The following is a 125,255-nucleotide window of genomic DNA, read 5'->3' as shown; positions in this document are numbered from 1 at the left end:
TAGCTCGTCCACATTGGGTTATAACAGTCATCGTAAGTGGGAATTTAGAGGAGCAGCCAAAATAATCTACACACATTTATTGTTTAAAGTTTTTTTTTTGTAATGTGGAGGAAGGCAAAACCGGAAGAACCCGGAGAACAATCTACGCGACCATCACGGGGAGAGGGACAGAGAACACGCGGACTCCAAATATGGAACAGGCATCATCTGGAGGGTCCGGGATCGAACCCACGACCGCCTGCGTACCAGGCGAGGGAGTTCTCACCTCCTTCCCAGGGGTGATGATCATTAATAAGCAGATGGAACATTCTAAAAGTGAACGCATAGCGAAATAATCGCAAAAAAACAATAATGATGGGTCACAAATTAATACGTAGACAATACACCTCATAATTTATCTCTTTCCACATCGCAAAAATAGGTTGTGTTTTACACATCCCCATCAGCCACACGGCCTAGCTTCCGAGAATTTATTCCCCAGCAGTATTGGTTCAACACAAGCAATCTCTGGACCGGTTTGGACGTTCGGTGTCTCATCAGCAGTGTCCTGCTTGCTTCAACTAATGTTGGCGACCTGCTATGTGTTTATAGGCAACGAAGCCTGTCTGGCAGTTATGGCTCATCATGCAGTATGACTCACAACTCTATAATGCATAACACAAACCTAATCCATAACATAATAAAATATATATATTTTTATTTTATTGTTTCCCTTCAACGTGACTTTACCGAAAGAGCTAAGAATATGAATTACTGCAGTCACGGAAGCTTTAAAACACACATGATCATTCGCGTCCACGCGGAGAACAGAGCAAAATATATGATCGGACAATACAATAAAATAACCCCTCCCTCCTTCCCGTGTTATCGCTCTACAGATCACCCTTGCAAAGTAAATACTCCTCGTCTCTTAAGTTCGCATCTGGTTCAACCGGGGGTCCTCAAACCTGTGACTCCAGAGCCGCGTGTGGCTCTATCAGGCACCACTGCTTCATGTACACGTTATTTTATTAAGGACCCACCACCATCTCGTATTCACCACCGCAGTGGCATTGCGGCTCTTGAAGTATTGAGGTGTGTGCCGGATTAAGCTAGTACGGGGCCTGTAGCATATGTTATGAAGGGGCCCTAGATTATTATTTTTTAAAACACATAAATAAGAAAACACAAATTTTTTACTTGCATAGTAAAGTAATTGTATTTTTTTCATTTTTTATACAGCCAGATAATACGACAAATCGCTCACCTTAAAGACCCAGTCGTTCGTAAAAGTTGAAGGCAGTATAGTACTATAGTAATAGAGCAAGTGCAGAATCACTGAACCGGAATTGATAGCTTGAAAGCATTTAGCGCGGGGCCCTTGAAAGTGCCGGGGCCAGTAGCTATAATCCGACACTGATTGAGGTGTGCTTTTTGTCGTTGTACCGAATTCGAAATAAAAGTCTCTTCTTGTTAGTCTGTTTGCCGACCCCCGTGGGCCAAACAAACAAACACCTCGACTTGTCTCCTCCCCGTGTGTAAAGAAACAAAACATTACCGCAGTATTTGACGCATCCCATCGGTTTTCGATTAAATGATCCCTGACCCCAAGGGGGTTGGATGGAGGAGCTGAACGTTGGCGATAGTTGCCAGCCCTTTGATAGATTCCGAGGAAAACAATATTTGACAACAACAAAAAAAAACCGCCCAATCGTTACGTGCTTGGCCGTTGTTATGGAAAATATAAATAATAATAACGTAGTCCTCCATGACCAGTGGTCTACAGGCATGATCGATGCAATAAAAACGCGGTTGCGTTCGTCATTGGGGCCGGCTTGCGTGCCACGTGGTTACTGCAGTGGTTATCGCGTTGCGGAGTCAAACTGGCCCAACACCCACATTCGTTTCCCCTGCCACGGCTAACATCAGTGGGGTGAGTGAGGTCTGAACCGTGCCTGCCCCCACCGCCACAAAACGCTACCCCCCCCTCCCTTTCACCGACCCACACACATGGCCAGCGTGTTGAAGTGGTTGTGTGTGCAGTATTGGTTAGCGCAACGCGCTATGAACCACCGTGCATAACAGGTATTATAGGTGACTTAAAGCTTTCGTGACTGCAGGAATTAATATTCTTTTGGGTCTTTCGGTAAAGTCAAGTCACGTTGTGACTTTACCGAAAGACTCAAAGAATAGGGATTATAGTCTGCGGTGCCAGGCTGTAAGCAGCAGAGGGCGGTACAGCAAAATCCATTCTTGTACTGAACTTCTATTCCTTCCCCGCAACCCAGGCTGACCAGCATGGTGAAGTCTATGGTCTAGGGACGCCGCCGTGGCTAGGAGATGTTAACTTCTTCGCCTGGTATGCAGGAGGTCATGGGTTCGATCCAGAACCTGGCACCAGTTTTATATTTGGAATTTGCGTGTCTCTCTCTCGTCATCATCACGGTGGCTAGGAGATGTTAACTTCTTCGCCTGGTATGCAGGAGGTCATGGGTTCGATCCAGATCCTGGCACCAGTTTTATATTTGGAGTTTGCGTGTCTCTCTCTCATCATCATCACGGTGGCAAGGAGATGTTAACTACCTCGCCTGGTATGAAGGAGGTTGTGGGTCCGATCCCGACCCTGACATCTGCTCTATATTGTGAGTTTGCAAGTCTCTCTCGCCGTGGTGGTCGCGTGGATTTTTCTCCGGGTCCTACGGTTTTTTTTTCCCCTCCACATTTAGAATCAATATCACGCGTTTATGAGTATGTGTCTGCTATAAATGTCTACGTGCATAAGCCAGCTCAGTGGGCCTTACCTTGTTAAAAAAACTAAACTAAAAACATTTGTTTTAGTTTTAGTTCATAGTTTAGTGTGACATGAAACTGAAGAACCGGAAAGGCACCCCCACCACGCACACGAGGAGAGTGACACAGTTGCCATATCCTGGCGCACACCTGCAAGCCCAACGCCCACGACACACCCGGCAAGCCCCGGTGATGGTAGTCACCCATCCAAATACTTCCGATATTTTGTCCCCGGGGTTTTAATCCATCTTTGAGCGCGGCCGTGGCGTGCACACTGCCAAGGACTGTTAAGCCCCAGTCGAGTTTTAATCGGTCTACGTTCAGTAGTTGTGAGAGCGCGGTGATGTTGCAGCGATGTGTTTCGTCACCTACCGGATGTGCCATTCAAAATCGTCACCTATCATTTCATCTCACGCGTACTATGCCCACGCATGCACGTGGCTATATCGTGATAGATGGTACAGTGGATGCATTACAGGGTGATTCAAAACTATGGTAACACTGATATGGGACTATCGTTTTAAATTGGGAAAAGAACGGATAACATGATAACAAATTTAATGTTAATAGCTTCATGAAAGTCAAAGAGTCTCCCACTCATATTCTTGGTTCTTTCGGTAAAGTCGCGTAGAAGGGAAACAATAAAATAATAAAAATATAAAACAATAAAATAATTTTATTGTTTCCCTTCTACGTGACTTTACCGAAAGAACCAAGAATATGAATCCCTGCAGTCACGAAACCTTTAAATCAAAATTCTCCCACTCGTTCGCCATCGTTGTCAACGCGTGCCTGGAATCTCCTCCAGGTGGTCTCCAGAGCCCGGAGGCACGAACATTTATTGGGATGTTTTTCCAAATTCTCCGAAGTGTTAACATTTTTTTGAAGCACCCTGTTTAAGTCAAAAATAATACGTTTAGAGCGATAGGAGTGAATAGTGCTTTTGTGCATTTTGCACACAAACTCTGCGACCCGAGTTCTATTTATGCTCACGGCCAACGCTTAAGCGACGATTATCCGAAGCGGGTCTCCCGTAGGTCGACTCAGCCTCAAAGGAGTATACCTGGTGCGGTGTGTAGCCATTAGCTCCTGGGGAGACGACAAAGGCGGCCGGGTGTGGTGCTGGCCACCCGCTCCCCCGTGTGCCGTGTTGGCCTCCACAGGTGTTGGCAAACGGCACTTGCCCCAATTGCCTGTCAAGGACATGCGAGGGAAAACTTTGATGAACGTCTTACTTGGAGTAGACAATAGCGGCGAAGCGTGAAGTATGGGCGGGCCACACCACCTCGTTAATTGAGGCGCTGCTACAGCCTTAATAGGTGTTCGCTGACACGTACTCGTCCCGACAGTCTACCGCACGGCTTAGCTATATGGGGTTGGAGGGGGGGGGGGCGGCTATCTGTATCTCTCGTCGTGCGGCTCTGCATGCTGGATATTCATATTCGGCGTGACTTCTCGACCTGCGTGTTACGTCAACAAGATGTCGTTTTTGCATTGCCTAAAGGCGGCGGTGGGTAGAGCATCGAAAGCGTCACGTTCCGCAACGTGACACCCGCGACGAGGTTGAAGCGAGGCGCTCCGGCAAAGTGAAATCAACAAACAAAAATTTGACACCACGCGTGCGCGTCCGGGCACGATCCTTTGTCCGGACAACTCATTGCGTTTCCCATTCATGGGGGACCCCTTTTTTTGGTTTGTTTTGCCAAGATCAAAATGACGAAAGGAGGTGATAGGCTTGGCCGTTTTCGGGAAATAACACGGGCGATGTTATGACGTTCAAACAGCCAACAAACACCTATCCCCAGGACATCAAGTCTTGCATTAGCCACACATACTTGTGGTAAAATAGGCAATCATTGCGGGGTTTCTCTTTGTACACTTTAATACTTTCCACCACCACCCACTGAGCCACCGGGTGTTGATTTGTTTTTTTTTCTCGTAGCGCCTTTCAAATACTGATGATAATGATGATGAAATCACTGTGAATGTGCCAGATCTCAGACGTTCAGCAGACTTGACGATGGTCTACTATACTTGAGCCTGGTTAGTATCTGGATGGGAGGCTGTGCCAGAGAATACGCCAGTTATTGTAGACGCGTGCTGACATGAGAGGTGACCAGCGGATGGGGTGTGGATATCCTTGTTTTATTATTATTATTATTTCACATGGATTAACAGATACAGTATAGAAACGGGACGAATTGTCTGCTGAGCCACACGGACGAAGATGAGCTCACATCCTGGCCAGCTTTGACTCACGCTTTTGTCATGTTGTCCTGTGGATCAGCCTTTATTCTCCGGTCACAGGAACGCGGAATTTCCACAGTAGACCAGGAGAGCCAATAGAAAATGACAACTCATTCGTCGGATACGTTGTGATCACGACACATCTCCGTGTGGGATCACCGTGACAATCACAGTGGATATACAATGGTCCGATGTTCCGGGAAATGGTCCTTATGTTGTTTTCACGGCAGAGAGATTCATTGACTTGCATCACAACACCATGTCTCTCTCTTCTCAGAAGTGGGGGGGGGGGGGGGGGGGCGTTGCCCTGCATATCACCAGCTCGCTATTCATATTTCAATACGTATCGTGAAGTTGACGTTCGTGCGGAATGTGGTCAGTTTAGTTTTTTTAAAACGTCGAGACACCTGTCCTCCCAAGGGTTCGCCAGCACTGTGGAAGCCTGAGTTATCTGACCGCTGACTGGTTCCTGGTATGGTGGGAGGCGGCGGGGGGGGATCTCTAATAAAGAGGTTTTTTTTTTCTGGGAGGGGTTAGATCGCGTCAATATAACTGTGTCGTTAAACCCGCCACCACCCGACACACAGCCGCAATGAGTAAGGTTTGTCACGTAAACACAACGCGCCTATTAGTTACCTACTTAGACACACCCGGTGTGTTTGGAGAGTAAACCCACAACATTTGCAATTCGAGTACAACGCTTCGCTGGTAATAACAACCAGCTTCATCAGGCGATAGCCGGAATTGCGAAGCAGTCCTTCTGTTTCTGTCTTAAATAGGGGAGGGGGGGTTAGGTGATGTCATCACTCTGGGCCTATCAGGTGCGAAGACCAGAGAGGAGTTAATGTAGTCATATAAATTGCAATGGATCATGTTGATCTGAGAATATGCGATCTCCTTCGCTTTGTGTGCAGGAGGACGTGGATTCGATCCCAACCTTGACGCCTGCTGCTGTACATTTGGAGTTTTGCGTTTCTCTCTCCCCGTGGTCGCGTGGATTTTTCTCCCGGTCCTACGGCTTTTCCCTCCACATTTAGAATCAACGTCACGCGTTTAGAGTTTTTGGCTGCTATAAATTTCCACACGTGATGACAAGCCACTTCGTTGAGCTTTCGTTTGTGGCCACGTCGCTTCTGAAAAAGAGCTACATGGCTCAGTGAACCTTACCTGGTGAAATTTTGTTTTTAATTGTTGCTGGGTAGTTTACAGGCAGGATCCGCAAAGCTCAACCCTGCACTTCGACACGGATGAGATGACAGTTGTACTGCACTTTCATTTATATTACATCTGCACAACTATTTTCCGCTGACTCAGTGCTGAGTTCACTGTTGGTGCCCTGCTGTGGTGTATTTAAAGATTCCATCAGCATCAGCAGCATCAGCAGCATCAGCAGCAACATCATCATCAGCAGCATCATCAGTAATATCAGCATCAGCAGCAGCATCATCAGCATCATCATCAGCAGCAGCATCATCAGTAATATCAGCAGCAGCATCTCCATCACGTGGTCGGAGGAAGAAAAACACGGACTCGAAAAGTCCAAGGTTTTTTTGTCGTCCAAAATGTTGTGGAGACACCCACGAACACCCCTGCTCTGCCAACGAGGCCCCCTGAATGTTTGATCGCCGTGCCAAGTTGTGTTGAAAGCCGCTCGCCTAATTGGGTTTAAGTCAAGATTGGCCTCTAATCCTCAGCTCTCTCTCTCTTGAAATATAAGCGTGGAGTCTCGGTGGGCTCTCACGCCTTTTTGCCAAAAAAAAAAAATTGTAACCGACTTTGCCACGCTCCCCAGACGTCTTGGAAGAGGTGGGAGTGCCCACAATTTACCCCACCACACGCGACACCACAGTTAGTTGGACTAACTGGAGGACTAACTCATAGGACTAACTGTGCTGTACCTACTGTCAACTTCTGGGTGGATGGGGGGGTGACGTGCTAAGGGAGTTGGGAGGTGATTGTTTAAACTGCCGGATTGTAAGTCCAGTGTGCAAAGCATTATACCGTGGGGACGATGCTTATCGAGACAGCCCGTGGGTAACAACAAAGCCCCACGTATATAGAGCCCCCCCCCCCGCATCCCTTGCCCATTGTTTGGGGGTCTCTTTGCTGTTCAAAGTCTCCCTCCCGTAGTCTCCCAGTGTCGTCTCGCGCGCGCCCGTGCAGTCCAAAGGCGATGTGGCACAAACGAGAACAAAGGGGTGCGACTGAAACCCGGATTTGAACCCAGGCTGTTTATTGGGGGGGGGGGGGGGGGGTGGGCTGGCTGCCTCTACAAACGTTAAAGGGCACGATATTGGACTCGTTGATATATCACAGTTGGCGTGGCGGTCCCCACCCCCGATGCATAGAAGCGGCGGAAGAAGACGTTCGCAAGACATATTTTGAGACATCGAATAAGACATCGAATAAGACATTTTTAAGACCTCTAATAAGACATCTAATAAGACATATTTTAAGACATCTAATAAGACAGCTAATAAGACATTTTTAAGACCTCTAATAAGACATCGAATAAGACATATTTTAAGACATATAATAAGACAGCTAATAAGACATATTTTAAGACATATAATAAGACAGCTAATAAGACATATTTTAAGACATATAATAAGACAGCTAATAAGACATATTTTAAGACATATAATAAGACAGCTAATAAGACATATTTTAAGACATATAATAAGACAGCTAATAAGACATATTTTAAGACATATAATAAGACAGCTAATAAGACATATTTTAAGACATATAATAAGACAGCTAACAAGACATATTTTAAGACATAATAAGACAGCTAATAAGACATATTTTAAGACCTCTAATAAGACAGCTAATAAGACATATTTTAAGACATATAATAAGACAGCTAATAAGACATATTTTAAGACATATAATAAGACAGCTAATAAGACATATTTTAAGACATATAATAAGACAGCTAATAAGACATATTTTAAGACATATAATAAGACAGCTAATAAGACATATTTTAAGACATATAATAAGACAGCTAATAAGACATTTGCTCGTGTGTGTCTGCCGTCATGTCTTGTGTCCCGTCTCATGTCATGTCTCTCCACATCGGTAAATCTCCACGTCTCCAATTCTGTCCATCTGTGTCTGTGTTCTCTCTCGTTGGCTGGCTTTTATTGCGTCAAGATTTGCCTCTTCACCCCCCTCCCTCCCTGAGCGTCTATCTGTGTCTGTCTCCATGTCTGTGTATGTGTCTTGCCTCTCTGTGTCTTCATGTCTACGTGTGTATATCTCTATCGATGTTTCTCTGAGTCTCTTTCTGTGTGTGTGTCTGTCTGGGCGTCTAAATCCATCTCTCGCCATATCCCTCTACGTTTGTGTATGTCTATAGTATTCGTATTTTATATATTTATACCAAATATATCCCCACTTAGCTGTATAGCTCTTTTTCCGAAGTGACCTGGCCACAAATGATAGCTCAACGAAGTGGCTTATCACTTGAAATGTTACACCAAATACCCTAAACGCGTGTTGCTAAATGTGGAGGGAAAAACCGGAGGACCCCGGAGACAAATCCATACGACTACGGGGAGAGAAACACGCAAACTCCAAATATACAGCCGTCAGGGTTTGGATCGAACCCATGACCTCTTGTATACGAGGCGAGGGAGTTAACATCTCGCCACCGCAGCTTGGGATTGACTTCTCTGTCCATCTCGCTCCGTGTCTCTCTTTCTCCGTGTGTCTGTCCATCTCTCTCCGTGTCCATCTGTCTCCGTGTGTCTGTCCATCTCTCTCCGCGTCTCTCTGTCTCCGTGTGTCTGTCCATCTCTCTCCGTGTCTATCTGTCTCCGTGTGGCTATCCATCTCTCTCCGTGTCTCTCTATCTCCGTGGGTCTGTCCATCTCTCTCCGTGTCTCTCTGTCTCCGTGTGTCTGTCCATCTCCCTCCGTGTCTATCTGTCTCCGTGTGTCTGTCCATCTCTCTCCGCGTCTCTCTGTCTCCGTGTGTCTGTCCAGCTCTCTCCGCGTCTCTCTGTCTCCGTGTGTCTGTCCATCTCTCTCCGTGTCTCTCTGTCTCCGTGTGTCTGTCCAGCTCTCTCCGCGTCTCTCTGTCTCCGTGTGTTTGTCCAGCTCTCTCCGCGTCTCTCTGTCTCCGTGTGTCTGTCCATCTCTCTCCGTGTCTCTCTGTCTCCGTGTGTCTGTCCATCTCTCTCCGTGTCTATCTGTCTCCGTGTGGCTATTCATCTCTCTCCGTGTCTCTCTGTCTCCGTGTGTCTGTCCATCTCTCTCCGTGTCTCTCTGTCTCCGTGTGTCTGTCCATCTCTCTCCATGTCTCTCTGTCTCCGTGTGGCTATCTATCTCAATTTCCCCACTGCCCTACGTCAGCACGGCGATGCCACTTAGCGTTTGTGAGACGTAGCAACGACCCCGCCCCCGCCCACTCTCTACCACCGAACTCCTTCCACTCCCCTTACCCCGTCCACTCTCACGCTAAGCCTGACCCTAACCCTTTGATGGGGTCTGCCCCGGTTAGAATAACAAAGACCCCCCCCCCACCAAACCCCACTCACCCGGGGCGACTGCTGCATGTAATCCCCACCCTGGAGGTGGGAGTTTTAGCCTAGGCCACCCTTGGTTCCTGCAAAATTTCCCAAGCTGCTCGCTATCGAGACAGTTATTTTCTGACGCTTTAATTCACCCGTTTCTTTGTTTGCTCTTTCTTTCAAGCAGTCCACGGAATACGTTTTCCCATCCACCAACCCCCCACCTTCCTCCCGCCCCGGCCATTGTTTATTCTGCTGCGGAGTTGTTGCTTTGGTTCCTATTACAGACGAATGCCCCTCTCGTGAGCTTTGAAGTGGATGATGAGAAAATACGTCTGGGACGTAATTCACAAGATCTGTGCCCTCGTCCCGTTGATTGTACGCGGGTGTTATTGGCCAGGGGTTTTTAATGGAAAAAACCAACAACAATGGCTATTGGGTCTACTGGCAGTGTTTCCCCCCTCCGGTTAGCAACGTGCGGTGCGAAAGAAGTTCAACACGCATACTGTGCACACCCCCACCAAGAATGACGTGCCGAGCCATGAGCCTATCTCAGGCATCTATAGCACAGTGTTTTTGTCCTTTGTATATGTATTTAAAATTCCCAATTATTATCAAATTGTGCCACTTGTTACGTAACAGATGCTACCCACGGCGCTCATTCCCCTGGACAAACGACCACATACAGAGCAAATCATCTTGCTCGAAGATAGCAGATGATAGCCCAATTAAGTGGCTTATCATGTCGAAATGTATAGCAGCCAAATACTTTAAACGCATGTTTGTAAATGTGGAGGGGAAACCCGGAGGACCCGGAGAAAAATCCACGGGACCACGGGGAGAGACATGGAAACTCCAACAATCCAGGCGTTCAGGATCGGGATCGAACCCACGACTTCCTGTATACCAAGCGAGGTAGTTAACATCTCGCCAGTGCGGCCTCCTACTATGGCAGTGCTGGTGTTATGGGTTAGGGTTGGGTTATGGTTCGAGTTAGATGGTCAGCCATCTAACTTGTCTACCACCTGGTAGTTTGTCCTGGGTAAGAGGTTGTAAACGGTACGTAAATACACGCGTCTGGATCGCCGACCCCGGATAACATTTGAAATGCATAGCGCACAGCATCCGAGTCATCTCATCTCTCACTACGGCTGTGGTTACGAGTCACGTGCCTAGTTCGGTCTACCAGCGGCACGGAGCCTGCTTGTGTGTGGTGAGATTGGTATCTTCCTCGCCCAGATATGCAGGTGGTCGTGGGTTCGATCTCGACCCTGGCGCCTGCTGTATATTTGGAGTTTGCGTGTCGCGTGGATTTGTCTCCATGTCCTCAGGTTTTTCCCCCTCCACAGTTAGAATAAACGTGGGTTTAGATTATTTGGCTGCTATAACTTTCCGCATGATAAGCCACTTTGTTGAGCTATCACGTGTGGCCACGTCGCTTCTGAAAATGAGTTGTATAGCTCAGCGGGCTTTACCTGGAAAAAAAAGGTTTTAGTTTAGAATGTGCGTAAGTATCGCAAGCGTGTCATACGTCTGTTCCAGGTCAGGGCACGCGTAGGCACGCATGGTTTGCGATGCCAACTTCTATCCTTCATTCACCCGTCGAATCATAGGTGTGGTTGGCAGGGATAATTGCACACTGCGTGTACAAAGACAATTATTGATCTCGTTTAAACATGAATCCACTATGCGTGGCATCCTGACAAGGACGTTCCAATAGCTTATGTGACAAGTTACACTGTGTAACCATTTTTTTTGTCCCTGGGTAGAAAGTGTTATTCGTAATTGCTTATGCCTCAAAAGTACAGAAAATGGCTTTTATTCCCCACAAACTTTGCCTTTGTGACCAGGACAGTGATATTTTGAAATTTACCTATTTTCAAAGAAAAAACGAGCGAAATTGTGTATTTTCGTTCACATAAAGTCAGAATAAAAACAACATATGAATCAAAATTAACATGTATTTATACTAAAGTAATGCAAAAATTACTCGGTGTAAAGTGTTATCTAAAACGATAAAATTGCACGCAGAGCTATTATCACACATCTTGACTTAAAGCTTTCGTGACTGCGGGAATTCATATTCTTATGGGTCTTTCGGTAAAGCCACGCAACACAAGCAATCGTCTTCAGGTGAGAGAGAGAGAGGCGATTGCTCTTCACCTGAAGACGATTGCTTGCTTGTGTTGCGATCGAAACGTCGTGATATTTTTAAAAATTATTTTCCTGTCTACGTGGCTTTACCGAAAGATCCGTAGAAGATTATCATACAGTTTTGCCTCCTAGAGGAAGTGTTCTTTCCAACAACAGGAGCGGTTAGAGCGCCTCGCTTATTACGAACCGTGCCGCCCGAGTTCGATTCCCGCTCACGGCCTGCACCACCGCCAGTGATGATGAACTGAACCGGTCCGTAGCCTCCCACCTCGGTCGACTCGGCCACGCGTGGTGCCGGCAATTCATCGGGGGTGCTACTCGCGAACGGCACTTGCCCCAACAGTCCGCTCGAGGCTATACGGGGGAATCTTTGTCTGTTAGTCCCAAGCCGAGATTTTGCTGCAATGGTCAACGAAGGACCCGCGTGGCATGGAGATATCGAGGGCGACCTTCGTGTGTAATTATGAATTATGAAAATACACCACGCACAGCTTCATTATTTAACGCGTCACTTTATGTCGTATGTAACACAACTAGAACTGGTAAATGTATATAATGGTATTTATATAAAGTGCTCTTCCTCTGAAATGGGTTGGTGCTCGTGTTGACAAGACAGTGAGCGCCGCACTTGTTGTTCCCGCGACACCACGTATGCACGTTGAACTTCTTTCTCACCGTACGTAGCCAACCGTGCTAATCGCAGGTGTGGGCAAAGTGCAACAAACCATGGGTCTCTGTGCGAGTCTATGGGTCCCTGTATGAGCCTATTCGTCTCTGTGTGAGCCCCATGTACGTACGTTTGTTGAACCTCTTTTGCACCGTACGTAGCCAACCGTGCTAATTTGGAGGTTCGGCGGAAAGTCTGATCAGGTTCCCTGCATGGCCACAGGAAGCCACAACAGAGCGGGAGAGTGAGAGAGAGAGAGCGATACCTTGCCAGTCGGCGTTATTGTGAAATTATCACATTGTACTGACGGCCTGCGTGCCTGCCTGCGTAATGGGGAGCGGTGGTTTCTGCGGTTGGAGCGCGCTGCGCTTCGAACGGCCACCGACGATTATCTGCGCCGGTCCCTAGGTGCCTCCGCGAGGTACGACTCAGCCTCAAATGAGTATCTGGTGCGGTGTGTAAACATCGCCTCTTAGGGAGACAAAGTCGGCTGGGAGTGATTTCTGGCCACGGACAACCCTCCTGTGCCGTGCCGGCCTTCGTAGGTGTCCTACTCGCTGGCAGCGCTTGCCACAGCAGTCGACAGAGGCCGTTAAAGGGGATCTACGTGGACACAAATGGGACGCAAGTTACACAACCACTACAAGAATGGCATAGGATAAGCAATTATCAGTTAATTAATTGTGCAAATGAGAAATGTCAAGAGACATGCCCACTGTACGCACATCACCATGCAGTTATATATTTATTTATACTGCGATCGCTTATCGAGAGAGGAAGTCTTCCGAGGAGATGGCGCGATAAAATCAGCTCGCGTGCCACTGCCTGGTGTGGATTATTTAACGTATCAATATCGTGTATGATGGCAACGGCCTCGGGTGGTCTTCATCCAGCAGTGGAATGACCCTGGCTGATGATTATATTCATGATGATCAAAAGGCACATCAAGAACGGACATCGCACAAAATCTTTATTTACTCGCACATTCATGAGTTGAACGAAAGGTTGGGTGGACGGAGATTGTGCTTCGGAATGCGTTCATCAGCCAAAGAAGCTCTGTTATCGGGAACGAGGATCGACAGGACGAGCGCTCAAGTCTCCGGGCAAGCCACTCGCAGCTTCCCTGAGCTCTGAGCCGTGCGCCCTGGCCTCGTGACTCGTTCAAAACTGGCCAAACCAGTTCAGTTGCGCAGTCGTTGCGAGCTGGCTGCAGCTCTGCAAGAGCGAACAACAAAAAAACACAAACTCCCCGCGTTCATTCGTTCATCAACAGTGTTAGATTTCAACGGGCATATATATGTCACCCTTCTTCAGAGCACAGAGGGCAGAGATATGTATGCGCGTAAGAACATGTTTGAGGTCACGCTTTTATATTGTGGTGGGAGGAGGAGGGGAGGGGCTTTTGAGAATTAAAAAAGGGGGTTTTTTTGTTCGTAAAAAAATATATTTTATAGAATTTACATATGAGTAGTTTACTACAGGCGAAGGTGGTGTCCCGGACCCTGATGTCCATCACTCGCTGCTGATGTTAGCCGTGGGCAGGAAATATGTCAAATTGTCGGATTCATATCAGGGCTCTTGCATGGCCTTGTTGCCCACATTGAGAATATTGCCGCCGCCACGTGCACTATAAGGATATAATCGTAAGATCGTCTGCAAATGCATCCCATTTCCACAAAGCTGATGCCTGTGTTGAGTTTACTGTCCTTCCCACCCCCGCACCCTCCGATTAGCACGGTTGGCTACGTACGGTGCGAAAGAAGTTTAACATACAAACAGCACCTCCGATAAGCACGGTTGGCTACGTACGGTGCAAAAGAAGTTCAACGTACATTCGTACAAAACGTTGGCTCGAGTTCTCAACGGGAAGCGACAGAGGGAAATGCAAGTTCTCTTTTCGCCGAACGTTTGTATTTAATCCAACAATCTCATTGTGAGAAATTCGAATCGCGGGGAAAAAAATCAATCATCATCATCATCGTCGTGAGTCAAGATCAATCCGCTGTTGGATGAAGATCTCTAGATATCCGTAGCCGTCTCCTACGGCCTCGCGATGTAACAATCGATGTAGCTGCTGCGCGTGAGCCGATTCCATCGCTCCATCTCCGTGTGCGACCTCCTCTCGGGCGTGGGAATTCGTTTGGCTGCGCCACGGTGGCTAGGAGATGTTAACTACCTCGCGTGGTATACAGAGGAGGTCGTGGTTTCGATCCCTACTCCGACGACGCCTGCTGTATATTCGGAGTTTGCATGTTCTGACCGCGGTCGCGTGGATTTTTCTCCGGGTCCACCGGTGTTTACCCTCCACATTTAGAATCAATATCGCGCGTTTAGATGATTTGGCTGCGATGCATTTCCACACGACGACGATAAGCCACTTCGTTGAGCTATCATTTATGGCCAGGTCGCTTCTGAAAAAGAGTTAAAGAGCTCAGTGGGGGGGGGGGGGGCCTTACCTGGTTAAAATAAAATAGAAAAAATCTTTGAAGTTTAGTCTCGACCACCGAGCCATAATTCTTGGGAGCGACGCATCCTGCTCAAGAGCAACGTAATTTACTAAACAACAGTCAATGCGACGTTTTTAATTGGTTCTCTAACCCGCGTTTGCCTCGCTCGTGAGACCTCGAGAACGCACCTCTCCATGCTCGATCCATATCTGTGTGTTGTGTTGGACCGCGTGGTAGTTTCTACGTCGAAGGTATTGTCGTGAAACCTTCCACCACCCGACTAGGGTGTCACGATTACACAGATGTTATTGATACGCCCCTGATTAATGGCATGTATGTATATACACGTACAGTAATATAGAGTACTTGCATATAATATATTAGAAGCAAAATTCGATTTGTCTCGCATCTCAAAGAAAATGTTGAGGTCTTTTGTTTGCGTCTCATGGCGCAGATAATTTCATCTGTGACTCAAACGAATCATTCGCGCCGCTGTGGAGAATATCGATCGCAGCATATTTCAACAGCCCACGTGTTCTTCACAGACATACTACCTGTGGCTCCGCACAACGAATACTAAATAACGTCGTGCACGTCGATTTACGTTCGTCTCGGCGATGCACGCCTGCCCCCTGCCGAGCAAAGAAACGACACGGCCAGAGGGGAGAGGCTGCGCGCGGCTCCCGCGCAGGAGAGGTGGAGCGGACAAGTTCAGCTCGCGTGACCGAGTGCAGTGGACTGTGGCGTGGCGAGGCCGTGAAGGTTCGCAAAAGCATTGAGTGACGAGCATGGCGAGAGACGTCACCGGGACATTGCGACAATGGAGAAACGCTCTCAGGGCAAATGGAGCCCATCAATGCTTGCAGATTATTGCTGGACAGTGACAGGAGATGCTTCATTTAATGAATACGAGAGACAAATCATGAAGTGCCGAGTCGACACTGAATAGAGACTAAACTATGCACTCATACATAATAGTTTTTTGCCTTTTGTTTCATAATAAATGTTATGTATACAACCCTGTTGCTGATTTTTAAAGTGTTACATGAACAGGACACGTGACATGTTATCATGTAAAGCAACCATAAACACATGAAAAGACCTAGGTTTTAGTTTTTTTTAGTAAAACTCTACTATCTACACAATATACATAGACGTAAATGTAAACAAAAAAATGTTTAAAATATCTTGGGAACAGTAGCCAATCAGTTGTTTTAATTGTCATATTTGACTTCAGCACGTCAAAATCCATAATAAACAGCACATGTCATCACCGACGCAGATGACGTCTATAAAATTGTCGACAAGTGTAATCTATGGGAACCCTTTTTTGTCGCCAGTATCAAAGGATGAAACTGCCCAAGTCGAGATATAATTCGCTCCGATACTTGCCATGAATTTGCACGGTTCGCCTTGTGGCGTTCTCTGGCCCGACGCTGGTGAGAGAAAAGGCCATTCAAGATGCTCTAAGCCGATCGATTTCAAAGTCAACGCGTACATAATTATCAGAGCGCGTTTGTTTACACGTTTTGCCACGAATCAAGTGTGCTAAGTGCACACTTGATTCCCTGAAAAAGGTATTTGCAAAAGGTGTTTGCAAAAGGTGTTTTCAACATCTCAACGCCTCCTGTTATCTTCTTTGGTTCTTTCAGTAAAGTCACGTAGAATGAGAATAAAACAATAAAATAACACAATAAGCCTGAAGACGGGGACTTGCGTTGTGGCCGAAACGTCGTGAGAATTTTAGTGTTATTTTATTGTTTTATTCTCAATCTATGTGACTTTACCGAAAGAACCAAATAAGATGAATCCTTGCAGTCACGAAAGCTTTAAATCGAAAGCCTCCTGTTATATTGTCTTTAGGGGTTAAAAACCCCTGTTCTTATTTTCACGTGTGGAACGCGGTTTGCTGGAACCGCCTTCTCCTGGCTAGCCAGGGCATGGTACTACCCCCTTCTCCTCCTGCACGCCCACGGACAGGGGGCGCAACATCAATGGGTGATCCGCCTCCCACAGCGCTTAGATCATTACAGGCGTGCATCGCCCCAACCGCCCAACTATTGCATACAATCAAAGACAAAGATCCCCCGTAGAGCCTTAACAGGCTGTTGGGGCAAGTGCTGTTAGCGAGCGCGCGGCACAAGAGGGGCTGGGTGATCAGCACCACGCCCGGCCTCCTTTGTCTCCCCAGTGGCGATGTTCACACACCACAGCAGTTACTCGTTTGAGGCTGAGTCGACCTTGGGGACGATCAGGACCAGGTTAAAATAATTGTCACCGGTGGTGGCCGTGAGCGGGAATTGAACTCGGATCGCCGGGATCGTAGCGCAGCGCGCTAACCACTACACTACAATGCGTTACGCTTCCACATGCGCGGGTCACGTGACATATTTGACGTCACAGCTCACTTGCCGTGCAAGAAATATATGCATTATTGAGCTCCCCCCATCCCCCCCCCTAAAAAAAAGTGTATTTTTATAACTTTTGCGTGGTGTACAGTCTGGAAAGTACCCACATGGCAAATTTCCAGTTTGTTGCATGTCGGGAAGTACGCTAAACATTTTTAACAGACACATATTCACAACTTTGCCTTTCATATATATGGAGATAACCCTGTGAGCCACGCGGCTCTTGACTCGGGTGCAACCGCAACAAAACAAAAACATGAACAAGAAACATCTTAAAGTGACTGCACGCAACAGAAAAATCCAGGGAAAAACAGCAAAGTCTTCCAGAAGAAGCACCGTATTTCAACACTGTGTGCAAAAATCCCAGTGGGATGCAAGTCAAACAATAACAACCATAAGACAATTTAGATTAAAGTTATCAGGCTAACTCTGTACTACAACAAACATGGCTAAACCAAAACGTTTTCAAAATCACCAAAATAAAGCGATAAAAAACCATGTAACAGTGATCATGGGAACTGTGATTCAAATTTAACAATAAACGATCTACATGACATGTACGACCAAACTTTGCAGCCATAGCTGGCTGCATGAGTTACTCCATAACAGCAGTAGCAGTATATTCTTGGTTCTTTCGGTAAAGTCACGTAGAATGAGAATAAAACAATAAAATAACAATACAATTCTAACGACGTTTCGGCCGCTTGCGTTGTGGCCGAAACGTCGTGAGAATTTTAGTGTTATTTTATTGTTTTATTCTCATTCTACGTGACTTTACCGAAAGAACCAAAGAAGATGAATCCTTGCAGTCACGAAAGCTTTAAATCGAAAGCCTCCTGTTATATTGTCTTTAGGGGTTAAAAACCCCTGTTCTTATTTTCACGTGTGGAACGCGGTTTGCTGGAACCGCCTTCTCCTGGCGAGCCAGGGCATGGTACTACTCCCCTTCTCCTCCTGCACGCCCACGGACAGGGGGCGCAACATCAATGGGTGATCCGCCTCCCACAGCGCTTAGATCATTACAGGCGTGCATCGCCCCAACCGCCCAACTATTGCATACAATCAAAGATCCCCCGTAGAGCCTTAACAGGCTGTTGGGGCAAGTGCTGTTAGCGAGCGCGCGGCACAAGAGGGGCTGGGTGATCAGCACCACGCCCGGCCTCCTTTGTCTCCCCAGTGGCGATGTTCACACACCACAGCAGTTACTCGTTTGAGGCTGAGTCGACCTTGGGGACGATCAGGACCAGGTTAAAATAATTGTCACCGGTGGTGGCCGTGAGCGGGAATTGAACTCGGATCGCCGGGATCGTAGCGCAGCGCGCTAACCACTACACTACAATGCGTTACGCTTCCACATGCGCGGGTCACGTGACATATTTGACGTCACAGCTCACTTGCCGTGCAAGATATATATGCATTATTGAGCTCCCCCCATCCCCCCCCTAAAAAAAAGTGTATTTTTATAACTTTTGCGTGGTGTACAGTCAGGAAAGTACCCACATGGCAAATTTCCAGTTTGTTGCATGTCGGGAAGTACGCTAAACATTTTTAACAGACACATATTCACAACTTTGCCTTTCATATATATGGAGATAACCCTGTGAGCCACGCGGCTCTTGACTCGGGTGCAACCGCAACAAAACAAAAACATGAACAAGAAACATCTTAAAGTGACTGCACGCAACAGAAAAATCCAGGGAAAAACAGCAAAGTCTTCCAGAAGAAGCACCGTATTTCAACACTGTGTGCAAAAATCCCAGTGGGATGCAAGTCAAACAATAACAACCATAAGACAATTCAGATTAAAGTTATCAGGCTAACTCTGTACTACAACAAACATGGCTAAACCAAAACGTTTTCAAAATCACCAAAATAAAGCGATAAAAAACCATGTAACAGTGATCATGGGAACTGTGATTCAAATTTAACAATAAACGATCTACATGACATGTACGACCAAACTTTGCAGCCATAGCTGGCTGCATGAGTTACTCCATAACAGCAGTAGCAGTATATTCTTGGTTCTTTCGGTAAAATCACGTAGTATCAACATTTTTCAGATAATCGCTGTCACTGCTGTTGGCCGTGAGCGGGAATCAAAATCGGGTCGCCCGGGTTCGTAGCACAGCGTAGCGCTCACCGCTCCACTACCGCTCCCCACTTGCACGCAATCACGCGTCAATTAACATTCTTCATCAATTGCACGTGCTCTCGGCAACGATTGGAGTGCACGGCACGTGTCCTTACATTGTTTTCAGGTGAAACGAATCATCACGTGGGGGGGGGGGGCTGATGTGGTTGCGTGACAGGCAATGAAGTGGGTGTCTCATGGACAATTTGGGGTGTCAGATTAACACCCCCCACCCTCATCCTCCAACCGACGATTCCATTTAATTGGATATACGATACTATTAAAGGCGTCGATTTATTTAAAAAAAATAGTTTTGTTTACTCTTTCTACCATGTGTGTTTATTTTCCTGACTCGTTGGAGCAGCGTTGTTCATTTTATGTCTGATGAGGCCAATGAATCGATGTTAATCGAAGAGCCGACGCGTCATTACACACCTCCTACACGTGTGTGTGTGTATATATGGCAGCTGGGAATCGCTCGCTCCCCCTCCCCCCCTCTCACTGAATGCGTCTCGATTCTCACTGCAGTGATGGTACGATACCGTTTGCTCTCGAGTCTTATAGTCGCGACTGCCTGGCACGTTCAAATAGCCCATGATGTTGGTTCCACTAATAACTCGTTGCACTGCCTGCTCGTGCTGCTAGCGCCAACGTGGACACGTACAATATGTTTCGCACCAGCGGTCATTTCCTGCTTTTGAAAGATCGTAACATCCTGCATGCGGTTTCTCATTAATGGCATTGCTGAGGTGGGGAACGAGGCGAAACGTTTATAGGTGTAAATGTGACTTGACCATCTCGAGTTGTTGCATTGCTGCGTGTGGCAACGTTGATCGTTAACACCGCAGCGGACTGATCGTGGATCTGAATGCTAGCGACGATGAGTTTTTTTTTTGTCGAAAGAGCCGTTTGAGTTTTGCTTCGAATTTCTCTCCGTGAGATTTGTGGACTTTAAATCGTGGATTGCGCAACAATACAACTTCCATTTGTGTTTATCGTTCCCCGCTGAGAAATCGAGTCCACGCGCTACGTAAATGGGGGGGAGGGGGGGGTGCGCTACAGATGGATTTACTATTCTCTGCTCGCGTAACGGCAGCAGCAATGCGTGTTCGACAGCTCGAGGTCGTGGTGTGCTGCTCGCCACGACGAGAGCGAGTCACGCGTTCGTCCGTGCCGTTTTTGCCATTCCTCCTCCGTTGAATGCCGAGTCTCCTTATTAACGTTGGGCATAGTTTTGTTGAAATGATTCCCTCTGGTACCTTGCAAGACCTGTTCACACGTTTTCGTTGTCGTCGTCCGAGATACCCCCCCCACCCCAAGCCTTGGCCAGGGGGCGGCCGGGTCCGTGTCCTCTCTTTAAAATCGACTCCGCTGCCTGTGATGAGTAACTCCACGTGTTCTTATCCCGGCCACGAATGTCCTCCTAGATCATGGGTGGCCAACCTGTAACGGAGCGAGAGCCAAAAAAGTAGCCGTGAGTTCTGCAAAGGGCCAAGCGTGTGTGTAATATAATGACCGCTTTCGGTACAGCACGGGAAACATCCAGTATCCGTTACTAATGTGACCGTGTGTGTTCTACGTAATGCACGTTCGATAGAGCCGCATGCGGCTCGGAAGACACCAGTTTGGCCACCCGTTGTATCCCTAGATGCTGCTCTCTATCTGTACATTTCGATGTAAACGCGTGCCTTGCCTTGCGGTGTGTCCTGTGGCCAACTCTGAAACCCTTCGCAGCCTCTAAAAGACACAAAGAAGCAGGGCACGGCGGGCAAGGCTGCCGCTAAAGAAAAGAAGCCAAAATCCGGTACAACCGGTGGAAAAGCCAAGAAAAAGGTGCGAGATTGTAGTGCGGTGCAGGTTCTGTCCGCTAAAGGCGCTTGGGAGCCGTGGGGCCTGCCTCTCGAGAGGGCCCGATCTGACCACGGAGCCGTCTCGCTTCCCCCAGTAGTCGTGGGGACGCGGCTGCGTGGGGCTGCGCGCTACTGCGGCTGTGAAAGTGGATTTTGAGGGCGCGTTTGACCCACGGATTAATGGAAACGTGGCCAAGCGGTAACTTCAGATTTTCGTCGGCCTGTGGGTTTTTTTTTTTGGTACAGATATGGTGTGGGTAATGGACCTCGCAGCGAAATCCATTTTGTTGCACAGCACTTGTATGCTCCCCGCCTTCACAGACTCGCATGCCCGTCAACCCATAAGGTTTTACCCCGTATGCTTGTACAGGGAAATGTAGTTTTCAGGTCTATATGGCGTACAGCCGTTTCAATACGGGCACATTTGTTTAGTCTTTTTGTGTTCTCCTTTGTGATGGGACTTTCTAGGATGAACGTTGAGATTCGTATAACGGGCAACGGGGTGACCACTAAGATCTGAATTGAGCTGTAATAAGGTAGGGCACTGATAATGGTTTGACCAGAATGGACTCTCTTAATGACCAGCTGAAAATGCAGGTACAGACAAAGGTCTGTTCCATCAACAACAAAATATAATTACTCGTCGTGTAGGTCAATCGCGCCCAAACGACCTGCCTGGCCAATCATTGTCGGCAATATCCACAAGTTGCTGCTGACGTTTTGAACGGTGAAAACGGATTCGAGGGTCGCCTCTCGAAATAAACGAATTCTGCATGCTGGGAAAAATATTGTTCTAGGAGAGGCCTTTCAACATCGTGGGTGGTAAAAGTACAGCCCTGCAAAGTATCTTGGAAGGCTGCGACCGTGGATTGATGGGATTATTACACTGGCTGGAATTGGATGATGGGGGGGGGGGGGAGATAAACAACTTGGACTGTGCACTGCTCCCATACCCCCCCCCCCCAACTCCAATTGCGGTCTCTCGTCCACGCACTCTGCTGCAGTGGTCCAAGCAAGTGTCGCGCGAGAAGCTGCGAAACATGGTACTGTTCGACACGGCCACGTTCGACAAGCTCCAGAAGGAGGTGCCCAACTACCGGCTCATCACGCCCTCCGTGGTGTCGGAGCGCCTGCACCTGCGCGTGTCGCTGGCGCGCGAAGCCCTGCAGCTCCTGTGCGACAAAGGTGCTGCGTCTGCTGTTGCTGCGTCAGCTGCGTCGGTTGCTACTGCTGTTGCTGCGTCAGCTGTTGCTGCGTCAGCTGCGTCATCTGCTACGGCTGCTGCGTCGGCTGCTACGGCTGCTTCGGCTGCTACTGCTGCCACCGCCGCGTGTGGCGTAGGGGGGGGGCTAGGTGCGACCGCCTTATCGATGCTCTCTGAGCTGTTCGCTAACTTTGGTGGCGCGTGATGAAGCCGCACCCATCTGGCCGTGGGTCTTCCCGAGGTCCGCCGAAACTTAAGGGTACCGGTAGCGGTTTGTAAAATATCAGCACCGTGAAAACGGACAGCACCCTGGTGGGGTGACCAAAACACGCCCGCTGCTGCTGCCGCCCAGTGCCAACCTCGATTAGGTGCTCGCTAAAGGTCCCTGCTCCCCCCCTCCCCCCACGGCCTATGAAGATTATACGGGTGATCTTTGTCTTTGCTTCGTCCCAGTTGACCTTGAGAGACGGCTATCTTCAAATTGGCATCCATAACTACTTCTGGTGGCGGAAAGCGAGGATTGGAGTTTGGTTAACTGTGAAACGCCTCCTGATTAGCACGGTTGGCTACGTACGGTGCAAAAGAAGTACATACGCTGTCGTGTATTGCCTCTTCCCGTCTCGCCTGTGCCTGGTGAATTTGAGATTTCCCCTGGCCCATGCGTGGGTAACCAACAGAAGTTGGCTCCTCTACAGGAGGGGGATTTGTCACGGGGATTGGGAGTAACTTTATCTGGGGGAGATAGTGTTTGCCCTCTGGCTGAATACATATACACCGCGGGGCGCAGTGTGGATGATGAGGCAGAATCTCTCTCTCTCTCTGATTGTCGGATTAAAATGTTATGCGGCGCTCCTGGTAATTTTCCACAAATCGTTTTTAAGTTCGCTGAGATTTTTTTACAGCACGTGCGTTCATTGCCATGCGCTTGTGCCCCCCCCCCTTACAGCCTTAAAAGGCTATAACAGAGGGAGGGGGGAGGGATCGTTGCGTTTTTGTGTGTAATGATAGATCTGAATGGGGGTTGCTAGCCTTGCGGTGCGTTAGACTGGAATTAATTTGGGAAGCGCTTCTTTGATTTGAGGCCGTTATGGGGTTTTTTTTTTACCACCGTGGTACACATGCTGCCATTGGAGACCACTCCAGAGGTCCTGTGAACCGATCGCGTACAACGTGACAATAATTGATTGTAGCACGCCAGGTTAAACGCATCTGTTTTTCTTCCTATTCTCAAATGAGGAATGACGCGGCTCTCTTCCCCTCCCATTGGCAGCCCTGATCCAGCAGTCGTGTATATTACACATGCCTATGACGCGGTGAAGTGAGACCTACCCCACACATGGCACAACTACTGTCTACTTTCCCCACAAAGTGGTTGTTATTTTATCGCCCTCCAGAGAGGGGGGAGGGGTTGATGGGCCGAGCCGACCCCACAACCAGGATTTTGAACTCACGAGCGTCAGATTGCAAGCCGCTCTCTACCGCTGAGCCACTTTACACCACGTGCCTCTATAATCGACGGGTGGGAGGGGGGGAGGGAAGCGTGGGGGTGACGGGCGTGGGTCGTGGTGCAACGCGTGCGGTTCGCAGGTATGATCCGCAAGGTGGTGCGGGAGCGCGGCCAGCACGTGTACACGCGCATGGCGCACACGGAGGACGGCGCGGACGGTGGCGACGCGGGAGGCAAACAGCAGCCACAGCCACAGCAGCAGCAACGCAAGTGACTTCCACTCGCTACGAGAACACTGTCACCCACCCCCCCTGATCTCTCCATACTCGATCCCAAAGTTGCCCCCCCAACCATCCCAAAGATCTCCCTTACAAGCCACAGTCATTTCATATGCCCTGCTTCGGTACGCCCAGCCCCATTCCTAACCGTGCTAGCTTACCAGCCCTAATCTCGAACCCGAACCACATTGCCCAACTCGACATGCCCAAACCAATCGAGCCAACCACAGTCACGCTGGCGATCCAGAACCCTACCTATAACCATACGTATAGACCTGACCCTGCTACAGTAGTCATGCGTAATCCCAATGTTGGACCGCCCCACAAAAAAATAAAATTCTGCATTCCCTTCCCGACGACTAGCGGCTTTTCCACTTGTTATTGGTTTCCCAGGAACCTGTCCTGGGAAATGCGTCTTCCCCGAGGCCTTTAATGTCTCAATTTGTTGTCGGTTGTGTAGCGATACACCACTCGCCCAAGACGATGCATTTCACATGTAGTTCACTCGTCCTCTTGAGATTTCCTACCCTCGAAAGATGCATCAATGTGTCAATTAAATCAAATGTATTCCTGCTGTAGAATACTTGCATGAAATTGAGTGCGAGATTGTTCAAAAATAAAGTGAACAAATATAACTGTAAATGGTACACACGAGATGAAAAATGTATGTCAACAATACATTGTAAATCTAATCCTGACCACCTTCGGTCGCGATGACGCATCGAATCTCCTGCGGGAACGATCCATTACGTGCCCCTAGACTAGCCACGGTACCCACTCCCATGCACAACATAATCATGAGCGTCGTTGCAGAGAAAATCAATTACAATCACCAAGTCTCATTTCGTATCTGACCGTTTCCACGTCGAGAAAGGAAAGGATTTTTTATTTTTACCGCAACTTATCGGGCTCCCACGCACGGCCTTGCGGGAGTTACTCATTTCAGCAACCGTTGGTTGAGGACGAGCAAACTCTGGACAGGTTATTAAACTCCCGTGTCATCGCCCTGAGAACGATTGTTAAGGGCTCTTTTATAAACTTTAAGTCTTATTACTAAGGCCCCCGCAGACCCGGTGACACTTGCTGTCCACTGTTGGGTTTCCAATCGGTAATTTATTCCGCAAAAAAATCTAACCTTGCATTAATACACATTGCTAAAAATAGTCTAAAACCACCACTTGGCTAACCACTGCCGAGGTGAAGGCCTCCCCTGCAGAGTTGATCATGTGGGTTGTTTCAACCATACTTCACCTCCTCCCCCTCCCTAATATAGTGTATTTGGCCTACTCTTCCATTCTGGCCAGGCCATATTTAAAGAGGTGGGAGTAGCCCACACTGCCCCACCACACGCCGCACCTCCGATTAGCACGGTTGGTGGTTACGTACGGTACGAAAGAAGTTCAACATAGAACTGCGGTGCACGAATATATATGCTGCTGGGGGTAGATGGGGGCAGGCATGGAGGAGCGCGAGGCGATCGTTAGACTAGAGGTCGGCAACCAAACTAACAAGCGAAATGTTATGAATTATTATGAAGCGAAATGTGTTTTCGTATTGGGTAAAAAAAAATGCAAGTATTCAAGAGCCGCAATGCTTGTGCATATGTGACGGTGATCCTTGATAAGCACTCACTAGACAGTGGTCCTTGATTAAACAACGTCACTAAGCAGTCAAAGAGCTGCATGCGGCTCCGCGTGCCGCAAGTTGCCGGTATGGACTCGCCGTGATGCATCATTTTTATCCGGGGCGGGCCGAGGCCGGAGGATTAAAACAAACTTTCCCATTGGTTTTCGTCTTCCGCGTGGGGGAAATTGAACTGGTGACCTCTTGTGTTGCAAGTCCAGTGCACTCGCCGTTACATAACGGCGGCATTCCACTCGGGTGCTGTGTAACCTGTTAAATGTGTTCCGCTCAAGAACCGAGCCTACAATAAATTTGCATCCATGGATATTTTTTTGTGTTATACTAAATTGTGGCCACTGCGTTTGGGCTGTGCTTTGTTTAGTTATAAAGGCATTTCCAATTGTAGATGCCTGGAATGAAAGCGGTGTGTGTCCTCAAATACAAAGGTCGTCATAGGTGATCGCTAACGGCACTTGCTTCAACATTCTGTTAAAGGCTATACGGGCGATAATTCGCTTTGTCCTCAAATATCAATTTGGTCCACTTACATCATGTCGGTCGACTATATCGTAAATAGTTAGGATGTAATTGTTACGAATGTTAAGTGGCTATTGTGAAGTGGGAAGCCGCGTGGCGTTAGCGGCTCATGTTCTGAGCTACGAGCGCTGTGGCTCGTATGACTGGCGAGTGATATTGATCCTGGGTGTCTCCAACAAACCCACACGGATCGTGCAGAGTGGTCTCGACATATAACGCTGCATGGAGAAAGCCTGCTCGCAGTTAAACTTAGAAACCAAACTTTTTATTTACCAGGTAAGGCCCACTGGACTACACAACTCTTTTTTTAAACAAGTGACCTGGCCACAAATTACGGCTCAACGAAGTGGCTTAAGTGGACATTTATTGAAGCCAAATACTCGAAACGCGTGTTTGGGAAATGTGGAGGGGAGAAAAATCCGGAGGACCCAGAGAAAAATCCACGTAGGCGTCAGCGTTGGGATCGAACCCACTAGCTCATCGCCCCGGTCTTTTTGTTTCCCCCCCTGCACGTTCAGAGTTGACACCACGCGTTCAGAAGTATTCGGCTGCTGCTGCTGTACATCGCCACGCGAGGAGCCACCTCGCTTGAGCTATCGTTTGTGGCCAGGTCGCTTCCGAAAACGAACCAAGGGGCCGTCCATAAATGACGTCACGCACCTAGGGGGAGGGGGGGGGGGTCAGACATTTGTGACGATGTGTGACGAGGGGGGGGGGGTGGTTGTTAAATGTGACGTCGCATCAAAATGCACAACTTTAAATACAGTATATACAATACGTTCCACTTCAATATACTTTTTAATAAATCTTTTCTCCTATAACATCAGTGTAGCGCCACGTTAAATACGCACTACAATGACAATAGTTTTAATAGATTTGAAGCATATGGGAATAGGTTTTACCCTTTTAACTGGCACAAAAACTGACACCTTTATTCAAGGCATCATGTTTGCAATGACCACAACACAAGCAGTCAAAATGCAAACAAAAAAGACAACTCTGATAATAATATGCACTGTCCTTGAATTTGATTGGTCCACACCGATTTGAAGCATGTTTTATTTATTTATTTGGGGGGGGGGGCAGAGCTTTGTGACGTCATATTTGAGGGGGGAGTCTGACTTTTTGCGACGCCGTGTGACGAAGGGGGGGGTATCAAAAATCGTCCAAAATCGCGTGACGTCATTTATGGATGCCCCCCCCAAGTAGCTCGGTGGAACCGGTAAAAATAAATAAAAATTAAACGTAGTTTATTTTTAAGGTTTACTTCAACAAATGAAAGGTGCTGGCGTGTTGGCTCTCGATGTACCACCAGGGCATTCCCGTGTTCTAAATGCCATCTTCAGTTGTGGCACGTGGAGGTCGAAGGCCAAAATCAAAGAGCCGAGTCCCGGTTTAAAACTCGTCGTGTTGTCGCTGAGCATTGTGGGTAATCGCATGTACACGTCAATAGGATGTTTGTCAACATGCCGATGTTGTACAACGGATGCTATTTTTGCGGTAAAAAAAAGTCAAATGCGTTGATGCATACCTCTGTTTAAAGTAAAGGGGATTTGTTTTAAAATCCCTGATTAATAGTGGAAGGGCTAAAAACAATGCGCCCCCTATTCTACCAAGTTTCATTTTTGGTTTCATAGTTTCATTTCATTTATTTGGTATAGCCCTGTGAGCCATTCGGCTCTTGAATCGGGTGCAACCACAACAAACAAAAAAACAAGTGTGGGGGGGAAGGCGATGCCCCCCCCCCCCCCCACCGTCTCATTTGGAATTTCCTTTACAAGGGAAATCTTGGGAGGACGTGTGCCAACTTCACGTAAGGGTTGTAGGATCTAGCAGAAGGAAGTGATGGCAGGGTGCGGTAGCGTCAACAGCATTGGCCACGATGGCCTCCTTTGTTCATGAACTACTTCGGCATTGTTCCACCCCCCCCCGGCTCCGGTGCATGCGATGCACGCTCCGGTGCTTGTGTAGAGGAGTACCGTGAGGACCCAACGAGGTGCGAGCGCAGAAAGAGGGGCAGAAAGCGAGGAGCCGCGGGAAAAGGGATAGGGGGCCGTCCATAAATGACGTCACGCGATTTTGGACGATTTTTGACCCCCCTCGTCACACGGCGTCGCAAAAAGTCAGAACCCCCCCTCAAATATGACGTCACAAAGCTCTGCCCCCCCCCCAAAAATATATATAAAACATGCTTCAAATCGATTTAAACTATTGTCATTGTAGTGCGTATTTAATGTGGCGCTGCACTCTGATGTTGTAGAAGAAAACATTTATTAAAAGTATATTTAATTAAGTAGAACGTCTTCTTTGGTTCTTTCGATAAAGTCACGCAGAATGAGAATAAAATAAAAATAAGACAATAAAATTCTCACGACGTTTCGTCCACAACACAAGCGGCCTTCTTCAGGTGAAAGAACAGAACTGTCGGCACGACAGTGCTTCAATGAGTGCTGCTGAGAATCGTGGCGTCTTTTAAGGTCGGTGATAGGTGTGAATGACCTAAAAAGCAGGTGAATTAAGCATTGGAATAGCTAGGGATTAGCTTGTGACAAAAAATAGCTGTGTTAAAGTCAAAGTTTACATATCAACAGAGGCATTTATAGACCCTAAAGGGCCTCCAACTACCCAACTATCATACAGTAAACCAATGTAAGAAAAAAACTAAGTCTATATTACATCAATATAATAATTGTACTTAATATATTCTTCAATAAGCTGAGCTATTAATCACAAAGCAACTGGGTATACACTACACTATATAATGAATACCATATAGTAAAACCAATGAAAACCAAAATATAAACTACCTCAATGTTTTGATTTAAAGCTTTCGTAACTGCAGTAATTCATATTCTTAGCTCTTTCGGTAAAGTCACGTTGAAGGGAAACAATAAAATAATAACATGGAGTATTTTATTATTTTATTGTTTCCCTTCAACGTGACTTTACCGAAAGAGCTAAGAATTATACCTCAATGTTATCAATAAACTCTCTATACTCTCCAATCAGCTGAGCCACCAACAATAAGTCGTTATATATCACAATGCCATATTGAGAACAATGGCGGTTTTTCTTCTCATCAACGAGCAGCACCACGGACAACGAACGAGCTTCGTTCAGACGGACGAGTCAATCCATGTTCGGGAACGGAAGAGGGAGAGAGACAGCCATAATGCGTTGTTATACTCCATGTTATAAACCATACCATTAACCGTGGTGTGAGAGGCATTGAGAGGCAATGTCAGCGAAAGAGCTGCGGTCTGACGGTAACCGTAAAATACAATTAATTAAGAACCGAAATGGTTTAAAAAACATATTTCCAATGGTTACTAAGCCAGAATCCATCTTCTCAGTTGAAATTGTCTCTGTGCTTGTATATATGGATGGCCTCATGGACGAATCTCTCATGGTAGCCGGTTGGCTTGCAAAGAACCTCCGTCTTGGAGAAGTCAATGTCATGTGAGCCCACTGAATTATAACAGTGATCTGCCACGGCAGAAGAGTTCGTCCTACCGTGTTTCAAGTCTGCTTTATGTTCGCAGATGCGGTCCGAGATATGTCGTTTGGTTTCTCCAATGTAGTTGCTACCACAGAGGCACTTATTTTGTAAACGCCCGGGTACTGTATGTCTGGAACAATATCTTTACAGATGGGACCAGGTCACGGATTTTATGTACTGTGTTGAATCGGACCTGGATCTTGTGTTTATTCAGGATTTTGGAGATCTTTTTAGCGACCCCTGCAATGTAGGGTAAGGTGATGGTTTTGAGTGGCTCCTCAATAGGGTCCTTCTTCGTGACGGGAGTGATGGCTTTGCGGATTGTGTAGTCGGAGTAACCATTAGCCCTGAGAGCCTGGTGTACGTGCTTGAGTTCACGGGCAATGTGTTCCTGGTCGGAAATGCATTGAGCTCTATGGTATAGAGTCTTGATGAGGGAATTCTTCTGAAATGGATGGTGGTGGGAATCCGGTTTCAAGTAAGCATCTGTATGGGTAGCTTTTCTGTAGACAGAGTGGCTCATTGAACCATCAGGTCTCCTTTTAATTAAGACATCCAAAAAGGGTAGCTTGCCATCTTTTTCGACCTCCATGGAAAATCTGATGGCTGGGTATATGGAATTGATGTGGTCGAGAAATTGGTCTAGAGCAGGCTGGCCATGTGGCCAGATGACAAAAGTGTCATCCACGTACCTCTTCCATAAGGTCGGGCGTAGAGTGGCAGTATGGATGGCGTCAGTTTCAAATGTTTCCATGAATACGTTGGCTACAACCGGAGACAGAGGGGAGCCCATTGGGGTGCCCTCAGTCTGTTTGTAGAAAGTTCCATTCCAGATGAAGTATGTGTTGGTTAAGCAATGTCTCACCAGGGGGGTACATCAGTATGCAGTCCTTGATGAACCAAGTCTTCAATGATTGCGATGGTGTCAATTATTATATTGATGTAATATAGACTTAGTTTTTTTCTCAGATTGGTTTACTGTATGATAGTTGGGTAGTTGGAGGCCCTTTAGCGTCCATATACTAAATGCCTCTGTTGATATGTAAACTTTGACTTTAACACAGCTATTTTATTGTCACAAGCTAATCCCTAGATATTTCAGTGCTAAATTATCCTGCTTTTTAGGTGCTTCACACCTATCACCGAGCTTAAAAGACACTTTTTTCACCTGAAGAAGGCCGCTTGTGTTGTGGCCGAAACGTCGTGATAATTTTATTGTCTTATTTTTATTTTATTATTTTATTCTCATTCTGCGTGACTTTACCGAAAGAACCAAAGATGATGATTCCCTGCAGTCACGAAAGCTTTAAATCGAAATTTAAGTAGAACGTGTTGTCTATATTTATTTAAAGTTGCACATTTTGATGTGACGTCACATTTCTCAACCCCCCCCCCTCGTCACACATCGACACAAATGTCTGACCCCCCCCCCCAGGTTGCTGACGTCATTTATGGACGGCCCCTAGAAGAAGGGGGACCGAGAGAGCAGAGGAGAGAGAGAGGGAAGTTGGGGTGGAGACGTCCCTGGGGGAGTGGGGGGAAAGGCGAAGACGTGAGGGGTAGCCGCAAGAGAGAGAGTGAGGAGGGAGAAAGGGACGTGGGGCTAGCGAGTGCCTGCCACGGCTGGAAGTGTGGAGAGAGAGAGAGAGAAGGAGTGCGAGTGGAGGAAGAAGAGTGAATTAACGGCGAGCAGCCCTGAATAAGAATCTCGTCTCCGTGTGGTGATTCTGCAACATCCCGGGGTGTCCAGAAGTCGTATTCTACCCTTGTACAACGTGGTCCGGATATCTTGTGACCCCCCCCACCCCCTTTGTCTATAACGTAAACAAAATTTAAAGTAAGGGTTATTTAAAACATAAATTATTACGCAAAGGGAAAAAAAAAACTGTTAGGGGAAGATTATTTGGGACATTTGAACCAACCTGTACAATTGCCCCGTTGAGTAAGCGCTGCGTGGTTATCTTCAGGTGTCGTAGATTAGGGGTCCTGTCCCAGCGGCCGGCAACCAAAATAACAAGAAGAGACATCTTTGACGAATTCTGTAATAACTATGGCTATATTTTTGTTAAACTTCCTTCGCACCGTACGTAGCCAACCGCGCTAAACGGAGGTGCGGGTGAAGGATAACAAACGCAACTCAAATCAGTTTTAAAGAAGTGAATTTTCAATCCAGTAGATTTAAAAGTGCATAGCTCCAGTAGCTTCATAATCTCGGATAGGAAGAGCGTTCCAGACGGCCGCAGAAGCTCATCTGCAAGCGCTCGGTGCGGCGACCGACTTTGTCCGATGGCCGGTCAGAAGCCGCTGCATGCTCCTTGCCGAGGTCCGCAAGGTATTTGTGGTTCGTCTGTGACGATGCACGTGGGGAATCCGGAGACGTCGGTCCTCAAAGGGGTGGCGTCACGAAGCAGTCCTTGACGAGACGCCACGGGCGGCTGCTGAGCCGCCGGTTGCCCGAGCCCTTGGCCCACCCCGTTAAGCCATCGCAGAGGCGTGCGCGTTGCGAGTTCAATGGGGCCACCGTGGCTCCCCCACCACCACCCCTCCCCCTCCCAATCGGGGCACCAAGTGAGTGGTTTTCCAGCAGCGTGATTGCATGTGTAACTTTTTGTGTTTGCTGTGAGTGTGACCCTGTGTGCGGGCACGATACTTTTTTGTTCGGGGCATGTTTGTTCTATGAACTTGCAATTTCCAAGGCCTCATCTGGGGATGGGGGTGGGGGACTGGATTTTTTTTTATGAGCGGGGACGCTCAACATTGCCAAGTAGCAAGAAATATGAGGCTAAATGCTTCCAAGCCTGTATGTCCGAATAACCAACTCATCCCACTGACGAACAAGAACAATCGATCGTCGTGCACTGCCTTGTCATTATTGTTTTGCATTGAAAATGCCTTCAGCCGCAATGAGCGCTGCAGGGAGTTAATCCAATTGCAGCTACGACCGGGGCGCTGCTGCAGACAAACACAGTGAGTGACGCACGTAACAGCAGGAGCACAGATTAATTGGCAAGTTTACTTTAGAACCAAAAAATGAGAGCTCGCTGCCTGCTGTCACTTGTTCAAGAGGGGAACTGAGTAAACAAATAAATCAACAACAACAACAACAAAAGAACAGCGACCAGTCGCTGCCTATGCCTCTTCCACGAGTGGGAGACCCATAGTGGCCACCCCAATCAAATAATGGATCAAGCAAACTGTATCAATCAAACAATGAATTAAGCAACAGTGGATCAAGCAAGCAGTGGATCAAGCAAACGGTGGATAAAGCAAACAATGGAGCAATCAATCAATTTATCAATCAAACCATGGATCAATTAAACACTTGATCAAACGACGGATGAAACAAACAATGGATCAATTAAACGATGGATCACCCAGATAATGAATTAAGCAGTGGATCAATCAAACCGTGGCTCAAGCAAACGATTGACCAATCAAACAATGGATCAAGCAAACAATGGATCAAACAATGGACCGTACATTTGCATTCTCAACCCGCTCTCCGGCAGACTGGGCAGGACGCTGTTTTTGAAGCTATCATCACAGAGCTCGCAAACCTAAACCTGGACGTGTAATTGACAACATGCTCGCCATGCGCTAGCAGATGTGGCCGATGTAGCACAAAAAAAACTTTTAAAATGAGGCGAAATTGTCTTTTCGTTGTTATATATATTGAACGACGCTCATGATTGGCTTGCGTTGCGGATCTTAACCGAGAGGGTGTTTGCCTTATAGACGTCTGGCAGTTCAGAATCTGAATATGTATTTACACTGGTGGAATCCGATGAGCTATGAAGCTCTTTTTCGCAGTTCACCACATATTGGTTTAAGCAACCTTGGCTGAAGAGACACTGAACATCGACACCCGTCTAGAGTGGTGCCTACATGCTAAGCTAATGCTGCTAAAAACAACCAACTCTCAGAATCAGAATCTTTATGTAGACTGCAAGAGGAATCCGATGAGCAACGCAGCTCTTATTCACAGGTGTCCAGTATGGGAGGGTGAGCGAGTTACAACAGCAGATAGAAGGCTGTGTGACCAATGAGACCTAAAGAAAAACGTTTATATTCACGTGGCGAGACAAATTTATACAGGAGGCATTATGCAGTTTAACGCGAAGGCTTTCGCGACCAATATCATTTGTAATAAAGGTTTTTGGGTTCGATCGCGTAAGTATAAATGTGTCGTAACCCTCCACCACCCGACACAGCCAATGATGCTGGATGTAGTTACCAGCGAAACGTCGTTCTACTCAAATTATAAATGTTGTGGATTGACTCCAACACACCGGTGGGCTGAAGTAGTAACTAATTGGCGAGTTTTGTTCACGTGACATCCTTACTAATTGGCCGTGTCGTTTGATGGAGGGTTCATACTTAACGCGATCTAACCCAACAACCTTTATTATAAGGAGGCATTCTTGTCCACGCGTCTATACATCGAAAGCTCCCGTCGGCTAACTGCAGGCAATGGCAGCGAGAGAGAGAGAGAGATGGGGGCAGGGTAGGAGGGAGGAGGGTTGTTGTCGCGAGTTCACGCCGGGACACACCGCGTGCACGCGGCCGGAGGAATGTTGCCTGACCGGTGTTCGTGTCGAGGGGGCGTCGATCGTCTTCCATGTCCGGTGGCTCTCCCCTCTCTCTCCGCGCCCGCTCACCGACCCCGCCGCAAAAACCGCGGCCACGCACTTTTCACGAGCGGCGTCAGCGGATTGGGCAAAGTCGGTATCGGGAATCTTTAAATCGAGGTCTAGCTGACTTTTCAAGGAGGAATCCGAACGTGGGCGATGGAGCTCACGTCGGATTCACGGTGGTCTGATATGGGTTGGCTCAGCGAGGTTACAACAGCGAACAACACAACACGACACGCACACAAAACAATAGGAGTGCAAATTCTAGAAAATGGTAAGCAAGTCACTAAATATTAATAAATTATGCATTAATTATATAAGTTAAATGTATGACTATTAAGCGAGCAGCAAAAACAACAACAACAATCCAGTCCCATCGAACAAGGACGGTCACTTTCGGATGCGCTTCACGGCCATCGTAAGGAACGCTCTTCCTTCCGGATATTAGGAAGTCACTGGAGCTGTGCACTTTCAAATAATCTCGATTGAAAACTCATTCCTTTATAATTTTCGTGTTTAGTTTGCTGTCCTTCCCCCGTACCTTCCGATTCGTGCGGTTAGCTGTGTACGGTGTGAGAGAAGTTCAACGTGCACGCACAGGGTTAATGATCGACGTTACAAGCGGGAGGGGATACCCAACTTGGCAGCGCAGGAGAGTGTGGGAGGCGAGAAGGCTGGGTGGTGTGACTGCCTCCTACCCTTGCCGAGCGTACCCGGTGTATCGGGGGCAGTTCTGATTTCAGAAACCCTCCCTGCCTTCTTTCTGCCCATGAGTCCAAAATTGTACTCGGCCTCCTGGCCTATGACCGATTTGCTGCACAGTCTGTTCGACTGTAACGCTGCGTGTTGCTCGTATCGCGAATTGGATATAACGCGATACATGTATTAGGGGGAACACGTTTCTTTTGTACATATAGGGGACCGTCCATAAATGACGTCACGCGATTTTGGACGATTTTTTACCCCCCCCTCGTCACGCGGCGTCACAAAAAGTCAAACCCCCCTCAAATATGACGTCACAAAGCTCTGCCCCCTCCCCCCCCCCCAAAAAAAAACACATGCTTTAAATCGCTTTAAACTATCGCCATTGTAGTGCGTATTTTATGTGGCGCTGCACTCTGATGTTGTAGTAGAAAACATTTATTAAAAAAGTATATTTAATTAAGTAGGACGTGTTGTCTATATTTATTGAAAGTTGCGCATTTTGATGTGACGTCACATTTCTCAACCCCCCCCCCCTCGTCACAAATGTCTGACCCCCCCCCTCCCAGGTGCGTGACGTCATTTATGGACGGCCCCTAACGCGGATTCGAATCGGATATAACGCGATCGAGTGAACGTAGCAACGTCGCGCGAGCAGGAACAAGCGGTCGTACGGCCTGCCTCGGCGTGGCATCATCACGCAAGGCGTTGGGATGCTGCTGGATGCTTCTAGACGTTAACCCACGCGCATCAGTCTCTGTCCAGCCCACGTACGCATCTCACGCGTCTTCGCCGACTGTGCTTTACGCTATATTCTCTATTGTTTATTACAACGCGATTTTTAAATAACGGCGGTGTTCTTCAGGAGCGTAACAACTGCTGCCTTGATACGAGAACCGAGTGGATTGTGTCAGGTTTAAAATGGTCTGGGCACGTGCTCGATTCATGGTCTGAGCAGTGGGTGGAGCTACGCAAGGAATAGGCGGGGCTAATTAAGTTGTGGGAGGGGCTACCTGAGTCGTGGGCAGAGCCAATATCAAGAGAGCGAATCCGCTCGCTGAGTGGGCGGGACTAGTAGTAGAGTGGGCGGGACTAGTGGTATAATAGGCGGGACTGGTGGCAGAGTGGGCGGGACTAATGGCAGAGTGGTCGGGACTAGTGGCAGAGTGGGCGGGGGCTAGTGGCAGAGTGGGCGGTGCCAGTGGTAGAGTGGACGTGGTGTGTAAAAGTGAGCGGGTGGGGAGCTCCCAGCTCACGATGTGTGCCAGTCCAGCCTCCCAGAAATGTGGTCGCCCTTAAAAGCAATCTCGTGCCAAAGATAGAATTAGCACTGCGAAGCTGCAGTCCAGGAGCAAGGGTACACTGTCGGTCTCGTCTAGCGCGTGTATAAGGAATTCGATTCCCCGGCTTAGATGACAGTTCAAATATAACTTTTCAGTGTACATTTGAACATGCAGTACTCTTACTACCTGTCTGTGAATGCAATTGAGCAGGGCCGTCCATAGGGGAGGATTGCGGAGCCTGGGGCAAACCCAGTGTGTGTCACACAGACGCCTTCAAACGAAACAGGGGAGGAGTATTACATCTGACGGCGTGACGTCGAAAGCGAGACAAACCCACCCCCCCCCCCCAAAGCGCGGGGTCCGGGGCGGTCGCCCCGACTCGCCGTACCATCGGGACGGCTCTGCACGCGAGTAATTCTCATCGTACAGCCGTGTGAAGGACTCGTGTTGAGTGGAAAGAACCAGCGACCTGCGGTAGTAACGGTGAGTGATGTACGATCTATGACAGAAACTGTTCGCTGTGCTCATGTTTTCACGTGGGTTTGCCATTCCTTCATGTGGCAGGAACGCTTTTGCGTCCTCAGGGCCAGGCACACCGGGAATATTGCCCGGTCTGCGCTATGACCACTCCGTATGGCAAATTGCCCTGGTGGGACGGTCTGTGGTGGGGAAATTGCGAGTGTGACGTTTTTATTTTAAATTAAAATATTGCATTTTCATTAAAATATTGCATTACCTCTAACGCCCATAATATAGTTTTTTTCTGGGTTAGATCGCGTAAAACAATAAATGTGTCGTTAAAACCCGCCACCGCCCGACACAGCCAACTAGTAAGGGTTGTCACGTAAACAGAACGTGCCAATTCGTCACTAGTACAGCACACCGGTGTGTTGGAGAGCCAAGCCACAATATTTACAATCTGTACATTTGATGGTGCGGCTATGGCCACGCTCTCTCCCTCCCTCTCTCTCTCTCTCGTGCTTCCCGCACTCACACTGCGACCGTAGCGTCACGAGCGTGGGCAGGCAGGGACTGTCTGTGCCCTGTTGTATATATAGGCCTTTTTCCAAAAAATTATATTAAGAATAATTCTGGCAAATTTTTTTTTATAATTGATTGGGGCGAGCATGGGGCATGAAAGGGTGAGGGACACCCCCACCCCTCACACCCAAGTTGCCTTACCGCATTAAAAGCAACTCAAGGGAGGAGGCCATAAAAAGCCATTAAATAATAAACTCCGGGGCAAAGGGAGGTTAACGACGATCTGAAAAATCTCTAGATTGTCAAAGGACCACATGTCATGACCTCCTCAGACGTTTTGGATAGCTCACAAACAAATATCCAGAATCACTGGCACGGACACAAGAGCACAGGGCAAACGGACATTATAACTGATATATTTTTTTTTATATACGGACAAAGTTGAAGCTTGGCTATAAGAATAAGTCGACATTATAGACTGCAGAATTCCTTATTTTATTTCTTATTGTATGTTTCTATCTACGTGACTTTACCAAGAGAACCAAAGTGCATGAGTTCCTGCAATCACGAAAGCTTAAGTCCAAACTAAGAATAAAAAGCACGGATCCCTGGATACAGACAGGTAGCAAAAGTTAATAAAACCCTTGAAATACCGGTGGTAACAACGAGGGGCATTACGAATCTTGGTTAAACATAAACCAAATAATAATCACGATATATTTGACCGGGGGTAACTCATAAGAGATACAATAAAATAGGTGAAACACACAAGACCAGATAATATGTATTCCATGGAATCAGAGCCTCCCCGGCCGCCTTTGTCTTCCAACAATGTGACACAACACGTGATAGTAATAATTACGTATGAAGGGGGAGTGCCTCCCCTCAATTTAGCAGACACCACGAAGGGGAGAATGCAAACAAAAACATAAACATGGTGATCGAAAACAGCCAAAGGTCAAAGGTCAAAAAGGGGGGGGGCAAGCAGGCGGCTGCAACGGGAGAAGGATGGTGACAGAGGGCATCTGTTTTTTTTCTCTCTCGCAAGAGACGCGGAGGGAGAGGAGAGAGAATTTCACACTTTTTAAGCACGGACACAGATCATGCGAGCTGAGTGCTGCGAACGACAGAGAGCACTGTGACGGGCAGGCTCTGGAGCATGGCCTCGACATTAGCAATGGGTGCTGTTTCTTGCGGAGAAGAGGGGCGAGGTGATGTTAGGTGCTGAGTTCGGAATGGACCGACAGAGCATCGCTGAAAGTTTTATTCTACATTCATCCTGATGTTGTGAGTCACTTGCAAGGTCAAGGATTGCGATAAGTGGTGCCTTCCTAAGTTCATGCATAACAATCTTAATTATAAGAACTGTATCCTGCGGTGAGATTTGAATTTGGAGACCTGACATAAACACACTAAGACATAACAGTAAATGTTAAAGCGAGAATAATTGTATTATACCGATTGATAATACAACCCTAGACAACGAAGCCAAGCTTAAATTAGCATACTTACATCACACTTGCATAACTTCATATAATTCATTGTATTATCCCGATGGATAATATGACCCTCGACAACGAGGCAGAGCCTAATTATCATAACGGCAAGCATTAGCATAATCGCAATCATTTGCATAACTTAATACGATTACACCTTCCTAATTCACAAACATAGAATGTTTTCTTTGAACCTATCTACGTGACTTTACCGAAAGACCCAAAGAATATGAATTCCTGCAGTCTTGAAAGCTTTAAGTCAAGATTTACACACACACACAAACGCACTTATTTAAAACGCGGTTGAAATACAATTGTTCATGAAAATGCTTCACGGCGTGACTGGGCAACAGAAGCCGCGATATACCACACAATAGGCGAACTTGCGACCGTGCGAGACAAATCAAATATCGGGGGCCACACCTGATCGATTGGCGCACCCCCCCCCCCCAAGCTGAGAATTATGTAATCACGACGCCAGTGCCGGGTTATCCTAGATGCTACTGCACATGTAGTTTATTGTAAAAAAAATCGGTCACAGTCCCTATGATCACTGTTACGTTGCAATTATGGCTTTATTTTTTGGTGATTTCGAAAACTTTTTTGGTTTGGACGTGTTTGTTTTGTTGTAGTACGGAGTTAGACTGATGGCCTTAATCTAAGTTTTCTTGTGGTTGTTGTTGTTGTTTGACTTGCATCCCACTGGGATTTTTGCACACAGCGTTGGTGTATGGTGCTTTTTTCAGGAATATTTTGCTGGGTTTTTTTCATGGATTTTCTGTTTGCACAGTCACATAGTCACTTTAAGATGTTTTCTTGTTCGTGTTTTTGTTTTTTTGTTTGTTGTGGTTGCACCCGATTCAAGAGTCGAATGGCTCACAGGGCTGTACCAAAATAAATTAACTGAAAACTGCTATCATGTAGTAGATGCTACTGTCATGTAGAAGATCCTACTACGGGCCCCGCACTTTCAAGGGCCCCGCGCTAAATGCTTTCAAGCTATCAATTCCGGTTCAGTGATTCTGCACTTGTTCTATTACTATAGTACTATACCGCCTTCAATTTTTATGAAAGACTGGGTGTGTAAGGTTATCGATTTGTCGTATTATCTAGATGTATAGCAAGTGAACAAATACAATTACTTTACTATGCATGTAAAAAAATGTGTTTTAATATTCACGTGTTTTTTTTGTATTTAGCGCCCCTTCATAACATATGCTACAGGCACTAGCTGAATCCGGCACTGCACTACGCCATGACACCGCGGGCTGTCTACGTAATACTATAAGCGGCACACACAGACACACCCTGGTAACACCTTATACAAAGATCCCCCGTATAGCCTTAACAGACTGTAGGGGCAAGTGCTGTTAGTGAGCACCTATGAAGGCCGGAACGGTACACGAGGGGGTAGGTGGCCAGCACCACGCCCGACCGCCTTTGTCTCCCTAGTGGCAATGTTTACACACCGCACCAGGTACTCATTTGAGACTGAGTCGACCTAGGGGAGGCCCGGGACCGGTTCAGATAATCGTCACTGGTGTTGGCCGTGAGCGGGAATCGAACCCGAGTCGCCAGGTTCATAGCGCAGCGCGCTAACTGCTACAGTCTACACCAGACGTGGGCAAAGTACGGCCCCCGGGCCGTATACGGCCCGTTGGGCTTTTTAATCCGGCCCGCCGAACTTGTCCAAATATAATAATTATTAAATTAAATTTTACCTTTCTCCTGTAATGCGCCCATTTCCCCATTAGATGGCGCACTTTGACCGGGAGTTACGACATGTTTTTGTATTGTTCATGTTCGTGCAATTCGTTAAATTGCCTTGCGTATAAATGCTTTGCTGCCTGTTAAAGGCCAAATCCTTTCATGTAATGATTTTTAACACGTCATTTATATAAGTTCACACGAACACTCCATCCATCCGTTCTTGGCCCGGCCCCTCTGTCAAATTTTAGAAACCATTGTGGCCCGCGAGTAAAAAATTTGCCCACCCCTGGTCTACACCATCGCTCCCCACACACACCTTATACACACACAGACACACACCCTGGTCACACCTTCCACACACACAGACACACACCCTGGTCACACTTTCCACACACACACAGACACACACCGTGGTCACACCTTCCACACACAGACACACACCCTGGTCACACCTTCCACACACACACAGACACACACCCTGGTCACACCTTCCACACAGACACACACCCTGGTCACACCTTCCACACACACAGACACACACCCTGGTCACATCTTCCACACACACACAGACACACACACTGGACACATCTTCCACACACACACAGACACACACCCTGGTCACACGGACCAACACACACAGACACACACCCTGGTCACACATTCAACACACACACAGACACACACCCTGGCCACACCTTCCACACACACAGATACACATCCTGGTAACACCTTCTACACACACAGACACACATCCTGGTCACACCTTCCACACACACACAGACACACACCCTGGTCACACCTTCCACACACACACACACACCCTGGTCACACCTTCCACACACACACATCCTGGTCACACCTTCCACATACACAGACACACACCCTGGTCACACCTTCCACACACACACACACCCTGGTCACACCTTCCACACACACCCTGGTCATACATTCCACACACACACACCATGGTCACACCAACAACAACCGCCATTTGCCACTAAGTGGCGGTGACGTCACCACGACGCTTGTGCCAGGCTATGTGCACCTTGAGGCCACGTGAAGTGTCGAACGCCCGCTGGCAGGAGGTCACGGGGCAAACCCAGGTGCCACGGGTCGACTGGCTGATGCACCACCTGTGCCCCCTACTTTGCCAACTTGCTGTGCTTTAGCCACCCGGCGCTACGCTCGTTGTTGTGAGCGTCTCTCCTCCGCCCTCCGTTGTTGTTGGATGGCGACTGCCTCCAACTGCCCAGTAGCGTTCTTCACGAGCCTCCTCCACTGAGGCCGATCTTGACACCGCTTGTACCAGTCATCGGTAAGTCCACTCAGCTCCACGTCCTCCTGTACCACATCACTCCATTTCTTCTCTAGCCCGTGCCGTGCCCGTTTAGCCCCCTCGATCCGGCCGAACAAAAGCTGTTTCGGCATGCGGTGGCTGGGCATGCGGGCTACATGACCCAGCCAACGCAGCCTTGCCTGCCGGAGAAGCTCACCGATGGCACTTTGTCCACATCTTTCAAGGATTTGTGAGCTCCTCACACAATCCAGCCTGGTTAAACCCAGGATGGATCGTAGGCAGACCAGCCTAAATGTTTCCAACCAGCGAAGATGTTCCATTAGGGGTGTCCACGTTTCGCAAGCGTAGATAAGGGTGGGAATGACTGTGGCCGAGAAGACCTGAAGCTTAGTGCGAAGCGACAGACCAGGTAGCTTCCACACAGCGTTACGCAACCGATGAAAAGATATTGCCGCTCGACTGATTCGGAGTGAGACCTCTGCTGTTAAACCGGAGCCGGTCATGAGCAGACTGCCCAGGTATAGGAAACTCTCCACTCCGGTAAAACAACCCCCTACCTCCCCATGGTGCCGGACGGGCAACGCTGTCGTGGACAGTGTTGTGGGGGGGAGGGCCAATTCCGATTGGTCCTCTCCCCTCATGGCGTCTGTGACCACCACAGCGGCCAAAAGGGGGCTCTGGTCGGGTGCGAGGGGCTGGTAACCCCTCCACCTTCAATTAACTACCACTAAACTACGACCGAAAAAAATGGTCACACCTTATACACACACACACAGATACACACCCTGGTCACACCTTTCACACACACACCCTGGTCACACCTTCCACACAGACACACACCCTGGTCACACCTCACACACACACACAGACACGCACCCTGGTCACACCTCACACATACACAGACATACACCCTGGTCACACCTTCCACACACACACACCCTGGTTACACCTTCCACACACACACAGACACACACCCTAGTCACACCTTCCACACAAACACACGGACACACACCCTGGTCACACCTTCCACAGACACACACCCTAGTCACACCTTCCACACAAACACACACCCTGGTCACACCTTCCACACACACACCCTGGTCACACCTTCCACACACACACAGACACACACCCTAGTCACACCTTCCACACACACACACAGACACACACCCTGGTCACACCTTCCACACAGACACACAACCTGGTCATACCTTCCACACAAACACACAGACACACACCCTGGTCACACCTTCCACACACACCCTGGTCACACCTTCCACACACACACAGACACACACCCTGGTCACACCTTCCACACACACACACCCTGGTCACACCTTCCACACACACACAGACACACACCCTAGTCACACCTTCCACACACACACAGACACACACCCTGGTCACACCTTCCACACAGACACACAACCTGGTCATACCTTCCACACAAACACACAGACACACACCCTGGTCACACCTTCCACACACACCCTGGTCACAGCTTCCACACACACACAGACACACACCCTGGTCACACCTTCCACAGACACACACCCTAGTCACACCTTCCACACACACACAGACACACACCCTGGTCACACCTTCCACACAGACACACACCCTGGTCACACCTTCCACACAAACACACAGACACACACCCTGGTCACACCTTCCACACACACATAGACACACACCCTGGTCACACCTTCCACACACACACACCCTGGTCACACCTTCCACACACACACACCCTGGTCACACCTTCCACACACACACAGACACACACCCTGTTTACACCTTCCACACACACACACCCTGGTCACACCTTCCACACACACAGACACACACCCTGGTCACACCTTCCACACACACACAGACACACACCCTGGTCACACCTTCCACACACACAGACACACACTCTGTGCACACCTTCCACACAAACACACCCTGGTCACACCTTCCACACACACATAGACACACACCCTGGTCACACCTTCCACACACACACAGACACACCCTGGTCACACCTTCCACACACACCTTGGTCACACCGTCCACACACACACACCCTGATCACACCTTCCACACACACAGACACACACCCTGGTCACACCTTCCACACACACACAGACACACACCCTGGTCACACCTTCCACACACACAGAGACACACACCCTGGTCACACCTTCCACAAACACACAAACACACACCCTGGTCACACCTTCCACACACACACAGACACACACCCTGGTCACACCTTCCACACACACACAGACACACACCCTAGTCACACCTTCCACACACACACACACCCTGGTCACACCTTCCAACCGCCCCCTTCGTCTTCTTCTTGCGCGAGAGGAGCGCCAATCAACGGGAGCAGTCCCCCCCCACCGCGATGTTTTTCCCACTTCTCCACCCACTTCTCGAGCACGCACGGGCGCTGGTGGAAGGAGCAGGTGCGGAGCCGAGAGTGCCGGGTCATCCTCAAGAGCGCAACACCCCTAGGCTGTGTCGTCAGCGATATTTCTCGAAATCCGTGGAAACGTGCACCGAATTCTCCGGATTCGAAGGCGCACTCCAGGCATGTGCCCGGGATGACAATAAGGGGGCACACGTACGGTCGAGACGAAGATGCCCCGTATAGCCTTGGCAGGATGTAAGGACAAGTGCCAATAGCTAGCACCTATTAAGACCTAGCTAGCACCTATTAAGACCTAGCTAGCACCTATCAATTCCGGTTCAGTGATTCTGCACTTGATCTGCTACCATAGTACGATACCGCCTTCAACTTTTACGACCGACCGTGTGTTTGAGGTTGGCGATCTGTCGTATTATCTGGCTGTATAGCACATGGGAAAATACGATAACTTTACTGTGCAAGTTAAAAATTAGTGTTTTAATATTTGTGTCTTTATTTTTTTTCATTTAAGGACCCTTAATAACATATGCTACAGGCCCCGCACTTGCTTAATCCGGCACCGCTTGTAGAGCATGTGCTCGGAATGGTCACGTGATTGTCGCCCATTCAACAATCGAGAAGGACCCTGAACTTCAATCATTAATGAGCCGACGATGAACGAGGCTGGTGACTGATTGGCAGCTAATGGAGCAAACCTCCCCCCGGTTCAAAATAACCATTCCCTCCACCTGCAACACGCACCTCCCATTAGCTCGGTTGACTACGTGCGGGGCGAAAGAAGTTCAACATACCGTACACGATATGACATGGAACGTTGGGAAAACATGAGTCCAAAGGCTCCAACCACATTAGAATGTTGGCGGAACTTTCATGCATCCAGCAGTGGATAGACAATGGCTTACAATGTGTTCTACGCTCGGGTTCGCGTGATAGCGTGCAGCCGCTGGAGACCACTGCAATCAACACAGCGTAAAAACACACAAAGACAAAGACCCCCCGTATAGCCTGAACAGACTGTTGGGGCAAGTGCTGTTAGCGAGCACGTGGTCAAGTGCTGTACTTGGATGGGTAACCACCACCACCAGGGCTTACCAGGTTTTGTAGGCGTGGGGGTACGAGGTTTGATCAGGAGATGGCCGTGCATTGTGTCATCCCTTCGTATACGCCACGGTGGCTAGGGGATGTTGACTACCTCGCCTGGTATACCGGAGGTCGCGGATTCGGTCCCGAAACTGACGCCTGTTGTATACTTGGAGTGTGCGGTGTCTCTCTCCCCGTGGGCCCGTGAATTTTTCTCCGGTTCCTCCGAGTTTTCCACCTTCCGCATTTAGAGTCAACATGACGCGTTTACAGTTAAATTTGCACGCAATAAATAAGCCACTTTCGTTGAACTATCATTGTTGTGATGGCCAGGTCGCTTCTGAAAAAACGCTACATAGCTCAGTGGGGCCCTTACCTAGTAAAAAAAAAACCCAACTCGGTGCTGGGTTTTACTCCGGGTTTACCAGGTTACTGCCATACGATGCCATCGACTCACTCGTGTATGGTGGCCAAATCATCCCAAATGTGGCATCAACCCACCTGTGACAACGAGTTAAGAGAGACTTTGGCGAGGCTCTCCTGCGCGAAATAATTGGCAATCATACGATCATGATTTACAAAGCGCGATTAATATTTCGTAGAAGGGGGAAATGCGGCAATTTTAAACGCAACGAACGCACCGAAAAGACAAGCCCACGTTTTTATTCCGGTAGCTTAATAATGCGTAGTGGTAGGTTAATGATAACCCCTCGGTGGCCGCTTGCAAATCGGATGTGAAACGGTTGCGTCATTGTGTCCACTCGCTTCGCGGAAATCCGCGGAAGCGCTGTCTGTAGTCATTCTAAGCGCTTACGTAATACGCGGTTGCATGCGTGGTGGGGTTGACACTGCGCTGGGCGCGGAACAGGAGTGGTAGCATACGTAGCAAAAGTAGCTATATATATGCTACGTTTCCCGTACTTTCAAGGGCCCCGTGCTAAATGCTTTCAAGCTATCAATTCCGGTTCAGTGATTCTGCACTTGCTCGATTACTATAGTACGATACCGCCTTAAACTTTTATAAACGACCGGGTGTTTAAGGTTAGCGATTTGTCGTATTATCTGGCTGTATAGCGAATGAACAAATACAATTACTTTACTTTGCAAGTAAAAAATGTGTGTTTTAATATGTATGTGTTTCTTTTATTTAGGGCCCCTACATAACATATTGCTGCTACAGGCCCGGCACTAGCTTAATCCGGCACTAGCTTAATCCGGCACTAGCTTAATCCGGCACTGCATGGAGTAGAGAAGAAAAACCTCTGAAAACATCTAAATATGAAAACCCAGCGTGCCTTTCACGTCAGCAACTTTGCCAACATTCTGCACACAGTCTTGTTGATATTCCAAATCGCTCAGAAGCGACATTATCATGTGACTCACCGGCGTGGCAGTGCTGGTACATAGCGTCCAGCATATGGGTGTGGCTCTCACACTCGCAAGAAATTGGATCTGCTATCCGACACATAGCCTTAAACGCACTGTATAAGGGGCAAGTTATGTTAGCGAGCAGCACCTATGAAGGCCGCTAGGGTACACACAAGGGATTGGGTGGCCAGCACCACGCACGACCGCCTTTGTCTCCCCAGTGATGATTGGTTTGGTTGTTGACACACCTTTCTCTCCCCAGTGATGATTGGTTTCGTTGTTGACACACCGCACCAGGTACTCATTTAAAGGCGAGTCGATCAAGCGCAGTTTCGCGATCGGTTCAGATATATTTTATCGCCGATGTTGGCCGTGAGCGAGAGAGTTGGTAACACACAGTGCGGTAACCACTGCACCACCGCTCCCCCACTATTTTCCAGATACTACACACAAAGATCGCTCTATAGCCTTAACAGACTGTAGGGGCAAGTGCTGTTTAGCGAGCACCTATGAAGACCGGAACGGCACACGAGGGGGTGGGTGGCAAGCAATGTTTACACGTCGCACTCATTTGAGGCTGAGTCAACCTAGGGGAGGCCCAGAACCGGGTCAAATAATCGCAACTGGTGTTGGCCTTGAGCGGGGTTGCCAGGTTCGTAGCGCAGCGCGCTAACCGCTTCACCACCGCTCCCCATACACACGCGCACACACACACGTGCACACACGCACAACACACACACAATCCCCATGCATCCACGAACTCTCCAGCGCTCGCTCCAAAAAAACAACAAAAATCGACCCTCCTCCTTTGGTTGATTTTAACCAACAACCGACCTACGTCTCCCCCCCGTCTATTTGCCATACTCTCGATAAACACGTGTTTGGCGGTAGGGGTGTGTGTCTGTGTGCCTCCTGCTGCTGCTGCTGTTGCGAGATGGGCCACATCCCCATCGCACGGCCAATCAGAGCACGGGGTCTGTGACAAGTGAGTCGCGTGGCTACGTGGGGAGGAGTGTGAGCGCGCTTATTTATCCGCCCGGCCTGGCCATGCTCAGCCTTCTTTTGCTCTCAGCTGCTGCTCATCCTGTTTGCCTCCTCGCTCTCTCTCTCGCTTTCTCTCTCTCTCTCGCCCGTTCGTTCGTCCCATCCATCCATCCCCTGCGCTAGCCCCCATCAGCTACAACAGCAGCGAGTGGCTCGAATTCCCGAGTCATCGTCCACACACACACACGCGCGTGTGTAGGCGAGAAGCGAGAGGGCCCCTTTGCAAACCGGAAAGTCGTCCAGCCCAGCAATATTAGGCCACCGTAATTTATTCTAATTATTATTCTTCTTCTGTGGCGCGCCGACGTTTATGTAATTTTTTTTTGGTCGTGAGTCACTGCGAACAAGGCGACTTCAAAACCAGCGAAAGGGTGAGTGTATTGGTCCTGCGAGTCCGGTCCATTGGCACCGCGGGGCATGCCCTTGTTTAAAAAACGCGACCCCCACCCCTCCCCCTCCTCCAACCACGTGTGATCTTCTTTTGTTCTTCTTGGTGTTGTAAACGAGAGATGTCTTTTGTGAAGTCTTCGCAGCGTTCGCCGTGTGACCAAAACGCGTGCGGAGCACTCCCATCCCCCTGCACCGCTGCTTCTGTAATCCTGCTGCGGGATTTCGTCAGCTGGAATAGTGGAGTGGTGGTGGTGCGGGCAGCGTGAATTTTCACGTGCGTTTTTAAAACGATATCTTAAACGTATTTCGAGAGTAATTATTAGTAATTTAATGCTATCGCCCGGCTGCCACCACCCCCCCTCTCCCCCCCCCATATAATTTTCCGTAATCGTGTACGTCGTGGCACGGATTGGGTGTTCTCTGCTGCTGCTGCTGCTCCGCTGCGCAATGTTGCAGCGGTGTGTGTTGGCTCGTTCTGTGCGGGGGTCTTTTGTTTTAAAACCGCACATAACGCCGCATTGCTGAGATCCACATCGCGTTTTAAATATATATATATTTTTAAAAAAAATCTTATTGTACGATTGGATGGAACGCTGGCGTGCGCACTGGTTAGCGCCGATGCTCCGTACATCTGGCAACCCGAGTTCAATTCCGGCCCATGGCTAACGCTGAGCGGTGCGCGTGATATCGTTATCGGTTCCGAGCCCACACACTCCCACGGAACCCCCCCTCGGTAACCAGCGTGGTGAAGTATGGTTAAACTCCGTGTGCCCGACACGGCACCGTGGCACTTTCATCCACAGTGTTTTAGTGACGAGCGGTAAATTATTTTCATTGTAAGCGGCGCGGCCCTGCAATTGCTGGTTGAAGCATCTCGGAGTTCTAGGGGGGAACCTTCTTTAGTTTACTGTAGAGAGCGGTGTTTTGGCCTACTCTTCCACGTTGGCTATACTTCCTTGCAATAGGGAATAATCCACCAATTTACCGCACAAACACGCGACCTGCCGATTATATTGGTGCACGGGCACCTCCGATTATCACGGTTGGCTACGTACGGTACGCAAGACGTTCGACAAACACAACTTGCCGAACGTTCTAACTGCCGCGCTGGTATACATATCAGAATTGAAAGTTTTGGAATCCGAATGTGTATCTCTTACTGGAGGAATCCGATGAGCTACAGTGAGGGGGAAAAAACATATTTGATCCCCTGCTGATTTTGTACGTTTGCCCACTGACAAAGAAATGATCAGTCTATAATTTTAATGGTAGGTTTATTTGAACAGTGAGAGACAGAATAACAACAACAAAAATCCAGAAAAACGCATGTCAAAAATGTTATAAATTGATTTGCATTTTAATTAGGGAAATAAGTATTTGACCCCTCTGCAAAACATGACTTTGTACTTGGTGGCAAAACCCTTGTTGGAAATCACAGAGGTCAGACGTTTCTTGTAGTTGGCCACCAGGTTTGCACACATCTCAGGAGGGATTTTGTCCCACTCCTCTTTGCAGATCTTCAAGTCATTAAGGTTTCGAGGCTGACGTTTGGCAACTCGAACCTTCAGCTCCCTCCACAGATTTTCTATGGGATTAAGGTCTGGAGACTGGCCAGGCCACTCCAGGACCTTAATGTGCTTCTTCTTGAGCCACTCCTTTGTTGCCTTGGCTGTGTGTTTTGGGTCATTGTCATGCTGGAATACCCATCCACGACCCATTTTCAATGCCCTGGCTGAGGGAAGGAGGTTCTCACCCAAGACTTGACGGTACATTGCCCCGTCCATCGTCCCTTTGATGCGGTGAAGTTGTCCTGTCCCCTTAGCAGAAAAACACCCCCAAAGCATAATGTTTCCACCTCCATGTTTGACGGTGGGGATGGTGTTCTTGGGGTCATATGCAGCATTCCTCCTTCTCCAAACACGGCGAGTTGAGTTGATGCCAAAGAGCTCCATTTTGGTCTCATCTGACCACAACACTTTCACCCAGTTGTCCTCTGAATCATTCAGATGTTCATTGGCAAACTTCAGACGGGCATATATATGTGCTTTCTTGAGCAGGGGGGCCTTGCAGGCGCTGCAGGATTTCAGTCCTTCACAGCGTAGTGTGTTACCAATTGTTTTGTGGTGACAATGGTCCCAGCTGCCTTGAGATCATTGACAAGATCCTCCCGTGTAGTTCTGGACGGATTCCTCACCGTTCTCATGATCATTGCAACTCCACGAGGTGAGATCTTGCATGGAGCCCCAGGCCGAGGGAGATTGACAGTTCTTTTGTGTTACTTCCATTTGCAAATAATCGCACCAACTGTTGTCACCTTCTCACCTCACCAAGCAGCTTGGCAATGGTCTTGTAGCCCATTCCAGCTTTGTGTAGGTCTACAATCTTGTCCCTGACATCCTTGGAGAGCTCTTTGGTCTTGGCCATGGTGGAGAGTTTGGAATCTGATTGATTGATTGTTTCTGTGGACAGGTGGCTTTTATACAGGTAACAAGCTGAGATTAGGAGCACTCCCTTTAAGAGTGTGCTCCTAATCGCAGCTCGTTACCTGTATAAAAGACACCTGGGAGCCAGAAATCTTTCTGATTGAGAGGGGGTCAAATACTTATTTCCCTCATTAAAATGCAAATCAATTTATAACATTTTTGACATGCGTTTTTCTGGATTTTGTTGTTGTTATTCTGTCTCTCACTGTTCAAATAAACCTACCATTAAAATTATATACTGATCATTTCTTTGTCAGTGGGCAAACGTACAAAATCAGCAAGGGATCAAATACTTTTTTCCCTCGCTGTATGAAACTCTTTCAAAGACGTCCAGTGTAGGGTGGTTGGGGGGTCAGAACGTTACAACAATACACAATATAAAAACACAATAGAAGTGCAAACTACGGGAAATCTAAACAAATCGTTAAAGATGCAAATGAAACGAAACTGTTTTTTTAATCTTGCCAGGTAAAGCCCACTTAAGCGACCTGGCCACAATTGATGAGCTCAAAGTGGCGGCTTTTCGTGTGCAAATTTAAAAGCAACACAAATAATTAAATGTTGAGCTAAAGCAACGGATTATTTCAAGGGCGACTCGGCGGGCAGTTGACATCGGAGCGTCGACACGCCAGGGCGTCTTCCCAAGTCCCACGATTGTACAACGACACGTCTGGTTCATGTTCACCCGGATGCCGTGGCCCCATGCGAAACAGCGTCTTGTCTTCCGATTGAGGCTTCGTTGAATGAATTGCCAGCGCCTGACGGATGCGTTCGGCACATTCATTCAATCGGTCGTCGTCATCGCGATCCATGTGGCAAATATAAGCCCCCCTAGGGTATAACCGCCGCAACATTGTAATGTTTCCACTTTTACGCCTGTCCTTGTGCCAATATATTCTCGAGGAGTGGCCACATCTCTCCTGGCACCAAATCTCTCATTCTCTGTTCACGTCTTCCCCTCCGTTGTGGTTCCTTCCATTTTTTACCCCCCCCCCCCTCCCCCGAACAGCACAAGTTTTCATTTTCCTGTCGTTCTCCATCCGACATGCGCGTCCAAAACGGCGCCAGTTGCCTTTCTCATCGCAGCCCGCGTCATCGCGTATTCCATCTGGCTCGCTACCACTGTGCGAACTCTGCCGTACGTGATTAATAACGCGTCTGCCAAGCCCACTGCGCCTTTTGACTTCCCTTGGGATGTGACGAGAGCCGCGTGTCGCTGACGCGGCCTCCTCCCACGGTGCACGCTGAGGAGCTGGAGGTGCCCTCGCCGGCCGCCGTGCGTGTCTCACTGTGTCTCACTAACTGTGTCACTGTGTGTGTCACTGTGTGTCTCACTAACTGTGTCTCACTGTGTGTCACTGTGTGTCACTGTGTGTGTCACTGTGTCTCACTGTGTGTCACTGTGTGTCACACTAACTGTGTGTCACTGTGTGTCTCACTAACTGTGTGTCACTGTGTGTGTCACTGTGTCTCACTGTGTGTGTCACTGTGTGTCACACTAACTGTGTGTCACTGTGTGTCACACTAACTGTGTGTCACTGTGTGTCTCACTAACTGTGTGTCACTGTGTGTGTCACTGTGTCTCACTGTGTGTCACTGTGTGTCACACTAACTGTGTGTCACTGTGTGTCTCACTAACTGTGTGTCACTGTGTGTGTCACTGTGTCTCACTGTGTGTCACTGTCTCACTGTGTGTCACTGTGTGTCACTGTGTGTCACTAACTGTGTGTCACTGTGTGTCTCACTAACTGTGTGTCACTGTGTGTGTCACTGTGTCTCACTGTGTGTCACTGTGTCTCACTGTGTGTCACTGTGTGTCTCACTAACTGTGTGTCACTGTGTGTCTCACTAACTGTGTGTCACTGTGTGTCTCACTAACTGTGTGTCACTGTGTGTGTCACTGTGTCTCACTGTGTGTCACTGTGTCTCACTGTGTGTCACTGTGTCTCACTGTGTGTCACTGTGTCTCACTATGTGTCACTGTCTCACTGTGTGTCACTGTGTGTCACTGTGTGTCTCACTGTGTGTCACTGTGTGTCTCACTGTGTGTCACTGTGTCACTGTGTGTCACTGTGTGTCTCACTGTGTGTCACTGTGTCACTGTGTCTCACTGTGTGTCACTGTGTGTCACTGTGTGTGTCACTGTGTCTCACTGTGTGTCACTGTGTCTCACTGTGTGTCACTGTGTGTCACACTGTGTGTCTCACTAACTGTGTGTCACTGTGTCTCACTGTGTGTCTCACTAACTGTGTCTCACTGTGTGTGTCACTGTGTCTCACTGTGTGTGTCACTGTGTCTCACTGTGTGTCTCACTAACTGTGTGTCACTGTGCCTCACTAACTGTGTGTCTCACTAACTGTGTGTCACTGTGTGTCACACTAACTGTGTGTCACTGTGTCTCACTGTGTCACTGTGTCACACTAACTGTGTGTCTCACTGTGTGTTACTGTGTCACACTAACTGTGTCTCACTGTGTCTCACTAACTGTGTGTCACTGTGTGTCTCACTGTGTGTCACTGTGTGTCTCACTAACTGTGTCTCACTAACTGTGTGTCACTGTGTCTCACTAACTGTGTGTCACTGTGTCTCACTAACTGTGTGTCTCACTAACTGTGTGTCTCACTAACTGTGTCTCACTAACTGTGTCTCACTAACTGTGTGTCACTGTGTCTCACTAACTGTGTGTCTCACTAACTGAGTGTCACTGTGTCACACTAACTAAGTGTCACTGTGTCACACTAACTGAGTGTCACTGTGTCTCACTGTGTGTCACTGTGTGGCTCACTAACTGTGTGTCTCACCAACTGTGTGTCACTGTGTGTCTCACTAACTGTGTGGCACTGTGTCTCACTAACTGTGTGTCACTGTGTCTCACTAACTGTGTCTCACTGTGTGTCACGCACTGTGTCTCACTGTGTGTCACTGTGTCTCACTGTGTGTCACTGTGTGTCTCACTAACTGTCACACTAACTGTGTCACACTAACTGTGTCACACTAACTGTGTTTCACTAACTGTGTCACTGTGTGTCTCACTAACTGTGTCACACTAACTGTCTCACTGTGTCACTGTGTGTCTCACTAACTGTGTCACACTGTGTCACATTAACTGTGTGTCACTGTGTCTCACTAACTGTGTCACTGTGTCTCACTAACTGTGTCACACTAACTGTGTCTCACTGTGTGTCACTCACTGTGTCTCACTGTGTGTCACTGTGTGTCTCACTAACTGTGTCTCACTAACTGTGTCACACTAACTGTGTCACACTAACTGTGTCTCACTAACTGTGTGTCACTAACTGTGTGTCACTGTTTCACTAACTGTGTCACACTAACTGTCTCACTGTGTGTCACTGTGTGTCTCACTAACTGTGTCACACTGTGTCTCACTAACTGTGTCACTGTGTGTCACTAACTGTGTCACACTAGCTGTCTCACTGTGTGTCACACTAACTGTCTCACTGTGTGTCACGCACTGTGTCTCACTGTGTCTCACTGTGTGTCACTGTGTCTCACTGTGTGTCACTGTGTCTCACTGTGTCACTGTGTGTCTCACTAACTGTCACACTAACTGTGTCACACTAACTGTGTTTCACTAACTGTGTCACTGTGTTTCACTAACTGTGTCACTGTGTTTCACTAACTGTGTCACTGTGTGTCTCACTAACTGTGTCTCACTGTGTGTGTCACTGTGTCTCACTGTGTGTGTCACTGTGTCTCACTGTGTGTCTCACTAACTGTGTGTCACTGTGCCTCACTAACTGTGTGTCTCACTAACTGTGTGTCACTGTGTGTCACACTAACTGTGTGTCACTGTGTCTCACTGTGTCACTGTGTCACACTAACTGTGTGTCTCACTGTGTGTTACTGTGTCACACTAACTGTGTCTCACTGTGTCTCACTAACTGTGTGTCACTGTGTGTCTCACTGTGTGTCACTGTGTGTCTCACTAACTGTGTCTCACTAACTGTGTGTCACTGTGTCTCACTAACTGTGTGTCACTGTGTCTCACTAACTGTGTGTCTCACTAACTGTGTGTCTCACTAACTGTGTCTCACTAACTGTGTCTCACTAACTGTGTGTCACTGTGTCTCACTAACTGTGTGTCTCACTAACTGAGTGTCACTGTGTCACACTAACTAAGTGTCACTGTGTCACACTAACTGAGTGTCACTGTGTCTCACTGTGTGTCACTGTGTGGCTCACTAACTGTGTGTCTCACCAACTGTGTGTCACTGTGTGTCTCACTAACTGTGTGGCACTGTGTCTCACTAACTGTGTGTCACTGTGTCTCACTAACTGTGTCTCACTGTGTGTCACGCACTGTGTCTCACTGTGTGTCACTGTGTCTCACTGTGTGTCACTGTGTGTCTCACTAACTGTCACACTAACTGTGTCACACTAACTGTGTCACACTAACTGTGTTTCACTAACTGTGTCACTGTGTGTCTCACTAACTGTGTCACACTAACTGTCTCACTGTGTCACTGTGTGTCTCACTAACTGTGTCACACTGTGTCACATTAACTGTGTGTCACTGTGTCTCACTAACTGTGTCACTGTGTCTCACTAACTGTGTCACACTAACTGTGTCTCACTGTGTGTCACTCACTGTGTCTCACTGTGTGTCACTGTGTGTCTCACTAACTGTGTCTCACTAACTGTGTCACACTAACTGTGTCACACTAACTGTGTCTCACTAACTGTGTGTCACTAACTGTGTGTCACTGTTTCACTAACTGTGTCACACTAACTGTCTCACTGTGTGTCACTGTGTGTCTCACTAACTGTGTCACACTGTGTCTCACTAACTGTGTCACTGTGTGTCACTAACTGTGTCACACTAGCTGTCTCACTGTGTGTCACACTAACTGTCTCACTGTGTGTCACGCACTGTGTCTCACTGTGTCTCACTGTGTGTCACTGTGTCTCACTGTGTGTCACTGTGTCTCACTGTGTCACTGTGTGTCTCACTAACTGTCACACTAACTGTGTCACACTAACTGTGTTTCACTAACTGTGTCACTGTGTTTCACTAACTGTGTCACTGTGTTTCACTAACTGTGTCACTGTGTGTCTCACTAACTGTGTCACACTAACTGTCTCACTGTGTCACTGTGTGTCACACTAACTGTGTCACACTGTGTGTCACACTAACTGTGTCTCACTAACTGTGTGTCACTGTGTCTCACTAACTGTGTCTCACTGTGTGTCACACTAACTGTGTCTCACTGTGTGTCACACTAACTGTGTCTCACTGTGTGTCACACTAACTGTGTCTCACTGTGTGTCACACTAACTGTGTCTCACTGTGTGTCACACTAACTGTGTCTCACTGTGTGTCACACTAACTGTGTCTCACTAACTGTGTCTCACTAACTGCACGCAGAATAACTCCCCTCCCTCCTTCCCCTCCCTCCTTCCCCTCACTCCTTCCCCTCCCTTCTCCCCTCCCCTCCTTCCCCTCCCCTCCCTCCCTGCTCGTCACCATCGCGCGCGTGCCTGTTTTGTGTGCACCTCGGGGCAGGCCGGTGACGTGTCTCGGCCTATCGTGTTTCCGTGACCTCGGCATTATTCCGTGACCCCCCTCCATCCCACACCTCCCACCCCCCAGGCTTTGCCCGCCGAGTGATGCTTGAGGGTCATTCGAGGTAATGTCGTGGGCTGAACGCAGTGCCGTAATACATTCGAGCAAAATAAAATATCCGTGCCATTGATTTACCCAGGAGAGAGTCTCGTCGGAGAGTGCCAATAACGTTTGATGCGCAATATCCCATAAAGGACCTTGCTATACTACTTCTCTGCAATGTTGAAGTTTTGTCTGTTGTTGCTATGATCATGCAGCAGCAGCAGCAGCACCGCGCATCTCCCGTGTAAAAATAGCCGGCAAAACCGGCTGCACGCGAACCCACCGTCCGGGTAAGACGTCAACGCAAGCTCACGGAAACAACATTGATTGGGATGTCTGGCCAATCCCTAAACAAATGAGAGTTTAGCTTCGTGTGCGAGGGAGAGCGGAGAGAACTTATCGCGTGTGTACGACGGGACGGCACTCAAAGCTCCGCACAGATGGATTCGAGAATACGTTGCTGTGCTGCCATTTCCTGGCTACCTTGCAGCACGGCCTGCACTCCGCTGCCAGATGAAGCTAGTGCGAGGCCTGTAGCATATGTAGCTACTTTTGCTACTAGGATAATCTGGCAGTGCATGCTAAAGATATCAAACTAGTTTTTGAAATTGACCCTACTACTCGGCTCGTTTGCCCGACCTCCCTCCAACAACGTATCACTATATTCTTGGTTAAATTTTGATTTAAAGCTTTCGTGACTGCAGTAAGTCATATTCTTATCTCTTTCGGTAAAGTCACGTTGAAGGGAAACAATAAAATAATAAAATATATATAAAACAATAAAAATTCTCACGACGTTTCGACCATAACACAAACGGTCGTCATCACCTGATGACAGCATTTTTATTGTTTTATATATATTTTATTATTTTATTGTTTCCCTTCAACGTGACTTTACCGAAAGAACCAAGAATATGAATCCCTGCAGTCACGAAAGCTTTAAATCGAAATTCAACATATAACTGTGAACCCTTCCAACAACGCACGACCCAAGCGCGCCGTTAACGCGCGTTACTTTGCTCGCAGGCTTGCTTGTTTATAACCGGCACGCCAATGATGCGTTTGTGTGTTTTAATTTAAAACGATATTTTGTTCTCCACTTTGCGAATCCGATGGTAAGTTCTAGAACGACGAGTCCGCGATAATCCGCACGGTTTGACGCGCGGTCAATGAACTGCGGTGAACTGCGGCAAGCGGCAAAAGAGCAGAGCTCGAACAACAACAGCAGCAGGGCAAACATTTTTTTTGTTCCGCAGCCAAACTTGAATTTGGCAAAGTGGAACGCGGGGCGCGGGTGGGAGATGGCCCAACTCGCTGTGAGTAGAGTGAAAACATACTTTTATACCACACGGACATATATACGCGGCGGGTGGCGATTCGCAAACACGCGGTTGTCTTCGGACGCATTTCGTTAGCGCTGTGGAAGCGGATGAGTGGCTGTGGGAGAATTTTTTTTATTGGACATTTTTTTTTATTTAGAACTCCTGAATACAAAGTGGATTTCAAAAAGGGAGAACGAAACGGCAGATGACGTGTAATAACGGAGAGAGGTCGCCGTGATACGCCCTCAACGTTAACCAAGTTATTCTTATGTCCCCAGTTCAGGTACCCGCTGAGCTGTGTGTAGCTCTCTTTCGGAATCGATCTGGCCACAACTTATCTGGCGAAACAAAAAGTGGCTTATCACGTGGACGTTTTATTGCGGTCCGAATACATAATCGGCAGACAGTTGTGTTTTACGGCGCTTGTTGCAATTTCTACTCTTTATTTAGTAGCGACTTTACTACTTTTTTAATCCTTGGTCGTCGTTAGGTCGGTTGTTTTTTGTTTAAAAATATCGTGTTGTTGTCACTCGCTGACTCACCCCCCCCCTCCCCTCTTCTCCCAACACCCCCTACGGGAACATCCATTGAAAAAGAGTTTGATAGCTCATCGGATTACAACCTCCAGTCTCTAAAAATAAAGATTCCGATTCTGCTGCTGCTGCTGGTGGTGGTGGTGGGGGACAGTCTCAGCGTAGGCACGGCCATACCTACCGGCCCGGCTACTTGCCAAAACTATGCATGTCCCGTTTTTTTTTATCAACAGATTATTATTATTCTCGGTGGTGCGGAATGTCCCACCCCGATCCCTGTCTGGGCACCCGACAGGGGCAGTGGCTGTTCACTGTGCTCGCATTTTTTTCTTCGTAAAAGAGTGCCCATGGGTTTGTGAGGTTTTGGTGATACGGGGGGAGAGGGAGGTGAAGGAATTCCTTGAGTGTTTTGCAATTGCTGCCGCGTCCCTCCAGCTCTGGGAGGGGGTGAGTTGGCGGGGGGGGCCTCTCTCTGACGCAGGTCGGACCCCCCCCCCCCGCTCCGTCCGCCCCCCAGGGGGAGGTGGGGTGAGGGGGGAGAACATTCCGGCTGCTGTGAACTACTCGCGGGTCGGTGACGTTTCCTTTCTCCCCACCCCCCCCGGCGCTCGACCTAATCGCCAAATAATAGCGGGGCGAATTGTGTTCGTTCATTCGGAGGTCGAAGCGAGCTCCTAATAAGGCCTGCGCTGCGGCGATTGCAAAACACTCGAGAAATTCCTTGGTTCTGGGGCCTCTACCGACCCTTTAGCCGCCGCGAGTGATGTTACCTCCGCTGTTCCACGCACCCCCCCCACCCCTTCCTCGCCCGCTATATGTCACCAACCTGCACCGACCAGCGCGGTGAAGTATGGTCAAACGACACTCCGTGACTGGTCGGCGTCGTCCGAGCCCTTTGTCCGGCAGTGGAATGGCCGAGGGACTTTACATCGCTTTCGATTTTTTTGTGAGATGTTGTTTTGCATTTTAACGCAAATGTGGGTGGGAGGGAGGTGGGGGGGGGGTCCGCTTGAGCCGCTAGTTTCTTCAAACGCACGCTTGTATTTAAGAAAAGGGTTTCGGGGGGAGGAGGGGGGGGGTGGCGGGTTTGAAATTGGTGTCGGCGATGTGCTGATTCTGTCATCCGTGTTACCCTCTAAACCCACCAACCCCCCCCCCCCTCCATGCACAGAAGGATGACGCCGACCCCAGTGAAGGAGCAGGAGAAGGCCAAGGAGGCCAATGGCTGCCCCTACTCCCCCGCGGGGCAGCTCTCCGTGGGCGTCGCAAAGCTCGCGCTGGCGCCGGACACGCCGCCGCCGTTCCCCCAGAACGGCGAGGCGGAGGTGGCGGGGGAGCGCGCTTGGATCTCGCCGGCGCTGCCCAGCCGCTGCACCTGGTACCTGGGCACCAAGGACACGTCGCCTCACTTGCACGCCGCTCCGTGAGTTTCCGCTTGCGTGGCCGCTCCCGACATCCCCGCTTTTATGAGCGAGGTCCGAAGCAATGACGGTAATAAATTGCGTTTTGTAAAGTAAAGCGCCCTCAAACGATCGTTCTCGAAGTCCGATTTTCGTTTCATAAATTTTTGTGAAATCCGATAACTCGTCTACGTTAACCAATGTCGCCGTTTGCCGTCGGGCGGTGGTGCCGTCGCCACGCCGCTTGTGCCAGGCTAGGTGCATCTTGAGGCCGTCGTGCGAAGTGTCGCTCGCAAAGACGTCACGGCACAGACCCAGGTGCCGTGGGGTTGACCGGCTGAGTTGACTGGCAGATGCACTGCTTGTGCTGACACAATACATACACCCACACACAGATATATATACACGCACCATGGCGTCCTTTCTCTAGATGGCGGATTTACAGCTTTCAAACTTGTTTAATTCAAGGGTTTAAAATATTTTACCCATTTCCTGCAACCACTGAAATGGCCGGTGCTGGAAAGACAGCGGCTTGCTCGCGCAATTGTTGCATCGCACATTGATTGTGGTCCAGTCATGCCCGACTTTCTGATTTGTGTTTGTTAAACATTATGTAACAACTTTCCGCCATAATGCTGCTGACGAAACATAAACATGACCTTTTGACACGTAGCCCACGTTGCCGTTTTGATTCGCGTCGCCGAAAACAAATGAACGTAAACGCACGTTTCCAAAGCGTGAGAGCCGAGAGGGGAATCTATAGGGAGGGGAAGTAATAATTTGGATAGGGGGGCTGCAGCAGTGGTGCAATGTTGATTCCCTCGTCTGATATGCAGGTGGTCATGGTTTAAATCCCGACCCTGTGACGACTGCATATTTGGAGTCGGCGTGTTAATCCCCCGTAGTCGTGTGGATTTTTTGTCGTATGTATGTGTTGACCTTTCACACCGTGCTTATTGGAGGTACGGGGGAAGGACAGCAAACTGAACACCTAAAGCATTTATAAAGAAATGAGTTTTCAATCGAAACAAATTAGTTTTTTTTTTCATTTGGATAAAATAAAATCCTTCGGTTGATGGGTCTCGTAGCCTGCTGCCCACAATGTTTATTTTTTTTAACGAACTAAGGCCAAGAGTGGCTCTGAGTGTTGCTATTGATTAATTTCCTGATCAGATTCCGATGTGTCGCACCGTTTTCCACACCAGCCCTCTGGTTCCCACCACGTGTTTTTATCTCGCGCCCGGGATCGCCGCTTGTTGAGCCAGTGTGCTGAGAGCCGTCGATAGCAGAAACGTTTTCTCTCCTTTTTTGATTGCGATTCCATCCTTTTTAGTTGCGGCCATCGTCCCTTAGAGCGACATGTCCGGCCACTGCACACGTGATTGTTTGTCAACAATGTAACTCGCATGTTCCCCGATCCCTGCCCATTCTTTGTATATATGGGTGTGATTCCCAGCGTGCACGCTATCTGTGCTTCTTTGTGCAATTCTCAGCATTTGTCGCCGTCCAATACTGACATGTAACTTTTTTTTGTGCCCGTCGCATTATTTGCTTGCCACCTCCTACATCTCCCAGATGTAAAGCCGTCATTTTGACATGCGTTGGACACCTCCCTGCGGGATTGTGCGTTCCAACATGCGGCCAAGCGGCACTCTGAAGAGGCCTCCGCAGTAGTTCTGCAGTGCCATCTTCCAGGGCTTGGTGCTTTAACTGTGCGGTGCCATCGCTCGTGGCGATTTTATATATATATATTTTGCTTATCAGCCCTCCCCAAGGTCGGCTATTGATGATGGGTGGTCAGTTGTACAGACGGGACCTCGTGTGTACCCTGCTCAAGGTCGAGCTGGCTCTGCACTGCTGTCGGCGTTGAAGTGATGCCAGCTGTGAAGGCTCCCGGGTTTGGCGCTGACGATGCCGTGCAGTTGTTTTGCGTTGCCTTCGAAGGCTGCAATCGCTCGGATCGGTGTAACCGAACTCTGTTGCAACGTGACTTTTTGTTAATCCTTTGAATAAGTTCATTTTCACACTCCCGCGTGTGTGTGTGTGTGCGCGCGCGCACGTGTCCCCTAGGCCTCCCTTAGGTTAACTTGGCCTAAAGTTAGTACTTTGTGCAGTGTGTAAAACATCGCCACTAGGGAGGCAAAGTCGGCCAGGCGTGGTGGTGCTGGTCACCCCACACCCCCTGGCGTGTACCGTGCAAGCCTTCATAAAGGTGCTTGCTAACAGCACTTGCCCCAAAAGTCTGTTAAGGCCATGCGTGGTTGAGGGAGGGGGGTGGGCCTTTGTCTTTGCGTGTGTGTGCCCGTGTCTTTACCAACGTTTGATTCCCGGCCACGGATAAAGTCAGTGCCCGGCCATATCAGAACCGGTCCGGGATATCCCCCTTCAAAGGTGACCTCGGCTTTAAACGAGTGCACGGTGTGGCGCGGAATCAACATCGACCCCGGGGAGACGCAACTGGTCGTGCCTACAGTGATGGTACTACCCCCCCCCCCTCCGCCCCGTGTGCCGTCACGGCCTCAGTAAGCGCTCGGTTTGTCCCCCTGCCCGTTGCGCCCCACAGAAAAGAACGTCCCAAAGTCTTGCCGAACATTCTGTCAAACATCGGGAACTCGCCCATGGTTCGCATCAACAACATCGGCAAGACCTACGGACTCAAGTGTGAAATTTGTGAGTTGAAGCTGGCCCCCGTCAAGCGGCCGGTCATTTTCAGAGTCAAGTTTTGTTGTTGTTGTTGTTGTGTGTTAGATCGCGTAAGGCATAAACGTGTTTGTTAAAACCGCTGCTCCCCCCCCCTCGCCTCCCATCACAGTGGCCAAATGCGAGTTCTTCAACTCGGGCGGCAGCGTCAAGGACCGCATCGCTCTGCGCATGGTGGAGGACGCGGAGCGCGATGGCCTCCTCCAGCCCGGGGACACCATCATCGAGCCCACGTCCGGCAACACCGGTATGCCGCCCACGTCCCTTCGTCGTGCACGCACACGGAGCACACGGAGCACACGGAGCACACGGAGCACACGGAGCACATGGAGCACACGCACACAGCACACGCGTGTGCTCCGTGTGCTCCGTGTGCGTGTCCGGGCCGCGACGCGAGTGAGCAGGCCAGTGCAAGACGTAGCCCCGTACACGCGAAGACGCAGACTGTCGTGGCAAGTGTTGTTCGCGAGCAGCGTCCAATGAAGGCCGGCCATGGCGCGCACGAGCGGGGCGGGCGGTGTGTGCGGCTGGCGCCACTCCCCGGTCAACTTTTGTCTCCCCCCGGCGGCGATGTTTACTACACACTGCTGAGTGGGAGCTAGGGGGGAGGCCCAGGACCGGTTCGGATAATCGCTACAAGCGGGAGGTCGTGTAACAGACCCCCCCCCCACGGGTTGACTGACCATGACGGGCAGTTGCACCACCGGTGCTCCCCACTCCCACCAAAACTCTCGCTACGTGTTTAGCCTCTCGTCCGCGCTCCGTGGCGTCCTTGACGAGCCCCCGCCGCCACCTCCTCTTCCTCCAGAGCGGCCGAACTTGACACCCAGTGGCTGGCACAGAATCCCGCGCATGCGCAGGCATCGCTCGCACCGATGCCTGGGGGGGTTGCGGGGGGCCCAGCCAGTTTTAATCGATCTTGTGAATCGCTGCCGGCAGGGATCGGGCTGGCCCTGGCCGCTGCCGTCAAGGGCTACCGCTGCATCATCGTCATGCCGGAGAAGATGAGCGCCGAGAAGGTGGGTGCAACGCCACGAGGTGGGGTCCCCGCGTGCCGTGGGTCCGATAGACGCGCAAGCAGTCGCGCGTCGCGTTTACGAATTCACTTTTTTTTTTTTAAATCTCGCGCTCGCGATGCACCGGACCGCAACGTCCCGTTTCGCGGTATTTGCCATCGCGCCCACGAGGCTGAGAATCCACTCGGATCCTTCATCCCCGTGGCATCACAATCGGGGGCACGACTTTCTCGTTTTGTTGCGAAGGATCCTGGAGCAAGGTTAATAAAAAAAAAAATCCGAAGCTGATTTGATTTTTTTTTTCTTACCCACGGCTGGTTTATTATTTGGCTCGGCCACTTGCACACACTTCCGCCGAGGTGGCTTCAGCAGTAGAGCGAGATTGCGAGTTCGCATCATGGATGTTGGGGGATGACCCAGCCTATCATCCTTCTGGGGTCGATAAAATAAATACCATCTTTGTGGTGAAGTCACCAGTGGCTGTCTTGTGGCTAGACTCACCCCTGCCATAGGAATGTGGAATTTCCATCACTGGCTCGGGGAGGTACGTGGAAGAGGGAGCACTGCCTCTGGTTATTTGAGCAGAAAACCACTTTGATTTAACTTTTTGACATTGCATCGCTACATGGCTTGCTCTTTAAATAATCTCATCAACCCTTTTTTTTGTTTCTAATGATTATCTCACACCGCATGGGGTCTGCTTCTTCGATTTCCGTTCTCGACCCAATTCCGGTGGCGAAATATCTGAAGCAGGGTGCTGTGCATCCCCTAGGGCGACTCGGCCTTTTAATTGAGCATCTGGTGCGGTGTGTAAATGCCCGCACTTGGGGATACGAAGGGGGCGTGTGGCGCTGGCCACCCCACACCCACCTCGTGCGCCGGCCTTCAAAGGTGCTCGCCAACGGCACCTGTGCCACAGTCTGGTGGCGATAAGTTGACTACCTCGCCTGGTTTGAAGGATGTTGTGGATTGGGTCCCGACCCTTGACACCTGTGTATTTGGAGTTTGCGTGTACCTCTCTCTCCCCGTGGTCGTGTGGATTGTTCTCCGGGTCCTCCGGTTTTTCCCTCCCACGTTTAGCATCAACATCTACGCGTTATGGAGTGTTTGGCTGCTTTAAATTTCCACGTGATTAGCCACTTCGTTGAGCTATCATTTGTGGCCAGGTCACTTCTGAAACAGAGGTCTTTAGCTCGCTGGGCCTTACCTGGTAAAACACAAAAAAATTGTTCATAGTCTTAGTTTGCTAAATGGCTACACCAAGTGTGGGGGGGGGGGGGGGTGTACCCCCTTTGTCGTTGTGCGTAGGTGGACGTACTGCGTGCACTGGGAGCGGAGATCGTCCGCACACCAACAAGCGCGAGCTTCGACTCCCCCGAGTCTCACGTGGGTGTCGCCTGGAGACTCAAGCACGAGATCCCCAACGCCCACATCCTGGACCAGGTGAGACGCTCGCCACCTCCTCGCCACCTCCTCGCCACCTCCTCGCCACCTCCTCGCCACCCCCTGCCACCTGCGTCTCGACCCTGACCACCTCCCCCCTCCCACGCCTCAATGCGACGAGTGTCCGTGGCATCGTTGCGCGGCCACGCTTGGCTGTAACATCATGGTCTTTGTTCTCCTCGTTCACAAAGCTGAGGGATCTCGTGGCGCCGCCGGGCAGTCCGAGGACACGAATCCTACTAGACGGAGAACTGTTTTGTTCCGTTTGTCTTGCGCGTTCCTTCAATAGGCGCCCGCGAACAGCGCTGCTGCGGCTCTTAACGGAGCGGACTGTGTTTGGCCCCGTGCGTGCGTGCGTGTGCATGCGTGTCTGTGTGTGCGCGTGTGTGCGTGCGTTTCTTCAGTATCGCAACCCCGGGAACCCCCTCGCGCACTACGACATCACTGCCGAGGAGATCTTGGAGCAGTGCGATGGTGAGTGGTCGCGTGGTTGCCTGGAGATGCCAGTTCACAAAGTGAGCCAATTGCTTCTTCACGTGTGTTTTCTGCCTTCGCTTCAAAAGTATAAGTTTTTCTTTTCGTAAGATCTATCTTTCGGGATGTTGCTGTACACCATAGCCTTGGCAAGAGCGTATTATATCTCCCTGCCTGAAGAATAATGATGTGCTTTTTCCACTCCTGCCATACAGTCTCAATGTAGCATAGGGAGCTATATGCGATGGTGGCGAGATGTTAACTACCTCGCCTGGTATACAGGAGGTCGTGGGTTTAATCTCGACCCGATGCCTGCTGTGTATTTGGAGTATGCATGTTCTCCCCGTGGTCGCGTGGATTTTGCTCCAGATCTCCGGTTTTTCCCTCCATTTTAGAAACGCGCTTTAGACTATTTTGGCTGCTGTTATAAATGTCCACGCGATAAGCCACTTTGTTGTTGCTATCATTTGTGATAGCCAGGTCGCTTCTGAAAAAAGAGCTACATTTTCTTGGTGGGACCTTACCTGGTAAAATAAAAAAAATAGTTGTATAGTTTTATTGTCGCTGGATTGTTCGTAAAGCATTGCTGTGGTCTGGCGGGCACAGACCGCGATGATGGTTGACGGTAATGAATTTGATCAACGATGAGGTGTTCATGTCGACTCAGGCCGTGTGGATATGCTGATTGCTGGCGCTGGTACTGGCGGCACCATTTCTGGCCTTGCGCGGAAATTCAAGGAGAAGTGCCCAAACTGCAAGGTGACGATGACGATGTTGAAATAAGTTCGGATGAGTGATTATGAATGATTAGGAAGATCGACGTGTTTACAGCAAAGCCTCTGCTTAACGTGGGGGTTTCATTCCAGAAAATTGCTGTGTAAAGCGAATTTGCGTTTTAAGATGGAGTAATTTTCCCGTCAGTCTATAATTTTTCCATTGTGTTCATATGACAGTAGATCGTTTTTTTTACGTGCTACTTTTATATGGCGTTTCTACAAATATTTAACGTGCGACGGTCATTTATTTAAATATATATGACCGTCACGCGAGAGAGATGTGGCGAGTGGAAAAGATGAGCGAGGTGAAGACGTGACGCAGTGGTCGCGGCCGGGGGTGTGATGGTTTGGAGGGTCCGGTGCTGATGAATGGGTGGGGGTGGGGGGGGGGCATCCCTGCCACAGATCGTGGGCGTGGACCCAGAGGGCTCGATCCTGGCCCTGCCCGACGAGCTGAACAGGACGGAGAAGACTGCGTACGAGGTGGAGGGCATCGGTTACGACTTCGTGCCCACGGTCCTCGACAGAACGGTAATGCCGCCCTCCCGCCGTCGTCCTCGCCGTCACCGTTGCTGCCCTTGCCACCAATTTGTGCGGCTACCACCGCTGTAATCATTACCACCGCCGCCACGACTAGCAGCAACCGCCGATCGCCATCGCCACCCACGCCACCGTCGTGATTTAAATGTCCTCGCCACCAATTACCACCGCCAACACGAGCAGCCACCGCCAAGCACCGCAGTTGTCGTCACCAGCCACACTCGTGACGTTGTTCCTGATCCCCCCCCCCGCCCGCCCCGCTGTGATCGCGATCTTTCCTCGTCGCGCCGCTCTCCCCGTCGCCGCTGCGTGCGGGGAAGGTGGTGGACGTGTGGTACAAGAGCACGGACGAGACCTCCTTCCTCATGGCGAGACGCCTCATCCGCGAGGAGGGCCTGCTATGTGGTGAGACCACCACCGCCACCATCACCGACACCTCTATCATAGTTGACGTCACCCACCGCCTTGATGGCGTTGTCACCATCGCCACCGTAACCACCGCTTTGATGGCATCGCTGATGCCATCATCACGACCACCATCGCAGGCATCGCACGACAACAATGCACCACAACCAGTGACACGGCCACGAAGATGGTGACTGGTGATTATAATGATGACTACAGAAATATGAATGATCATGGTGATACTGATGATGATGATGATGACAATACAAATGGTATTGCTGATGACAATGCCGACGATATTCTTAGCTCTTTCGGTAAAGTCACGTTGAAGGGAAACAATAAAATAATAAAATATATATATAAAATAATAAAAATTCTCACGACGTTTCGACCATAACACAAACGGTCATCATCAGGTGTGATGATCACCGTTTTTTTTCACACCTGATGATGACCGTTTGTGTTATGGTCGAAACGTCGTGAGAATTTTTATTGTTTTATATATATTTTATTATTTTATTGCTTCCCTTCAACGTGACTTTACCGAAAGAGCTAAGAATATGAATTACTGCAGTCACGAAAGCTTTAAATCAAAATGACGACGATGTTATATAATTACATAATTATGAGAACTACTTGGCCTGTGGCCACATCTGTGGCACAAGAACTATGCTGCCTGCTGTAAGTATTTAATTATTCTTTGACATGACCTTGGCTTTGACATGACCTTGAATCAGCAAGGGAAATTTAACCTCTGTAGGCCCTGCCACCATCTGTATGTCCCACCCTCTTTTAGTGGTGGGCTTTGACTGTGTGGGTGGAGAGGCTTCAGTGACGACCAGAATCCCTCTTAGAATGGCGATTCTGATGATGGTAGCGATGGTGGCACAAGTGACGGTGAGACTTTATTATCACTACTACTTCTGGTCATCCAGAGCAAGACGACTACGATGACCGTGATTTATGACGATTGCTATGGTGGTGGCGATTTACGATGACGGCCGTGATCGCGACGGCAATGGCCGTGATCGCGACGGCCGTGATCGCGACGGCCGTGATCGCGACGGCCGTGATCACGACGGCGACGGCCGTGATCGCGACGGCCGTGATCGCGACGGCCGTGACCGCGACGGCCGTGACCGCGACGGCCGTGACCGCGACGGCCGTGACCGCGACGGCCGTGATCGCGACGGTGTGTTGTGGGGTGATGGTGGCAGGCGGGAGTTCGGGCTCGGCGATGGTGGCGGCGGTGGAAGCTGCCAAGTCGCTGCGCGAAGGTCAGCGCTGCGTTGTCCTCCTGCCAGACTCGATCCGCAACTACATGTGAGTCCACGCGGAGACGTGCAGGGGAACTCCGTACAACCCCCCCCCCCCCCCCACTCCGTGTGCCCGTGCGCAGGCTTTATGGCAATTGCCAAGCCGTGAAATGCAATGTGCTTCACGAAACCATTTCGTTTGAGAGAGAGTCCCTCTTTTGATGCGAGATCGTGAACCGCGACACTACCGCTTCCCAACACCGTTCCCTACGAGGAACCTACGCGCACATTAAATAATGTGTTCGAAGACGCCATGGCTGGAAAGCGATTTTATTTTTGAACCTTAACTTGTTTGCAATCTTCTGGATCGAACGTCACTCGGGCACGCACGCTGCCAACGCTCGACGCGACTTTTGAGTCTTTTTTTTTTTAGTCTGAGCGCACTTCAAGCTCCGTGTGTTTGTTTGCGCCAAAGGACCAAGTTTCTCAGCGACCATTGGATGGCGCAGAAGGGATTCCTCCCCGAGGAGGACTACCTGCCGAACAAGCCCTGGTGAGGGAACCTGCACCCACCCTCCGCTCTACTCTCACGCGTCCTGTGATTGTTCGTCAAGTTGTTGAGCCAGCTGGCCAGGATTTGGGCAAAAAAACCTAGCCCACCTTTTCACCCAGTCTATCTGTGTAATCTCTAGGAGTCTCTAATGTATTTATGTAATGTCGAACTTCTTTCATCACCGTGGTAATTGGGGATGCGGGGGCGGGGGAGGACAACAAGAGGCTGATCACAAAAGCAGTTCTAACGAAATTACTTGTCAATCTAGATTATTTAAAAGGCCGTATAGCTCCAGTGGCTTCCTAATATCACGTGGATAAATAAAAAAATAAACTTAGACAAATTGGGGGAAGAGGGGGGTGGGTGAGGTGGCGTTATTTCCCGATTTGCTGAACTGACATTCGTAGCTAATTGGGTCCTACGGATGGGACCTCCTTGTTGTAGTTTTATCGAGTCCTTTTTGTTTTGTCACCACGCGCATGTTGTGATTGTCTTATCGCTGGGGCTCGTTGCCCCACCTCCCCCCCCACCCCCCTCCCGCCACACGCAGGTGGTGGGACATGAAGGTTCAGGATTTGTGTCTCTCCGCGCCGCTCACCGTCCTGCCGACGGTCAGCTGCCAGGAGACGATGGCGCTCTTGCGCGAGAAGGGATACGACCAGGTGCCTGTGGTGAACAGCGCAGGGTAATAATAATAATGATACAAATTTCATTTTATAGAGCGTCATTTCGTGCAATTGCATCCCGCACACGCTGCGCATCAATTATCCAGTTGCGTACAAAAAAATACACGGATGAAACCCCCACTACTTGGCAAATAAAAACAAAAATGTACGCAAAAATAGCGAGGTGGGGAAAACAAGGCACGAAACAGAAAAAATAATCGCAGGGAAAATAAATTTAAAATAAATAAATCCGTTCGGTCTCCATACCCCAGACCACAGGGTGAGCTCCACTCTCCTCTGGCGGGGGGGCCCCAGTTTATCCATAAGCGAGCGGCAAGTGCAGTCGTTTATCGTGGGCTAGGATGAAGGTGGGGGAAACGTTACAGCCGCATGGTGAGGCCTTCCAACTTGGAAGTGGCCCGCAAGCGATTGTATTCATCAACACAGCTGCAAGCATCCTAGCTGCTGCAGTAAACGGTTACGAGAGCGAAGGGCATATTTAGTGCCCTTGCAACACTGTGATTTGAATGCGATCAGTCGGCCGCGAAACTTGAGCCCCGATTAATTTTTCCCCATTTTTTATATTGTATGGTAACGCGTGGATGGGCTCATCGGAGGACTTTGAATTTTCATCGCAGCATTCCCAATCTTTAAGTCCCCCCTCCTCCTGTCATTACGCCACCCGGCTGAGTTGCCAGCAGATGGCAGCACGGCATCATTTAAACGAAGTTTCCCTACTTACAAGTGAAAGTCGCCTGGTTAGGGTTGCTATTAACGCGAGGGTTCACCAGGTGGCGGCAGTGACATGCAGGGTGTTGTGTCGCGACCAAATCGGTGCTTTTGTGCGCTTCTAACGGTTGCGTTTTCACCGTTAAAACCCATTTTAATCAAATTAAACAATGGTCTTCACTCTAACCTGCTTCTGTTCCTCAATTTAAAACAACCCCCATCTCTTCTCCCTTTCCCATCCTACTGCTGCTCCCTAACCCCCGGCCTCCCCCAGCTGTGATCAGGCCTATCCCAACCCCAATCGCCCCCCCAGCCACTATCACTACCCCAACCTACCCCAACCCTCACTGCTACTCCCTGCCGGTCATGGGGTTTTTGTTTTATACCATACTTCACCACCCTGCTGGTCGGTGTGGGTTAGTTACGTGCGGCCCAGGATCTAAATTCGGATCTCACTCGGCACTGCTGATTGCTGGTCACCCCTGCCACTCCACACCCCCACGCACACAAACACACACGTAGTTGCGCCACATGCACCGACCGTACCTGTTTCCCAAGCCAGTAGATGTGGTGTGGCCGTGCCAAGCGGCGTGGTGATGCCACCATGCGGGGGAGCGCTGGTTTAGACGGGCGATGTGTGTCCGCGCGTGTCTCTCTCTCTCTCAGGCTGGTGCTGGGCATGGTGACTCTTGGTAACATGCTGTCCTGCACGCTCGCTGGCAAGGTCAAACCTTCCGACCCCGTCTCCAAGATCCTCTACAAGCAATTCAAGCAGGTGTGTGTGTGTGTGTGCCCTCCTCCCGTCAGCCCGGCCGAGACGCTCCGTTAATATTTTAACGTTGTACTCGGGTTGTAAATGTTGTGGCTTGGCTCTCCAACACACACCGGTGTTGCTGTACTAGTAACGAATTGGCACGTTCTGTTTATGTGGCAAACCTTACCTATTGGCTGTGTTGGGTGGTGGTGGGTTTGACAACACATCTTTATGCGATCTGACCCAAAAAACCTCTAATGGATGACATTTTAACGCGAGTTTCTGGTAGTTTGTGTGGTTTTGTTTTACCGTAAGAATACAATTGCTTCTCGGTATGTTTGAAGTCTAAATGATGGGTTAAAAATAAGTTCGGTAAATAATGAATTATTGTTATTATATGGATTGAGATCTTAGACTGAAATATGTACATATTCCAAATTATTTGTACAAGATTAAAATTAAAATAAATTAGGTCAATTAGTTTTTCAATGCACACACCTGTATTTGCACTCAAAAGTAGAAACGTTATTTTGACCCCAAAATTAATCAAATTTGACGTGCTGAATAAAAGTGGGTGGTTTCCTTTTCATATGTTTACCTTTTTGTAAACCATCCACTTTCATTGAGCACATCAAATTTGATCAGTTCTGGGGTCAAAATAATTTATTTTCTTTTGAATGCAAATAACTCTACCTAATTTATTTTAATGTTAATCTTGTGAAAATTATTTGTTATATATAGATATTCATTATAAAATCTCATCCAGAAAATAACAATTTTGTGAGAATTTTATTGTTTTATATTTTTATTATTTTATTGTTTCCTTTCTACGTGACTTTACCGAAAGAACCAAGAATATAAAAATAACAATAGTTAACTGTCTGGATAATTATAATAAATTTGAAATGGTTAAATAAAAAATGTAAGTAAAAAAAAGAAGAGACCCAGAATTGGCAGGACCCGAACCGGTTATTTTAAATTAATTCTTTAATCGTCACGCGAGATGATGAAGAGTCTGCAAAATTTCATCTCGTTAGGCTTTGTAAATCTGACGCCAGATATTAGGCGTCAAAGATTTTAAAGAAGTTAAACGGACAACAGGGAAAAGTTAAATAAAAGTACGGTAATAATAAAAAGGAAGGAAATTCGTGCACACGCGTGGGTCATGTGACACCTCCCAACACGTGAACCCAGTGACCCATTGACACGGACTGTGGCGACACATGCTTTCCTCTGCTTTGGTTCTTTCGGTAAAGTCACCACCACGTAGAATGAGAATAAAATAATAAAATAAAACAATAAAATTCTTACGACGTTTTGGCCACAACACAAGTGGCCTTCTTCAGGTGAAAGGAACAACCTGTCGGGACGACAGAGCTACAATGTAGCAACCTGTCGGGACGACAGCTCTGTCGTCCCGACAGGTTGCTACATTGTAGCTCTGTCGTCCCGACAGGTTGCTACATTGTAGCTCTGTCGTCCCGACAGGTTGCTACATTGTAGCTCTGTCGTCCCGACAGGTTGCTACATTGTAGCTCTGTCGTCCCGACAGCTCTGTCGTCCCGACAGGTTGCTACATTGTAGCTCTGTCGTCCCGACAGCTCTGTCGTCCCGACAGGTTGCTACATTGTAGCTCTGTCGTCCCGACAGGTTGCTACATTGTAGCTCTGTCGTCCCGACAGGTTGCTACATTGTAGCTCTGTCGTCCCGACAGGTTGCTACATTGTAGCTCTGTCGTCCCGACAGCTCTCTCGTCCCGACAGGTTGCTAAATTGTAGCTTTGTCGTCCCGACAGCTCTGTCGTCCTGACAGGTTGCTACATTGTAGCTCTGTCGTCCCGACAGGTTGCTACATTGTAGCTCTGTCGTCCCGACAGGTTGCTACATTGTAGCTCTGTCGTCCCGACAGCTCTGTCGTCCCGACAGGTTGCTACATTGTAGCTCTGTCGTCCCAACAGCTCTCTCGTCCCGACAGGTTGCTAAATTGTAGCTCTGTCGTCCCGACAGCTCTGTCGTCCTGACAGGTTGCTACATTGTAGCTCTGTCGTCCCGACAGCTCTGTCGTCCTGACAGGTTGCTACATTGTAGCTCTGTCGTCCCGACAGCTCTGTCGTCCCGCCAGGTTGCTACATTGTAGCTCTGTCGTCCCGACAGGTTGTTCCTTTCACCCGAAGAAGGCCACTTGTGTTGTGGCCGAAACGTCGTGAGAATTTTATTGTTTTATTGTATTACTTTATTCTCATTCTACGTGGTGACTTTACCGAAAGAACCAAAGAAGATGAATCCTTGCAGTCACGAAAGCTTTAAGTCGAAATTTACGTGCTTTCCTCCTGCGGCCATTCACAGATCACTCTGAAGGACAACCTGGGCAAGCTGTCGCGCATCCTGGAGACGGATCACTTTGCGCTGGTGGTCCACGACCAGATTCAGTGTAAGACTTTTGGTACATGTATACGCTTTTGTAATGCCTTTATTCTACATTCACACAGGAAGACACAAATAGCCTTCACAGGCTCTGGGGGGGCGGGGGAGGGGCGGGAGGGAAGCGCACCTAATGAAGGCCGGCACGGCACACGAATGGGTCTGTGGCTAAAACCACGCCTAGCCGCCTTTGTCTTCCCAGTGCTGATGTTTTGACGCCGTACCAGGCAGAGTTGACCGAGGAGGTGGGGGGACGCCCCGCACCCGATTCAAATATTTACCACCGCTATTGATCATGAGCGGGAATCTTATTCGGGGTTACATTGTTCATTGCTCGGTACGCCAACCACTACACTGGAGCAGAAGTGCGCTGCGTTGTGAATTCGGAGACCCGAGTTGAATTCCCGACCCATGGCTAACATCGGTGGCGAGCGATATCTGAATCTGTCCTCACCCCACCACCACCCAATCTCCCGTCACAGACCTCCATTGACCAGCATGGTGAAGTATGGTCAGACAACTCTCGTTACTCCTCCAACCATGCAATTAGATGAGGGAGACAATGGGTCTCCTCCGTGTATTTGTCTCTTTAACATAAAAACTACGAAATAGTTATATTGCGCAACCCATCGGCCCAACAGCATCCTGGGAGTGAATCGTTTTACCAGTGTTGATTCAGCCCAAGCAAACTGTGGACTGGTTTTGACATAAAATGTGCCATCAGCAGAGTTGGGCTTGCTTGCATCAATGATGGTGAACTGCCAGATTTTATAGGATCAGGTCCCCCATCTCGTTTTTGAGATATGGGGTTCTCGTTAGTGATGCAGTGTTTTGGAGGCCTTCATACAGCTGTAAAATGTATTCAAGTTATCAATACATTTCTGAGCATGTGAATTGATGCGAGATGATGAATTTCTGCATCGTAGTGAATCGGCCAACGCTGGGATATTCAAATGTGTCATGGTTGTCTCCACTCAAATGCGCTCGCCTCTTGTACGAACGTACGTATGTTGAACTCCTTTCGCACCGAACGTAGCCAACCGTGTTAATCGGAAGTGGTGGGGGAATGGCAACAAACTAAACGCAAAGCAGTTCTGAAGAATTGAGTTTGTCAATCTAGATGATTGTAAAAGTGCATAGCTCCAGTGGCTTCCGAACAACTTTAACTTTTTAAACCCGCGGCGGAAATGCTTCTCATTCCACCATGACGGCGGTGTTGGTGCCTCGCCCTCTGTCGCAGATCGTGGCCAGGGCCACTCGCAGAAGCAGAACATGGTGTTCGGGATCGTGACGGCCATCGACCTGCTCAACTACGTGACGACGCGCGAGAAGGAGACCCAGGTCATCGGAGTCTGAGCCGCGACAGGGCCCCCAGGCCACGGCTCGCTCGCCCGCCCGCCGTGCGACGTGCGCTGTGCCTGTGTGTCGCTGCCGTCTGTGTGTTTTCTGGTGGTATTATTGCCGCTGCGTCCATGTGTGTCCCTGTGCATCCGTGTGAATCTGTGTTGTGTCCGGTAGTGTTATGCTGTGTGTGTTCTGTCTGGAGGCATTATTGCCAGTGTTTGTGTGTGTCTGGTCCCATTATTATGTATGTCTGGTGGAATTTTACTGTGTGTCTGGTGGCAATGTGCTGCGTGTGTCTCCGTCTCATAAAATGGTTCATTGTGTTCGTGCGTGCACATTTGTGAGATGATGAAAGGAGTAGCAGCATCGTGGTTGGTGCACTGCACTCAAGTGGAGTTTTATCTCAACTGATCCTGGGTCCCTCCCCAAAGTCAACTCGGCCCCAAATGAGCGCGCCCTAGTTATGGTGTGCGTGCGTCAGCATCGCCAAGGTGGCCAGGCACGGTACTGCTGGCCACACTGCCTGCTTGTGCGCCGTGCCGGCCTTTTAACAGGCGCTCGCTAACGGCACTTTTACCCACGTGGTTTGTAAGGCTACACGGGGAGGAGGGGGGGTGAATCTGCGCAACGTGTACGTGCGTGTTGCGTTCCTGACGCTTGGTGGTATTGGGAAGTTTGGTCAAGAAACGTTTTTGCCTAAACGCCGTTCGTAGTGTTGTGACGCCTGTCAAGCGGTTCGCGTGCAAGTTGCCAGCGGCGTTGTCACTTCATCAGCGACTCGCACGGCAATGTTTGGCGAGTGGAAACGTCTTGTGGCGATGGCGCCGATGGCTTTCACAGCCCCCCCTCCTCCTGTCCAAGCTTTACACGTTTTTTTTTTAAGTTGTCCCTATTGCTCGGGGCGATTCCACTAACCATGTTGTGCCAGGTATGGTTAAAGCGATTTTTTTTTTTTAGAGAGAGAACGTACATTTACGAAGTTTTAACTTGCCGCTAGTCTAAGACTGCCTCCTCGCATCTCCTCTGTAACTTATGGAGCAACGTGTTCATGGAGTTGCTCGCCATCAAACCACATTTTGATTTATTCAATTGCCAAAGCCTTGTTTTTCGTGCTAATCAATGTCTTCTTGAAACCGGTAGATGATGGATGTCAGGTCAAATTCACTGTTAATAGTACTATGGCAAAAAAATGACTTATTTTTTAAAATAATTATAAGATTTATGAAGTATCCGACTTTTCAGATAGATGGGTGGGAAGAGTCTGCGCTGACATTAGTGGGTGGTACACAACTGCTAAATTTGGCCAGTGGTGGCGGAGTGATTGTGCGTGTCTCGGCAGACACCTGCAACCAACTCGCCCTGCATGCAAATAAACAATCTCACGTCTGCTTGCTTTGGCGAGCAAGCGGTAAGCCCTCCGGATTATGTATTCAAATCGGGTCCTTAATACGATTTTAGATTTTGTTTTTGTTTTAACTGCTCCGATCTCAACGCCAGCAGCGCCGGGCAATCCCGCATTGATATTCGTGCCAGGCCGATCTGCCTGGCACACGAGGGGCTCGTGCGCACGTGTATCAGGCTTGCCTTGGGAGACGGAGATGCATGCGAGCACCGTGCTGACTGCGACGGTCCATCTCTTGTGTTCGCGTGTCGAACTTCCTTTGCGCCGTGCGCGTCTGACCGTGCCGATCGGACGGACGACGAACCAAACGCAAGAAAGCAGCAGCAGTTCGAAGGAAATGGGTTTGCAATCTGGATTTTAAAAGTGCATAGCCTCCGGTGCTAATCTCCCCTGAGACATCGGGGGCTGTAGGGTGGCACCCTGTGGCTGTGGATGTGGAGTCGTGATACTGGGTATTTTTAGGGCATTGATGAAATGTTTACTCTTGAAACGACCGTACATTTACCGTAATGCTTCCTTGTGTTCGAGCTGGACCATCTGTCCATTATGTGTAAGCAAATGGGTTGATGCCTCGAATTGTTTTGTCGTTTTTCAATGCGAGACCGGAATAAGTGAAGTTTTTCCAGTAATTCAGTTTTTTTTTCTGTTCAAGCTAATAACTGCACAGAATAATTGTTTAATTTTATTGTTATTTTCTTTTAGTCTTCCCAGACATCTGTATTGCAATTTTAAATAAAGGATTTGTTGGTGGTAGCGATGACGTTTTTGTGTTGGTGTCCTCATCATTTATCACTTGTCGGCCACGATAAATCTACTGGTAGGATGAAGGCCTCGCCAAACTCTGGGTGTCGGCAACCCAGCGGATATCCAGGACTGATTCCGAAGTTGACCGGCCGTAGCTGGGAATCGAAGCGTGGCTACATCTGTCTGCACCACCTCCAGCTCGTGAAACCAACCATCTTCTTGGGCAGTGGGTCAACCCTCTTGCAGCCTGGCCGACCTAATGACCTCTCGACACGAAACTAAAAACCTAACTTTTAAATTTTACTAGGTAAGGCCCACTGAGCTATATAGTTTGTTTGCATGCCCCCACCACAAGCACTCCGTGTCGTTAACGCGAACTTGATTCCTTGCAAAATGTTTCTATTTGGTGTTTTAACATCTTAACACCTCTTTTATTACCAGAAAGGGGAAAAGCTATTCTTATTTTTTCATACATTTATAGCTTTATTTTTTTTTAAGCGATCCGGCCACATGATAGTTCAACGACGTGGAGGATCAAGTTGAACTTTAGAGCGGCCAAATACACTCAACGGATGTCGATTTATAAATGTGGAGTGGGGGGGGGGGATAAACCAGAAGGCTCTTGAGGGAAAATCCACGCAACCACAGGGAGTGAACATGGAAACTCAATATGCAGGCATCGTCAGGGTTGGGATTGAACGCACGACCTCCTGTATACCAGGCGAGGTGGTTAACATCTAGCCACGCCAGGCAAGTGCCGCCCCCTCCCCGTAACGTAACATTACCTCGCCCGAAACGGGGGGGGGGGGTAGGGGTGTTCTGGTTCTCGCAAGCGTCATCCACACCAGCTGTGGATTCCTTTGCCAGCTCGTCCACCCCTGCGGTGTGGGGAGGTGGCAGCGGTGGTGGTGGAGATAAAATGACACCTGGTCGCGGCAATTCGTCGATAGATGTATTTATTACGTTGCTTATTCATACGGTTCTTTTTTCCAAATCCCGTGTGCACGCTCACCACGCCGAGCCAACGTTTTTTTTGTTTTGAAAGCGCATTTTTGTGCGACGCAGAAGCAACGTTGTTGGCGAGCCGCTTTAAAAAAAAAAACTATACCCAACGATACGCCTCCTACGGTCAATATACATCGATTTCCCCTGCTGCGCTGCTGATGGATATCACCGGTAATCGGTCCTGGTCTATCCACTGCTGGATGAAGGCCTCCCCACAATTCGTCTTGCTCCTATCCTGTATAGTTTTTTTTTCTCAACCAGTCGACGTGATGTGGCCGATTTAGAGTTTTGTTTTTGTTGTTAGCTGTCCCAATGTATTTGTTTTTTCTCTCTCCTGCGAGTGTGATATCACGAGCAGTCGACAACACTCATGGTCCGTTAGCGCCCTGCTTGGGAATTTGCATAAATGAGTGAACTCGCCGCTTGGGGAAGGCACAACGAGTTCAAATGAATGCAGTTGTTGCTCCTGAACGCAAATGTTCAGATTACCGTTCAGTTTTTGTATAATTTTCGTTGAAAATGTTACACATTTGTCATTTGAATCTGGACTTTCAGAAGGTGATATTTGAGCAATCAAAAAAGATGGCGGGTCATTTCGTGTTACTTTTGTATCGTGCATAAATCGTTCGTGAACCTCAATTAAGAAACAAAATTCAGGTTGCTAATTTTAATTCACGTGTCAAATAACAAAAATCAAACTAATTTCCCCACCATTCTACAAATTGGAGGACGGCAAAAAAAAAACAATCGTACAAATTGAAAATCTGCAGAGCAACTATGTACATATTTTTTTTGACAATACTGCAATTATTTTTACATCCATTCGACAATCACGAAAGGGGAAATGACTGGGACCGTCCCGAAATTTAGTTTAAAGGAAAGAATCTCCGTCTTCCGAGGTGGAGTCGCCCTGCAAAGCAAACCACACACGCGCGCAAAAGGTTTAATGCTCGCCGACCATAACGCGGCACGCCGCAAATACATGGTAAACAAAACCCCGGCGACGTTGAACTTCTTTCGCACCGTACGTCGCCAACCGTGCTAATCGGAGGTGCCGATTGAGCTTAATATCGCTGCGTGGTATGTACCGCGACTGTGCATCCCGCGTGCTTCCAGTTCTCCCGTTGCGGCAGGTGAATCAATGCGCACATTTCGCAATCCCACTCCCCCCCTTATGCCCTCTGTCCACTCAACATTGGCAGCTCACGCGTGGTGGGGTAAAGTGTGGCTACTTCCACCTCTTTCAGGAAGTCTGACCAGTGTGACGGCGTGGAACAAATACGCTCGAGCGGAGGGCTCTCTCGAACTCGCTCCACCGGAGACCCTTCTGCCAGCGGTGGGCAAAAGCAGGAAATTGCACGGGCCCCGCACCTTTAGCTTTGTGTCCCCCCCCCCTTACCTCGTCGTCACTTTTCTCTTTGGCCGCCTCCGCCACGGCCGCCGTCACCGCCGCCACCGCCTCCCCGGCCGCGCGGGCCTCGTCCGCATCCCCGCCCCGCGCCAGCACCTCCGCGGCCACGCCCGCAGCGGCAGCCACCGCCACGGCCCGGATCACCTCCTCCTCCTCCTTCTCCTCCTCCTCGCTGTCGCTGCCGCCACCGCTCCTGGCCATCAGATTCTCGGCGGCGATGGCCGCGATGCTCGCCACCGCGGCCGCTTGCGCCGCGTCCTCCTTCCTCTGCCGCTCCGCCTCCTCCTCCTTGTCCTCGTCGTCGCCCTCCGACTCGGAGCTCTCCTCCTCGTCGTGCTCGGCCAGCTCGAGGGCGGCGATGCTTGCGATGGCCGCGGCCGCCGCCCGCTCGTGGGCGTCGTTCGTGTCGTCTCCGGCCTCCGCCGCCGCCGCCGCCAGCACCGCGGCCGCCATCCCCGCGTCCCCCTCGTCCTCCTCGACGGCCAGGCGCGCGGCCGCCACGCTCGCGACGGCCGCCATGGCCGCCGCGACGGCCCGCTCCCCGGGGCTGTCGGCGTCGGCCGCCGCGACGGCCGCGGCCACCGCGACCGCCGCCGCGGCGTCCCGGGCCGTTTCGCCGCCCGCGGCCAGCGAGCGCGTGATGGCCGTGCCGAGCTGCCGGTGGTGGCGCACGGCCGCCTGGCTCGCCACCAGCAGCTCGACGCTGGCGCCGCCGTCGCGGATCTTGGCGACGATGTCGGCGTGCGTGGCCTCCTGCACGTTGTGGCCGTTCACCTCCACCACCATGTCGTCGTCGTGGAGGTCGGCGAGCGCCGCGGGGCTTCCCGGCGTCACCTGCGGCCCGGGGGGGTTTGGCGGGCGGTTCGGTGAACGTGAGCTCGAACGAGCAAACACTGCACTCGCTTGCTTCACAATCAGAATTAAGAGTATTTATTTTACACTGGAGGAATCCGATGAGCTATAAAGCTCTTTCCTTCCTGCCGCCACATCTCTCGGGTGCTTCACGATCACGCGCCCCGATTCTACCAAGATCTGCACTCACAGTCTCGTGATCGTCATTATCATCATCATCATCACGAGCTTGGACTGATGACTTGTCTTTCAGTGACTGACCGTACTCATCGCATCTGGCTGAGCGCTTCTGCGGCCCTTTTTTGGCCAACCAATCAAACAAAGACGGTCAATGTGGCCGTCTGGAACGCTCTTCTGATATCAGGAAGCCACTGAAGCTCTGCAACTTTTGAATCGCCTAGATTGAAAACATTTCTTGAATTGCGTTTTTTTGTTGAGCTTGTTGTCGTTCCCCGCACCCTCCGATTAGGACGGTTGGCTACGTAGGGTGCGAAAGAAGTTTAAACTACTCACATTTAAGTCTTCCCCGTGTTGCACCGGTGACGGATCCTTCAAGGACCTACCCTCGTCGGATCGTTATCTCCAGTATCGTCTTCCCGTTGGTCCAAGACCTCTGGGTACCACCACGCGGAGGCGAGTGTGTATCCGTTGTGTTGTTTACACTAAACCCCTTGCCACTTCTTCTCTGACCGATGAACCGTGACCCAGCAACCTTGTGAAGTCGGGCACCCCCCAAACCACCTCCGCCCCCCCCCCAACGCAATATGCATAACAATTAGTCCCGCAAATTCGCACAGGCCAACGTGTGCATGAGCAATGAGGATCACCCCCCCCCCCCGCCCGCCAATTGATCGAAGCGCGGTGCGTCGCAGGCTGACGACGTTTCGCGAGGGGTTCTGCCGTGCGCGCCGCTGGTGCCAGCGCGCAGCTCCACGTGCGTGCCCCACCTTCTTGATGTACTGCCCCGGCTGGCCCCGGATGCCGTAGAGGTGGAAACCGAAGCCGTCGGCGCCCTTGCTGAGGCGGCGGAGGCGCGGGCGGAGATCCTGGGCGTCCGCGGGGGACGCCGCCTTGCCAGAGACGCCGACGTCGCTTCGCCCTCCACTGCCCACGGGGTTGATGCCGTGCTGGCGGGGGTCGGGCGAACGTTCGTCACCATCAACGTCGGTCGTCGTCGTGATGGTCGTCGGTATCGTCGATGACGTCGTTAGGGTGCCACGGTGGCTGGGAGATGTTACCTACCTCGCCTAGGATACAGGAGTTCGTGAGTTCGATCCCGACTGTGACCGCCTGCTGTATATTTGGAGTTTGTGTTTCCCTCTCTCTCATCATCATCATCACGGTGGCTAGGAGATGTTAACTACCTCGCTTGGTATACAGGAGTCCGTGGGTTCGATCACGACCCTAACCGTCTGCTGTGCATTTGGAGTTTGCGTGTCTCTCTCCCCGTGGTCGTGTGGGTTTTCCTCCGGGTCCTCCGGTGTTTAACCTCCACATTTAGAATCAACGTGCATTTAGAGTGTTTGGCTGCTATAAATATCCACATTATAAGCCACTTCGCTGAGCTATAATTTGTGATGGCCAGGTCGCTTTTGAAAAACAGCTACAACAGCTCAGTTGGCCCTTACCTGATCAAATAAAACTAGTTTTTGGTTGTTGTTTAGTTTACCTAAACTACTGCTCCCGGTGTCGCATTTTGGTTACCATGGACAGCTCCCAGGACCCGCGTGTCCACGCGTTTGCTCTCCTCGGCACGACATTGCGACGCCCGCGACACAGGGCGCCCACAAACTTCGACTCTCTCACAGATCGCACGACCGAGGCTACGATTTTGGCACCGGGAAAAAGAAGATTTCTTTAGGAGTAGCGTTCACGGCCGCCGCGTTGCAGGCGGAAGGAAAAAAAACGGCAACCTTGAAAAAGAAATCAACCAAGTGGCTAATGCAGCAGTTCTCAACATTGTTGGCACGGCGTCCCTCCCTGCCCACCCTCCTCACTCAAAACCGCTGGTCACCACGCGCCCCGCCTCACCACAAAAAATACAACTCAAGATTAAGGAGGCCATAACAGAGAGAGAGAGAGAGATCACGTGTCCACGCCTCTAGCTTGGCGGTGTGACCAAGGCACTCGTTCCACGTTTTATGTGCAACTGGAGTTTTGTCGCCAACGCAAACGTTCACCCCTTCCCCGAATGATAATCGAAATGTCTCTGCACGGTATCCATGCCGCAGCCTGCGCCTCCCCTAAAGAATCTGATGGCTTAAGTGAGCTTTAACTGGTAAGATAAAAAAACATTGAAGTTTCATTTGTATATATTTTAAGTGAGTCATTTACCTTTCCTATGCTTTGCACTCCTGATGTATTATCGTATTGTTTGTTGTTGTAACGCTGTGACCCGCCCCCTACTGGATATCTGTGAAAAAGAGCTTTACAGCGCATCAGATTCCTCCAGTATGAATAATGAATTCTGATTCCGATACAGACAGGCAACGCACGTGTTGAGAACCAGCTGACCCTGAAGTGTTCGGCCATCAACGACAACAAGATTTCACGCGCGACCTTTACGCTCAAGTTCACGATTTCCGTGACCCCTCGTCCCCAAAAAAAATCGTGGCCTCACTCGTGACCCCGCACGGCCCCCATAGCTTACGGCCCCCACGGGCTCCCCGGAGCCGCACCACGCACGGCACGCTACGTGCATCAAGCTTCTTTCGCACCGTGCGCAGCGAACCGTGCTCGTCGGGGGACGGACAACGAACCGAGCGCACCATGGTGTAGAAAGCGTCGGCGGCCTCGGAGAGCACGAGCAGCGTGGTGCTGCTGCCGTCCTTGCGGATGCGCTCCACCACCTCCTCGTGCGTGAGCTTGTCCACGGCGTCACCGCCCACCGCCACGATGCGATCTCCGTCCTTGAGGCCCATCTTGTCGGCGGGGCTCTTGGCGTCGATCTCGCGGATGAAGTGGCCTGCACCGCCACATCCGATTAGCTGAGGTTGGTTACGTACGGCGCGGAGGAAGGTCGCGGCGCGAAGCGACGAGAGGACTCGCCACGGGAAGTTTGTACGGCTGAACGGGGGATTGTGCGGCTGTTTCGGTACTCGATGTTGCAACGGTGTGTGCATGTCCCGCAATACGTAACGCGGAAATGTTTAAACGCGGTAATTGCCATCCTGCAAGCTCCCGTGCAAAATTCTGCATGGACCCTAACCCCAAGGAAGCCCAACAACCGGTTCATTGTTAGGCCAATTATTCACGATCATTCAATAACCACTGCTGCATCGCTCAATTCCTGCGCTCGAAAACTCATTAGACGGAACCAATTGACGTTGGGATTCCACGTCTTCCACCGTTGATACATCCACGTACTTGCGCGTGCACAGCAATCGCTGCATACGTTACTCAGCTGACCGTTTCTGCACTTGTTTTACACGTGGGTGGACAGAGGCGACTGGGGGGGGGGGGGGGGGTGGGGGCGGTGGGTGGGTGGTTGGGGTGGGTGGGTGGTGGTTTACAGCTTGAGCAAGAGGCACGACAAAGGTCGCCTGCTGGAGCAGCCGACACGTCGTCTCTTGCCGGCTGATGCTCGGCAGATAAAATCGCGCAGGTCCGGGACGACGACACCCTTCACGGGGGGCGAGATGTTAACTTCCTCGCCTGGTATACAGGAGGTCCCGGGAGTTTGATCCCGACCCTGACGCCAGCTGTCCTGTATATAGTTTCCGTGTCTCTTTCCGTGGTCGCGTGGATTTTCCTCCGGGTCCTCCGGTTTCCCCCCTCCACATTTCGAATCAACGTCACGCGTTTAGAGTGTTTGGCTGCTGTAAATTTTCACGTGTTGATAAGCCACTTCGTTGAGTTATCATTTGTGGCCAACTCGCTTCTGAAAAAGAGCTATACAGCACAGCGGGCCTTACCTGGTAAACTACAAAAATATATAGTTTAACACCATCCGGTGCACAGGTTCGTGGTTCGAACCCAGCCGCCGCCCTGGTTAATACTGCTGGGTGCATTGGTTATGAAGAAAAAAAGCCTTCGGCTACTTCACTCGCAGTGGACGCTAGACATCTCACGACGTCACCCGCAAGCATCATGGTCCAATTACATAACTCGTACAAATTGAGTTGCATTACCTGTAAATGACTCAAACGGCATCTATTCAAAATTCATTGCCCCCCGCACTACTGCGATAACTTGGCAGCACCCTCCCGAACAGGGGTCGTGCGAATCGGTAAATCTTTTTCCGGGCAAAGCGGCACAATAAGTAAAACAGAAATAACGAATCTGGGCACGAGCAGTGGAGGGGAATTCCGGTCGACTCTCAGGGTGCGGTGTGGTCCGATCTGCCAGCCTCGGCTGCAGCCGGTTTCAGGAGGATGCCCGGTCGCTACATTTTATTTTTTTCCAAGCCCGAGAAACGCAGAACTCCGTCTGCGTGTTCGCGTGCGTGCGCGTGCGTGCGTGTGCCCGTCTGAAAACACCTCCGCCCGTTTTTCATGATAGCGACACCGCCGCTCGGCCAATCAAACCTAATGCCCAGCTCACCGATATCACTGTCCAATTCTGTGTTGCTGATTTGGCTCAAGATTGGCAATATAATTTATTGAAAAATATAAAAATACATTAACCAAGAACGGCGTAGCGTGCGGGTCGTGGTGACCTCGCGAGCCCGAATGGGTTTAGCCCCTTGAGCGCGGTGTGGGCGCGTCAGCGAAGATTTCCCGCTTCGCCCCGTGCTCTTGATTCAGTGCCGCAGCTCGCACGCAATTTATTTGTTTATATAAAGAACAGCAGAGTCCACGGCTTTTTTTGGCAATCTGCGAACCTGAACGTAGACGTAGCCTTGAACCTTCCCACAGTCGAATTGCGCGGCTGTTTAGATAAGATGGCTCTGGAATGAATAAACCGCTGAACAACCTCGGCGCCAGATTCTCATTTAGCCACACCAGGGACGGTAGACTCGTCTCTCCCCAATGCTGGCAAGCCTGAACGCTGATAAGTGACGACTGCAGCTTGGACGAGGCAGGGCGTGCACTGTGCTGAGCTCGTGGTAGCATCTAATTCAGCTGGAACCTCCGTTAAACCACGTGACTTCTGTGTGCCTCTCCTCTCCCCCTGTGAAAACAGACGCTGCTGCTCTGTGCACGCTCACTTCTGCTCGCTCCTTTCAACTCTCTGCTCCCTCCCTTCCCCCTCCATCTCATCATCATCATCATCACTGCCCTCTCATTCCCGACGTGTTGACCTGGTCATTCCTCTCTCCTCCTCCTCCCCCCCCTCCCTTCCTGCACCGCTGATGTTCCTCCTCATCTCTTCCTGTTGCTCATCTTGAGCCGTGTGCCCTCTGCTTTGTCCGTCTTGGGGACTTCAGTCCGGGCATCCCTCTCCCGCTCATCTTTCCCCGCTGTCCGCTACCCTATTTTTTCGCAACAGACTCTGCTCCCCTTGCCGAGGTGTGGCCAAAGGGAGAGTGCAACGCTCCACGGTCGTACGTTGAACTTCTTTCGCACCGTGCGTAGCCAACCGTGTTGATCAGAGGTGCGTGCGAAGGACAGCGAACGAACGATACGCGTCTCCTCGTCAGGGGTGGGTGGGGGGGGAGTTGTTGTTGGGGGGGGGGGGCGTCCCCCCTCCCTGCGGTACCCACCGATGCGTCCGCGCTCGGCGCGCAGGAAGAAGCCGTATCCGTCGCTGGCGCGCTTCAGCTTGACGGAGCGGGGCTGGTGGGGCAGGGACGCGCGCTCGACCATGGCAGCGGTCACCCGCTCGCCCGTCCGCTTGAAGTGCTCGCTGGCCTCCTTGTCCACCACGAGGAGGTGCACCGTCTTGCCGCCGCGCTTCACCTGGATGCGCCGGAGGCACGGGGCAGGGCGGTGGTGGAGGGGTGGGGTGGGGGGGGGGGGCGGGCGGGCGGGATTGTCACTTGAAGACCGAGGCTTGCCGGTTTGCCCATGTACAAACGGGCGAGGATTATTCCCGGGAGCGATCCGGCCTCGCGCCGCACGCGGGCGTGCACGTGGTGGATCGCCCGGTGACACCGCAGTTCACCTTCCGTGCATCTCGCCAGCGGTCGCCACCGGTTGGGCCACGTTACGGTGAGCGCGGGGACAAGCGTCGAGAGTTGAACGCACGCGCGTGCAGCACGACGCGCACATTCGCACGTGCGCGGGACCGCGTGCCCGATCCGTTGCTGGATGAGGACCTCCTCCTCCTCCGAAGACGACGCCGCCACGCGGGTCGCAGGGGGTGAATTGACCAGACCGCGTCACGCTGAGGGGTCGTCCGTAAATGACGTCACGCGATTTTGAACGATTTTTGACCCCCCCCCCCTCCCCCGTCGTCACACGGCGTCGCAAAAAGTCAGACCCCCCCCCCTCAAATATGACGTCACAAAGCTCTGCCCCCCCCCCAATAAATATATAAAACATGCTTAAAATCGCTTTAAACTATTGTCATTGTAGTGCGTATTTAATGTGGCGCTGCACTCTGATGTTGTAGGAGAAAACATGTATGATAAAGTCTATTTTATTAAGTAGAACGTGTTACTCTTTGGTTTTATTCGGTAAAGTCACGTGACTTTACCGAATAAAACCAAAGAGTATGGATCCTTGAAGTCACGAAAGCTTCAAATCTAGAGTAGAACGTGTTGTCTATATTTATTTTAAGTGCACATTTTGACGTGACGTCACATTTCTCAACCCCCCCCCCTCGTCACACATCGTCACAGATGTCTGACCTCCCCCCCTTAAGTGCGTGACGTCATTTATGGACGGCCCCTGAGTGGTGCAGTGGGTTAGCGAAGGCAGGAAGCGTAGACGACGAGAGAATGATACGGTACAACAATGGATGATTTGACTGAACTGCCCTCTGTTGTCCCACAATGCATGGCGGTCGCCCACAACAGCGCTGTAGAGTGCTCTCCAGGATCAATCTTGCTTTAGCTTCCCGTGTATGATGAGATCGGGCCCGTTGGAGGCGATTTCAACAGAAGTCGGGGTAATTAACAGGTTAATTTTATTATCAATGGGCTTGCGATCAAAACACAACCGAAAGGCAATCGATCAGATCAGACCGCGGAAGCCAAGCGGACTTGAGGCTGGAGACAGCTGTGGTTGGGCGAACGGTAGCGAGATGTTCACTCTCTCGCCTGATATACAGGCGGTCGTGGGTGCGATCCAGACCTTGACGCCTGCTGTATATTTGGACTTTTCAATGTCTCTCTCCCCATGGTCGCGTGGATTTTCTTCCGGGTCCTCCGGTTTTCCCCCTCCACATTTATAATCGATATCACGCGTGTAAGAGTATTTTGGCTGATGTAAATGTTCGCGCGATAAGCCGCTTTCGTAGAGCTATCATTTGAGCCGGCCAGGTCGCTTCTGAAAAAGAGTTATGTAGCTCATTAGGCTACATACCTGGTTTAAAAAAAATAGTTGCGTTTATAGTTTAAGCTACGTTAGTTGAAGCTACGGAGGAAGGTGCGGAAAACCCCACCGTAGTTCTTTGCTATCAAGGCCCACGCTCCTCACTTTCACCGCCCTTCCCCGGCGTGACCAAGTACGGGCCGTGTAACCCCCCGCCCCCCGCGACCACCACCACCACCACGACACGGAAGGCCCTCATCCAGCAGTGGCAGCAACAGGCGGGGAGCTGTACGCGTGACGCTAGGACCCCGGGGGCACCGCTGACCTTGTCCACGACGATGGCGTGAGTCAGGTCCGTGATGTCCTCTCCGTTCAGAGCCACCAGCCGGTCCTCGGAGCGCAGGCCAGCCTTCTCAGCCGGGGAGCCGTACTTCACGTCCATGATGAACATGCCCTCTGAACCTGACAAAGACAAAGACCCCCCCCCCCGTATAGCCTTAACCGACTGTTGGGCAAAGTGCTGTTTGCGAGCACCTATCAGAATGGAATCAGAATCAGAATATCTATTGATACTGGAGGAATCCGACGATCTGTGAAGTGCTTTTTCATGGCACAGCACACGAGGGAGTGGGTGGCCAGCACCACGCCTGGCCGCCTTTGTCTCCCCGGCACCACACCACACCGGGTACTCATTTCAGGCTGAGTCGATCAAGGGGAAGCCCAGGACCGATTCCGATAATCGTCGCTGTACGTTGGTGGCCGCGAGTGGGAATCGAACCCCGAGTCTTAGCCGGGTTCGTAGCGCAGCGCGCCGACCATTGCTGCACTACAGCTGTACTACCGCCCCTCCCCCCCAGCGCCCACACAACAGAGTACGCCGCTCACCTTCAATGGACTTGAGGTGGAATCCGAAGCCGTCACTGCTACGCTGCAGGGTGCAGAGTCGCGGGCGGGGCCCTTGCGAGGAAGGGCCCTTGGCAGGCGTGGCCGCCGCCGCCACACGCTGCTCCTTGTAGGACTTGGCATCCTGGACGACCAGCGTCACCTTGTCCCCGCTCTTCTTGATGAGATCCACCACCTGCACGGGTGGGGGTGGGGGGGGGGGCAGAGGGGAGGGGAGGGGTGGGTGGGGGGGTGTCAGAAGAATGCCACCAACCCAAAAGAGAAATCCAGCTCACGCGACAGCGATGTTCCGTGGAAGCCCCCCAAGTGAGCGTTGAGCAGCCGCGGGCCAACCTTGATGTTAGCCGTGGCCGTGAGCTGGGGGGGTTCATAGGGCAATGCGCTAATCACTGCGCCACTCCCGTGACCCCTCCCCATAGCCGTACTCGCCTCGTAAATGATTAACCAATGCTAATTTAGATGCAAACTCCTCTCCCCCCCGTCCCCCGGTCCGAGCTCGTCGTTCGCCGTGGTGCTAATCCCTCACACCAACATCATGCTGATCCCCCAGTTACATGCTAATTTATATGTAAACTCCCCTCCCCCCTCCTCCAGTCCCAGCTCGTTCGCTCTCCGTAATGCTAATCTCCCAGTTACATGTTCCTTTGTCCAGGCTCTCTGTTCCTCCCACACAGCTTAAAAGACGCTGTCAAGCTTGACAGGGTTCACTCAAGCGCTGTCTTCTGGACGGTCCTGTTTCTTCACCTGAGGACGGCTACTTGTGTTGTGGCCGAAACGTCGTGAGAATTTCATTTTATTATTTTATTCTCATTCTACGTGACTTTACCGAAAGAACCAAAGAAGATGATTAACCAATTTTTAATATTTACCCCCCCCCCCTTCCCCACCCACCCGACCCCGCTTAGGTGCCTTGGCCCGAGAGTAAACTCGCATGCACAGAGCAAAGCTAATGGGAGGTACAATGGGAGAATCCATACGTAAATCCTTGCTGGCACGGAAGGTGATGCGGTGGTGGTGGTGGGGAGCGGTGGTGTAGCGGTTAGCGCTACGCTGCGCTACGAACCCGGCGACCCCAGTTCGATTGCCGCTCACGGCCAACACCCAGTGACGATTATCTGAACCGATCCTGGGCCTCCCCTAGGTCGACTCGGCCTCAAACTGAGTACCTGGTGCGGTGTGTAAAAAAAAAAGGTCATCGCCACCGGGGAGAGACAAAGGCGGCACGGGCGTGGTGCTGGCCACCCACCCCGTCGTGTGCCGTGCCGAGCCATCGTAGGTGCTGCTCGCTTACGGCACTCTCCCCAACAGTCTGTTAAATACGGTGTTTTTTTCTGGAAGACTTTTGCCGTTTTTGTTCCTGGATTTTTCTGTCGCGTGTAGTCACTTCAAGATATTTCTTGTTCATGTTTTTTTGTTTGTTGCGGTTGCACCCGAGTCAAGAGCCGCATGGCTCACAGGGTTACACCTAATAAATGAAACTGAAATGCTACACGTGGGGGGGGGGGGGCTTTGTCTTTGGTGCGGAGGGTTGGGGTGGGGGGGCTCGAGAGCCACGCGTCCTTCTCACCTTGGCGTGGTCTCCGCCGTCCACGTGCTCGCCGTTGACGCGGATCACGCGGTCACCGTCCTGCAGTCCCGCGCCGTGCGCCGGGCTGCCCATGGCCACCTCGCGGATCAGGTGGCCCTCCTCGCCGCTCTCGAGGCGCAGGAAGAAGCCGAAGCCCTTGCCCGGCTTGCGCTCGAGCGCGCACTCGCGCAGCGCACCGGCGCCACCGCCTCCTCCTGCTGTGACCGTCATCGTGAGCGGTGGTCTGTGGAGACGGCGGAGGCGGGGGGGTTAGCGGGGAGCGGCAGCGTCGCTGTAGCGTGCCGCGCGTCGCGCTACCGACCCGGCGACACGGGTTCGATTCCCGCTCAACGGTCAACATCAGTGATGATTATCCGAACCGGTCCTTAGGGCCTCCCCTCGGTCGACTCGGCCTCGAATGAGTGTACTTGGTGCGGTGTGTAGTAAACATCGCCGCTGCGAAAGACAAAGGCGGCCGGGCGTGGGTCTGGCTAGCCACTCGCTCGTGTGCCGTCCTGGCCTTCAATTGGTGTCCGAGGACCGCGTTGCGCCTCTTTGAATATTGAGTTTGTTGTACTGAATTAGAAAGAAAAAAAATGCTATTATTATATTGGCTGCCGATCCTTGACCATGGGCGTCCATATTCTTGGTTCTTTCGGTAAAGTCACGTAGAAAGGAAAGAACCAAGAATATGAATATGAATCCCTGCAGTCACGAAAGTTTTAAATCAAAATTCATGGGCGTCCAATTTACCCTGGGAGTCCAGTTTACCATGGACTGCCATGGTGAACTCTCCACCTTACTCTCCCACCTCCCCCACTCTCATCTCGCTCTACTCCACTGCACGCTCGGCCAGCAACCAAGGCTTGCTTGTCGAAACCACCGGCTGACCGACCTTCACTATTCTGGCAAATCGCCCGTTGATGCTGGTTGATGTGGTTACCAGCGAAACTTCGTTCTACTCAAATTGTAAATGTTGTGGATTTACTCTCCAACACACCGGTGGGCTGAAGTAGTAGCTATTTGGCGTTTTGTTTACGTGACAAATCCCTTACTAATTGGCTGTCGGGTCGTGAAGGGTTACGACACATTTACACGTTGGCGATCTAAGGGGCCGTCCATAAATGACGCCACGCACCTGGGGGGGGGGGGGGGTCAGACATTTGTGACGATGTGTGACGAGGGAGGGGGGGTTGAGAAATGTGACGTCACATCAAAATGCGCAACTTTACATAAATATAGACAACACGTTCTACTTAATTAAATTGACTTTTTAATAAATGTTTTCTCCTACAACATCAGAGTGCAGCGCCACATTAAATACCCACTACAATGACAATAGTTTAAAGCGATTTCAAGCATGTTTTATTTTCAAAATGGAAATATGGTTGGGGGGAGGGGCAGAGCTTTGTGACGTCATATTTGAGGGGGGTCTGTCTCTTTGTGACGCCGTGTGACGAGGGGGGGGGGGGGTCAAAAATCGTCCAAAATCGTGTGACGTCATACTTCCTTCAACGTTTACGAACGACTGGGTGTTTAAAGTTAGCGATTTGTCGTATTATCTGGCTGTAGAGTAAATGAGCAAATACAATTACTTTACTATGCAAGTTAAAGATGTGTGTTTTGATATTTACGTGTTTTTCTCTAATTTAGGGCCCCTTTATAACATAATGCTACAGGCCCCGCACTAGCTAAATCGGGCACTGAATATAGCCCCATGTAAGTGTTAACATTATGAGACCTCTTTTGCCAGAAACAAGATATAAGAATAGGTTTTACCCTTTTAACTGGCACAAAACTGACACCTTTGTTCAAGGCATCATGTTTGCAATAACCACAACACAAGCAGTCAAAATGCAAACAAAAAAGACAACTCTGATAATAATATGCACTATCCTTGAATTTGATTGGTCCACACCCGAGACGGCTTTTCTTAGAGCCTAGTCTCCACTTGTGTTGGAAACTGGTGTTGGAAACTAGGCTCTAAGAAAAGCCGTCTCGGGTGTGGACCAATCAAATTCAAGGATAGTGCATATTATTATCAGAGTTGTTTTTTTGTTTGCATTTTGACTGCTTGTGTTGTGGTTATTGCAAACATGATGCCTTGAATAAAGGTGTCAGTTCTTTTGTGCCAGTTAAAAGGGTAAAACCTATTCCTATAATTGTTAACATATTTTTGAAGCACCCTGCAGAGACCATCATTAGCATGCAAACTACTCTCCAAAAATGTTCCTTGACGATGCATCCGGCCAGCTGGTGGGGTGGCTTGAACATCTCTAAAGTGACTCGCAACGGGTTCAAAAAGTACCGGTTTAAAGATAAACCTCGTCATTCATCCCCGACTCGAGAACGATAACCCCATTAGCCCTCCAGGAGAAGGCTGTACAGACGCAATTTGGAATTCCCGCTGTTCCGTACGTTCGTATGTAGAACTTATTTTGCACCGTACGGAGCCAACCGTGATAATCGGTGGGTCTCTGCGGGGCTCTATATGGCTTTGGGTGTCTGTGGGTCTCTGTGTATTTATGTTATTGAAGCGTGCTCCTCGGAGGTGCGGGAAAATCGGAGGCGTCTCAGACAAAACTGTTACAGTAATACATCATTACCAACAATCTTTGATAACATTTTCCAATGTGGGATTAACAGGATATCCCTCTGTATGTGCTCGAGCGTTTCCCCCTCGCACGCGTGGGTTTTGTTTTCCAATTTCCTCCCTACATGTAAGCGCTCGTTCGTTGGCCGACAACACATTGCAGGTATATCGAGGAACGCAGAGCTTGGGCAGTCGCTAGAAGCGCCGGCTCAACGCGTGGATACCTTCCCGTTCCTCTTTGGTTGCTCCCTCTTGATTCGTTCTCCCTCCCTCTCACTTTGAAAGTGAGAAAATACGGTGCGAGTCGTAAGTTTTAATTACTATGTATTTTTATCATTTGAAAGAAATAAAAAAAAACAGCAGGTACCACCTGCCTTGCAAGGTCCAAGAGTGGTCGTGCCATGGATAGCGCTCGCCGTGTGAATGTGGAATTTTCACCACCGTCCCAGCAGGGATGCACATTTTGAATGCGTACCGGGGTCGCGTTTTTTTTGTAATTAAAACGGGGAAGACAATTTAACTTGGATTCGTTATTTCAGGGTCGCCATCAGCCATGATCAATCCACTCCTGGATATTTTTCAGTGTTAGAAAAAAAAATATACGCCGACGACGTGCTTCTTTGTTACCACCTAATTTTATTTGTTTTTTTTCTCCACGTTTATTATTACCTCAAAATTTATCTTTACGGTATGTGGCCTCTCTTTTACTATTTTATCTTTATTCTGCTGCATGTGGCAATTATGTAGGAACACGTATTGCTACGTGGATACCTCCTGGTATCTGGACTATTGCACTTATTTACAGCCTTGCCTTGGCACGCACACAGCACACACCCAGCTCGTGGCAACTACAGCACCCAGCTCATACAGTCCACAGCACCCAGCTCATACAGTCCACAGCACCCAGCTCATACAGTCCACAGCACCCAGCTCATACAGTCCACAGCACCCAGCTCATACAGTCCACAGCACCCAGCTCATACAGTCCACAGCACCCAGCTCATACAGTCCACAGCACCCGGCTCATACAGTCCACAGCACCCAGCTCATACAGTCCACAGCACCCAGCTCATACAGTCCACAGCACCCAGCTCATACAGTCCACAGCACCCAGCTCATACAGTCCACAGCACCCAGCTCATACAGTCCACAGCACCCAGCTCATACAGTCCACAGCACCCAGCTCATACAGTCCACAGCACCCGGCTCATACAGTCCACAGCACCCAGCTCATACAGTCCACAGCACCCAGCTCATACAGTCCACAGCACCCAGCTCATACAGTCCACAGCACCCGGCTCATACAGTCCACATCACCCAGCTCATGCAGTCCACATCACCCAGCTCATACAGTCCACATCACCCAGCTCATACAGTCCACAGCACCCAGCTCATACAGTCCACAGCACCCAGATCAAGCCACGATGCAAGTAAAAGGTCGCACGGCGAAAGCCTGGTGGAAGTTTCCATTCTACTCGTTTTCTGGAGAATCTAAACTCCGAGACTTAATTCACGAGATCATCCTCCTGTCGACGTTTCGCAAGCAAGACCCCCCACCCCAACCCCAACCCACTCCCCGGAGCACAGATCATTTCACGTTGCATACTTTCGGCGTGTTCTGGATATGCCGTGGGTTCCGGAACGTCGAGACTTGGGAGAAGAAAAAAAACATCACCGGTTTTTTTTCAGGCTCGTTTGTAGAAAAGCTGATAATCGTGCATTTGTGTGTGTGTGTGTGAGACTTTGGGCAGCAATTGTCTCCTTTTAAAATGTTGCTGCGTACAGAGAGTCATGCATTTGCAAATACGTACCGCATCCTAAATAGAAGTAGTCTATGCATATCGTAATGATGCAGTACAGAACAAACTACTTCGCAGTCCAACAATTACCAAGGAGGGGATTTGAAAACCATTACGCCGAGTCAGCATATTTATGTCTACAAAGGGGTTAAGCGAATTAAATACATGCTCGATCAAAATGATTAACACGACGCTCAACTTACTCTTCGAAAGCAACGATATTCTAATGCACATGGGAGCAAACTGCTTAGATGGATAGCTCCACTTTAAATGACGACTTAACTCCCATAGCATCGAGTAAGTAGTGCGTTGGACGTGGGAGCCAAAGGTTAAACGCCAGATAATATTTTTTCTGAACCGCGAGAGACGCTTATGGGGAACGGTTATGAATGATTTGTTGGTGCTAAGATCACGGGTCGGCAAGCAAAAAACAGCAAGAAGAGCCGGTGGTAACAAACAAAAATGTTTTAAAAAACCCTCAATATTTTAAGAGCCGCAATGCACTGTGTGGTGGTGAATAGGAGACGGCGGTGGGTTTCCTTAACAAATAACGTCGCGTATCAGTCCTCAAAGAGTCGCTTCGCCGTCTTCTGCACGTATGTACACGAGCGACAAAACACAATGCGGTGCTAGGAAAAATAAAATAAAGTCCCGCTTGTAAAACAACAACAACAACGACAACAACAACGACGAACAACGACAAAAGTGGCAATTCACGAGAAATCGCCGTGCAGGCGACGTCTCCCACTCACCCGCCTGGAGCCCTGCGGAGCGTGGCTCTTGGAGTTCGCGTGCTGTGAATCGCCCAACGCGTCAAGAGCAATGGTATGGTGGAGACTTGGGACCCTGCAACCAAAGCGCCGCTTGTGCCTTGCCCTGCCTCTCGCCTCGCCTTGGCTCGTAACGGAGCTGGCACAAAGTCCGCGAGGGTAAATGAGCAACCGGCTGAAGGGTCTCCTCGTCGCATGCCCCAGTCACATTTTTTTCTTTCTTTTTTGCCCTCTCTGCACCCTTGCCGGGCGGTATTAACAGCCCCTTGTGGAGATATCGGCTTTGTGTTGCGGGGTGTGCCCTCTGCGGATTAGCTTGAGATAAACGCGAACCCTTCGTCGGCATGGGTTTGGGACCTGTTGTGTGCATGCCGAACCTTACTCTTTGGTTCTTTCGGTAAAGTCACGTGGGTATAAAATAAAATAAATCACGACGTTTCGATCGCAACACAAGCGGTCCGTCCTCGGGTGGAAATTTTTTTTTAATCCAGCAGTGGAACTGTTGAACCTCTTTCGCACCGTGCGTAGCCAGCCGTGCTCATCGGAGACAGTGACGCGTCAAAACCGTGTCCAGAGTTTGCTTATAACCAGCATCATCAGGCAACTTGCAACTTGCCTGATGATGCTGGTTGTAAATTCCAACGAAACGCCCGTACAAATTTTGTTAAATGTTGCGAGGATTGCTCAACAACAGCACCGGCGGTGCTGCTAAAGCAGTAATGCATTGTCATTTTAACACATAGGCTTTCGCTACCAATATTAACCATAACAAAGGTGTCTGAGTTAGATGGTGGAGAGTTACGACACATGTGTACTTACGCGATCTAACCCAGAAACCTTTATTTTGAATAAATTGGCATGTTTGTTCACAGCTCTCACCTCGTGAGAACAAATCCTCAGAGTATTATGAGAGGCATCTATTCGATATCCTTTAAGATCCCTGTCATACGCGAACACCAGAAGCCTTTGGACATCAGCTTAGCCAAATCACCGTGACTCCATAATCAAATTTATACAAATGTTTCTGTGCTAACCCTCATCCTCCAAAGCCTGGTTTAGCATCGGGTATGAGACCGGGATTTGAACTTAGACCGTCCGCGATGTAGGCGACAGGGTCTGTGCTTTACCAAAAGCCCCCAGAATCACCCAGCCACATTGTGTCCAGACCAACGTGAATTGCCTTCCTCTGTGCGCATTGTGTTTGCCATCTCTGGGAGTTACTATGTTACGTTGTGAGGCGACTTGGTGATAGATAAACTCAACATGTTTTGCATTAACTCTGCGAACTTTCTTTTTCACGCTGTGTTTGAACACCGCCTTATTTTTATATATTTGTTGGCAAAAAATGTACTTCAGTTGGCCAAAGCGGCTCGCTTCGGGGGGGGGGGACGATGCAGAGTCAGCGATTCTGAGCCTGCACTTTTGAGGACCTGGGTTCACATCTGGGATAGAGCCGCTAATGATTAACCAGGTTCTCAAGTTGTTAGTTAATTGATTGTCTCAGCTTGGTCACCAATGACTCCGCACCAAAACCACCCACCAACTTTAATGTTGTTTGCCCGATAAGGTTGCTCATTCCAGCTCATCATCATCACGATCTCTACGGGCAGATAGCCCCGTCGATGTCCACTGCACATTCCATCATTCATTTCCACTTCCCTCTGTCGTGTGCCATTGCAGCTCAGACGATTAAAATGTTCCGTTTGATTGACACATTCTTGCACGACTTTCACAAGTCGCTGGGTGATGCCTTCTCCAGATGGCGCTCTCTGACACAAGGTGGAGTGTGCCCCGCTCGCGATTTCCAAAACGGAACGTCCATTTCATGAGGTGACACCCATTAGTGAGGTCTCTATTGAACCTCAATAGAATGCTTTACAGGGTAGATGGAATATTTAGAATCTCCCACGAACCGCCGGGGTCCACATCGTAACACCACTGATCAATTTGCCAGCAGCATGTCAAAATCTTTATCACGCGACCACTGTTGCTTGCTATGCTCGACATGATTAGACAAACGTTGTCGATCAGCTAACGCATTGGCATTCGAAAGAATGAAGTTTTCCCAATGCAAACTGTGAGCACCATTGGGAGAGCTGTCAATACAAAACCTTTACTTCGTTGTTAAGAGCGTATAAAGATTTTACGCTTTTTTATTTTTAGTTACAGGATTGGTGGGACGGAAAATTGCATTCTTACAGAAAACGTATTTCTGGTAAAATGTTAACTGGATCTTGCGTGTATGTGCGTTGAACTTATTTCGCACCGTACGGAGCCAACCGCGCTAATCGAAGGCGCCAGTTAATAATGAAACCCACACGCATTGCCCTGGGGGCAGATAATTCAATTAGTAAGACTGTACTAATGCCCGCTGCACGTTCTGGGCGTACAGTCGGGGTGTAACGGTGTATTGATGAATCAATCAAAGCTGGTTCTTGTGCGGCAGGGTGGGACAGGCGTAACGTGTGTGCCGTACAACAACAAACGTCTCGGTTCGATTCCCGACTCGGGCACCTTTCTGGTAGGCGTGCCTATCGCGTGACTTTACCGTGTGGTTTTAAAGCTAAACTAAAACTAGATTCGAAGCTTTCGTGACTGCAGAAAATACCCTTTGCTTCTTTCGGTAAAGTCACGTAGAAATAAAATCAAACAATAATAATAGAATACGACGTTTCGGTTGCAACACAAGCAACCATTATCAGGTAAGAATGAATGATAAATCACAGCCACGGGAGCAACACAGGCAGACACACATGCAGAGAGAGATTGTATGTCTTTGTGTGGGTGTCTCTCTAGGGGAGCAGTAGTGGAGCGGTATAAACCTGGCGACCCGGGTTTGATTCCCGCTCACGGCCCACACCAGTGACGATTATCTGAACCGGTCCTCCTCTAGGTCGACTCAGCCTCAAATGAGTACCTGGTGCGGTGTGTAAACATCGCCACTAGGGAGACAAAGGCGGTCGGGCGTGGTGCTGGCCACCTACCCCCTCGTGTACCGTTCCGGCCTTCATAGGTGCTCGCTAACGGCACTTGCCCCTACAGTCTGTTAAGGCTACACGGGGGATCTTTGGTCTGCCTGTGTTGTTTCCGTGCCTGTGTTTTTTCATTCATTTTTACCTGATGATGGTTGCTTGTGTTGCAACCGAAACGTCGTATTCTATTATTATTTGATTTTATTTCTACGTGACTTTACCGAAAGAATCCAAAGAGTGAACTAATACTATTTTTTTATTTTATCAGGTAAGGCCCCACTCAGCTATGTATTCCTTTTTCAGAAGCGACCTGACGATCACAAATGATAGCCCAACGAAGTGGCCTGTAATCGCGTGGACATTTAAATGCGGAGGGAAACTCCGGAGCACCTGGAGAAAAATCCACTCGACTACGGGGGAGAAAGACACGCAAACTCCAAATATACAACAGGCGTCAAGTCGGGATAAAACCCACAACCTCCTGTATACCAGGCGAGGTAGTTAATATCTCCAGTTTCCTCAATTGACAAAAACAACATGCAACTTAACTAGTTTTGGAAGAACATTTTATCTGAAAATATCCTTAATTGGAATTGCACATCGCAACATTGCCCCCTGCTGTGTGAAACCCTGGCAGGACCTTCCTGAAGACAAGTCTTGAGGCTCACTCATGCTGTCATGGGTAAACACGTGTAATAACAATACACACAAACTCACGATGGAGGCATTGTTTATTCATATATGTAATTTAGTCACGTAATAAATTACTACAAACACAACTGTAACCGAAAGCCCATGACATGCTTACGTAATGATGTCGACGCATTGGGATCTACGGATGAAATGCGCCTTACAAATGTAAATTATTATTATTATTATTATAATCACATGGGCCACGACCACATTAGGCTGACCATTGCTAAATAGCCCACACACAATCCCGTGTCTATCCGTCACTGTAAACATCTGAGCCGCACTTATCGGATACTATTTATTTTCGAGCTGACAGCGGCATCACTGCTCGTTATTATAGGGCGTTGGGCTTTTATTTTAAGATGCGTTCAGCCAATGCATGTGTAGTGCGATGTATGGAGGCACACACTGGAGTTGGATGCAACACGTTTATTCAACAACTCCCCAACAGGGTAACTAACTAAACGTACACTGGTTCTCCTGCTAAGTGATAGTTACACAGTTAACCACGTCAGCAGCGGGTTAACTACACGAACTGGTCAGTCTACACGCTGCCTGACCCCACGATGCCGACCGAAGACGTAGAGACATAAGCACCGAGGGTTAATTCCACAGGCGAGCCTCGATTTCTCTCGGGGCTTCCCCTTTATACCCCCCGAGCACGGCCCCGCCCCCGCCTGCGGCCACGCCCCCTTCTGGATCTTGCCAGAAGGCGCTCGGCTCCACGTCACGTGTCACTCGAGCCCCCGTTCGGCCGCCTCGCTACCCTGCCTCGACCACGTGCCCTCGCGGGTTCACACGGAGCAGCACGTCCCTCATTTGCTCTGCTCCAACCCTCACCAGAACCATGGCCCCCTATGGCCAGCTTCCATGTCAACCTACGGTCTGGTGGCAGAGAGGACTCCCGACTTACGTTTCCACTCCTGCGGCAGTAGCTGGCGCCAAGCGCGATAGTGACACCAATATCGGAGGAAACCTGAGCATCCGGGGGGGGGGGGGGGGGGGGGAGGGAAACACGCTTGCGTGCGAGGGGGGCGACAACACTATCCTCCGTACAGAAGGAAACAAATGGCGATTAGTCCACTTGCCGTACCGCCCTGTCCTGGCGAGCCAGGGTGCGGCACCTCCTCCTTGACGCTCACCCACGGGAAGAAGGGAGTTTCACAACATCAGTGCGGTGATCCACCAAGACCTCGCTGCCTGCACAGCGCTGAATTACAGACTGCCACGTGCGTAGCCGCCACCGCGCTGGAATTGAAATCCTTAAGGTCGCCGGTTCGACACAATCTCCTGGGCACGGCAGTTCAGTGATTGGAGAAAATTTCAACGGTTGCCAGGTTACTGGTATGATCAGTTAATATTTACTTTTGAAAAACGTATTTTTAGGAGGTTGAGTGATGAGAGAAATATGTGGGGTGATGGGGAATTGTAAAGGGTAAGGTTCAGACGCTTGTGTTCTTTGGTTCCTAGTTTGGAAAGTTTCCTTCATTATGCAATCACCCCCCGTCTATGAAAGAAAGTCAAGTTTCGCGTTCGAGAGGGCTTTCAACCGTGTTCAATTTGGGAGCATGTTTTTGGCAATCGGCAGCGATAACTTTCCGTGATAGCGGCCGCATGTTATTTTGAGACTTTTGAGTCCCTTTTTTATTACTTTTTACAATGCTTACGCTTTGTAAACGACTGAGGCACAGATACCGCAGCCATAGATGGCAGAGGGTGTTGGTGTGTGGGGAGTGGTGGCACAATGTGTTGTTGTCGTTCCCTACATTGCAGTCCAAGCGACCAGTGTTTTATTTCTAGACAAGAATATCACCGGTGAAAACTGATAGACGAGCCTCGTCTGTGCATTCTGCAGGTCAGCTCGGTTTTAAATGAGTGGCCATCCAACCCCCTCGTGTGTCGTGCCGGCCTTCGTAGGCGCTCGCTAACAGCACTTGCATCAACAGTCTGTTAAGGCTATATGGGGGATCTTTAGCTTTGGGGAGCGGTAGTGCAGGGGTTAACGCCATGCGCTACGAACCCGGCAGAGAACCCTGCAGAGACCCGGGTTCGATTCCCACTCACGGCCACCAGTGACGATTATGCGAACTGGTCATGGGCCTCCCCTAGGTCGACTCAGCCTCAAATGAGTACCTGGTGCAGGTGTGTAAAAACATCGCCACTGGTGAGACAAAGGCGGGCGGGCGTGGTGTTCGCTAAAATCACTCTATTAAAACCACAACCCTATTAGTGTCGCCTCAACCCACGCTCACGTCGCTGACAGCATCGTCGCCTCTCCGCCACCACCACCACCACCTGTACCCTGTACAATCGCTTCGATTGACGCCGTTTCGATTTTCGCCGACGCACCTTTCAGCAACTCATCCCCGGCGTAAACAGGGGTTATTGCTGTTTCGTAATAATTATCAGGAGCAAAGTGGCACCAGAATCTGTCCCGGCACCTTCCTTCGGCGACTCAGCTATACAGCGTGAGTTAGGGGTGTGTAGATATTAACACGAGGGAGACAAAGGCGGCCCGGCACACCATGCCATCGTATGGCCTGATTAACGTATTGGGTGCTTGCTAACAACTCATTACTAGTATAATGAGCCGAGGACGTCTGTGTGTCACGCACGTGACGTCACTTCACATGCCGCACCCCCCCCCCCCGTCATGAATATTCATGAGCGGGTGGATTTTTACACTCACGAAGAAGGTCGAGCGGAAATATGTATTTTTTTGCAAATTCGCTTTAAGTTTGACGTTTCTTTATTGAAAGTTAATCTAATAAATAATTCTCACGCAGCAATAAAGTGGATTTGGTGTCTTTATTTATTCAGCACTTGAGACAAAAGGTAAGTCTAATTGATGCTTCTACATTATGGTAAAATAGACATTTCTCGGTGATTTTTCCAGATTTTGTATCGAATTCCAATTTATTTCAACCCCAGCGACCGAAAGGAGTAGATAATATAGTATCAGAGTAGTGGATTTGAACAAATTGAAGGTCAGGTATATACAGTGCTTTAGTAACATGAAGTGAGGTGTTTTATGACGTAGTTTCGTGCAAGAAGCACTGCCATAACATGTACACAACATATACAATTATAGTCTGCTCAATTTCTTAGTAAATATTACAGCTTCCGCCCTAGGACGGGCAAACAGCTCGGTATACAATAATACTACATGGGTGAATGATCTTTGTGCAAGAGATTGGACAGAAGCCCTGACAGGTTAATGTTTCACTCTGCACCCTGTGAACAAAGTCCAATAATCTGCTCCTAGAATACAATTCGGGGCCATTGCACGCAAAGACAACAATGTGATTTTTTTCCAATAAATAAGTAATATAAAAAATATTAAAAACACGCTTTTATGAAATGTGCTAGTAATGGCAGAACTCCACGACTCACAGAAGTGGCCCCGAAGCTTGTCACAACGTAACGGGCCCGTGGCCAATTACAGCCAACGTCAGTTGAGCGTGGACAATTAGACCCAAGCCGAAACGTAGCATATTAAAAAGATTGTTTAAAAAATATATATATTTCTTATGATAAAATATAGTATTGTCATCAGTGTGACGTAAGTTGACCAAGTTTGCTGTCGATACCACATTGGGAAGTGGGTTAAAATTGAGTTACAAGATTTGAGGCTACAACAACAACAACGACGAACAGAGTGAGTTAAATGAAAGCGTGTAATAAAAAAAAACATCAAAGACGCGACCTGACCACAGCGGCGTCTTGTGGTGCTATGAAACTAGCAGCACACGACGCATCTGCAGTCGGGGAAACGCCGGCCTGAAGGCAAGAGAAGAAGAGGTCAAATATACTCTCTCCACGTTTCGGACACGGTCCAAGCACAGGCTTATGTCTATCCTTGGTCAGCAGAGCTGAGACCCTCTCAATGCATGGCTAGAGGAAAGGGTGCTTACATGCGACCTATCAGCCAACGTCAGTGGTTGGTTCTGCCGGACATCTGCGAAACTGCTGGACGTCTGTGAAAAGGAGCTTCATGGCTCATCGGATTTCTCCAGATAAATATTCCGGTGGCTAGGAGATGTCAACTACCTCGCCTGGTATGCAGGGGGATCGTGGATTCGTTCCCGACGCTGATGCCTGCTGTGTATGTGGAGTTTGCGGTGTCTCTCTTCCCGTGTCTCGCGTGGATTTTTCTCCGGGTCCTCCGGTTTCTCTCTAAACATTTTGAGTCAACATCGCGCGTTTAGAGTATTTGGCTGCTCTCAATGTCCACGCGATAAGCCACTTCGTTGGGCTATCGTTTGCGGTCAGGTCGCTTCTGAAAGAGAGCTACGTAGCTCAGTGGTCCTAACCTGGTAAAATAAATAAATAGATGTGTTAAGATTAAATAATTACTCTTTGGTTCTTTCGGGAAAGTCACGTAGAAAGAAAATAAATTAAATAATAATAGAATACGACGTTTCGATTGCAACACAAGCAACCATCATCAGGTAAGAATTAATGAGAAAACAAACATATTAAACTTAGTAATATAATGCAATACAACACAGAGAGTCGGCTAACACAACAGTCAACACCCTACCTGGTTGATTACGTTCTTCCAAAGATTGCTTAAATAATTAGCATAAAAGATTCCCAATGCACGTAACACCTCCATGCACTAGAGGCCGCTAGACCTCGGCACAAGTGGTTACATTTGAGTTTTTTCATTGAATCGTGACCACGATTCGTGATAATGTTCAGTGCGTTAAGTAGTTATAGTACCTGTACAGTCTAGCAAAAGTAGCTACAAATGTAGTAGCTACCACATATGTAGTAGCTACGGGCCCCGTACTTTCAAGGGCCCCGCATGAAATGCTTTCGAGCTATAAATTCCGGTTAAGTTATTCTGCACTTGCTCTATTACTATAGTACTATACCGCCTTCAACTTTTACGAACGACCTGGTTGTTTAAGGTCAGCGATTTGTCATATTATCTGGCTGTATAGCGAATGAAAACATAAAATTACTTTACTATGCAAGCTTATAAAAAATTGTGTTTTAATATTTACATGTTTTTTTTTAAATATATATTTAGGGCCCCTTCATAACATATGCTACAGGCACTCGAGGAGGGGGGGTGTCAATAATTAACCCAGGTCACAGCCCCAAGCCTCGTGTGCCTCCTTGTCACCAGAGGGCCCTGCGCAGACCGTGGCGACGATTTTGTTTGTGTTGTTGTTGTTGTTGCTGCTGCGAGAAGCCAAGTTCCTTCACTTGGCGTGGTGTAAATCCGTGGAAATTTACTCCGGCGAAACTCGTGGACTCACGAAGACCGACACAAAAGCCAACAGACGGCCAACAGCAAGCGACAGATGGTGAGCAGTGGGTGTCTGGGTGGCCTTCGTCCCTCCTCTCTGTGAGTGGCGACGTTGTGATCGCTTCCGTGAGTGGCGCACAGAGGGCTGCGGTGTCGTTGTTTGTTGTTGATGTTGTTGTTGATGTTGTTGTTTGGGTTTAACGGCGTTCAGTTGTCTCGTTTTGCTGTCCCACGTTTCCCAGGGAGAGGCCCTTTGGATGTTGCGTGCTACTGTACACGTATGGACGGTGAACTTCTTTCGCACCGTGCGTAGCCAAGCGCGCTAATCCGAGGTGCGGGGCAGGGGAAAGAAAGCGAATTAAATACAAAAAAGCCGTTCGAAAGAAATACATTTTCAATATAGTAATCGTGGTGGAGTGTATCGTAGTGTAGTGTGTATTGTAGTGTACAGTGTAGTGTGTATTGTAGGGTCGTGTGTATTATAGTGTAGTGTGTATAGTGTCGTGTGTATAGTGTTATGTAGGTTGAACGTCTCACCGTACGTAGCCGGCCGTGCTAATTGGAGATGCCGGGGAAGGACAACATACTACACACAAAAAGCAGTGAGAAAGAAACGAGTTTGTCAATCTAGAGGATGTAAAGGTGCATAGCCCCAGTGCGTCCCTTTGTGGCGTGCCAGTGACCCCTAAAATAGGATTGGCTGCACCCACGTGAGTGCCTGACCCCAACACCGATAGACAAAGATCCCCCGTATAGCCTTTAGGGGCCGTCCATAAATGGCGTCACGCGATTTTGGCCGATTTTTGACCCCCCCCCCCCTCGTCACACGGCGTCACAAAAAGTCAGACCCCCCTCAAATATGACGTCACAAAGCTCTGCCCCCCCCCCCCCGAAAAAAATATAAAACATGCTTCAAATCGCTTTAAACTATTGTCACTGTAGTGCGTATTTAATGTGCCGCTGCACTCTGATGTTGTAGGAGAAAACATTTATCAAAAAGTCTATTTAATTAAGTAGAAGTTGCGCATTTTGATGTGACGTCACATTTCTCAACCCCGCCCCCCTCGTCACACATCGTCACAAATGTCTGACCAACCTCCCCCCTAGGTGCGTGACGTCATTTATGGACGGCCCCTTAGCAGACTGGGGGCAAATGCTGTTAGCGAGTAGCCCCTATGAAGGCCGGCACTCTGGCACGCGAGCAGGATCGGTTGTGTCCAATGCCACGCCCGGACGCCTTTGTCTCCCCGGTGCTGTTTTCATACCGCGCTATAGAGGTACTGGACCTATTTAAGGCTGAGTCGACCTAAGGGAGGACGCCCGTGAACGGTTCACCGAGCCGGAATCAAACTCGGGTCTCCGGGTTCACAGTGGATGCTAAAGATCGCCGTGAGGCTCTCGCTCTCTCTCTCCCTCGAGAGAGAGCGTTTTAGGCCAATCTTGTTCCAGAGTTACGGTGCAGAGTTTCACAACAACAATAAAAAAATACCCGAAAATATACTGGAAAGGTGTACAGCATCGCCCCCCTACTGGACAAAACACATAGCTGGGCAGGTAACCTCTTGATAAATAATCCTGAGACTCAGGTGAACCTTTCCTGGGTAACAAAAAAAAAGTATGATAATAAAATAGAAATACACGCGACAAAGACAAAGATCCCCCGTGTAACCTTTTGGGCTGTCGGGTAAAGCCTGTTAAGTGAGCAGCTATTTAAGGTCGTAATGACGCATAAGGGAGTTGTTTGGCCAGCATCACGCCCGGCCGTCTTTGTCTACCCAATGCTCATGTTCACACACACGTGCCACACCAGGTACTCATTGAATGTTAAGGTCGACCTAGGACAGGCCCAGGATCGGTTCAGATGCCACTTACCACTAATGTTTGCTACGGTCAAGCATTGATTTCAGGTCACTGGGTTTGTACTGTACGATGCTAACCACTGCACCACCGCTCCATTGCTGCGTATATACATGGATTCCTCTACTTACGAACGAGTTAGGTTCCGGAGGTCTGTTCGTACGTCGATGTGTTCGTAAGTCCAACTTTACTCCTGTCGATTCCAAACGTACGGACATGGGGAATGGCTTTATAAGTTGTATAGTCTCCTGTAGATGTAAATGCCACTGGTTCTTCACGTTCTGCAGGTGTAGATGCCACCACCGCCATCTATTGCGTGGCTGTTGAACTTACGGCTCTCACTCCGAACAGACAACTGGACATACAGACAGGTTTATTTGTATCTTTGAAAGTTCGTAAGTCGAATATTCGTAAGTAGAGGAGTCCCTGTATATGAACACAGCACAATGCACACCTGCACGCTCCACTTGTGCCCTGGATTCGTGTTAATGCGATGCAGGTAATTATCGCCCCTCTGCCCCCAGAGATTCAATTGATTGTCGTGATTCAGGATCTGCTTCTATTAAAAATGGATTTCTTTCTCACGTACATTTTAACGGTCTAATTTTTATTGTTCAAAGAAAAACATATCGATAGTTTTGTTTGCTCTTTTTGCCTAGTGGAAATAAAAAATTGATGTAACATTTCCATGGAGTTTGCATACGACATTTGATTAGTTACATGCATGATTTGGTGAGTACAGTGTATATCTGTTGGAGAAAGTGCCGATGATAAAGCCACTGGCAGCGGCATGCCAGTTTCTCAATGAATCCACCTGCATATGTCAAGGATAATAAACCACCACGGAAACCCCGGTCATCCTCGCAGTGGCTTTTCGCTGGCCATCGAACACAGACGGTCACCGCATCGCGCGTTTATGGATGCACTTCTACGGCCGTCTGGAACGCTCTTCCTTCCGATATTAGAAAACCACTGGAGTTATGCACTTTAAAATCTAGATTGAAAACTAATTTCTTGAAAAATGCGTTTTGTGTTTAGTTTGTTGTCCTTCCCCCCGCATCTCCGATTAGGGTGGTCAGCTACGTAACGTACGAAGGTAGTTCAACATACATACATGAGCCGAGACTGGGATAACACTTTGGGCCAACAGTTTACAGACACATGCTAACGTTGGCCCATCATGGGATGTTAACTGGCTTTGTTGCTTCCTGTACTTGCCACTGATGTCAGCCCTGGCTATGAATTCAACTCAAGTTTGTTATTATTATTATTGACTGTGGTCGTCCAGAACAGACCATACATACAATGGAAAACGATGCAACGCCCGATCCACAAATAACGAAGGAGACACCACAGCGATCATACACTCCCCTGCTCTTGGTGCGGTTCTCTGGCTTGACTAGCTGAATGTGGCACTGTGGTTGTTGCTCTGCATGTAGCCATGCGAAAGAAGCGAAGAAGATTATTATTGTGATTGGTTTTATTGTTATGTTACCATCAAGAATTATTCGGTTTTCACGTTTACCCAGGAAAGCCTCACTGACTCTCAAGACTATTTCAGGAGTGCCGTGTCAAGTTTTTTTGCGAAAGGGCCCAATGTTGCCGCTGCGTGGAATCCGAATTGCGGTAATTCGCGGTAATTTTTCAGCATCGAGGTGTCTGGCTAATACCAATTTCATTGTGCGCGTGTGTGTGTGTTCTTTTAGCTATGGAAGGAAACCAGAGAACGTGGAGGAAACCCATGCAGTACAGAGGGAAGAACATACAAGCTGCACGCAAAAAGGTGTCTGAGTCAGGAATCAAACCCATGAACTTCTTGCTTTGAGGTGCACATGTTATCGCGAGCGCCCACCACCCTGCCACCAAATAGTCAAGTCGCTGGGTTCATAGCACTGTTTACAATCTACTGTGTACAATCCACTGAGTACACTCTGCTGACGGCCGGACTGGTTCAGATAATCGTCACTGGTGTTGGCCGTGAGCGTGAATCGAACTCGGGTCACCGGGTTCGTAGCGCAGCGCGCTAACCGCTACACTACCGCTCCACCTATGCGTGTACACATACAGTGAGGGAAAAAAGTATTTGATCCCCTGCTGATTTTGTACGTTTGCCCACTGACAAATAAATGATCAGTCTATAATTTTAATGGTAGGTTTATTTGAACAGTGAGAGACAGAATAACAACAACAAAAATCCAGAAAAACGCATGTCAAAAATGTTATAAATTGATTTGCATTTTAATGAGGGAAATAAGTATTTGACCCCTCTGCAAAACATGACTTAGTACTTGGTGGCAAAACCCTTGTTGGCAATCACAGAGGTTAGACGGATTTTGTCCCACTCCTCTTTGCAGATCTTCTCCAAGTCATTAAGGTTTTGAGGCTGACATTTGGCAACTCGAACCTTCAGCTCCTTCCACAGATTTTCTATGGGATTAAGGTCTGGAGCCTAGCTAGGCCACTCCAGGACCTTAATGTGCTTCTTCTTGAGCCATTCCTTTGTTGCCTTGGCCGTGCGTTTTGGGTCATTGTCATGCTGGAATACCCATCCACGACCCATTTTCAATGCCCTGGCTGAGGGAAGGAGGTTCTCACCCAAGATTTGACGGTACATGGCCCCGTCCATCGTCCCTTTTATTCGGTAAAGTTGTCCTGTCCCCTTAGCAGAAAAATACCCCCAAAGCATAATGTTTCCACCTCCATGTTTGACGGTGAGGATGGTGTTCTTGGGGTCATAGGCAGCATTCCTCCTCCTCCAAACATGGCGAGTTGAGTTGATGCCAAAGAGCTCCATTTTGGTCTCATCTGACCACAACACTTTCACCCAGTTGTCCTCTGAATCATTCAGATGTTCATTGGCAAACTTCAGACGGGCATGTATATGTGCTTTCTTTAGCAGATGGACCTTGCGGCCGCTGCAGGATTTCAGTCCTTCACGGCGTAGTGTGTTACCAATTGTTTTCTTGGTGACTATGGTTCCTGCTGCCTTGAGATCATTGACAAGATCCTCCCGTGTAGTTCTGGGCTGATTCCTCACCCTTCTCATGATCATTGCAACTCCACGAGGTGAGATCTTGCATGGAGCCCAAGGCCGAGAGAGATTGACAGTTATTTTGTGTTTCTTCCATTTGCGAATAATCGCACCAACTGTTGTCACCTTCTCACCAAGCTGCTTGGCAATGGTCTTGTAGCCCATTCCAGCCTTGTGTAGGTCTACAATCTTGTCCCTGACATCCTTCGAGAGCTCTTTGGTCTTGGCCATAGTGGAGAGTTTGGAATCTGATTGATTGATTCTGTGGACAGGTGCCTTTTATACAGGTAACAAGTTGAGATTAGGAGCACTCCCTTTAAGAGTGTGCTCCTAATCTCAGCTCGTTACCTGTATAAAAGACACCTGGGAGCCAGAAATCTTTCTGATTGAGAGGGGGTCAAATACTTATTTCCCTCATTAAAATGCAAATCAATTTATAATATTTTTGACATGCGTTTTTCTGGATTTTTTGTTGTTATTCTGTCTCTCACTGTTAAAATAAACCTACCATTAAAATTATAAACTCATAATTTCTTTGTCAGTGGGCAAACGTACAAAATTAGCAGGGGATCAAATACTTTTTTTCCCTCACTGTACACACAAAGACACGCATCCACACCTTGAAAGGGTGCATGCACAATGCACACACATGTACGTATGAACAAAATAACACACACATGCGTACACTCACGATGAGGATGGATGAATTCACATGAACACGTGTGGATGATGCACTGGGATGCTTGCATTCACACATGCACACACACATGCACACACACATGCACACACCCATAAACACGCACATGCACGTATACACCCACACACGCACAATGGGATGCTGCCATCCACTCACCCACCCATGCACGTACACACCCACACACGTGCACTCGCACACACAACGGGATGCTCCCATCCACTCACACGCACGGACACGAGCGCACCCGCACGCGCCATTCGCTCTCGCTCTCGCACGCCGCGCCCAGTCACCGTGGCTGGGCGCGGTGACGCTGCGCGTCTTTCGAGCGTGCCGCGTTGCGTGCCGTGCGTGAGCTCTTCCGCGGTGCAGGGAGCAGATTAAAAGCGGTGCTTTCTCCCCGTCTGCCGGTGGCGTCTCTGTGGCGCAATGGACAAGCGCGCTGGACTTCTAATCCAGAGGTTCCGGGTTCGAGTCCCGGCAGAGATGAGCATGGCTATGTATGCTTATTATTGATTCGACGGCTGTGAAATTGACGGTGGTTGAGAGGCGTTGGTTTGGCCAAATTTTTTTTTTCTCTGTGCCTGCGCTCGTGTGCTTTTCGTTGTAGCGTGCGGTTGTGTTGTGCGATGCTCCGTACGGTTTTGCGTTCACAGATGCAGAGATTTTTTTTTTCATCGTCACTATCATTCTCTTATTTAATAATAGCAGTGGGAGCTGCCTACTCAGGTGGATGTGATGATTTTGCACGTGGAGTCAATATTTTTAATTGTCAACACTTTTCCAAAATCTGATATATTTTTGACGTCATTTTTTTACGACATTATCGGAATCGTCGATCCATCAGTTTTTAGGCTTTTATTTTTTACTTTAAAGCACCAGATGTTATTAATTGGGAATCATTTAATTAAACCCTTTCAGGGTGCCATCTTTTTGTGATAAAGCAACCTAAACATTGATACATTTCAAACACAAGCTCTGGAGACTTTGACTTACATACAGCCACGAAAATAATCATATCGCACGGATTTGTCCTTGCAATCGTATTTAGTACTCCTCCGTCGTTTGCCATTATTTTCTCAATGAGTACTGAGTATAATGTGTAGAGAAATACAGGCGGTGCAATGCATTTTTAGAGGTTGCCACATCACGCTGCCGTACAAAAAAAATAAAAAGCAAGCACTCTTTTGCGCATCTCCTGTCGCAAGACGAACTTCCCGCTCGTTGATTGCACGGCACGATACGCCACGGTGGAATCAGAAAATGTTTCAGCCTGCGGCGCGGCGAATGATATCTCGGCTGCTCGATTAGGACTGAACATCACCGCCTACCGTTAGCTGGTGCTGACTACAGCTCTGCACACTGCAGTCGGGACGGGGGGAAAAAAAAAACGGGAAAGAGATGAACAGACGACCAACATCTCTGGGGAAGCTTAATTTATGATTTCCCTCCCTCGTCTCTAATCCCACCGGTCCCCCCCCTCTCCTCCTGCGCGTCACATTCAGTCTATTCATTTGCTGTATTTAGGATTAATTTCCGCCGCCGTGGCTTCGCAGCGCCAGACGGGGAGCCTGACGACCGGCACGGTCCGCGTGAACATCGTTACCACCTTTGTCCGCTACTCGGTGACCTCGCACGGCGGCGCTGGTGCAATGGAGACGCGGCCTGAGGTCGATTGCCTTGTCGGGTTTTTCCCTGCGTGGGTCCCGCTAACTCCCGGTCCTGTGCGTGTGTGGGTTTTTTTGTTCCGCCACCTCCTCTATTTGTGCCTCTTTTTTTCTTCTTCCTACAATTCCTCCATTCCTTTCACTCCCCCTCTGCTGCGCTCTCAAATGACAACGATGCTTCTCTGTCACTCCACCGCCGTCTCTCTCTCTCTCTCTTCCCACGGCCGAGCGCGATTTGGTGAGCCGCGGGCGCCCCGTGCGTGTGCGGTGCTCGGCTGGGCGGGCGACCTTGGGTCGCGCTGGCCGCACGCTCCACGCTGCTCCCTCTCAATCGTTCACTACCCCCCCCCCCCAAGAGCCCCAGGAATTACCACCGTCGTCGTCATCATCGTTGTGCTCCTTCGTTTTGTGCAGCAGGCCTGCCCCTACTGGGCATTCGTAGCTCATCGGATTCCTCCAGGATTCATAAATATTCTGATTCTGATGTCTCCCCATCCGCCTGAAGGCCGACGAGACGGGCCGAACGTGTCCGAGACGGGCGTGGTGGCGAGGGTCGGCGGCCCGCGCAGGGATTTGTGAAGCTCGCGAAGCCTGCTGGGCTTGGACGGGACCAGGAGGTGGTAGGGTGGCAAGTGGGTTTTGTGAACCAATCCGTGTGAAGCTTTTTGTGTTATCCCCTCGCATGTCGGGTGTGATTTCTCTGGATATTTCTGTTTTCTCTCGCACGCAACAATGCTCCTCATGCTGTAACGGGACAAGCATGCAAATGTAAGTATCCTGAAAAATAATCTTGAGAATCAGTGAATATTTCCAGAAAATATTAATGAGATTGTTATTTTAAATAAAAAACACGTGATGTCGATATATAACGACAATAATTACAATGGGTTGGAGCAGTGGCGCAGTGGTTAGCACATTGTGCTGTGAACTCGGTTACGTAAGTTTGATCCCAGCCACAGCTTACACATCAAACTGTACTTTGGAAGTGCAGTGAAGTACGGTCAAACAACTTCCATAACCGGTCCTGGGCCTCCACTAGGTCGTCTCAGCCTCAAATGAGTATCTGCTGTGGTCTGTAAACCTTGCCACTGGGGAGACAAAAGGCAGTCGGGCGTGGTGGCTACCCACCACCTCGTGTGCCGTGCCGGCCTTAATAGGTGCTCGCTGACAGCACTTGCCCCCAACATTCTGTTGAGGATGGAAGGTGGATCTTTATATTTGTGTGTGCAGTCTTTACAATTCTTAAATTTTTTGTCCATACTAAAAACAGCACTCATTGCCTCGTGTGACTCCTGTACGTTCCTAACAACCTGAGCTGGGTCTTATGCTTGCAAAAAAACAGGTCCATTGCAGAATAATGTAAGTAGTAATAGTGCTGCAGTGGGTCTGTAACGGTATTAAACGAATGGTTTGGTGATGCTGCTGCGTTGGCGGTGGCGCACAAGCGCGATTGACGAACGCAACACGTTTGTCAACAACACTGATGGCCTCCATGACAATGGCCCTTAGTCGTAGCACGTGAACAGAGAGGCCAGATGGATGATGGATCGAGACTGCACCGCCGCAACTGCAATTAGCACGGTTGGCTACGTACGGTGCGAAAGAAGTTCAACGTACATACATACAAACTGCACCTCCGATTAGCACGGTTGGCTACGTACGGTGCGAACGAAGTTCAAACGTACGTACGCACCATCACTCGGCGTCCGCAGTCGATGTCTTCTCGAATGTGTTCCCGCCTTTGGCTGCCACTCTCTGACACGTCTCGCCTGCCGGCCATCATCTCTTCTCGCGACGAACCCTTTTCTTAACAGTCGCCACAGAGAATGTATGTATTGTTATCATCATTATAATCATGCACTGCTTTTCAACAGCTGTTGACGATTGCCATCAACTTGCCTACAAGGCTGACTCTTATCCTCGATCACGTCCCGTCCCCCCCCCCCCCCCCCCCCCACACTGCTCAAAGAAGATCACACGCCGGTAGCAAAAATACAAAAAAAGCACGTTCGCCCGATTGACAAGTCGTCCTCGTAGGCGTTCAACGAAAAAGTTAAACGCCGTTCCGTAGGAGGGGAGAGGGCGCGTGCTGGGGAGCTGTCCATGGTAGACAAATGTGACACTCGCATCAGCAGTAGCAGAGGTCTTGGGTTCGCGCCGTCACGTTTCCAATAACAACCAGATCGCCTCGTGCGCACTCCAATCTCGTCGGATATTCCACGCTAAGCAGGGTCCACCAGGAGGTGGGGGTGGCGGGCAAAGGGGGCCAGGCGGGATCCTGCCAAGTTGTCGCAGTTTTACCAGACGTCTGTGGAAAAAATCGCTTTATAGCTTATCGGATTCCTCCAATATAATTAAAGATTCAGATGTTTATTCAGTGGGGTGGGGGAAGGGGGGGCGATGTATGTATGCTGGACTTATTTCGCACCGTACGTAGCCAACCGCGCTAATCGGGGGGGGGGGGCGGGGGGGGGCATAACAAATGTTGCCATCTGCTCTCCCAATTGAGTAATTTGCAGGTCATTTTTCAGCGCTGAGATGTTAGGGCCCATACCAGTTACATTGTACGTTTTCGTTTTTGTGTGTGTGTGTTTAGCTATAACGATAAAACCAGATAACCCGAAGGAAGCTCATGCAGAACAGGGGGAGAACATACAAACTTCACGCAGAGAGGCTCCCCGAGTCAGAAGTGTAACCCAGGCCCTTCCTACTGTGAGGTGCGAGGTTCCATTGCTACCTTACTCTAGAGACGGAGCTTTTGCCTGGGTGCTCAGGTTTAATCCCACGTGGCAAACACATGCATGGCATTGGTCACTCGTCCCAATGTAGGACTCATTCTGCAGACAAGTCTTGGGACTCAGATGAGGTGTTTCTGGGTCAAACAGAGGGCACTTTCGCCCAGGTGTCATTGCAATTGGGTTGGTAGCGCAATCCCTTCTCCTGTAACGCAGTTGTAGCTGCATTCCTGATGAACACCGCGTTATGGAAAAATCGCGTTATAATAAACAACCCGTAATACAGCGGGGGTAAAGCACGGCCTCGCGATAACACGCGAGGCCGAACGAAGACAGATGCGCGTGGGTGGCATCTCGAAACAGCATCCAGCAGCATCCCAACGCCCTGTGCGACAACGCCACGCCGAAGCAGCCGTACGACCGCTTATTACTACTCGCGTGACGTAGCTCCGTTCACTCAATCACGCTATATCCGATTCGCAAACTCGTTATATATATAAAAAAATGTTTTCCCCTAATGCATTCATCGTTTATATCCAATTCGTGTCATGGAAAGACGCGGTGCTATGGGAACACAGACTGGACTCTAGGGCAGCAGTGATAACTTAGTTGACCTCACAGTGATATCAGAGCGTACACTCTGCTCCGTGATGTCACGGCTTGCCCTGCGCTCTGCGACATGTTGCACCGTGACATCACAGAGTGCTCCGTGACGTCAAAGCGTCCTTTCTCCAGGATCAGAATCGGAATATTTATTTAGACTGGAGGAATCCGATGAGCTATGAAGCTCTTTTTCACAGATGTCCAGTAGGGGCATGTCAGAATGTTACAAGAACAAACTGTACAAACACACGATAGTGCGAAAGTATACGACAGAAAATCGCTAAAAAATATATACTAATAAAACTAAACTATTTTATCTTAGCAGATGAAGCCCACTAAGCTATATAGCTTCTTTTTCAGAAGCGACCTGGCCACAAATGATAGCTCAACGAAGCAGCTCATCGCGTGGAAATTTACAGCAGCAAAATACTGTGAATAATCTGAAGTAATGCGATTTCACAGTGTGCTCTCTCTCTCTGGGCATCATAACATCACGCCGGTGTAGACCATCAGTGCCGGATTCTCCTAGTAGCAAAAGTAGCTTCATGTGATACGGGCCCCGCACTTTCAAGGGCCCCCGCGCTAAATGCTTTCAAGCTATCAATTCCGGTTCAGTGATTCTGCACTTGCTCTATTACTATAGTACTATACCGCCTTCAACTTGTATGAATGACCGGGTGTTTAAGGTTAGCGATTTGTCGTATTATCTGGCTGTATAGCAAATGAAAAAATACAATTACTTTACTATGCAAGTAAAAAATGTGTGTTTTAATATTTATGTATTTTTTAGTTTTTTATTTAGGGCCCCTTCATAAGATTTGCTACAGGCCCCGCACTAGCTTCATCCGGCACTGTAGACCATAAAAGGGAATTTGACGAAGCGACGCTGCCTTTGACGAAATTTTAACGGTGGCTCCTTTTTTACTCCCGGAAAGTAAATAAATAATACATATCTATCATGCATTCGTTTCCAGAATACTGTAGTACAAACATTTAAAAGGATCTTTCCACTTAAATAGAAAAACATCCTATCCTTTATTTAAATCTAGTGACAGTCCGTGCAGAGCGAAGCTCTACATTTTTCAATCGGGAGACCTGAGGCACTCACCAATTGAGTAAATAAATGGTCTAAGCAATGTTCAAAACATCACAAATCTGCCATCAATTTGAACGTGAAACGATGGACGCGAAGCAACAATTAGCGATGCATTGATGCATAAACATCAAAACGATGCAGCAACAATTCACCGCCCTTTGTCGAGAATCAGATTATTTATTTATCCTGGAGAAATACGATGAGCGATGTAGCTCTTTGTCACAGATATCCAGATGTCAGTACGGATGAACGTAAACATCAATAAATATATAAACTATAACAATATTTCATGCTTGAAGTAACGTTTTTTTTTAATCCAACAGTGCTCTAATAATATCTCGGTGGATAAAGAGCCTTAGCCTCTCATGCTCTCGAGTTGAAGGAGCCGAGAGAAAAGACGGCATTCGGTCGATTGACCCAAGTGAAACAAGCAAAAAAAAATCAAAGGCGCACGAAAAGACAAACGGTACGGGTGTCCTATAGAGGCGTGATTTATTGCGTCTCCGAGTCGAGCACTTGCTCCTGAGAGCGCGTCGGCCGCGTGCGTGCCCTGCTGCGTCGCGCAGAACAAACAAAACAAAAACAAACACCGCTTCCCCCTTTGAAAATTGTCCCCCCATGGCAAACGGATCGGCAAACGGCGGCGGTGGAGTGGGTAAAGGGGGAAGACAAAAAAAAAACACCCGAAAAAAGAGGGAAGAGGGCCTGAAAATTAATCCGCGATGGACGGCTCTCGCGGTTCGCCGGAGAGGGCGAGGGAGGTGAAGTTCCACGCTTGATGGTGGGGTGGGGGCGGTGGTGGCACGGCCATTCTCCCTCCCTCTCTCTCGAGCGTACGGCAAGTGTATTGCAAATCACGCGTCCCAAGCTGAAGTCTGCGAGCCACGCGGTAGCTTCAGGAGGAGCGCGACTCACGCTGCTCAGTCCCGCCGGAGGGGGTCGCGTGCGTAGGATGCGGCCGTTCGCCACGTGGCCCACCGTCCGGTTCGGGTGGCCGCGGTCCGCACCGCGGGTCGTCCTTAATCCTTCCACTTGCGGCAGAGGCGTGCGGCGGCGATCCGTTGCCGCGCTGGAACGGTCGATGGGGCACCGGCCGTGGCCGTTGACTCGTGGGGGGAGAGTGGGGCTCGTCCCGTGCACGAGCCGGTCACCGGCGCTTCGCCAACAGCTGTGCCCTTGACCCCTCCCGCCTCCGGCCCTTGACACCTCTGACCTCTGTGAGGGTGATTACGGTGCGGCTCTTTGGTGGGGGTAGGCCTTGCCGGCGTGGGCCCTCTCTTGAGAAGTGAGTCCACAGCCGCTCGCTTTTTGTTTTTTTTAAAGTTGCAAGCGACACAGAATTGTGCACAAAGGCACGCAGGGCCTACGAACGGCCGTATATATACAAACACAAAAACACCCTCTTGCATTTGGCCACCATCGCAATAACTGTGAGCTGACGGCAGCAGCAGCATAAGCAGCGATGCAGTGACAGACCGGTTTTTATCCTCATTTGGACTCATCCGCACCATATACTCACTTCCTCAGGAAATGCTGATGGGTTTTTTTGATAATGCACCAATAAGCCATGCGCTTGCTGTTGGAAACCTATGGCTGTTGGAACCTATGGTTGCTTGCTGTTGGAAACCTATGGCTGTTGGAACCTATAGTTGCTTGCTGTTGGAAACCTATGGCGGTTGGAAACCTATGGGTGCTTGCTGTTGGAAACCTATGGCGGTCGGAAACCTATGGGTGCTTGCTGTTGGAAACCTATGGCTGTTGGAACCTATAGTTGCTTGCTGTTGGAAACCTATGGCGGTTGGAAACCTATGGGTGCTTGCTGTTGGAAACCTATGGCGGTCGGAAACCTATGGGTGCTTGCTGTTGGAAACCTATGGCGGTTGGAACCCTATGGGTGCTTGCTGTTGGAAACCTATGGCGGTTGGAACCCTATGGGTGCTTGCTGTTGGAAACCTATGGCGGTTGGAAACCTATGGGTGCTTGCTGTTGGAAACCTATGGGCTGGAAACCTATAGGTATAGGGATAACAGCGGCGGCTGGAAACCGATACCTCAAGGTTTCCAGCCGCTGCCGTTATCCCATTCTGATGATGGGGCTTTCTCGTCATTTACAAATTGGCCGTTTTCCTTTTGTAATTTAAATATTCATTCCTGATGATTTATGGTGGTTCATGGACCGTATAGCAAACCACTGGAGTCTGTGCTCTTCAAGGGGAGGAGGAGGAGGGGGAACAGCCAAACGACAGTCTCTCTCTGCTGAAGTCCTCTCGTCGTGACCAGCAGAAGACCATGACATTGGCATCCAGCTCGTGAACACATTGCTGCCATTCACAAGATTATCAGAATCTTTTATTCAGACTGGAGGAATCCGATGAGTTATAAAACTATTTTTTCACGGACGTCCAGATTAGCATTCAGGATGATGATGGTGATGATAGAGGGGTTGTTTATTATTTGAGTAAGAATCTAATTATTCCGGTGAGTGTTTGGATGAGGCTGCTGCCGAGTATGCTTTCTGTTTGGAAAATAAGAGTTGATCAAAAGTTATACATATAATACAGTTAATATCAGCTCACATTCTGCAAAACAGACACATTCAAATAATATTTTAAATGTGTCGTAATTGAGTTATTTGGAGTGCAAGTCATGATTACGAAGATGTAGAACAATAAAAATGTTTCCATATATTTTGTAATCGTATTATTGAGATGAATGATGTTTTTTAATTACTGAAGTGCATGTTAAATGATTATGATGATCATGATGGTTTTTCTTGAAATGGGAGTTGTTAAAAATACATTTTGGATTATGTTATGTGTTAATTTGCTGCAAGATTAGTTATTGCTTTGCAATATTGGACGATGATGATGATGATTTTAGTTTTTTGTCAAATTGCTTCATGAAGTGCCAATTTTAATAAAAATTAGGGTTACCATTTTTTCAGTTGCCATCAAATTATTATTACAATTACGGCGACAGCACAGAGTTATACAAATTCAACGATTCAAGTGCCAATGCCACATCCTGAAAAAAAATCCATATCATCGCGTCGCGTTGCGTAACCAGGAGAGTCGTGGGTCTGACGTCGCTGGCGTGAGTGCGTCTGGGGTGGGGTCAGGGGTACGGAGCGCGTGCGTGTGCGTGAGTGAGCGGCGGCGGCGCAGTGGTTAGCGCACCGCTGCTGCGACTCCCGCTCGCGACGAATAAGAGGTGGGGGATATTTGAACCCGTCTTGGGGGGCCTCCACCTGGAGTCGACTCAGCCTCAAATGTGTACCTTGGTGGGCGGTGTGTATGAACATCAGCGCTTGGGGACGACGAAGGCGGCCGGGCGTGGTGTTGGCCAGCCTCCACCTTCATCGGTGCTCGCAAGCAGCACTTGCCCCAGCAGTCTGTTCAAAGACTATACGGGGGACGGGTGTCTTTGTGTACGTGTGTGCAAGTGTGTGAGCGTGGTATAGTGGTTAGCGCAACGCTGCGCTACGAACCCGGCGATCCGGGTTCGATTCCCGCTCACGGTCAACATCGGTGACGATTATCTGAACCGGTCTTGGGCCTCCCCTAGGTCGACTCAACCTCAAATGAGTACCCGGTGCGGTGTGTAAACATCGCCACTTGGGGAAGACAAAGGCGGCCGGGCGTGGTACTCGCCACCCACCCCCTCGTGTACCGTTGCGGCCTTCATAGGTGCTCGCTAACAGCACTTGCCCCTACAGTCTGTAAAGGCTATACGGGGGATCTTTGTCTTTTTGTGCGTGCGTGCGGTCAGCGGGATGGCAGCTGAACCCCGTGTTTGCGTTGCACTCCATCGTCCTCCGCCAGAGCCTCCAGGCCCGGCCACTCGACGTGATGCCACGGCCCCTCGAGCGCCACTTGTTCCGTCACAACTTATCCCTCCCTCCTCCCTGCCTCCCTGCCTCCCTCCCTCCCTGCCTCATCATCATGACAAGGAGGTCGGCAACCGAAATAACAAGAAGAGCGATTTTTTTAAATCCAAAATCGGTAGAAAGAAGAAAACATCCATGAATATTTCAAGAGCCGCAATGCCACTGAGGTGGTGAATACGAGACGGTGGTGGGTCCTTAATAAAATAACTATCACGAAGTATCGGTCCCTTAGAGAGCTACAGGTTGACGACCCCTGATCACGACGATGACGATGACAAGCAGCGCCATCTACCGATAACATCCCACGCCAAGGGTTATCGCTCGGTGCTCCGTGACTCATCGTCATCATCAGCCATGATCAATCCACTGCTGGATGAATGTCTCTCCACGTTGTCGGCATCTCTCGTCAGTCTTGCGATGCAACGATGCCGTCTGGTACTGCTAATCGGAGGTGCGGGCGAAGGACAAACAAATATCAGTTCTAAAGAAGTTAGGTTTCAATCTAGATTTAAGAGTGGAATGCTCTTCCTTCCTATATTAGGAAGGAAGAGCGTTCCAGACGGCCGCACACGTGCATTTAAAGCGCGCGATGCGGTGCCCGTTCAGATAAATGCATTTTATTGTCAAAGAGGATGACCACTTTTCATAGCGATACATTGACCGTGGTCATTGTCAGATGTGTCCAATTGTCTCGTTTGCGTGCTGGCTCCAAAATTGAGAAGTCTGAAAATTGTTTAGAGCAATGGTAGAGGAAAATCAGAGAGATATTACGGGACAAAAACTAAATTCGGATTATAGCCCTTGCTCAACAGACCTGTCTCTCCGTGCCATCCACGTGTATCAGAGATGGAGAATCACTGGAGAATCACGGAAGACCTCCCCACGACGCATCGTGGGGAGGTCTTCACCCAGCGGTAGATTGAAAACTAATTTCTTTAAAACTGCTGCTTGTGCTTAGTTTGTTGTCCTTCCACCGCGCCTCCGATTAGCGCGGTCGGCCACGTACGATGCGAAAAAAGTTCAACATACCGTCAAAGGGCTGCAAATTATTATCATTTTTATTACGACTTACCATTAGGGTATATGGCTTAAATTTTGATTTAAAGCTGTCGTGACTGCAGGGATTCATTTTATTGGTTCTTTCGGTAAAGCCACGTAGAAGGGAAACAATAAAATAAAAATAAAACAATAACATTCTCACGACGTTTCGACTGCAACACAAGCAATCATCATCAGGTGTGAAAACACCTGATGAAGAACCAAGAATATGGTATATGACTTGTTTATGCGTTCAATCACAGGCCAGCCTTCATGCCCCTCTTCGCCGTGAGTGTGGCCACGTGCTTTGCCAAACTCTTACCACCAGACGCCTTCTTGCGAAGCAGGACAACACAGTGTTCGATGGCCACTGCCTTCTTTTTCAAATGTCAGAATCACTTTCGCTGCAATGGGTGCTTGACCCACAGGTGCACCAGAGATCATACAGGTGGCGGGTTGGGGGACGTTTCTTGTGCAACAGTAGCAGCGAGCAAACTTGAGATGAAAGCGAACACACACGGGCACACACGCCCACCACAAAAAAAACTACGCACGGAAGGAATAACAACAGCAAAGCCCCCCCCCCCCCCGGTATAGCCTGTAACAGACTGTAGGGACAAGTGCTGTTAGCGAGCACCTATGAAGGCCAGTACGGCACACGAGGAGGTGGGTGGCCAGCACCACGCCCGACCGCCTTTGTCTTCCCAGTGGCCATGATTTTACACACCGCACCAGGTACTCATTTGAGACTCAGTCGACCTAGAGGACGCCCAGAACCGGTTCAGATTATCGCCAATGGTGTTGGTCACCGCGAGCGGGAATCGAACCCGGGTCGCCGGGTTCATAGCGCAGCGGTTAGCTCACTGCACACCACAACAATAACCGCCATTCGCCACTAGGTGGCGGTGACGTCACCACGACGCCTGTGCCAGGCTAGGTGCACTTTGAGGCCACGTGAAGTGTCGAAGGCTCGCTGGCAGGAGGTTACGGGACAGGCCCAGGTGCCATGGGGTTGACTGGCTGAGATGAGCGGTAGATTTACCATCTGCGCCCCTAATGTGCCAAGTTGCTGTGCTTCATCCGCCCGGCGCTCCGCTAGCGTCGCACCTCGGCCCTCCGCTGTTGTTGGAGGGCGACTGCCTCCAACTGCACAGCAGCAGCGTCCTTCATGAGCCTCCTCCACAGAGGCCGATCTTGACACCGCTGGTACCAGTCATTGACAAGTCCGCTCAGCTCCACGACCTCCCTTACCGCGTCAGCTCCATCTCTTCTCCAGCCCGTGTCGTGCCCGTCTAGCAGCCACCTCGATCCGGCCAAACCGAAGCCGCTTGTGCATGCGGTGGCTGCCCATGCGGGCTTCGTGACCCAGCCAACGCAGTCTCGCCCTACTGCCAGAGGAGGCTCACCGATGGGAATGCGTCCACAACAACAACAACAAACCCACCCCCCCCCCCACCACACAATAATTCATTATCTGCGCCGCGTGAAGAAGCAGAGGGGCGTGTGTGTGTGTGTGATAGCGGCAAGTCCAGGCAGGCAGGGAAATCGCAAGCAGACACTTCCTCGAGTCCTCCTCTCGCCTCTCACAGTGCCCACGTGTGGAGGAGCCCCACCCCCACCCATCACCACCCCCCCCCCCCCCCCACATCGTTGACCAAACGTCACGCTCAGCGCCTTCTGTTTGCCGGCTACTCGACCATGGGGTGGGTGAGTGGGGGGAGGCCGACGAACGCCACGCGGGGCCCTTTTGAAACGCGGTGACGTGACCGCGGGCAGGAACGTGGCCGCTCGTGCGTGATCAGACCTCGTGTTGTATCCTCGTCCCTGGCGTCGACGTTGGCATGGAAGGGGCAGGCTGGCAGGGGGTGGGATGAGGGTGGGTCACGCCGAAAGCTTCCCTCTTTCTTTTTTTCGTGGCGAGGAACCACTCACACTTTCAACATTCCACCAAACGAGGCTCAGTAAAATGCACGCCAAAGGCACAAAGGATACGTCTGCGAACCGTCATGTAACAACAAACGGTGGCACTTCATTGAATGATGCAGGAGGGAGTTGAGTGCACTGTTACATCGCCAATATTGAATTTACGGAAATTTCACAACAGCAAAAAAAGGTACGCAGTGTCTAAAACACTGGCAGATGTTTCAAAAACGTTAATTGTAAATGTCATTTCATTCCGATAGGTATAAAATTACATATTTACACGCAGGGCCTTTTAAAACCGGGTGACGTTACCGCGGGAAGGAATGTCGCCGCTCGTGCATGATCAGACCTCGTGTTGTTTTCTTGTCCCTGGCGTCGACGGGGGCATGGAATGGGCAAGCTGGCAGGGGGTGGGATGGGGTGGGTCACGCCAAAAGCTTCCTATGACCTCTGACGCGTCATCTCTCACGCTCCCTCTCTCTCTGTCTCTCTCCCCCTTGCCCTCCGTGCCTGATCAGCGTTTCCTCCTGACCCTACCCGAGCCTCCCCTCTCGCGGGCCAGCTTCAAGCTTCAAACTCTGCAGCTGTGTGCGACCGTGGTCGCGTTTTAGGCTTTCGTGGTTTTGGCAATCGTCGTCACGCCTGAGATGGACATCCTGGCCTCTTGAGTCTCCTCGCCTGCCGAAACAGAGACACACTTGCAACTTGAACCTTCTTTGGGCACGTCTCAGTTTGTTGTTGTTCTTGTTGTCTGTTGTTGTTCCGTTTCCTCCGTCAACGCCCGCGTTTACGCGACCCACGTGCCGTAGCAGACCACATGGACGTGACCAAAGGTAAACACATTTACACAATCATGGGCATATTATTTACACAATTATGGGACATTTTTTTTTATTTTTCTACCCACCGTGGACCATAATAGCAACGCGGGTCTGGGGGCGGGGGGAGCATCGAACCGTGACCTCTTCCCGCGTGGTGGATGTTGACAGAGACTGCCGAGCAGAGGGGCGCGTGCGTTTTTTGATGTGACCACGGTGGGGGGGAGGGTGGTGGCTCGGGGCGGGGGGTCTCCGGCCACTCCGAGCGGCTCTGTACACCTGTTAACGAGCGCAAGAGCCCTCAACCTCGCCAACCTCTCCAACCTCGCCTCCAGCCAGGGGGCCTACGCCACCCGCCCCCGCAAAAGCCACGCGACCAGGCGAGAGCGGACAGCGGGGGCGCTGGTCGGTGGATGGCACAGACGTCGTCGTCGTCGCGATCCATGGGTAGATAGCCCCGTTCCTCTCCGTCGTGCAGTGACAATATGCTCAAGTAGTGCAACATCGTTCTGGCACCGATCTCTGATATCGTCGCTGTCGTGGTCAAGCCATTCTCTGTCACGTTTTCCTCTTTCCAGTTCCTTCCATTTTTTTCCCCGAACAACAACAACACAATCTAAAGCTTTCGTGACTGCAGGGATTCATATTATTGGCTCTTTCGGTAAAGCCACGTAGAAGGGAAATAATAAAATAATACAAATAAAACAATTAAACTGTTAGCAACCAAATCACTCTGAACGCGTGATGTTGATTCTAAATGTGGAGAGAAAAACCGGTGGACTCGTAGAAAAATTCACGTGACTACGCGGAGAGTGAACATGCAAATTCCAAATATACAGCAGCAGGCGTCAGGGTCGGGATCGAACCCAGGACCTCCTGTATACCAGGCGAGGTAGTTAACATCTCCTAGCCACTGAATAGCTCAGTTGGCTACGTAAGGTGAAAAATAAGTTCAACATACATACCATGTGTTGCTAAACTTACTTGTGTCTTCCACCTGATTACATTTAGCATTTTCGTGAGAACTACCGACCAGACTCAGATCTTGATTGCTGCTGCTACTGTTGATGATGGTGATTAGGCTCAGAATATGTCCTGACCATCATCATTAACTACTCTTTTTTTTAAAAGCACTTTGCACGTTACATATACAATATATCTTTATTAAATTGTTACAAAACCGTACACATGCATCAGTGGGGAAGGCTTATAGAAATATTTAAATACATGCAAAATCGTTGTTTGAAATCAGAAAAAAACAATGCACACGTGTAAACATGCAATCAAAAGCAATTCACATATATAGGAACATTACTTGGAAGCGTTGTGCACAAGTCGTACATGGAAATGCATGCCTCCCGCTGTGAATGTGCGCATTCTAAAAGGGCGCTTTCTTTCAGTTTAAGCTTTACAAGCAACTCGAGAGACAGTTGAAGTATAATTCGGTGGTTCGACACGAGGGCACGTCTTTCTCATCCATTACCCCCGGACTCTGATGATCCGCAATATCTATCGTATCCGCAGCGACAACTCTCCTGATATTCGCACACCTCATTCTTCTTCTGTGTCTGCGATCGAGATCATTTCCGGTGGATCTGTGCAGTCAAAAAAATCTAGGGACGAAATCGCGGATAATTCGGATCCGCAACGATCCTCCTCTTATCACCGCGCATCGGATGAATTCTCAAGTAAATTGGCAAGTAAATTATTCACCTGAGCCTTGATTTGCAAAAAAATATATATGTAGAATAATTTTCTAAATGTATTACCTTGTAACTCAAAGAGTCAAAGTGGAATTCTGCTCGATTGCATTGTGGGATGAACACTCGTCCCCTTGCCCGCAGCTCTGAGCTAGTGGTGGCAATTCCACATTACAATGGCCGGGGACGAGTATTCAGATAGCGCAATCACTGTTGACTTTACCCACATGGCAGTACAAATTTTATCGACCATGCA

At 49.5% G+C, this 125,255-nt stretch overlaps 3 protein-coding genes, 1 long non-coding RNA gene and 1 other non-coding gene across 8 annotated transcripts; 3 read left to right on the top strand and 2 right to left on the bottom strand.

Annotated features, from left to right (window-relative positions):
• Positions 1-19,648: 19,648 nt before the first annotated feature.
• On the bottom strand, positions 19,649-32,262 carry LOC142929636 (uncharacterized). The gene is made up of 2 exons (XR_012945826.1): positions 31,703-32,262; positions 19,649-20,785 (listed from the first exon to the last, which is right to left on the bottom strand). It is a non-coding gene; the product is annotated as an uncharacterized LOC142929636 (long non-coding RNA).
• Positions 19,720-26,069, top strand: LOC116948171 (small ribosomal subunit protein eS25-like). 2 transcript variants are annotated; one of them, XM_032964612.2, is made up of 4 exons: positions 19,720-19,875; positions 21,077-21,175; positions 22,197-22,377; positions 23,984-26,069. In XM_032964612.2, exons 1-4 carry the CDS (start codon positions 19,720-19,722, stop codon positions 24,115-24,117), a joined length of 570 nt encoding a protein of 189 aa, XP_032820503.1. In that variant the 3' UTR covers positions 24,118-26,069. The 2 variants fall into 2 exon arrangements, with proteins under 2 accessions (XP_032820503.1, XP_032820504.1); XM_032964613.2 differs by lacking the exon at positions 19,720-19,875 and adding an exon at positions 20,001-20,091.
• Positions 32,263-47,764: 15,502 nt separating the features above from the next.
• On the top strand, positions 47,765-76,785 carry LOC116948170 (cystathionine beta-synthase-like protein). 3 transcript variants are annotated; one of them, XM_032964608.2, is made up of 16 exons: positions 47,765-48,165; positions 59,320-59,571; positions 62,112-62,218; positions 62,361-62,495; positions 63,188-63,267; positions 64,573-64,707; positions 65,112-65,181; positions 65,849-65,940; positions 66,363-66,488; positions 66,818-66,902; positions 68,120-68,225; positions 68,634-68,711; positions 69,262-69,396; positions 70,772-70,880; positions 73,205-73,301; positions 74,520-76,785. In XM_032964608.2, the coding sequence occupies exons 2-16, from the start codon at positions 59,324-59,326 to the stop codon at positions 74,633-74,635; spliced, it is 1,719 nt and encodes a 572-aa protein (XP_032820499.1). In that variant the 5' UTR covers positions 47,765-48,165; positions 59,320-59,323; the 3' UTR covers positions 74,636-76,785. The 3 variants fall into 3 exon arrangements, with proteins under 3 accessions (XP_032820499.1, XP_032820502.1, XP_032820500.1); XM_032964611.1 differs by having other exon boundaries at positions 47,766-48,165; positions 73,205-73,289; XM_032964609.1 differs by lacking the exon at positions 47,765-48,165 and adding an exon at positions 51,905-51,925.
• A 923-nt stretch (positions 76,786-77,708) lies between these two features.
• On the bottom strand, positions 77,709-95,260 carry LOC116948043 (Na(+)/H(+) exchange regulatory cofactor NHE-RF3-like). The gene is made up of 9 exons (XM_032964334.2): positions 95,010-95,260; positions 89,866-90,109; positions 88,281-88,473; positions 87,721-87,857; positions 85,682-85,877; positions 82,806-83,002; positions 80,985-81,164; positions 79,174-80,019; positions 77,709-78,684 (listed from the first exon to the last, which is right to left on the bottom strand). Exons 1-9 carry the CDS (start codon positions 95,222-95,224, stop codon positions 78,646-78,648), a joined length of 2,247 nt encoding a protein of 748 aa, XP_032820225.1. The 5' UTR covers positions 95,225-95,260; the 3' UTR covers positions 77,709-78,645.
• A 14,689-nt stretch (positions 95,261-109,949) lies between these two features.
• Positions 109,950-110,023, top strand: TRNAR-UCU (transfer RNA arginine (anticodon UCU)). Its single transcript has one exon. It is a non-coding gene; the product is annotated as a tRNA-Arg (tRNA).
• The last annotated feature ends 15,232 nt before the right edge of the window (positions 110,024-125,255 follow it).

This window comes from Petromyzon marinus, chromosome 32, assembly GCF_048934315.1.
Source record: "Petromyzon marinus isolate PM22_M1 ecotype Great Lakes invasive population chromosome 32, UKy_Petmar_22M1.pri1.0, whole genome shotgun sequence".
NCBI lineage: Eukaryota > Metazoa > Chordata > Hyperoartia > Petromyzontiformes > Petromyzontidae > Petromyzon > Petromyzon marinus.
This window is presented reverse-complemented; position numbering and strand designations above follow the sequence as displayed.

Coding starts and splice junctions, on each gene's coding strand:
- LOC116948171 (XM_032964612.2), top strand. CDS start 19,720: ATGTCTGATGAGGCCAATGAATCGATGTTAATCGAAGAGCCGACGCGT. Junction 21,176..22,196: donor GTGGAAAAGCCAAGAAAAAG/GTGCGAGATTGT, acceptor ACTCTGCTGCAG/TGGTCCAAGCAAGTGTCGCG. Junction 22,378..23,983: donor GCAGCTCCTGTGCGACAAAG/GTGCTGCGTCTG, acceptor TGCGGTTCGCAG/GTATGATCCGCAAGGTGGTG.
- LOC116948170 (XM_032964608.2), top strand. CDS start 59,324: ATGACGCCGACCCCAGTGAAGGAGCAGGAGAAGGCCAAGGAGGCCAAT. Junction 62,496..63,187: donor GCCCACGTCCGGCAACACCG/GTATGCCGCCCA, acceptor CGCTGCCGGCAG/GGATCGGGCTGGCCCTGGCC. Junction 65,182..65,848: donor GATCTTGGAGCAGTGCGATG/GTGAGTGGTCGC, acceptor ATGTCGACTCAG/GCCGTGTGGATATGCTGATT.
- LOC116948043 (XM_032964334.2), bottom strand. CDS start 95,224: ATGCGACGAGGAGACCCTTCAGCCGGTTGCTCATTTACCCTCGCGGAC. Junction 88,474..89,865: donor ACGGCGGAGACCACGCCAAG/GTGAGAAGGACG, acceptor CCACCCGTGCAG/GTGGTGGATCTCATCAAGAA. Junction 81,165..82,805: donor CCGACGCTTTCTACACCATG/GTGCGCTCGGTT, acceptor GACCCCCGCCAG/CACGGCATCAACCCCGTGGG.